At 33.3% G+C, this 116,871-nt stretch overlaps 3 protein-coding genes and 1 long non-coding RNA gene across 6 annotated transcripts; 3 read left to right on the top strand and 1 right to left on the bottom strand.

The window, feature by feature from the left end:
• Window positions 1-11,792: 11,792 nt before the first annotated feature.
• LOC143247569 (steroid 17-alpha-hydroxylase/17,20 lyase-like) lies at window positions 11,793-30,528 on the top strand. 2 transcript variants are annotated; one of them, XM_076495850.1, is made up of 10 exons: window positions 11,793-11,930; window positions 14,531-14,736; window positions 15,092-15,268; window positions 19,828-19,921; window positions 21,562-21,717; window positions 23,410-23,618; window positions 23,945-24,070; window positions 24,207-24,311; window positions 25,965-26,096; window positions 29,837-30,528. In XM_076495850.1, exons 2-10 carry the CDS (start codon window positions 14,580-14,582, stop codon window positions 30,187-30,189), a joined length of 1,509 nt encoding a protein of 502 aa, XP_076351965.1. In that variant the 5' UTR covers window positions 11,793-11,930; window positions 14,531-14,579; the 3' UTR covers window positions 30,190-30,528. The 2 variants fall into 2 exon arrangements, with proteins under 2 accessions (XP_076351965.1, XP_076351966.1); XM_076495851.1 differs by lacking the exon at window positions 21,562-21,717.
• A 5,980-nt stretch (window positions 30,529-36,508) lies between these two features.
• LOC143247568 (uncharacterized) lies at window positions 36,509-85,034 on the bottom strand. 2 transcript variants are annotated; one of them, XM_076495849.1, is made up of 13 exons: window positions 84,691-85,034; window positions 80,272-80,454; window positions 79,092-79,289; window positions 71,827-74,898; window positions 66,558-66,647; window positions 64,679-64,856; window positions 55,214-55,405; window positions 54,758-54,940; window positions 53,495-53,650; window positions 50,926-51,055; window positions 49,915-49,982; window positions 42,011-42,475; window positions 36,509-41,648 (listed from the first exon to the last, which is right to left on the bottom strand). In XM_076495849.1, the coding sequence occupies exons 2-12, from the start codon at window positions 80,397-80,399 to the stop codon at window positions 42,440-42,442; spliced, it is 4,431 nt and encodes a 1,476-aa protein (XP_076351964.1). In that variant the 5' UTR covers window positions 80,400-80,454; window positions 84,691-85,034; the 3' UTR covers window positions 36,509-41,648; window positions 42,011-42,439. The 2 variants fall into 2 exon arrangements, with proteins under 2 accessions (XP_076351964.1, XP_076351963.1); XM_076495848.1 differs by having other exon boundaries at window positions 84,821-84,986.
• Window positions 85,035-89,141: 4,107 nt separating this feature from the next.
• On the top strand, window positions 89,142-106,562 carry LOC143247566 (centrosomal protein of 41 kDa-like). The gene is made up of 10 exons (XM_076495846.1): window positions 89,142-89,365; window positions 91,142-91,205; window positions 91,707-91,754; window positions 95,802-95,863; window positions 96,711-96,753; window positions 99,431-99,563; window positions 100,892-101,043; window positions 102,305-102,372; window positions 104,033-104,147; window positions 106,312-106,562. Exons 1-10 carry the CDS (start codon window positions 89,309-89,311, stop codon window positions 106,545-106,547), a joined length of 978 nt encoding a protein of 325 aa, XP_076351961.1. The 5' UTR covers window positions 89,142-89,308; the 3' UTR covers window positions 106,548-106,562.
• A 1,919-nt stretch (window positions 106,563-108,481) lies between these two features.
• Window positions 108,482-115,711, top strand: LOC143247567 (uncharacterized). Its single transcript, XR_013026612.1, has 2 exons — window positions 108,482-108,618; window positions 111,890-115,711. It is a non-coding gene; the product is annotated as an uncharacterized LOC143247567 (long non-coding RNA).
• Window positions 115,712-116,871: the final 1,160 nt, after the last annotated feature.

Genomic DNA, 116,871 nt, shown 5'->3' with positions numbered 1-116,871 from the left:
ATATTGGACAGTACCATGTATTTGAGTAACTTTATGGTGACTTTATAATATGACTTAGTTCAAATCGTTCACAAGGTATTTTATAGTGTGTGTGTTTTTTTCTTTTGACATTAAGAATTCAAACAGACTTTACTACAAACACAGACCTCACGTGTTTTCTTATCATCGTTAATGTACTTTATTAAATAGCCTCAGGTAACTAAATCAAATGTTCACAAACTGAATGACTTCACAGCTGTTTTGATGTTATAATAAAAGATAAAATAGGAAGAAGGGTTAACCGAGTAACGTAAACTGACAGATAGAAACATAATTAGTGAAATATTCAATCAAGTCAAGTTGTGTAAAAAAAAAAAACTGTAAAATTGAAAACACGAACAATGTTTTAATAGTTTATGAACGGCTAATACTAAGTGACGACTTGTTTGTTAGGTTGCCAACAACAGAAATAAAACGTATATAATAAGCGGTAAATATACTCTTCCAAAAAAGAAACGCAAAAGGCAAAATTTGAAACACATTGTTAACAAGTTTATTCCGGGTAGCTCTGTATGACATATGTGAAACTTTGCACATTCACTACTGAACATCCAAAGTCTGCAAAGGCGAAGTCCACGCTTACTAGTTGAAGTTTAACGTCACTCAACGTCAATAACGGTTATGCCCCCCGTGTGCATCAATAACTGCTTGGCATCTCCTGCCCATGGAAGCGATGAGATGACAAATCACATCCTGTGGAATGGCTGTCCACTCAGCCTGCAAAGCTGCTGAAAACTGAGGTAGAGTCTGCGGTTGAGGTTGTCGCCGTCGCAGACGTCGGTCCAACTCGTCCCAAAGATGTTCGATGGGGTTTAAATCTGGTGATCTGGAGGGCTAGGGAAGAACGTTGATGTTGTGGTGTCTCAAGAAGACAGTGGTGAGTCGGGCTGTGTGATGACGGGCGTTGTCATGTTGAAAAACGTCGTTGACGTTCACCATGATGGGTTTCACATGGGGCCTAAGAATCTCGTGGACGGTTGCGTACGGTCTGATCGGAAATCCTACGCAGCCCTGGTATGGTTGAGGCAGTAGACGTCGCAGTGGTGGTCCTATCCCGAAGGTGACGTAACCAGATGTAGTGATCTTGTGCGGGCGTGGTCACACGAGGTCTGCCAGATCGTGGACGGTCACGAGTTGATCCATGTTGTTGGTGACGATTCCATAGCCTTGTGATGGTGCTTGGGTGGACATTCACAGCTCTGGCAACATCTGATCGAGATTCGCCTGCTTCCAAGAGACCAATGGCGTTGTTGCTTTGTGCTTCTGTCAGTCTTGGCGTAACTGTATTGCATGTCGGTGGCTTAACACTGAGCTATGGAAACCGAGAACCCGTCACTTTTATAGGGATTTTGCACATGTTGCAGATCTCTCAAACAAATTTATTGGACACGAATGCGTTTTGGCGAAAAATCCGATGTTTTCCTCCGTTTTCAAAGTGCACAACTTTTATTGTCATTTTGGTCTGACAATCAGTGCCTTAACACGTGTAACATCACATACTCTGAGCTTGTAACGTTATTATATATATTTCTCTTTAAAATAAAAAAATATCCCTTTTGCGTTTCTTTTTTTGAAGAGTATATATATTGAAAAAAAAACGTAACTCATTACACATTTTACGGGCAGTGTTAATATTATTCACAACAATTTCATATTTCTATCCTAAACTGTGACTTAGTACTAACTAACTCTTCATCTGTATTTAACAAATAATAATTTATTTCACAAATTGTTGTGGGCACTGTAATATTAAGTTATCTTTCAGTAATAGACTCGTATATCATTATTTTGTCTGTCTCTGTATCTAATGACCTTTCAGTAATGTGTTCGGTAAGTAGAGAATTTAACGTTTTGTTTCCATTATGTGCAAGACCCGGCGTGGCCGAGCGTGTTAAGGCGTGCGACTCGTATTCTGAAGGTCGTGGGTTCGTATCCCCTTCGCGCCACACATGCCCGCCCTTTCAGCCGTGGGGACGTTATAATGTAACGGTCAATCCCACTATTCGTTGGTAAAAGAGTTGGCGGTGGGTGGTGATGACTAGCTGCCTTCCCTCTAGTCTTACACTGCTAAAGTAAGGACGGCTAGCACAGATAGCCCTCGAGTAGCTTTGTGCGAAATTCAAAAAACAAACAAACCATCATGCGCGTAACTCATTTGTACATAAACCCATTGTTTTATGTTACATCAAATTGTACGAATACATTTCTGTTAAATTCACATCTAAGTTCAATAATATATATATTGTTTTTAATACAAGGAAGTATTTCTTGGTTTTGTTCATTGTTTTTAAAATAGGAATAAATAATATTTCCCGAACGCATTAATGGTGTAACTGGTTATACATTACTGTACTATTAGTAATGGTTAACTTGAAAACCAGCACACCGAGGAACGGCAGAATGTTATGGACTTCAAGTTGTTCAGAAAATTGTGTTGTCAAACTGACTGTCCAGATGAGACTGAAAAGTTTCGAGAACTTGAAGTCGATAATTCCAGTTATCGGAAGAAGACTCAAACAAATAAATATCTAAATTTTCTTTCATTATCATTCTGTAATTGTTTGTTTGTTTTTAAATTTCGCGCAAAGCTACATGCGTGCTATCTGCGTTGGTTGTCTCTGATTTAGCAGTGTGAGACTAGATGGAAGGCAGCTAGTCATCACAACCCACAGCCTACTCTTTTACCAACGAATAGTGGGATTGACTGCACATTATAACGCTCCCCACGGCTGAAAGGGCGAGCATGTCTGGTGCGACCGGGATTCCAACCCTCGGAATATGAGTCGAACGCCTTAACACACTTGGCCATGCCGGGCCTAACCTAATACTGCTGGTTTTATCTAGATAAAGAACTTAAACATCTTGAGAAGTTTTCCAGCAATAATGGTTATCCAAATCACGTGATTATATTGTAACCCGATGAAGGTTCCGGTAAGAAGAGGGTCGAAAGCTCATAAGTAAAAGTACTTCAATGTAGAAAAAAAATTATATATATTAATTTACTTACGCCGGAAATTATTTGGAGCTGATAAATCAAATTATTTTGCTTACGGTCTTTCTAATGATTGGCAGGATAAAGAACAGACGTTGTTTATGTATGAAAACAGTGAAAATCATCAAACTGTAATGATTTTATTGATAATGTAGACCCAAAGAAACAGCAAGGTTGACACTGAACTGGTCAATCAGCATGCCGTATACCAGAAAAGTATTCTACAACAAAAACTAGTTATTATTATTTATTCTAACCGGGTGTGAATTGTCACTTCAAGTAAGATTATCGAATCGTCTGACATTAGTAATCACTTGGTTGTACTAAAATTATTAACTCACTACGATACATTGTTTTCACAACACAGCTATCGTATTTGTCATCAACTATTTAAAAAGAATACATTTCTCTATTTGGACAATATTTGTTAAAAAATACATTGAATGAATTAAAAAGAATCAAAATTCTTCCCGCTCTCTGTTAATTTTACTCTCGAACCAGATCAGTTTACTGTCGTTACCAGATATGTTCTACCCAGTGGGCCTGTTTAACCCTTCGAAAAATGTCTAAATTATAGTTCTAATGCTGAAAGCAATAACTAGAGATGTAATCTAAAAACGATTTTTATATTGAAGAACTATACCGTTTTTGCATTTTTTTTTTATAAACTAATATAGTATTGAAGGATCCAAGTACAACTGTACAAGGATTCGAAATATTTATGTACAGCCTTTTTAATTACACGATTTGAGAGACACATTTCTCAAACCTGACGTTGTTTTACGTTTGTTTCATAGTGTGAAACAGCTCACGAGAACGTTCATTTTCTAAAACTAATAATGTATTAAAACTATCTTAATATGCACTCACTTCTGTTGTCTTTCAAACTATAGTGTTTAATGACATTATTTCTGACTTTGCTAAAAGGAAAGTTAGAAAAACGTTTTCGTTTGGTTTTAGTTAATTAGTGAGTTTCTTTGTTTTTGTTTAGTTTAGTTGAAACACTAGTTACCATTAAATTAATTTACAGTATTTTCACATTCTAATTTTTGTGCAACTTAATAAATCACAAAGTCACATTTGGATGTGAATGTACTTGTATTTATTGGGAGGAGTTCACATGCCATTCTATCGACCCATGTCCCATCTTACCTAAATCCGGTCCTTGTTTCTTTAGCCTTCTTCTGTTTAGTTTTCAGTGATGTTTTCTATGTTTCTATAAACATCACCTATCTGTTGCAGAAAGTTTCGTCCTCTCACTTTCTGCAGACTTTCTCAGTCTAGAGTTTTCGCTGGAAGAAGTTTCGTTCTCTGCATTTCTTTTAACTTCATATGTTTTCGCATTTCATGTTTTGTAGACTTCGTCCGTCTGCAGCTTTCACTGAAACATGTTTGCCAGGGTTTTAAGTGCATGTGTATAGAGAAATAGAGGGGAAGATGGATTATTCTACAGTAGTATCTCCAAGGTTTTGGCGATAGATGTCGTCGTACCCTTTTCATATTTGAGTATAAACCATATTATCGTCGAAAAGTTATGATTTCGCTGAAATGGGATATTCAAATAAAACTATTTGAAGAGAACGTTCAAACATAACTCTCACAAGTGACGTGTTCTAGGGTCAGGCCTAATAAATGTTAAAAAGTTTTTGCCAGTGTTATATTCAAAATTATAGTTTTGTGAAAAGCAAACAAACGAACATTTAATAATCGCTCAATAGGTTAACGATGAATTTATGGCCTTACAATGTTAAAAATCCGAGATTTGGTTCCCCTGGTGGATAGAGTGCAGATAGCCAAAAGACTTCATCAAAATAACAGTATATATTCTCTTTTTTCTGTTGTTGTTATTTGAATGTATGATAGTAGTCAATGCAAATCATTAGGTTACCAGTTAATAACTCTTTTTAAGCCATACACCCTGAGCCCTCGTGGTTTACATTAATAAAAGAAAATTAAATTATTAAAGTGCAAGTTAACATACGTTACGTTTAGTGCCATCTAGTGGGATATATTGGTAACTTACCAAAGCTTCCATTCCGTTCAGGAGCTTTTTAATTTTAAATGCGCATTGAAAGTATTTTTGTTTTCAAGATATTGAAGTTAAGTTTACTTAGGCAAGAAATATGAGACTTACAGATTTTAGTATTTTAAGTTCATAAACTTACCGCTGTCCCGCTAAGATACACGATATCTTTAAATAGTTTTTAACAACTAGTTCCATTATTGGTCAACAGATGGCAACCGTATATAACATGCTGTACAGAATTACAACTTAGGAAATGTAATGTTTTCGAATTTAGTAATTTTGCAAAGTCGTTTCCAGCATTACTCATTCACACTTTCATATCCAGTTCAAGCCAGACATGACCAGGTGGGTTAAGGCGTTTCGACTCGTAATCTGAGGGTCGCGGGTTCGAATCCCTGTAGTACCAAACATACTAGCCCTTTCAGCCGTGGGGGCATAATATGTGATGGTCAATCCAACTATTCGTTGGTAAAAGAGTAACCCAAGAGTTGGCGGTGGGTAATGATGACTAGCTGCCTTCCCTCTAGTCTTACACTGCTAAATTAGAGACAGCTAGTGCAGATAGTCCTCGCGTAGCTTTGCACGATATTCAAAAACAAACAAACAATTTCCGGTTCTGTTGGCTGTCCTCTTCCTTTCAATGAATCGTGTAGTCTTTTAACACTTCTGTTGTTTTTTCCAGGATATTTTGTCACTCCCAATCTCTCCAGCAAATGTCCTGATACTTTTCCTCATTTCAGACAGTTTCATAGCGGATGTACCTTTGGCCAGTGTCAGAGGGGCTACGAACAGACTCGTCAATTATAGTGGTGATTATATGTAGTCCAATTAATCATTGAAGTTAGCATGCTTTTTACAGTTAGGCACGAAGCTACACGCAGGACTAACTGTGCTGTACCCACCACGGGTGTCAAAGCTCGAGTGTTATAAGTCCACATACCTGCTGCTGTATCACTGCTTTGAGGATGGGGCTCTCTTACTGTTACTGTACTCCTAAATTTATGTCCATATTTTAGGGTTGTGGAGGCGGTAAAATCAAACTATTTGAACAGGACATTCGAAGAGATGACAGAAGGCATTAACGGATAGACGCCTTTCGTCTAGTTTATCGTTTCAAAGCTAGGAACGAGCTGGCCAAATTGATAAACAGAATATGTGTTAGTGGTCACTCTGTAAAGGGTGACTGACATTACAAAACGATCCGTAATTAAGACAGATAGGTGGTCACTGTATAAAGATGACCGCTAATGCACATTTTACTGCGATGGATTTATACTACAGTTTCACTAGCGTTTCGGTTATCTCATAGTTTCTTCAGTGTTGCAGTTATATTACAGTGTCAGCCGTATCACAGCGAGATACTGTAACTGCATAATACAGAATACATATCTTTATTTATCAATATTCTAGCACATGTTGTGTGTGATAATTCCTTCGTATTAATAGTGTTGCAGTACTATGAACGGTATTATATTCACCTGAACTTTCAAAACCCACAAGTTATTATAATTACTGCATATACTCCGCGTACAAAAGGAGTAACTGGTTCGACTGAATAATAAATAAAATTAAATCAAATATTGAAGTAGATTTAAGTAAATTGCTTCAATAATAAACAATAAAAAAATTTGGGTTTTTGAATAACAATGAACCTAATTTTCATACACTGCTGGCCAAACTTTTAAGGCCAATGAACATAAAGAAAAAATATGCATTTTGCGTTGTTAGATTCAACCACTTATTTGAGTAGAGCTTCGAAAGATGAAAATAAGAAAGGGGAAAATTAAAATAAAAAACTTTTTTAGCATTAAATAAGAAAAATGTGAACACGATGAAATTAGCCTAAATACTAGCTGGCAAAAGTTTAAAACCATACTGAAACAAAGCGTTAATCGGTAAACACGTAACGAAATTTAGTCATTTGTGTTCAAGCATTAGCGTTGTCAACATCTCCCACTGACATTTCCTGTGTTACATTGGGTAAAAACATGGCAAAGTCTAAAAAGTTGACAGAGTTTGAACATGGCAGAATTGTCGAGCTGCAAAAGCAAGATCTCTCTCAACGTGCCATCGCTCATGAGATTGGGCGTAGTAAAACTGTTGTTGCAAAATTCTTAAAAGACCTTGAGGGATATAAAACGAGAATTTTAAGTGGTCGGCCCAAGAAAATTTCAACGGCGTTGAACAGGAGAATTCGACGGGTTGTCCGGCAAGACACCAGCCGATCGTTGAACCAGATTAAAGCCTTTACGGACGCAGAATGCTGCTCAAGAACAATAAGGCGGCATCTACGAGAGAAAGGCTTTAAAAACCGTAAATGTCATCAAAAGCCACGCCTCCTTCCACACCACGAAACAGCTCGGCTAAACTTTGCTGAGAAGCACCAAACATGGGACGTAGAAAAGTGGACGAAGAAATAATTTAGCCTGGATGGTCAAGATGGCTTCCAACGTTACTGGCACGATAAGGATATCCCACCGGAGACATTTTCTACACGACACAGTGGAGGAGGCTCCACCATGATCTGGGGTTCTTTCTCCTTCCATGGAGCAATGGAGCTTCAGGTTATACAGGGGCGTCAAACAGCAGCTGGTTACATTGACATGTTGAAGAGAGCATCCTTATTGACTGAAGGCCCTCGCTTGTGTGAAAATGATTGGATCTTTCAGCAGGACAACGCTGTAATTCACAATTCACGCAGGATAAAGGATTTTTTATGGTAAATAACGTGATTCTTTTGGACCATCCAGCGTGTTCGCCCGAACTAAAACTCATTCAAGTTTGTTTGGGGGTGGATGGCAAGGGAAGTCTATAAAAATGGACGTCAATTCCAAACAGTGCATGACCTTCGTGAAGCCATCTTTACCACTTGGAATAACATTTCAGCCAGCCTTCTGCAAATGCTTATATCGACCATGCCAAGCGAATATTTGCAGTTATTCGCAATGACAGCCGTGCAACTCACTACTGAGACCTCTTGTTGGGTATTTTCTACCCTGTTTAGGACTTCTTTTTGGTATGATCTTAAACTTTTGACCAGCTGGTATTTAGGTTAATTTCATAGTGTTCTCATTTTCCCTATGAAATGCGAAAAAAAGTTTTTTATTTCTATTTTCCCTTTTCTTATTTTCATCTTTTGAAGCTCTGCTCAAAGAAGTCGTTGAGTCTAATAACGCAAAATACATATTTGTTTTTTATGTTTATTGGCCTTACGATTTTGGCCAGCAGTGTATATGATGACTTATATGAAAAACAAAATTCAATCATTTTAATAGTTAACCAAAACAATTGTTATTCACCTAATTAGTTTGATTTGTTTTGAAAGGTGATTAAGGCGTTCGACTCGTAATCTGAGGGACGCAGGTTTGTATCCCCGTCACACCAAACATGCTTGCCCTTTCAGCCTTGGGGGCGTTATAATGTGATGTTCAACCCCACTAATCGTTGGTAAAACAGTAGCCCAAGAGTTGGTGGTGGGTAATGATGACTAGCTGCCTTCCCTCTGGTCTTTTTGTTATTTTTCATGACTGATTCTTTATAAAAAAAATTAAATCTTTCCATAAATTATGTTCACATCCATGTTAGTAGTCCCTTCTTATGGGTCAGATATAAGCTAACATCCATCCATACTATTAGTCCCTTCTGGTGGGTCAGATATAAGCTAACATACATTCATACTAGTAGTCCCTTCTAGTGGGTCAGATATAAGCTAACATACATTCATACTAGTAGTCCCTTCTGATGGGTCAGATATAAGCTAACATACATCCATGCTAGTAGTCCCTTGGTGGGTCAGATGCTAACATACATCCATACTAGTAGTCCCTTCTGATGGGTCAGATATAAGCTAACATACATCCATGCTAGTAGTCCCTTCTGGTGGGTCAGATATAAGCTAACATACATCCATACTAGTAGTCCCTTCTGATGGGTCAGATATAAACTAACATACATCCATACTAGCAGTCCCTTCTGGTGGGTCAGATATAAGCTAACATACATCCATACTAGTAGTCCCTTCTGATGGGTCAGATATAAGCTAACATACATCCATACTAGTAGTCCCTTCTGATGGGTCAGATATAAGCTAACATACATCCATACTAGTAGTCCCTTCTGATGGGTCAGATATAAGCTAACATACATCCATACTAGTAGTCCCTTCTGATGGGTCAGATATAAGCTAACATACATCCATACTAGTAGTCCCTTCTGGTGGATCAGATATAAGCTAACATACATCCATACTAGTAGTCCCTTCTGGTGGGTCAGATATAAGCTAACATACATCCATACTAGTAGTCCCTTCTGATGGGTCAGATATAAGCTAACATACATCCATACTAGTAGTCCCTTCTGGTGGATCAGATATAAGCTAACATACATCCATACTAGTAGTCCCTTCTGGTGGGTCAGATATAAGCCAACATACATCCATACTAGTAGTCCCTTCTGATGAATCAGATATAAGCTAACATACATCCATACTAGTAGTCCCTTCTGATGGGTCAGATATAAGCTAACATACATCCATACTAGTAGTCCCTTCTGGTGGGTCAGATATAAGCTAACATACATCCATACTAGTAGTCCCTTCTGATGGGTCAGATATAAGCTAACATACATCCATACTAGTAGTCCCTTCTGGTGGGTCAGATATAAGCTAACATACATCCATACTAGTAGTCCCTTCTGGTGGGTCAGATATAAGCTAACATACATCCATACTAGTAGTCCCTTCTGGTGGGTCAGATATAAGCCAACATACATCTATACTAGTAGTCCCTTCTGATGAATCAGATATAAGCTAACATACATCCATGCTAGTAGTCCCTTCTGATGGGTCAGATATAAGCTAACATACATCCATGCTAGTAGTCCTTTCTGGTGGGTCAGATATAAGCTAACATACCTCCATACTAGTAGTCCCTTCTGATGGGTCAGATATAAGCTAACATACATCCATACTAGTAGTCCCTTCTGATGGGTCAGATATAAGCTAACATACATCCATACTAGTAGTCCCTTCTGGTGGGTCAGATATAAGCTAACATACATCCATACTAGTAGTTCCTTCTGATGGGTCAGATATAAGCTAACATACATCCATACTAGTAGTCCCTTCTGGTGGGTCAGATATAAGCTAACATACATCCATACTAGTAGTCCCTTCTGATGAATCAGATATAAGCTAACATACATCCATACTAGTAGTCCCTTCTGATGGGTAAGATATAAGCTAACATACATCCATACTAGTAGCCCTTCTGGTGGGTCAGATATAAGCTAACATACATCCATACTAGTAGTCCCTTCTGGTGGGTCAGATATAAGTTAATATACATCCGTGTTACTAATTCTTTCTGATGGGTCAAATATAAATTGAAATACCGTTAACGCTAAATTTCGAGATTCGATTCCTGCACTTGACAGATCGTCGTGTATCTTCAGAATAAAAGAAAATAAGCAAGAAGTGCATTATTATCAAGGTTTACTCAGGGTATGAAGTATAATACTCAGAGTCGTGGGTTAGAAAGGTATGTTAACTCAGTGGATGAAGTGTAACCCTCAGAGTCGTAGGTTAGCAAGGTATATTAACTCAGGGGATGAAGTATAACACTCAGAGTCGTGGGTTAGAAAGGTATGTTAACTCAGGGTGTGAAGTATAACACTCAGAGTCGTGGGTTCGAGCCCCACGTTGGATTAGAAAAACCTTTCGCTCCCCCCTAGTAACTCAATGTAAAGTCTGAAGGTTTATACCGCTAAAAACCAGGTTTCAATACCCGTGAAGAAACAGCACAAATAAACCATTCTGTGGCTTTCGTTTTTAATAACAAACAAACCGTTCTAGTGACTAAAATCTATCAGGGATATCAGATTTCTAGAGACCCCACAACGTGTACTAAGATGTTTATGTGGTCACGTAGCTTTGCCATCAATGATTTCAAATCTATTCGTAACGTCATTATTGTATGTTACACGTTGTGTTTATCTATTCGTAACGTCATTATGTATTCCGATACACATTATGTTTATCTATTCGTAACGTCATTATTGTATACCGATACACGTTGTGTTTATCTATTCGTAACGTCATTATTGTATACCGATACACGTTGTGTTTATCTATTCGTAACGTCATTATTGTATACCGATACACGTTGTGTTTATCTATTCGTAACGTCATTATTGTATACCGATACACATTATGTTTATCTATTCGTAACGTCATTATCTACTAATTACTTCTTCCATTCACGAGACTTGATAAATTAATGTTCATTTTAATTAATTGCGACCTTCGTGTAATACCTTCAGTATAATATTTTATTTTTTAATTGCAAGAGCTAGAAATGTCTCTAATATAAAACAGAGAGAAAAGTGCTTCCGTATCGCGGAAGTTAAAAAAAATAAACCGGAAGGAAATAGAGGTAGTGATATCCATAACATGAAGGAGAGGTAAAAAAAAAGGAATAAAAACAAATATTCTCACTAAATACACCAAATAGTTTATTTTAAGAACACAAGGCTTCTCATGTTTCGAACTGTACCACAGTAGAATTTTCACAGATTTAAGAATAAGCGTGGAATATTTTTATCACCCAGAAAGAAAAACGCTGATGTTTCCTTATACTGGCATGGATCACGTGAAAAGAGCGTAAACTCGGCTCTTAGACTAGGGAAAGATTACACAATCGAACAAGGTCATATAACTGTAATATATTTACACATCATATCTAATATCACCTCAAACGATTTGAACGTGACTATACTTTGATTTTTACGTTCGCCTGTTTCAAATGTTCACTGCAGTCGCATTTTGTATTTGGAATTCACTCTGAAGTGAAGAGTCAGCGTCTTTCTGTTGTTGTTGTAAGTACTTAGATCTACAATTAGCGTTTATTTACAGAGCTAATTACTGAATTATTACTAGCTGTTAAAAAATTGTATAACAGTAATTTATTTTCTGTAGCGTATTCCTCCTCACGGTTAGTGCACAAACTTAACTTGCTTAAATCCGGAGTTTGATTCCTAATTGAGGAGAGAGTGCAGACTGCCTATTTTAAAGGTTTCCGTTCAAAAATTTATAATATATAAAAACGGAGTTAAAAGTAGCGCTTATTTATGGAGCTAATTAAGTAATTACTCGCTACTAACAATGAAATAATATGTAGTTTCGTTTCTGTAGTGTAGGGTCCCCCTACCCTAAGTTTCCGTAAACTTATATATAGCTAAAATCAGGGGTTCGATTCCCACGATGGCTAGGACACACACTATTTATTGTGTAGTTTTGCGCTAAAAAAACAAACAACAAAACGAACTGTAGTTTGTGTAAACTTTCGAATATTTTAGTTATGATTGTTTGTTTGATTTCGTGCCAACCGTTCCTGTGTTTAAGCTGGTAGACTAAAGGGAAGGCACTTATTCAACACCACTCGCCAACACGTCGTGGAACCGAATCGTTAAATTCTGCCATCAACCTTGTAACAAAAAAAACCACAGGTTGGAGTGCGATTTTTTTTTCGGTAAGACTTGGTTTGTTCTGAATTTCGCGCAAAGCTACACGAAGGCTATCTGCGCTAGCCGTATCTAATTTATCAGTGTAAGACTAGAGGGAAGGCAGCTAGTCATCACCACCCACCGCCAACTCGTGGGCTACTCTTTTACCAACTAATAGTGGGATTGACCGTTACATTGTAACTCTCTCACGGCTGAAAGGGCGAGCATGTTTGGTGCGACGGGGATTCGAACCCGCGACCCTCGGATTACGCGTCATGTGCCCTATCCACCTGGCCATGCCGGGCCTTTTCAGTAAGAGGACGTGGTCCACAGAACTTAAGTTCTATATTCTGTCACACTGACTTTTAATCAGTCCTCGATCTTTCAGTAAAGATCCACAAGAAGATTTGATAAAACCGACTAACAAAACAAATATCCTGACATGGGAAAAAAACTTCGTTCTTCTAGAAACAAATAAATCGTAGTATATTCAACTTCCGCAAGACATTTTGTTTTACACACCAGCTAAATTGAACAAGAAAAGTATGGCCTAGTTAACTAATGATTGAATATTTTCTTTAAAATTCGTATTAATGTTGTACGTGTAGCTACCAGTTTGACCGCCAATTTTGATTTCATTCCTTTATGCCCCGCGCTTCCAGATACAAATATTCGTTTCAGGCTAAAAAACAAGAGGGAATCCTCAATAGCCGCGGAACATGAATTTTTTTTAAGCTTGTTTCATTTTGAATTTCACGTAAAGCTATACGAGAACTATCTGCGCTTTCTTTTTAGGTAGGATACTAGAGAGTACTATGGGATACTCTGGCCCAAAATCTACAACAACAACAAATTCCTATCAGTAGCCGACATAAAAGCTTGGGATGGAGGAAGAGGTCTTGTGCCACTGACCCTACTGGGTATTCAAAAATTAAACATATCCAAATACCCACAAAGAAGACGCTCCGTCCTGTTTTGGCCGCACCTTTTCCTTTTCACACCTAAGGTGTTTATGATTAAATTAATTTATTTTAATCTTACCTAAAAAGAATTAAAATAAATTAATCTAATAAAAATAAACACCTTTTAATCCTACCTAAAAAGAATGCGCAGAGAGCGCTCGCATAGCTTTGCGTGAAATTCAAAAACAAACAAACCTGAAAAGAAATTCATGTTCCGCAGCTATTGAGGATTCCCTCTTGTTTTCAGCCCAAAACGAATATTTGTATCTTGAATCTTATTGACAAGGGAACCGGCATGGCCAGGTGGTTAATGCACTCGTCTCGTAATCTGAGGGTCGCGTGTTCGAATCCCCTTCACACCAAACATGCTCGACCTTTCAGCCGTGGAGGCGCTATAATGTGACCGTCAATCCCTCTATTCGTTGGTAAAAAAAGTAGCCAAAGAGTTGGCGGCGGGTGATGATGACTGGCTGCCTTCCTTCTAGTGTTACACTACTAAATTAGGGATGGCTATCGCAGAGAGCCCCCTTTGCGCGAAATTTAAAAAAACAACAACAACAACCCAAACAAATCTTATTTACAAGACGACACACGTTGTCTGAGGACATTCAACAATAAGACGTGTGGAAACTGTTTAGAATATTCTGTTCAGACTGGGTTCATGCAAAGTTCGAAACATAAAATTTTAAATGAAGTCAACATGAACACAGTCTGTGAATCTATCGATGAACTCGTGTTTAAATATATATATACATGAGTCTGAAAGTCATGTAGTGTATTATGTATTTACTTGAGTGTATCATATGCTAATTGCTTGGAATCTATAGTTATAATAGATGCTGACATAAATAAACACCTTTTAAATCTTTAAATGACGAATCTTGATTCGAAACAAAATATTTAATACTATGATTCATGTTTTAATATATCAAAAATAACATTTGAGAAATGTTACCATTTATTCTCTACATTGGGTTATTAATAAAACAAAAACGTACTGTTTGGTTTTAGGGTTGGTGGCCACTTGGTGATCTTGTGTTCAAAGTAAAGAGAAGAAAATATGATAACCCAGGCATTGACCAAGATGCTGACAGACCTTGGTTGGATAACCACTATCTTTGTTGGTTTTCTGACCTTTTTATTGATTAGACACTTCTTAAAAATTCGAAAATATCCTCCTGGACCATTTCCACTTCCTTTTCTGGGTAATCTTCTTGGTAAGTTGCAACGAGAAATAATTATGTTGTGAGGAAACGTTAAACACAAACGCAACATGTGTGTGCATATAAAACTATTTCAAATTTATACCACTTACTCGTATGGAATCAGATTGTTTGTCGTATAGATAACAAATATCTTGATAATTAAAAAAGTGGTATTTTTCCCACATTAGTATCGTCCACAACTTCCTACAAAATCTTAAATTCACATAATTTAAGCTCCAGAACTCTGAAGCTACCGAATGTTCATAAGTTACGTTTAATGTTTGTTTGTTATTGCCACCAGTACACCAATTTCCAGAAATGGCACCAAGCTGTGACGTATGACCCACGTGTTTATTTTGCTTTACAGAATTCAATGGCAAAAAACCTCCGTTTATAAAAATGACAAACTGGCAAAAGAAGTATGGTCCAGTGTTCACCTTGTGGGTCGGTCGTCCAGCCATAATCGTCAACAACTGGGAAGTCACGCGGGACGCTCTCATAGTTAAAAGGAATGAGGTGATAGGGAGAAATAAAACTTTGCTTGGTAGGTGAAAAAAAATTATATTCGTATCTTAAAGTTTAAAACTTTGTATGTTTTTACGATGTGAGTTTTATGTTGTTTTACCTAGCTTTACATTATCGAAAGTTTTAGTCAGTTGTAAAAGTATTATTTACGAAGATCGTGTTAAGTATTTTTTTTGCCGACCTCTTTATTTTTTCTGTGTTATTCCTTTATTATATTTAGATACATGACATTCTAAAAATGAAATCTCTAGGTTCGTACAACATTTTTTCATGAAGAATTGTGCTATATGAAAAGTGAGGGACACCTTAAAAAACATGTATTATATACATATGTCAGGTTTTGTTTATGGGTTGGATTATTTACAGTTAGACCTGATGATTTGCTGGCAATAAATTTCAACAATAAACAAACGGCACAAAGTCCACTTGTTTTAAAATAATATATTAAAACAAGTTAAATGTATATACCATAGCTTTATCCAGAGATTTAAATAATTGTCTCTTATTTTGTCAAATTCTAAAAATGTTAGTTAATTTACTTTAGGACACAATTTGACAAGACAATTTATTCTTCTCTACTCTGTAGTTGCAATACAGTCTATGATAATTTCACTTTAAACTCTTCAGTGTAACTGTTTCTTACCACAGTTGTATCCAGAGATTTAAATAATCGCTTCATTTTCGTTAAAGTGTACACAAGCTGCTTTAATTATTTTAGAACACAATTCTAAAGGCAGATTATTTTTCTATACTCTGTTATTACAATACAATCTGTGATAATTTCACATTACTATTCGCCACAAATCACGCAGTCTAGATCTATGTTTCGAACTAAATCTTCAAAGCGTATTTATACCTCGAAAGAAGTATCGACCATTCCACATAGTACTAGCTATTAAGATGCAATAATAGTCAATTTAAACAATGAGGAAGACCCAGAAGATTTTAATAACAAGACGCAGCAATGTAACAATCACCAATTCATAACTACTGGCCCCTCCAAAATGGTAAGTTTTCGGATTTACAACTCTGCAAACCAGGTTTCGATACCCGAAGTGGTCAGAGCACAAATGGTCAATTGTGTAGCTTTGTGCTTAATTCCAAACAAATAAACAAACAGTCATAACTATTGAACTACATAACGTATGATTCGTAAACAGTTAGGTTAACAACCTTGCGATAAACCATCGCTTCTAAAAAATAACTAAAGTGAACACTAGCGCTGTATAAACTATATAAATCGTAACTCACTCATTAAACTTAAAGTGAAATAGTCATGTATATCTGTCCAGATATGTATGTGTATATGAACCATTTCAACATCACATGTACCATGTGCAAGATATAAATAGCAGTGCACTCACTAAAATCACAGAGTTCATAAACAAAGTTAAAGAAGGTGCTTGTGTGGGGTGGAGGATGAAAAAGCCTGTGATTAGAAAAGTCATAGAATAAATGCACGTGTTTGTAATTAATATAGTATTACCAGTATATACCGTTAAATCACTTAGATTGGTTTGGTTTTTGAATTTCGCGCAAAGCTATTCGAAGGCTATCTGCACTAGCTGTCCATAATTTAGCAGTATAAGACTAGAGGGAAGACAGCTAGTCATTACCACCCACCGCCAACTCTTGGGCTACTATTTTACCAACGAATAAGTGGGATTTACCGTAACTTTATAACGCCCCCACGGCTGAAAGGGCAAGCATGTGTGGTGTGAGAGGGATTCGAATCCGTGACCCTCAGATTACGTATCTAGTGCCTTAACCACCTGGCCATACCGGACAAAATCATTTAAATGTATTAAGAATTGAAAAATATTACACACATTTAGTTTTACACCAATAAAATGCCATCAATCGTATCCAACCCTTCAGAGATCATTGACATTTTATCAGAAAGTGTATACCTAGCACTTTCCAACCTGATACCTTGACATTTTTTTCTTCAGTATAGCTGTTTTGGTATAGCTGTTACTAATTTTTCGGCACCAATATTTCGATTTTTTACACATGTGTGAAAGAGAAAGATATATATTATAAGTTTTTAACTTTCCAACTGCGAAGAAAACAGGATATGAAACATCGTTTCTACCAAATATATTATTTATTTCTAGCTTTAACAGCGTGTTAACAGTGGATTTTGGAAGCTAGTTATGTCAAAAATCTATAAAATTTAAGCAACTACATTTTAAATTTCCAAGTTTCGAAAACCATGAAAGTAATAAAAATGTCTGAAAGCTAGAACTATTTTCTTTTTCGCAATCCATTTTGTTTTTGAGCTTTCTTTATTTATATGAATTGAGTTGCTTATTGTCAAAGATCGAACTCTTATGGATCAATATATTGCATGATACGTAAAGAAAATAGATCAAATAAGTTGTTTTCATATTCCAATTTTCGCCCACTTGTAATTTGAATTAATTGAGTCTTATCAAATGGTAAGAGATTAGTAGGTAGAGATGAGTGGGTGGGTGTTTGTTTGTTTTGTAAGAAAACTCTGTTGAGCACAGTTTCTAAAAGGAGTCAAGATGGTAGTTTAAAAAATGAGTAATAAAACACGAATGCTGTCTAGTTGCGTTAAATTTGTCTACATACAGGGTATCTTTGCTAAACTTTCTTTCGACATAGTGAGCCAGTGAATGAGATCTATAGGTCTGTAAATGCATTGTTGCTATTCAAAAACGGAAATTAATTAGAAATAATTAAATAAAATAATGTGTTTTTTCCTTCAAGCAAAGCCACATCGGGCTATCTGCTGAGTCCACCGAGGGCAATCGAATAACTGATTTTAGCGTTATAAATCTGCAGACTTACCTATGTACCAGCGGTAGAGCAGATACAATAAAACCATGTGACATTGTTGCGCAAACAAATAAAATAAATGGCCTAAACGTTGAATACACACTTTATCACTGTTAAAAGAAGAATGGTTTATTTTGCGGAAACAATAATACTGATAGGGCTCGCGCCCACACCACGTGTGTTATCTATAGTATTCTATTTCCTATTAAACAAGAATCTACATAGTGGGCTCTATGTACTTTTTCCTAACGCGGGTATTAAACCCCAATTTTTAACGTTCTAAGCCTTCAAACTTACTGCTGAACCATCTAATCTGTATCCAAACATACTTACAACCTCGTTGTCGTAATACACAGCTATGTTTCATAGTGGCTTATACTTCATTATAAACCATAAATATCAAATTCGGTTTGAAAAGTTTTCATTATTTATCTCGTTGTACGGCAGAAGCATCTCGGCCCAGCATGGACAGGTGTGTTAAGGCGTTCAAACTCGTAATCCGAGGGTCGAGGGTTCGAATCCCCGTCGCACCAAACACGCTCACCCTTTCAGCCATGAGGGCGTTATAATATGACGATAAATCCCACTATTCGTTGCTAAAAGAGTAGCCCAAGAATTGGCGGTGGGTGGTGATGACTAGCTGCCTTCCCTCTAGTCTTACACTGCTAAATTAACGACAGCTATCGCACATAGTCCTCGTGCAGCTTTGCGCAAAATTCAAAACAAACCAAATCAGAAGCATCAGAGTTTAAGATTACGAGATATTCGTTTTCTTTTCTTTATTTTTTATTTCGTAGATACAGAAATGACAGCACGCTCTAAAAAAAGCTGGAGCACTCGAATTTTACGTGTATTTTTTTTATTCAAAAGTAACACAACTGATCAGTGTGATTTAGTTTAATACGAAGTGCTTGAGTTGTTCAAGTTTAAAGTAAGTTCCAGTAGAATCAGATAACCTGTTTAATAATACCTCGGAGGACGCCCATCTTCACCACAATGATTGTTTCGGGTCAATAAGTTCTCCTTCGTAACCATAGTTTTTCACGTTGCAGATAGGGGGTTTAGTTTGAATTTCACGAAAGGCTACACAAGGGATATCTACTCTAGCCGGCAGTAATTCAAAGTAAAAGATTAGATGTAAAACAGCTAGTCATTGCCAACATTTAGGCTACTCATTTACCAAAGAATAGTGCGACTAAACGTCACATTATAATACTCCAACGGCTGAGGCCCGGCATGGCCAAGTGTGTTAAGGCGTTCAACTCGTAATCTGAGGGTCGTGGGTTCACATCCCGGTCGCACCAAACATGCTCGCCCTTTCAGCCGTGGGGGCGTTATAATGTGACGGTCAATTCCACTATTCGTTGGTAAAAAGAGTAGTCCAAAAGTTGGCGGTGGGTGGTGATGACTAGCTGCCTTCCCTCTGGTCTTACCTTACACTGCTAAATTAGGGACGACTAGCACAGATAGCCCTCGAGTAGCTTTGTGCGAAATTCATAAAGCAAAACAAACAAACAATCCAACGGCTGAAAAGTGTGAACATATTTAGTGGAACGAGGATTTGAAATTGCGACTCAATTGTTGCGAATTGAGCGCCCTCTAACTACCTGACCAACAAAAAAAAAGGAGATTTGTATTTAGTTGTTGGTTTTTCAATGTGAATAATTATGAAGAGTGAAAGTGTATACAAAAATTCATAGGGTGAAAGGTGATTTTTTTACTGTCATAGTAAAACTTGTATTCTTAATTATTTGATATTAAATTTTACTGCAGCCGAAATAATTAAACAAGGGTATGAAGACATCGTTTTTGCAGACTATTCTCAAGAATGGGAGGTTTTGCGAAAGATGGCGCACTCAGCCGTTAGGTGAGCATAATAAGCATTTTATAGCGTTACACCGTGAGGTATCTAATGTACATGTAATGTAAAAAGGAACAACAATTATGTATAGAAGGTTAATTAATTTATACTGAAATGTTTTAGTGTCTCACCACGTCTTTACAACCTCTGTCGTCACGTCCGTTCACGTTCTACCTCATGACTACGCATCCTGACAACTACAAAAAGCTCCGTCGTAACGCTGTCACGCCCGATGCACATCATTCCTTGCAGCTATTTTTCCATAATCCGCCTGACGTACAAAGATGATGGTTCCCCGTACCCATTTCAACAGTTTGATTGTAAAAGAAAATTTATAAGCACTGCATTTCACGACTTGCTCATTACGTATTCTTATAAAATAGTACGAATATCCATTGTATTCTCCACTTCCATCCGATATGCAGTAGTCGAACGGAAGTGTCATTTTCTTCACTTGTAGAATTACCAAAAGAGGTTTAGAGGTACAACATTCATCCACTAGGAGTGTTATGTGTTCGTGTCATTCTCAGAACACTGATTTCCTATGGTTAAAATATTAATGACTCTGTAAATGTGTTTGGCAGTAAATATATCGTGTTAAAATTAATTATGACCTAACTGAACAGAGGTAAGAGACTGAACAGAAGTTTTATACTGCAGTAAAATATTTTATTTGTAAATGGCAAACACATATTTCTCAGTGGGTCATCTTTACATCTTACAATTCGGGATTCAATATCTATAGTAGACTCAGCAAAAATAGCCCTCTGTGCAGTTTTGTACTAAAATAAACAATAAATTGGAAGATACAAAAGATAAAAAAATATAACTTAGTCAGTAAACGAGTTTGCAAGATATCAGACGTTTTAGTATACGTTCGGATTTCATGCTTATCTTGTATGAATTTCTTTCCTCTAGAATTGTGCCTGAACAGTTATACTCTCATAGATTAGATAAGATAGGACATAATAATACTTTTGATTGAGAAATACAGGTTAATACGTGTATTCTCTAGGCTGTGTCAGATATAACTGGTATAATATGTATCTTATGATAGATAGACCAACACGATTACAGTTTTTCACGATTCGTCCACACTTGAACTCTTTAGAATTAAAACTTTAATTCATCTTTTTAATATTAAGCTTCAGAATGTACTTTAAAAAATGTTATAGCGATGTATTCACAAACATGATATACTATTGAGATGAAAGACCATAAATTTTGTTTTCTCCTAACGTTGTATCCGGACATTTCAGACCTTTCAGAGATGTCAAATATGGGGTGTTTTGTAAATTCGTACTTTCAACAGTAGACAGATGGTGTTCGGAAAAAGGAAAGTGCCCAGGAAATATAGTATACGTGATGTTACTCCATTGTCTGCACATAATATATTTTGAATTGACAGAGAATTCAAAATTATGTTACAGTTATAAGGCAACGACTAATGTATTTAAAATAAAAATAAAATACGACGTAAACACAAGAATCATAGTCTAAAATCGAATGTTTCTAAACTCAAATTTTTCTTCTGTAAAAGACATTATGAATTTGTTTTGGTTTTTTTACATAAAGTAAAAATATCAATTCAACTCTTTATTTGCTAATCACCAATTTTCTCAAATTCTTTTCGATCACTCGAACAGGAAGTACGCTGTGAGCGATAAGTTAGCAGAGCTCGTGACTGATGTTGTGAATAACACTGCTCAGAACATGCTTCAGGAAAAACAGCCTTTTGATCCAGTCAGTCATCTTTACGTAATTATTTACAATATTATTGCTTCCTCAGCGTTCGGGAAAAGGTAAGGTTGGAAAAAGACAAATAACATGTTTGACGTCATTTCATAAAATGTTGACGTTGTAGCACAAATCTGCCTGGATATCTAAGACGTTAAGGCCGGCATGGTCAGGTGGGTTGTGGCGTTCGACTAGTAATCCGAGGGTCGCGGGTTCGAATCCCCGTTACACCAAACATACTCGCCCTCTCAGCCGTGGAGGCGTTATGTGACGGTCAATCCCACTATTCGTTGGTAAAAGAGTAGCCCAATAATTGGCGGTGGGTGGTGATGACTAGCTGCCTTCCCCCTAGTCTTACGCTGCTAAAGTAGGGACGGCTAGTGCAGATAGCCCTCGAGTAGCTTTGCGCGAAATTCAAAAACAAACAAAATCTAAGACGTTCAAATACGTTTAATTGCTTTATAATTTAATTATACAGTTGCTCCAAAAACACTGAAAGCTGATAGATTTGATTGGTTGATGGTCTTATATTTCATGGAACAGGACTTTTTCTCAATCCTTAGTTAAATAACATTCCAAAAATCGTAAACAAGTAGCAACCTTAGAAGTAATAGCTTGACGCAAATAGTGTTGGCTAGGAAACATTCACTTCGAAGAACTATTTGGTTAATTATTGTTGTCGTTTTTGAATTACGCACAAAGCTACATAACGGACTATTTGTGCTCTACCCATCGCGGGTATCGAAACCTGGTCTTTGGCGTTATAAATCCGCAGACAAGTTAATTATTGACGATAGTTAGAACCCCAATTTTCATGTATTTAAATTTGTCTTCGAGAATTTGGATTAAAAAAAATGTATTTTAAAAACCGATCAGAAAAACGTTTCACAAATTTATTTCTGGATCGATGAAAATGAATTATATATAAAAGAAAAACGTTTTTATTCAAATCCATCTTAACTATATATCATTGCGTTTTCTCACATAAGAATTAAGATTTAAAATAACGTAGCTTCCCTACATTTGTTTAAATAGGCTTGGCGTGGCCTGCGGTTAGTGTGCCTGGACTGTGAATCCAAGGATTCGCGCCTCGCATCTTTTCGCCGCAAAAATACCCTCTGCACATTGGTGCCATTGACCAGTTATAAAGGTGAAGGTCAAGTTTAATTCTTTGTTCAGAGTATTCCAAAAATTGACAGCAAGAGTTATTAACTAGCTGCCTTCCCTCTGCCTGTCAGTTACAAGTTAGGAACGTTATACGCAGATAGTCTTTTGGTTTGGTTTGTTTTTTTGACTTTCGCGCAAAGCTACACGAGGGCTGTCTGCGCTAGCCGTCACTAATTTAGCAGTGTAAGACTAGGGGGAAGGCAGATAGTCATCACCACCCACCACCAACTCTTTACCAACGAATAGTAGGATTGACCACCACATTATAATGCCTCCACGGCTGAAAGGGAGAGCATGTTTGGTGTGACCGGGATTCGAACCCGCAACTCTCAGATTACGAATCAAGTGCCTTAACCACCTGACTATGTCGGGCCAATAGCCTTTTGTGTGGCTCTGTGCGAAAATTTTTAAAAACGATGGAAATAAAAAATAAAAAAGTTTAACTAGACTGCCGCTAGAGGTACCTTCCTTTAATATATTGATGGTTTACATTGTATTTTGATGGATTGTTTGTGCCTTCTATTGTTCCCAGGTGAAAGATTTCTTGGTAGTATGTATCTCATAGGAATAACCGATATTAATTACTATAGGTATAAAGAAACCGACCAGGAATACCAGGATTTGAAAGAACAGAGCGAACTGTTTTTGAACGAGTTCGGCAATGGTCTACCAAGCGATTACATTCCGCTCCTAAAAATCTTCTATATTAATCGAGAACAAAAACTGGTAAAGTCTGTGAAGAAGTTCCTGGCAATTTTGACAAACAAGATCGACGAACATAAGAAAACTTATAAACCAGGTAGCTTTAGTCGCGTCTAATTCTCTTCCATTCGCTGCTATACAAATATGAGCCTACTGTATAAACTTTTTGCTTGACCTAATTATTCTATCACTATATTTTTAATTTAAATTGCTAATAACTTTACACAGTAAAGAACCTCAGTAATGAATAAATTATTTTACTCTGGAAATGTTCTCTTTATTGTTTACAAATTCCCATACGTGATTCACGTTTTATTTATTTACCACACTAAACTGTGAAATATATATATCGGTAAAAATGTATATTATGCAGCAACTCAAAAAAGAAACTATTTTCGTATTCCAATTCCTTCTCTTTTTCAGATGTCATTCGAGATTTTACTGACGCCCTCCTGTCGGCAAAGCTGGAAGCAAAAGAAGAAGGCAAAAATTCCCTCCAGTATCTCAGCGATGGAAACTTGGCCCAAGTAATATCTGACCTTTTTGCAGGTTGGTGAAGTCATATTTTTTACTAATTAGGTTTTCTGTGGTTAAGACGAACAAGTCATATTTTTTACTAATTAGGTTTTCTGTGGTTAAGACGAACGTATTAATGTTATAAGCAAATTTTCTTTTTCTTCCGCAGCTGGCACTGATACAACACAGATGACTCTGCGATGGATGGTTCTTTTGATAGCCAACTCTCCTGATGTCCAACAGAAAATGTTTGAAGAAATAGAGAGCGTAATAGGTGAGGTAAAACTTTCATACTAATAAGTTTTAAACGGAAATTGAGCTTAATGATGAGGTAAATGTGTATTTCAGTTGTTAAACTAACTAAGGAAAGAAATGTATCATGCTTCTCATGACAATAGTATTATGACTTTTTATATTTTAACATTGCATTCAACTTAGCCTCTCGAGTATTTACAAAAATTAGGAAAGCATTCACCATACCTGATGTCAAGAGCGTATTTCTTCTCCTCGCTGGTACAGTGGTAAGTCTACGGATTTACAACGCTAAACTCAGGGGTTCGATTCCCCTCGGTGGACTCAAAAACAATCTATTTAAATGTTGTGCGTCGCATATTATATATTAAGTCATTTCATCCTCGTATAGTTTGCTTTAAAGCATTAATGAAATTTAAATAAGTAAATAAATTTGTATTTTACTTTTGAAGATAATTATAAATTTTACCTTCAAGTTTTCTTTGCTGAAAGCGGATTGATATCCACAAACTGTAACCGGTAAAATATTCTTCACCTGTAATACCACGTGTGTACATAACGTATATTGTTACGTACTATAACAATCATAAAAATACATGTGACTGTAAATTTTCTTTTACCTGTAATATTATGGCAAGCTTTTGCTTGTTTACTATTACAAATACGTAAACACTTGTAAGTTTATTCGGGTTTTGTGTACTAGTAAGCTCTTTCACTTACTGAGCACGGTTCCTTTTATATGTTTACTTTTGGTTAATTTTAATTTCACTGCAATTATTAGCAATAACTTTTACGATAATTTTTAATGTTTTTGTCATTATTAATCTTTGGCCTTTATGATGAATACTGTTAGTCTAGTGTATGAGTTTTAGGGCTAGTTTCAATCTCCGAAGTATCCGATCCTCGAGAAGTGTTATTGGGATTATGGCCGACAGCATTACAGGCGATGGTTCTCAAATCATTTAAATGATGTATTACAGTTTTTATACAGTTGGTTACTTTACCTCAAAGATGCATTGAGCTATCTGTCGCGTTCACTGCAGAGAATCGACCCACAGATTTTAGCTGTGCAAGTCTGTAATCTTATCGCTATTCCACCGGATAACTTCTTATACAGATGTGGATTCATTAATTTATATTTGAAAATTCTGTTTTTCTTGTTCATTAAAAGAAATCAATATTTATTTTTAGCTTTTAATAAGGTAGTGGCTAAACTAACATATCGTATATTATCTACACCCTAATATCCCTTATGGGAATTTTAACGCGTACATAGCATAGTTCCGTTTATGTTAAAACTTTCAAAGAGCAGATACTATTCTGTATGAAATTATAGAAATAAACCAATCAGTATTGATAGGTGTTCATATTTCTTTAGAGTATTATTTCAAATCTATGTAGTCACAAAAAACAGAGTTTGTATGTCCAGTAAATGGAATAACTGTTTCTGGTGATTATAGAAAACACACTGATTTCTTTCTCAGTTTTTAGAGTGGGTGTTTATCGATTAAAAATAATAATAAGAAATCATATTTTCATAAGAACAATATAGTGGTGTTGTATACAACCAACTTAAGTATATAACATACAAAGTAACAGCGTTTAGGGCCTTATACACTTGTATAAATTATAGTAAGAAATGTGTTATGATTACTTAACCAGTTTTGTTTTGTAGGAAACCGACCTCCAGTTCAAGATGACAAACCCCAGTGTCACTACGTAAGTGCCGTAATCATGGAAACGTTACGTTTCGGAACGATTGCGCCACTGGGTATTGACCACAAAACTACGTGTGACACAGAAATAGGTATGGTATACTACAATAAACATAAAACTATGTATGGCACAAAAATAGGTATGGTATACTACATCAAACACAAAAATAAGTAAGGCACAGAAATAGGCGTGGTGTACTATATCAAACATAAAACTATGCAAAACGCAGAAATAGTTATGGTATACTACATCAAATATAAAACTATGTAAGGCACAGAAATAGGTACGGTATACTATAGCACCCAAAAAATTACGTATGACACAGAAATAGGTATAGCATACTATCCCAATCACACGACTACGTGTGACACAGAAATAGGTGTTGTGTGCTACATCAACCATTCGACTACATGTCACGCAGAGATAGGTATAGCATACTACCTCAACCACACGACTACGTGTGACACAGAAATAGGTATAGCATACTACCTCAACCACACGACTACATGTGACACAGAAATAGGTACAGCATACTACCTCAACCACACGACTACATGTGACACAGAAATAGGTGTTGTGTGCTACATCAACAATGGCCTGCCTTTTATTACATTTTTTTTCGTGTACTGCAGGATATGAATCAAGTAAAACTTCCAAATCATAAAGAATTATGTTTAGGTTCGAGGTAATATCACATCTCACTTTGTATTAACAATATATATATATACAGAGTGGCCTGTAAGTCCCTACCCAACCATATATTTTATGTATCCAGTGTATCTGTATGCTGTCCCTCATTCTCGCTGCATAATATTATGCGATGCCATGTTCTGTGACACATTTTCAAGTGCAATTGGGCTTAAATCGGCCATATTTCTCTGAGAAAAATAATAATAATACATGCGTAATTGAATATAACATGATAACATGTAGATGGGTAGATAAAAGATACAAAAATGAAAATGTTATTTCATAATTTCTAGCAAACCAATACAAGTTATCTTCACAAAGCGGTCCTTAACTTTGAACTGATAGACTGAAGGTGAAGCAAGTGGACAATGGCACCTACCGTCACTCTTGTTTCCTCCAAAGATGGGATTTAACTTTCATTTTTACAACGCAATCACGGCCACAGTGTAAGGAGCGCATTTTACCTTTAAAAAGTAGCATGCCTTGAAACTTGGGATTCAAAGCGCAAGTACTTCTGACCTTATGAAAAATACAATTCAAACCCAATTAACACAGTTTAATAAATAAACCCTTATTTAATATATGAGTATATTAAAAAATAAACAAGTTCGCAGATAAATATTATTTAAAGTGAAAATGAAACTTGTTGTTGAAATAAAACGTATAAACTTTTGTAATCTGGTTGTCCTCATGAACTTTCCAAATTGGTTGTAAACGGAGTTATATTACTCAGTGTTCGAGACCGATGCGCCCTCTAATATTTTCAATCCATCCGCAGAATGAGTTTGTTTTCGAGTGCACAAGCATCAAGGCAATGAGCGGATGTGTGGTATAAGTTTTTGTTGTTGTTTTTTCTGGGAGGGGGTTAATGGGGGGTATTTTTAGACCATCGACCCTATTGGATCAATCCTTTCGGTTTTTTTTCACATCTTGGTTTCAGGTTTTCATTCCTTTATAATCTAAATTTAACACACAATTTAATTATCAAATTACATTTGAGCTAAACGTGAGACTCACTTATTCTGCTCACGTGAATTTTCTTTCATTTCTATTGGATCATTACGCCGCTTTGCAAGTGCTATCAGTAGGTTATTTGGGCTTTAGGCCTGTCGATTCTTCGCCATCCTCGGCCTACCAAACACACTCGCCCTTTCAGCCGTGGGGGCATTATGGCGTGACGATCAACTCCACTATTCACTGGTAAGAGTATAGCTCAAGAGTTTACAGTGGGTGGTCTTTCCCTCTTAAATTAGGGCTAGTATGATTTGAATTTCGCGCAAAGCTACACGAGGGCTATCTGCGCTAGCCGTCCCTAATTTAGCAGTATAAGACTAGAGGGAATGCAGCTAGTTACCACCACCCACCGCTAACTTCTGGGCTACCCTTTTACCAACTAATAGTGTGACTGACCGTAACTTATAACGCCCTCACAGCTGAAAGGGCGAGCTTGTTGATATGACGGGTTAAATTAGGGACGGATAGTCTTCCTGTAGCTTTTCGCGAAATTTTAAACAAACTCATTACCATTAGTGAGATGTGCGCGACTGGAACAATGAAGTGCGCAGCACTTGACTAGTTATTGTGAAGCCGCGCAGCTTAGAGGGATCATTGCCAAAGACGAAGACATAATACATTCTATGCAAAATTAAGTAACAAACATTGTAAAGTAGTTCTATTTAGTTCACAATAATGAGTTTTCAAAATATTTCAAACGCTGCTATAGGTGTTTGTTCTCTGATTTATACTAAAAGCATGACTGTGATTGCATGTTTACTGATAAGCAATTACACAGAAAAGGAAATACATACAAGCATATCGTAAAGAATGAAACGTGCCTAAACGCTATAACTTTACACTTTAAAACTTTCTATAAGTTGTATTAACGTTTACGAAGTATATAAAACAATATTCTAACAAACAAACAAAACTTGTAGATGTTATTCAATGCCGTTGACGTTTTAATAATAATAATAATGGTTGATCATAATAACTAACCCCTACCCAACTTTTATATTAGGCTAAAGTTATTCTTGGTACGAGCCTTTGGTAAACAAAAAAGAAATGAACGTCACTTCTATTGAAATTCAATTAATAGATATCCTATGATCGCCATGATGCCTATATAGTACTATGCTATATTAATAACAAGTCTGATTTCAGCAGGAATGGATACAGATGGGGGATGCACCCCCCCCCACTGGCCATACCAAAATTGTGTAGGTTAATGGGAAATCAGAAATATAAAGTACTGATCATCTCAATTAGAATGAGAGTACATGGTCATATGTACTATAGTGTTAAAGAGTTTATGTTAACATGTTGTGTACGTGATTCGACATACTGCTGTAGGCCTAAGTGCTGTATGTTTATTTGTAACATGTTATTCAGGAATATATGAAAGTTCATTGTCACATGCACTATGTTGTGTGATTTAGTTTCGTGCTGTACGATTAGTTGTAACTTTATTTTATAATAAAATCAACAAATAAAGAGTTCATAATCATGTTTATTTTCTTTGTTTCTAAATTAATTCCATGAAATTTATGTTGCAGTAACAAGGAAAAGTTTACTTGTGGTCGGGTTTAAGTCACTGTTACTTAGTCGATCATACCCCCACCACCAAAAAATCCTGTATCTACTCCTGGATTTTAGGTTTAAGTTTCAGTTGCGAAGCTACCTTATTCCCACTACAACAAAAATCTGTTCGGATATGATAAATCAAGACATTAAAAAAACCTACAAGATTACTAGTTGATTCTAGTAGCTACAGCAGTTTTCATAACTCCAGCTTTGCTGATGGCAAGACTTCTGGCCAAACTAATCTTCGCTGGACTTTAGTGGATAAATTACTCCACTTCTGTTATTACCCGAAATCTACAGAAGTGCCAAATGTGTTTTGAATTATTTGATATTTGTGTGTTAATAGTAAATCTTATGAATCAGACCCTTTAATATTTTGTTAACAGTCAATCTTATGAAAGGCATGCTTTAATTTATGTTAACAGTCAATCTTATGAAAGGCATGCTTTAATTTATGTTAACAGTCAATCTTATGAAAGGCATGCTTTAATTTATGTTAACAGTCAATTTTATGAATCAAACGCTTTGACCATAAACGATGTTTGTACCCTTCGTTTCCAGGTGGACATAAGATTCCTAAAGACACAATGGTCCTATTCAACCTTTGGGCTCACCATCGAGACCAGACCTATTGGAAAGACCCGCATGTTTTTAAACCTGATCGTTTCCTAACAGAAAACAGAACAGTGACCAATGAACGTGCCAGTAGCTACGTTCCATTTGGACAAGGGCGTAGAATGTGCTTGGGAGAAAAACTGGCGTTGGCTGATACTTTCCTTATTATTGTTCGACTTTTGCAGCATTGTAAGTTTTCGTTACCAGGGGGCGCTGGATCTGCATGTTTAGATCCACAACCTCTCGCGCTTTTCAGCATTCCCGTTCCTTATAAAATAGAGGTAACACCTAGGAAATAGTAGCTCTAAATCAGTGGAATTATGAATAATTCTTCTTCATTGAATTCAAATGATTTATAAATAAGTTCGTGATAAACGAACGGTTTTAGAACAGATATATGTTCTAAATAAACCCACATAAAATATTAAATGTGAAATATAAAAGGCCATAAAATGTAATTCTTGTTCAAAGTGGTATCAAGACCTTATACTATCTTGTGTACTTTTTTTGTTTTGTTTTGTTTTTCGATGAGAAATAATTACGTGAACATGATTTTTTTCCACCTTTAAACATTTTTTGAGTGAGTTAAGTTTGTCTTTTGTTGAATGTGCAAAAATAGATAAATAAATTGAAACAAGTGATATGTGGCGTTATCTGTCCTACAGACCGGGAACTTTAAGGAAAATATATATATTTGTTAAATTCATATAAATATTTTGCAGCCGAAAGTCAAAAAGTTATATTACCTCATGAAATGTTATTTATTGCCGTAACTATTATTTATATGTATATTTCCTATCCTCAAGTGTGTTTTTCATGTGATTAATAACCTGATTTCTGTTATTTCGAACTTGCTGTGAGTAAGACTTATCTCGGATATTTACATTTATTGCACAGGTATTCGAACAAATATTAAATATGTTCCAAATTTATATTAAAAAGCATCAAAATTATGCAAATTCTCCTTAAAAACTGGTATATCCAAATGCCTCTGGCATGGCCAGGTGGTTAAGACGCGCGACTCGCAATCTGAGGGTTGCGTGTTCGAATCCCCTTCACACCAAACATGCTAGACCTTTCAGCCGTTATAATGCTACATTGGATCCCACTATTCGTCTTCCCTCTAGTCTTACACTGCTAAATTAGTGACGGTTAGCACAGATAGCCCTCGTGTAGCTTTGCGCGAAATTTAAAACAGACAAACAAACGCTTCTAAGTGCAACAACTATATCACAAATTACTTCCACTTCTGAGACAAAATCACTGATGCAACATACCTTCTCGAACTTTGATTCATACACAAAGAAAATGTTTAGGTGTCTGGATTTATCAACATCGAACTGAGTGGTTATCCATATATTTTAGGATCCTGTCGAACGTTTGTAGTTCAGATACAAGTCTGGGATAGATAGAAACTTGTATACTTCGAAACAGTCTATGTTTTCATATTCTTATTTTTAATACGAACATCGAATCAAGAACAGCTTCTTCCATCTTTCAGACACATTGGTTAGTATTGTGAATATGGCTAAATTAGCCAACAAAAGTAAGGATTAAAAATTGTTTTCAAATCTTTCCACCTAGTGTCGCTTTATTTGTTTTGTGTATTTTTTATTGCAACATTTATTTTGTTTTGAATATTTCTTGCAGCAAATATATGAAAAACCAACGATTCCGGGAACCTAAATTCAAATTTCATTTTCCCCCCTATTTATAACACTCGTGTCCTCTGAGAGTTCCTCTATGAATGAATTTTGAATGGTCTACAAGCGCTCTGGAGAAAAGTGCATACTAGGTATTAAAATGATCAACTCAGTTGTGCTTGTATTTATTATTGTAGTGGATTCTTTAGTAATTTCTATATTAAAACTAAGTTGTTGGGATTGACCGTACCATTATAACGCCCCCACAGCTGAAAGGGAATTTGAACCGTAACCTCCTCAGATTACGAGTCGACCGTTTTAATTTTCAGATCACTCTGAAGCTTGCCACTGAGCCATTAAGACCATTTCTTAAAATACTATGATTAGTAAATTCCCGTCTCCTTATTTAGATAAATCCAAATTTCGAAATAAATTACCATTAGAAACACGAGTTTTACTTCCAGAAACTCTCGACGCCAGTATACCAATTCCTGATGACGAGAAACCGACTTGAAATAAAAATGTATCTCAGAACGGCTGATATGGGTATTAACACTTTTATTAATAAGCAGAGAACAACGTTTCAACCTTACTATGTCATCTTCAGGTTAACAAATCCAACTGCAACGCCTCCTACAATCCCGTACCTGTTTATACTATCGTTCCTCAGACATGTTTCCGGCAACGGTCACTTGCAAACTCTCTCTTTGATAAATTGAAGATGAGCTAGAAAGGTCGAAACGTTGTTCTCTACTTATCAATAAAAATGTTAATACCCAAACCAGCCGTTCTGAGATATGGAATATTGCGTACTTTATTTGTAAAACACTCTATCTACATTCACGGACAAATTAAAGAGAGATCACATTCATTTTATCTAAACGACCAGATCAGAGACAACCTGATCTTCCAGGAAAATTGTCCCCTAATTTCAAGCTAGAAGAAAGACAACCAGTAAATGGCACACGCCGCCATGTGGACACTTACTCCGATAGTAAGATTAATTACCACGGATATAATGCTTCCATTGCTGTTTAGCGACATATCACAGTTCGAACCTTGGGTTTGTTTGTTTTGAAACTTAGCGTAAAGCTATACGAGGACTATTTAACAGTCTCTAATTTAACAGTAAGACTAAAGGGAAGGCAGCTAATCATCAATACCCACCGCCAACTCTTTTACCAACAAATAGCGGGATTGACCGATACATTACAACACCCCCATGGGTGAGCGACGATGATTCGAACCTGCTACCCTCAGATTACGAGTCCAGTGCCCTAACCACCTGGCCTCGAACTTTAGGGATTCTAGACGTAATCCAGCAAGCTAACAACTCGTACATAAACAATAAAACTTTAAAAAAGCGAAAACAAACACCCAGGATTTTATTAATGGTAACATTAAATTTATTGAGATTCATAATAATACGCAGCAAATTGAAATTACATTATTAAAAAAAAAATGGTTTGGCTAGTTTCAGCTAGGCGGCGAATGCTGTCTTCGTGTTACAAACCAGCTTAATACACTGACAAACTGCACATTACCGATAAATAAATACTAAACCGTACGATTTACACAAACACAGATAAGTCTGGTTCAAAACAGTTAATACATTACTGTGAACAAAATAAAAACAATCGTATTTTGGCAACAAAATCAGAACATATGGTTATAACCTAAAACCATTATGGTGTTAAAGTCATGTTAAAATATTCAGACTAGTTTAAAAGATACCTTCTTTCAGGGTTGTAGCTAGAATGATTTGAGCGGTAAAAACCAGTACAGAACATAGATACACGTGACGCCATCGTACCTCTCTCCAACGGCCAGGCAATAAAAAGAAAAAAATATTATTATTTTCATGTTTGTAATTCTAATGATTTTGAAAAGAAATGGTAAATTTCTTCAGAAGGTCAGATAAAATACTTAACACGAGCAATCACAAAGAAGACACGTTTTACAAGGTAAACAACGAGTCTAAACAAATAAAGCGAAGACGAGTTTTACTTCAGTTTAATTTTTGTGGTTGGCCTATCTCTAACAGTGCGTAATTAATATAAAAAAAAAGTCACCCTGAAATTTAAATAAGTTTTATGCAAAAATAACACTGATATACTTTTATATCTTAAATATCCATAAATGTTTGAAAACATTTTTTACACACCCTACACACTTGCATCGGATACAAAATAGGCCTTGTGAGGTATCCACTTATGGATGATATTATCCAATGTGACACGCTAAGTATAGGTGGCGTTGGCATTTTGATCTGTTTCACGAGCAGTATGTTACTGTGGAATTATTCAAAAGTACTTTAGCACGAGAGGTTATTTGTTTCATGACTTTTCAGGAAAAGTGTTTGTAACAAGCTAACTGCCGAGTTAACTGTACATATAAAGTTTGGAGGGCCCGTCATCTCAGCTACAACCCTGCTTTTTTTTTCGAAATGTGAATTACATAATTTCTAATACAAAAAAAAACAAAACAAATAAATGACCCGAAATTTATTTTAAATTTCTCTCTTAAATATGTATATTGTGTATAAACTCTGAATATCAAGGAGAACGGCCTTAAATATGTTTAACAAAATCAACATAAGTAAATAATGCACATGTGAAGGAAAAATTAAATTTCTTTTAAACTTTGACTTCATTTTCAAAACATGACTTCGAACCAATTTATAATCACTTGTAAAACAGATACCAAAAACTCAATTACAAATAATTGAAAACATATCTGAATTCTCCAGTTATTGTAAACTTTCATCCTATGATGCACTCTGGATAATTATATAGCTTTTCTAACAAAGCAAATATCCTTCGTATAATTGAAAATGGTACAGTTTTATCTAATCATATAATAATAAACAAATTGGCTTTAGTACTTACAAAAGAAGAACCGATTATTTTATGTTTGTCTTAATCGAATTTTATAGTGAGCCTGAACAAACACACGGGAATTTCATCAGTGATATAAACATATCAAGTAACTGAAAATATGCAACACAAAATACAAAAGAAATAAGAGAGCCATGATATAAGGTATAGTATAGAAACCAGTTTTTTTGTGCTAAATAAAACGAATTAGTAAATGTCAAAATTCATACTAGAAACAAGTTACCTTATAACACCAAATTGTAAGTAAGTAGACCAACTGTACTGTCACTTTCAGTTTGTGTTGTAGTGAACGCTCTTGAGGATGTAAAGCGAAACGTCAAGTGTCTGATTTACTAAATTCAATATTTTGGTGTTACGAGATCGTTGATTTCTAGCATTAATGTCTTCTATACAACAACATGTATAACAAAAGATAAAATCTCATTACTATCCTAAAAAAACTACTTACAAATAAATAATAAATTCTAAATAATAAACGTATTAAAAACAATCGTGTCTGTGTAAGGAACTCTCAATATCTGAATGTTTAAACAAAATAATTTCATTTAATATATTAGCAAAGACAAGCAAGTACAACTTTTCATTTTTGTGCTGATATTGATTTAATAGAAAAACATCCCACCATTAATATGTTACTTTCTGTTCATTAGAACTGGAAACTGACCAAAGAATGACATGCAGTTGACTATCAAAACATTTCAATATACAATAAGAGCATTTCATTGTAGAATAATTTACTTTTTGTTCACAGTTGCATAACCATTTACTTATGAATTAGACAACAAATTTCATACTGGATGCATAATGCATAATTCATGTACGAAACCAGTACTTGTACTGACCAATACAAACGCCACAAGTGCATAACGCAAGCTTTGTGTGTATATATATATATATATATATATACACACATGTAACTTCTTTGTAGGATTACACAATTCTTGAATGAGTTACAAATTAAAAATTTCACGAGATCATTGAACTCTCAAGATAATACACACAAACTAATTAAATATAGGTTGATACCGAGTCACCATGCCTATAAACGTTATTCCCTTTATTGTGTGTATATAGCATCATATCTAATAGCAAGTTACTTTTAAATAAAGTACTATGGATTATGTTTTGACAAGTTTATTATACATGAAAAGAAGAATAACAGTGGATTTAGAAGCAAATATTCCTCATCAGAGAAGCAGTACTTATTCAGATACAACAAAAGCCTTGAAACATTGTTAGGGTTACCATCTATTGTTAAAGTTAACATGAAACATTTGTTGTACTTGTAGCGAGAACGCTAACTACAGAAGTTATCACTACAAAGTGTACGTAACGTTTCGTTAGACATTAAAGAGTAGACACGAGATCTTTAGTATCCTCTTCAACCATCAGACATTGAATCAAGTTTGCAAACTTGTTATATTAATGCAACTACAACCATCCTTCAAAAAGTCTAATCCTAAACAAAAATGGAAAGTCACAATCTATTACATGTTTAACTTTAGCTCACAGAACGTAAACTTACTAATTTTGAAAAAGATAAAATCGTTAACTGGGAAAACGAAACCTTTCCAGATCTTCTTACCATGGAACTATCTGCACAAATTCACAGGTAGACAACATACCTCCTGTTTCCTAACGAATTGAATAGTAGGAAGTGTAAATATTACATATCTATAAATTTTTTTATTCACATTCTAAATGTTCTATCCTTTCTCATGAAACTTGTCATAAGAAAGTTTATTATATTCATTCATCTAAAAAATATTTTTTTCATAAAAATCTTTCTTGGTATAACTGGAGTATTTTTCTACAAGCACTAAAATATCTTTCATCAACAATTTTAGTTTGTATATTAACATTACATCACCAGCAAACCACATTAGTTACAAATCTACCTAACAATAAATATATGCCATAAACTGTTATATTTTAGAACATAAATGTTAACAGTAGTAATTTCAAAAGTTTCTCTAGTTACACAGTATTGTGCATTAAGTTTTATAATGGTGTCAGGAACAAGAAATTACCCAATCACTGTAATTATGACAAGAAAGTAGAGTTTACACATATTTCAAATGTTCAACAAGTATTACATATTTATTTCATTATTTCACAAGTTATATGATTTATTGTATACAACTTTATCACATCTATTGATGGGAACAGTCTTTTAGGCTCACAAACATTGCAAGATTGTCATTTTATATTTTATGCCATTCATATCTCTCCCTCAGTAATAAATTACACATATGTTGTATTTGACTATTAGACAAGTAATTCCAAATGTCATCCTTGAAATATGGAAAAAACAAAACAATTGTAAGACTACAGGGTTTTGCGTCCATTTCACTTCACCATATAGTAACCTAAATTAATTTAGGCATATGACTAATATTATGACATTTAACCAAATTCATTATTCACTGTTATATAGCAGAACAACATGTTTATGATTTCTTTTTCACCAATTACCAAAAATATTTAACACATATGTACAATAATAAGACTGACAGTTCAGTGTGTTTTACTATTAAGCATTTTCAATTTAAATAAGTTTATAAAGTTTTTCACTTGTTGCAGTTTTTGATATTATACAAATGAATTCAGTAATTAATCACAAAATCAAACACTTTGTAATTTCAGGTCACTTAAATCATTGGTGATTCAAACATTTAAAACTTACATGCAGAGGGCTTACAATAAAATCATTTTGAATGTGGATTTCACTAAAGTATTACCTTCTTAAACATCTGAAATGTATATATATATATATATATATATATACTCTTCCTAAGTATTACTATGAGTGACATATAGTACTAGTTGTGAGAATTAGTTTGGATATATATATATACATACACACACACACATCTCTACACTGGGGTAATTTTCAGATATATACATGTACAAGTCATTACAATTTTTTTGTCCACATCACAAAAATATAAAGAAAACCTCAGTGGTCAACTTAGCAGGAAAGTTGAATAGCCTTAAGGTTTTATTGTTTTTCAAATTGAGAGATTATAAGTGCTACACCAACATATTTTTCCATTAATAAAACCACCTAAAGTCTCATTAGCTGACAATCTATATCACCAACATAACTGGGATGAACCCAGCTGAACAAATGAGAGCTGTTATTACTCAAAACTTCAATTTTTAGTTGATCAATGTAAGAGCTACACTGAATGTGAGATTATGTTTTCATTTTGATAAGTAACTTTATTTTAAATGTTGAAAAAAGGAGAACAAAACCAAGTTATCTAATCTCAGGATTTACTATAATTTAAACAGTGTCCTAAATATGCAGGGACTTTTCCTTAAAAAGTTTTTAAATTGTTTGTATCATTTTTCTAGTGTTAAGCCTTTTGGGATTTTTTCTGCTCTAGGTCATGCGTATAACTGTGAAAATAAGGCAAAAATGAGAGCACCTATCTTCAGAAAGCTGCATATCGGCTACTCAAATAAAAAACAAACAAATACAAAATGTAATTCCTTAAATACACTTAATCAAGAAAACAGCTGGAATGAATGACACATATAACAGTTGTCAGTTTCAGTTACAATTTCTTTTGAGGAATACTTGCAGCAATGGAGGGATCACAACAAAACTCACTGTAACTTGTGTGTGAAGATCGTTAGGTTGAAATATCGATTGTATTTTCTCTAATAAAGCCAAGTTAAGTTTGTTTACACATACATCAATGCTGATAATGCATATTTTGCTATTTTTTGTGGCAGTATAAAATGTATTATTACTGCTTTAGTTTTAAAAATTATCATTTGGGTAATTTTTCCCATAAATAGCTTTGTGTATACAATCCATCTATATGAAATGACTAAGCTAACAAATCTAAGTAATTCAACATTGCCATCTGAAATATATCATCAGCATTCTCGCCTCATTTTCTATCCCTTTTAGCAATATCTATCATCTTGATGGGTTAATCTTCCTATCTGTGGCAGGTATTATAACATTAAGGAAATGGCATTCTGTTAAACGAAGTGAATTTGGTGTTGTCCTGTCTCCTTTGAAGAAAATTGGGGAGAACAGTACTTTTCTATCATCTTCACAATCAGCACCATCTCGTACTCGGAATGGTCCCTCTAACCTCCTGTTTTGGAATACAAAACATATTAATTCTAAAATGGCTGTTCTAAGAGATGGAAGATTTTTTTTGTGATGCTTCTTTTTTGTAATGGATTGGTGTAATAAATGTTGGTCAACTTTCTCAGTGCCATCCAGGGTGCCTTTAAAATCAATGACTACTTTTAGTGTTTTTCTTCTTTACCTCACTTCTTTTCTCAACATTCATTCCAGCATTATGAACAGCTGAGAGTACAGGACAATGACCTTTCCATGCTTGAGGTTACGACTTCCCCTTTCTTCAAGTTTTTTTTTTTTCTTACATAATTTTGCTACCCCCATATGTGTCAGTGATGTGGAAAATAGGCATGTCTGCTAGTTATGGACAAGTGTAAAAATTGTCTGTTGTTAGGCTGTAACCCTTGTGGAGTAAAGATTTCAATAATCACTTCATCATCAATTGTCCCTTTTCCTGTGTGTGTTTAGATTTGAACAGATATACCCTAACTTTGTTTCACGAGTGAGGACATCTCGATGTTAAATCAAGCCCTTTTTTAGAGGAATGTACTGCGTTGCATTCAACTACATCGTCCTCTGAGCAGCAAAAGTTTTTGTTGACGGCAATCTTCCTGTTAACATAGATACTTAAAAGCAACTTTGGATTTAGATGAATTTCTGAATTACAAGTGTCATTATCAGAGAAACGAACGTATTGTTTCAACATTATAAACCTTCAGTAAGACATAATTTAAAGTAGAGGGAACTGTGGTAATGAAAAGATTCTTGGTTCAAAACAGTTGCTGTTCAGGTTTACACACAATACTCTGTAAAATTATGATGCCAAAAACATGTGTGGATATCGTCATTTGTTCTGGAATGCCACTGACTGCAGCAAGGTTACGAAGACTTCCTTTCTCATGATTACAGACATTGAGCTGCATGACGGTTTACTTCTGTTGTCATGTCCATTAATACAACATTAACAGAAAAAATTAGCAATGCATCCATTACGGTCATTATCGATATTCCATGAAGAAGCATCATGAAGTTTGATTCTCGGTGGAGAAGGGAGGATTTACTTGATAATATCTACTTTGCACCTTACCCAAGGTTGTAATAAGACAATGCCATCATTGTCCCTGTCCAAAATACTCTGTTCTGAGTCAGTAGTTTCACTTCTGGAAAAACTGTTTTTAATTCCACCCCAATCAATATTACTTTCAATATTCATTTCACAAACTAAAAATGGAACACCAATAAGCAAAACCAATTTACAGGTTACAAATAGAAAACGTACTCTCCTACGTAGAAAACAGTGTATTCTACTGACTAGATTACTGGATACAGAACTCAGAATAAATCCAGTACAGATTAGCTAAATAGCATTCCAATGCCATTTAGCAAGCACTGTTCTAATACACAGTAAAACACAAATAAATACGGGCAAATAATTGAAAATATGGCAGCAACAAATAGTTTGTCCAAATTAATTTCATCAAATTAATTGGAAAGGGCTAACCTAGACAAGCTCAATAAATAAGATGAGTTTTGTTACTAATACTGTTTTTTTTAGTCCACACTATGACATGTTTAATCAGCAAATGGGCATCATAATGTTGCCTTAAATATCATAATTTGTTTTTCTTTCCACAACAAATGAAATATATTCAGAAACCTAGCAACTGAGCAAGTAGTTAGTAGGATCTAAAAGAAACTCAAATTTTATAATGAACTTTGTCATTTACTTCTGGTGCATGAATTGTTTTGTTTTCAATAGTACAGAAGATAAACTAACCCATATTGTTTTTGACATCTTATATATTGGATATATGCTCATATAAATACTACATTATTTGCAAACGTGGTTGCAAGCATTCTAGTAATTCTATTTACTGGCAATTAATCAATGAGTGAAAGGCTTTAATTCATCAAATAATATTTGTTAGTGATCTCTAGCTATTTGTTTGAACTTAAAATAGTTTTTAATACTAAAACAAATTCATCTTTTTACTGATAAGTGACAAGGAAATATCTGTATGTATTATTTTTTGTTACTGATTATAGCTAGCTGTAAAAGAGGACTTAATGAAAATTCTTTCTTAGTGATATCCTCATCACAAGTTGCTTCCTTATTACCAAAGGTGAAGAAGTTAGACTCACCTGAAATATGTAAAAAGAAATCTAATTGGACATTAAATGTTACAAATATCAAAGCCACAGCATAAAAGTTTATTTGGATCCTGGTGTGCCACGTTTTATTTTTTCTCTGCTTGCTGCTCTGATACGCAGTGCTACACGAGAAGCAGTGGTAATGCGAGATGAGAATGGTAAGTGGTCAACTGAACTGCTCAATCTTGCATTTTCAGAAGACTGAGCATTAATTCGATCTGAAGAACGTGATACCCTTGGGGAGGGTGGTTTCTTTCTCTGGACCCCAGCTCGTGATGAGGGAGTAGCTACAGATACACTACGAATCACTGCCCCTGATGCAGAGGAGGCAGAGCTCCTACGAGCTGATAGCTCGCGAGAAACCCTAGCTGGAGCTCTTCTTGAAAATTTGCTAGGGTACTTATGAGGAGATGCAGCTTCAGCACTGGCAGAGACACCCACACTCATGACAGGCCTCTCTTCACCCTCCTTTGCCTTATCGCGACTGACAGAACGATGCTGGTTTTGAAGCTTTCTCTGCAGTTCCTGCTCTAACAACTCTGCCTCTTGAAGACAATGATTAACCAAGGTTGACTCCACATCAATTTCTGTCACTAAGTCCTTTCCTAACTCTCCAAGTTCACTTCCTCCAGAGGAGACTGGAGAAAAACTACTAGCTGGTGACACAACAGATCTCGTTTCTGAAAGCAAAAATTGGCCGGAACCATCTGAGCTGTAAAGTCTGGTATCCTGCTTTACTGTGAAAGGAGAAACCTTTGCAACCTGACTATTCTTACCAGCGGGTGAAGAAAGGGCACCACTTGTTTTCTTAGGAAGGCGAGATGGAGAAGCACTTCCGAGTTTGATTCGACGATATTTTGAAGTATTAGTTTCTTCAGTTAGATTAGCTCTACAAGTAGAAGAATCTTTCGTAGGTGATGTAGCATTAAGTTTAGACTTCAATCTAGCTCCAGATGTCACTGGTATGGGGAGAAACAAGAATTATCTAGAAGGAATACTTAAGTCACCAACTATTAAACTGATAAAATATTATATCCAAAGGCATACTTTCACACATTAGTTGTTGGAGATTTGAAAGTTAAAAACAAAAATAGTATTTCTTTTCAATATTGTCTTTATATTAAATAATTTAAATAGCTTTAAGCCAAAACTTTAGTTTTCAAAGCAATGTTTTAAATATATCTATGTTTTCTATTACACAGTAGAAATGCCCAACACCATAAAATAAAATTGAACATACACACACACATACACCGTGCTTGTCTCATTTACTCTATAAGCCTTGTACAGATCAATGAAATTCAAAAATCAGATTTCATACCTTCCAGTATTTCATCCGTTTCACTTGTAAAAGTCTGTTGTCTAGACTTTTCTGACAGTGTTGGATCCGAGCATCTTTCAGCACTGACAGATGTACTAAAGCTAAAATCTTCAACAGATGTTGCAGAAGTTGTCATAGAAATATCTGGAGAAGGTGCACTGTTTTCATTTTCTTTTTTATTCCTCAAGTTTTTAGCTACCTCTTGTTCATGACAGGATTCAGTCATCGACCATTCCATCTCAGAACTTGCAGGGACTGTGGATGTCACAACATCACTTATGTTTTGTGACTCCTCATCAGGAAACGTATTATTTTCCAAAGCAACTGATGTTGTGTCTTGCTTAGGCAACAGTTCATTTCCCTGTTTTGGACCATTTTTCAACTTATTTTTTGATTTAACGGGATATGTAGCATATTTATCACTGGAATCTAAGACATCTCCTCCCCTCGAGTCTTCTTGGATTTCTGTGCAATAAAAGTATACATTATTCAAGACCTTTATTTGCTGGCAACTACATCTGCCATTTCGTAGTTTTATGGAGGCTTACTCTACCAACATATGCCATAATAGATTCAATATAATTAAAAAAAAATGCTTCACCAACTCAGGCTTAATGTTCAGTTAGTAGCACACCTTCTAAACCATGTGATATTCACTTATACAAATAACTTCTACACAGTTAAAAGACATTTTTTTTTACTCAATTCTACTGTTTCTGTAAACATGCACATTTATTAAGTATATAATGCCCATTAATACATTTTTAACTTATTTAGCAAAGCAGTACAAAACTATTAAAACTTTAATATATATCTCTATGGATCAACAAAGACTACAATTAAAACACCAGTGGATATAAGAGGACAACTTGTTCATGTCTTCAAGTGTTTAGGGCACATATCCAAATGTAGAAATATATTTAAACAATGCTATAATTATAACTTGAGTTAAAAGTATCATAATGGAAATGAACAAGGTACTCTTACATTCTAGATTTTGTCACTTATTAAAATAATTTGTGTGTGAACCAGTAGTAAGTTTGCCCTTCATATATTACTTGTGCATGCTGCAAGCTTGTGCTCTCCTCATCAACCAATAATATACTCATATGATGCATATGACTCCTTCTGCATTCCTTTACTTCACTTCAAAGTCTGGCAGAAGATGTGAGCACCAAAGAAGGTACAGTACTTATCAGTAGGTACTTAGCATATGAAAATTATAACTTCCGATACAGTACTTACCTTTTCTCACAAGGTTATTTAGAATCCCACAATGAAAAGGAGGAGGGTTGATGCAAGGGAATAATAACAGAAGCACTACTGATAATGTATGAAGGATACCCCTGACCATGAGAGAAAGAGATCTGGATATTAGGGAAAAGAAACAGCACTACTTCAAAACCAGGTGTACTCTTCACCAAGGTGTAGAATTACTAAGGCAAGTTGGGCCATACTTGGCAAATTAACAACATTCAAAACACTCTCTACAGATTACCAATGTCCACACAAGAGTAGGATGAGGATCATACCATCTTTACCTCCAACCCATTAACTGGGAATTAAGACCCTCCCCAATTACTGGGTACTACAGAAGCATCAACAACCTACAGCAATTTGTGATTGGCCACCCAGCATCATGAGGATGGATTCAACTTGTGTGAGGACTCATGTTGATTGGTTCACTCAAATACAATGCTCCAGTGTTGGGAACCAATGTCCATACAAAGCTAAACCAAGGGCTCCCAATCAAAGGAGGTGAACTCGATATGCAAAGGATCAACTACAGTTGATATGGAACGTGCAACAGGAAGCCACATCATCTAGCAAGGTAATGGATAACTCAATTTTATATGTAAATTAATGGTAGGAGGCCACATTCACTAGTTTGATAATGGATCAGTTCCTATGATTTTTTAAACAGTTTCAGGAGACCACATCCACCAGCGAGGGGATGGATCAACTTCTGTGAAAATCATGTTGCACATACACCAGCAAAACACCACTGCCCAACTCTGAACTGAATGGTTATAGCCTACTTTTCTGAGGAACCTATTCAGGAGGGTTCCTCCATAATCCACCACCAAAGCAGCTTGGAAATGGAAAGTGACAAGAATGAAGGTGAGAATTCTTTGGAGAGTCCATAGGAACATCATTACCAGAGATAATACAATGGGTGACTATGAAACCCTATTTTGACAAGAAGACCATAGTGAGTTATTCACTCCAGGCATGTCAAGAACAGGCAAATATCTGCTTCTGCTTTACCTAGCATGGGTAGTATGGTCTGGAATGAACATGTTCATGAAGCAATATCATGAAGTAGATAACCTCCCATCAATCTTGTGGAACACCCAATCTCGAAGATGAACATGCAGAGCCATGAATTATAGATCACAAATCTACATGATTTACAGTATAAATTTTAAATTAAAAAATACCTGTTAAGGCACCACTGGCCACAAGGTGGGATCCATGTGATAAAAGGAAAGAAAGAGGAAAATGAACAAAACACCAACACCAGTCAAGGTCATATCGAAGACTGGAGCACAACCCCAGGTGGAAGACAAAACCCCAATGTCAACAAAAGCACAATTTGATGAGGAAAGTGGGAGATGAAAATACTAAGCATGATTCATGCACCAAAGTGGGTAATCTCTTGCAAGAGACTACTAAGATGAGAAGCGTGAGAAAATGTGAGAAGCCGGATTGGATGGGAAGACACATGGAATTAAGTAGGGTATGAAGATGAATGTGACATGCATTGGCCCAGTATAGAAGATCCAAAGTTTGAAAACAGAGATCTCTGGAACAGATGCCCACTTCATAGTTGATAAGAGTGACTATCATAGAACTGTCTGAAAGAACTACTATCAGATGATGAAAGGTAAGAGAAAGGAAGCAACTTAATGCCTAACAAACTGTGAGAAAGCTGAAAAAATCAATAAGAAAAACCGGCTCATCTGCAGATTGATGGCCAAAAGTTTCGTAGTGACTGCTTTAAGTCCTCCAACCCTGAAGAAAAGTGTTTATGAGATGTGTAACCAGATGTGGAGAAGACAGTGGCACACTAACTGTCTTATGGGCTTAGTTCAGTAATCACTGCACGTTGTTTCTGAAGGAAGAAGAAAGGTAAATGGTAGCAAAAGAGGATCTTGTGCAAGATTCCATCACAAGCAGTAAGTGACCAAGCCAAGAGGAGATGATTAAAAAAAATTGAATGGAATGGAGATGTAAAAAAGAAGGTAGAGTGGGATTGATGTTGGTGTCAAAGAAAATTATCAAATGCAAGGGATTAGGCAAGTCGAAGTAAGAACCTTTCTAATGTAAACAAAAAACCCACAAAGATGCTACAGAAAGTAAGTGATAAGTGCAAGTGGTCATCTCCTGCTTGGAGTGAGCTTAAAGAAACCATACATCTGTGTAATAAAGAAATCAAAACCCCAAAGCCTAAAAATAATGAGCAAAAGCTTTTATGAAGGGAACCACCTAAGGAGCTGAGGCAAATCTAAAGAAAGTGTTCAAACTGGGCAAGCCACCCTGAGTTGAGCAAACGAAAGTGAAAGTCGAAACTGAAGAGATAATGGGATGTGGAGGTAGGCAATAGAGATAGCCATTAATAGCATCTATCACCAGGTGAAAACACTTATCTCAGGGTGGAAAAAAAACTCCATAATGAGTCTCAGGAGTGCAATGAAGCAGTCGAGGCAAAAAATGGGTAATCAGCTGTCAATCCCCAATAAAACAACAAAGAAGGAAAAATCTCAAGAGGGATAGTGAACTGGTTCAATTGCTTGATGCAAAGTAAGCCCTGATCTGCTTCTGACAGACATAAGCATGTCACAGAATCTCAAGGAGAAAGAAAGGAAATGGGTAATGAGAAACAGAAAGTGGAAAGAATCTGGATAATGAAACCTTCCAAAAGAACTCTTTGCATTTATTGGTCACTTAGCACTTAAAGGAAGTCAGCGAGGTAGAAATACCAACAGTCGAGCTCCTATAGCACCAGAATCCTCAAGGTAGTCACTGGTACTGGTGGCAACAAAAGTTACTTCATTAAGGAAATCAATGAAAAGAAGTACCAGAACTGAGAGAACAGGGATGGGTTGGGGAAAATGGGTAGAACATGAGGTTCTAACAGAGACAAATGGGCTGTAAAAGTGATAAGGGTAGACTGCCATCAGGCTAACATCATTCATGGCTTGAGAAAATCTTGGAATGGAAAAAATACATAAAGCCATAGAAAAGAAGAAAGATGTAAGACCCTAAGATACATGGAGGGTAAAATGACTTGAGTCAAAACCAAATCCCTACCAAGAAGGTTCCAACAACAAGAAACAACATACAAAGTCAGAGCTGAGGACAAAGTACAAGTTAAACTGAAGGATCTCAAGTGAAGGGTGTTGGCAAAAATTCTTCAGGATATCTATGGAGATCCTCTGAGAGCTTTAGAATAAAAAAAGATAACTGAGAAGGGTATGTGTAAGGCTAACAGCAGATTCAGGATCTGTCCCCAAAATAGGTTTTAAAAAAATCAAATAGATGACCAACAAAACATATAGTCCACCCAATGGTAAGAAAGGATAAACTGATCCAAAGTCCTCAGAGGCTCGACAAACTAATCTCCTAACAGAAATGCAAGGTTAAAAGAATGATAATAACCAGATAATCAAAGGATGGAAGAAAAACTAGATGAGGGAACTGTAAAATAGAGAATAGGGTGAAAAAAGATAGGTAACAAGAGTAAAACAACTCAAACCTGAGACTGAAATTCCAAGAAGATAAAATTAGGCCTAGGAGAATTCTCAAGTTGGGAATGGAAATGATCAGTAAACTCTAGAGGTATAAAAACACCAACAAAGTCCTCATCAGCTAACAAAACCTTAGTAGTTTCATTAGGAGCCATGACAAAGTCCTGAGAGAAAGGTTGGATCCTGTAGCACTCAACCTTCCAACACATGAGAGCAGATAAATCCATCATTGGATTGCCCACACCTGAGACCTACAAAAATCACTAGTCACTATTGTAACCCTCAAAGTGAGAAGGTGAATTTCAGAATGCATTGCACAAAAATGTCTCACAATACTCAAGAGCAGAAATAAAAAGACATGAATTAATCAATAAATACGAAAAAATTATCTGGTTGTACAAATCAATTCAAGTTTAAAATGAACGAGTTCATGAGGAAAATTCAGCAATCGATAAATAAATGCATGTCCAGACTCAAATGATAAGTGGAAGTTCAGTGAGGTCTGTAGAGGGAGTTGTATGTATCACATGAGCATGCTATGTTAATATTGATTGATGGATAATACATGATGCTTTGCATGAGAGACATGTTGGAATATACTAATTTCGACAAGTGGGGAGAGCAAGGCTTGTGGCATGAGTAAAGCAAAAGTTCGCATGTAGAGGGCAGCACTGAATGAGAATAGCTAATCCTGAGATTAAAGGTGAGTTTTCTATCAGAATAATGGACTTAAATAGCGCTCTAACTTGGCCAAATCAGCCTAGTTTGAGACCCCAAATTTACCTTTATAATTTTTGTACTATAGTTTCTAATATGTTTTGTGTATTTCAAGAAAACTTTGCAAGATTTCAGTAATCAATAAAAGTAATTTGTCAACAAAATATTAGAATTCTAAGGAAGTATTTCCACTTAAAACCTTCTCCATAAATATGTAGTTACGTTGTTGAATGTTTCAATAGCAAAGTGATTTTCAGGTTAAGATTAAAAATACCATTCTTCACCTAGAAAAGTTCAAATTCCATTTGTGTAGACTCAGCATAGCCAGATGGTTAAGGTGATTGACTCGTAACCTGAGGATTGTGGGTTTGATTCCCCATTGCACCAAACATGCCTGTCCTCTCAGCCATGGGGGCAATATAATGTGAAGGTCAATCCCACTATTTGTTGGCAAAATAGTAGCCCAAGAGTTGGCAGTAGGTGATGATGACAAGCTGCCTTCCCTCTAGTCTTATATTGCTAAATTAGGGATGGCTAATGCAAATAGCCCTTGTGTAGCTTTGCGCAAAATTAAAAAAAACAAACAAAACAAACCATTTGTGTAATCTCTGAAACTTCCTAGGTAAATTTTAAATTTTTTTTCAAGTAAAGCTTTATACTTCATGTGTTATTTTCTCGACCCTTGCTCTATACAAAGTTAACCAAATTGACCAACCTCGTAACCACAAAAACAAAAAGTGAGATAAATCTAAAATACCCTTTCTTTCTCTGTAGATTGACTTCATATTGTAACATGCAACAACATTTATTTACCTTGAATAGCTTTAAACACATGATAGTATACATTTGTTTGTACTTAAATTATGATTTATTTCACTTTGAATTGTGTCTAGCTAATATTCCCACCACATAATTAATGTGCTTTGTGTGTGATTTTTTTTATAGCAAAGCCACATCAGGCTATCTGCTGAGCCCACCGAGGGGAACCAAACCCCTGATTTTAGCATCGTAACTTCTTAGACTTACCGCTGCACTAGCAGGGAGCCCACATAAGTAAATTACCAGGTGAACATGCAGCTCATGCTACCATATGAAATTACCTAATGAACAGACTACTCACAAGTTGCTTGCAAGCATCTCTCATGAAACTTTATTATTATTTAACTATTCTTACCTAAAAAGTTTCTCATTTTTATGTTTTAGTTACTTTTATAACAAAAGATACACATGCAAAACAAGAAATAGATTTATTCCCCAAATCTTTTTTTTTTCTTCTTTTGTTTACTGTCAATAAAATCAATCTTACTTTTATATTAATGGTACCACTGCAAAAAAATACTTTTTTCATTTAATCAAATAATGTCCAAGAAAAACACAGAATAAAAATAAGCAAAAGCAGATAATGTCCTATCACTATCACAAGAGCCATTAAAAATTCAACTAAGCTTGTAGATGTGTTTCATTTGGGAATAAAGTTTGAACTGAAAGTGAAATTTCTCTGTCCAAAAAGCAACATAATATAACGTATTATTTGAAAGATAAACACCTTATCTTTCTATTAGTTATAAATAATATATTATTAACTGCCAGAAAGAACTGTTGGCACTTTGTGAAAGAGGTGTCTGGTTGTTGTTATTTTACATTTCACACAAAGCTACATGAGGGTTATTTGTGCTAACCCAGCCTACTCTTAGGCCACTCTTTTATCAATGAATAGTGGGACTCACCAGCACAATATAATGCCCCACAGCTGAAAAGGCAAACATATTTGGTGGAATGTGGATTTAAATCCTTTATCCTCAGGTTGAACCACTTGGCAATGCTGGGCCCAAGAGGAGTCAAATTTTCTAGTTTATAGCTCTGTACCCAATAAGATTGAAGGCTATAAAAATATGCTTTGTCTGAGCAATGACACATTATATTGAGTAAATTACATTAAATTTCGTACTCCTTGAATGGGTGGTAAATAAATTAGAGAACAGGGGATACTTAGAGATCAAATGTCACAATTCTCACACCAGGGGAAATTGAGAATTTTTTAATATTGCCTTATAAAATTAAAAATGTAAAATGTATACAACATTAAAACTTCGATTATTAGCTGTATATTAATGCCAAGTGCTATACAATAATAATAAAGTACATTAATTGAATATTAAACTCACAAAACAACCTGCAACTTTTTACAAACCTGAAGCAAAAGTGTTGATAAATAAAATACAATGTCTAGGTTCTTCCTCAACACCTAACACACAGAAGTAACATCAACCATGAAATTTATTCTATTAATACATGCATTCACATGTGATAATAATCCATGCAGATAGAAAATTACAATTAAATAAGAACTTGTTTTGTGTCAAATATCCACAGCTGGCAGTAATGGTTCTTTATCATTCAGAAGAAATGGCATTTCACCCTGAATCAAAACCTCACCTGCAGTAAGCTTGATAGCTGTGGTGGTGGTGCTGTTGGCTTTTCAAATTCAATCACAATAACTGCAGCTGAAACGTGAAAATACTGCATAAAGTTTCGATTTAAAAAAATTATACCAGTAGATAATTTGATGGGTGTGATTCTCACATTTTTGTTTACCTTACATTGTTTCAATGAATTCAGTCAAATATCACCAGTTTTCAACTTAAGTAGCAGTTGTAATTAAAATTGCATGGCTTTATTATTTAAGAATATACATGTTGTGATTATTGTCAGAGAGGAAAACATTGTCATGCTTTGGTTGTTTCTGCAAATGTAACAAAACAGACAAATTAATTTTGGGATATTATTTTCAGAGATTAAAATGATAAGAACCCAGTAATACAAAAGTTTATTTTTGCAGAACAAATACACTATTGGAAATGCAAATTGGAATTCAAGTTTAGTAAATTACTACAATATTGTTTTTATCTATTATTTAAAGAAAATCTTATTTACTTTTTTCAGGGTGCTAAATGGAAAATGTGTGTAAATACTATTTTAGTCATAAACCTAACTTTGAGCTTCCTGAGAACATATAAAGTAGTAAATACAAAAAGCAGTAAATGCAGCATTTTAACACTTTCCATTTTTAAAATGGAAGACGTACTCACAGATTACTGGGGACTCGAAATACATTTCAAACTTGTTTCACACTATTTAATGCTCATAAAAAATAATAAAAAAACAACTAAGAACCATACTGCTATTTAAATTTCACAAATTTGAATAAGAGGTTTTATTTCTTCTGGTTTTAAAACAAAAAATTTTCACACAGACAATTTTCTTACATGAAAATGTTTTCAAAGTTTAGTGTTGTAAAATATTTTTAAAGCTCAATATATGAAGTAAAACTGATGAAGTAGGATATTTAACATCAACATGACATCTCATAAAAAGTATAAAAACTTCAAATACAAAAAAGCTTTATAAGCTCCACTAAGATTTAAATATATATAAAACAAATCCTACAATCTTTGATTTTCTTCTGAGATTCTGGAGGCAGAAGATTCCAGTTTGAACAATGGACCACAAGGTTTGCATGTTGGATCAGAAACCGTTCACACAGTCTTTGAAGATGATGGAGATGTTTGATAAAATTCTGTAAACATTTCACATATGTTTAATTCTTTATCAACAACATTTATTACATACTACACTCAGACAAAAACAGAAAAATACAACTCAAGTTGATGAAACTTCTCTTATAATTCTGTGAAGTACATACCTACTTTTTAACCCAACTTGAGCTCAATAATTCAAACCGTAACATGTTATTTACAAGTTTTATCATTTCATTATTCATAACATACAATGTAATAAATCAATACTACAGTTGTAACCTCATCATAACATACAATGTAATAAATCAATACTACAGTTGTAACCTCTTCATAACATACAGTGTGCTATGTCAATACTACAGTTGTAACCTCTTCATAACATACAGTGTGCTATGTCAATACTACAGTTGTAACCTCTTCATAACACACAATGTAATATGTCAATACTACAGTTGTAACCTCTTCATAACACACAATGTAATATGTCAATACTACAGTTGTAACCTCATCATAACACACAATGTAATAGGTCAATACTACAGTTGTAACCTCTTCATAACATACAGTGTAATATGTCAATACTACAGTTGTAACCTCATCATAACACACAATGTAATAGGTCAATACTACAGTTGTAACCTCTTCATAACATACAGTGTAATATGTCAATACTACAGTTGTAACCTCATCATAACACACAATGTAACAGGTTAATACTACAGTTGTAACCTCATCATAACACACAATGTAATAGGTTAATACTACATATTTTTATTAAAGATTTGTTTGTGAAAATACTATTTGTTTCATTACTAGCCTGAGGCCAAAGTGATTTTCTGTTATGATTAAAAACTATTCTTCACCTTAAAAATCTCAGAATTATCTGAATAATCTTTAAAATCTCCTAAATACATTTCAAATGTTTGTTTTCAGTAAGATTTTATATTTTATGTTATTTTTTATACTCTAACTATATGGGATCTGTCATTTGACCAACCTTGTAACCATCATAAAAAATTAGGAAAGAAGAATAAATTATGCATTTTTCATGCTAGAATGACTACATATTATAACACAAAAATACAAATGTTTAGTCTAAGTAGCTTAAGTCTCATAATGCTATATATTTCTTATATTGACCTTACAGTCACATCTAGCTAACATTACACAACTTCACTGATGCAGTGCACATGCACTAAGGTCACATATCCAGTAATATAAAACTGACCTTTAGACTTCTCTGTGTTTTAGTGGACTACTATTTTGTAATACAGTCACTTTTCAATTATTATACACCATATGTTTACAGATTATTACTGTAGAAATAAATTATTAAATTTATTTTTCTTAAAATATAGAACAATAAGTCAAGAAATGAAGCAAACAATTATCTCTTCTTGCTACAACCTTTGCACTCAGTCGCTACTGAACACAGTGCCTTTAAAATTTTGCACATGGAGGATATCAAACAAAAATCTGTTTGCAGGTTTTACACATACAGTTGAATAGCCAAAAAATTATATATAACTACACTGATACCATAAAATTCCAATATAATTTATTAAGCTTGGTAACTAAAGCTTATGTAGATTTTTAAAAAATATCAGGCTTTGAGCAGACTAAAAACAACACTTACCTCATTGAAAACTTGTATTTAAAACCTTCTTAGCCTTTTCACAGATTAAAATGGCTGAGAAAACCCCTTAGAGGACATTCTAAGCTACTGATTGTTTATTCACATGCAATATACTGTGGTAAGAGTATACAAGACACTGTTTCAAAAAACAGAAAGAATTGAACAGGGTCACTGTGTGATTCAGTACATGAACCAAATCTCAGTAACATAAAAAGATACGAGGTTCTAATTTTTTATTCTAGCTTGATAATATTAGTAACTTAAGTTTTTAATTTGTATGAAAGTATAGACTTAGTATTTTGACATCACAAATATTTAATTTTAAACAGTGCTGCATTTAACATACCATGTGACTCACTAAAATCTATATTTAGATATGTTATTTTAATATTTACTTTTAAACTAAGAAGTTAACTCATATATAATATTAAAGTTTGAATTATAATCTACAATTTCATTCCAAACTTATTGATATAAATTCATAAATAGTCATCCAATAAAAGTTTGAATGCAAGTCAACAAATGCGATGACATAGCCTTCGAACCCTAAATGATCGTGAAAGGGTTAACTAATGGGCATCAGAGAACCTGATAACAACAGCTGTTTAACAAAAATTGACACATTATCAAGTAACTATTCTAAGTATACAACAAGAATGATCTAACCTATGTTCAGTCCCTAATTCCTGGGACTTGTGTGATTTTGTCAAGAGGAGGAGATGAATCAATTGTACACCTACCTGATGGCCATCAGTGGACCTGAATACTACAGCAGTTCAACTGCACTACGATAACACATTATCAAGTAGCTATTCTATGTACACAGCACGAATGATCTAACCTGCGTCCAATCTCCTAATCCCTGGGAGTTCTGTGACTCTGCCACGAGGAGCAAATGACCTAACTGTACATAGGTACTGCAAGCAACATTTGGAGATAACTTTCCTACTGCTGCAGAGATATTGTCCTCTACAGCTGTCACATTCCAACTCCGACCCTTAAACCAAAAACATCTATAAAACACTTGATGCTTTCAGTGTAAGTTTTACTGTGCAATATTAGTAACATTCCTTTTTGTAATTTAAATAAATACATTTTCTTCTAAGGTCATTCTTAGAAGAATTCATAAAAACTTAAGAGAATAGTTAAAATACGCTTTGCAACACTTTAAAAGTGGATTAAAATAGATCAAATACGAATTCACAAGTTCAAAAAAAATATACAATTTATTTCCATAAAATAAAATTTTACAAAATTATTTGTAAAAACTGATTCTGACAATAAAAATATGATGTAAGTTGGTTTACTGATTAATACAAATTTCATATTCTGTTATTTTGTCACCTACTAGTAGTTATAACTAAGTTATTTTATTTTTCACTGTATGAATATAAACAAAAATTAAATGAACTGCCTGATCTAACAGACTCTGAAACCTTCTAAACTGTTTCAAATAAGAATACATTTACTTTTAAGAAATCAAGAATTTCAAAATAAGCCAAGCACTAACCTTCATGGACAACTTTTATTTCATACAAAAAATGAAAACACACATTCCTGTTTAATTTTTAAGAGGTAACCACTAAACTTATGAACAATACGCAGTTTTGAAATAGTTATTTGTGGGATAATAGATTGATTTCTGTACAATGTTTCATTTCAAACAGTAAGAGATGACCAGGTACACATCACTATTATTTTATCTATGATAATAATTCCAAACTATACAATAAGAAGTACATTTTGTGTCCAACAAGTCAATTAGATGCAATAACAGTTATAAAACTTAATGCAGAATTGGCACAGGAAAGGCCAAAGTGTATTTCAGAATTCATCCACCATGTTAAAAACAGGTAACATCAAGAGGGTGATTCACATCACGTAATGAGTTGGTTTGTTGCAGTATACAAACTGTGAACCACAAATATTGAGGAAAATGAACTGTTGGAGACTGGAGTGTTTTTCAATAAATTAAAGAGTTCCTTGAACAAATTGTGAAGCACAAACAGTGAGAAAAGTGAAGTATTGAAGAGTGGAACATTTGTCAGCAGTTTAAAGTTAACTTTCTAAAAATTAATGAAAAGAGAAACATAAAATATCTTACCTTTCCTAAAGCTAAAAATCCATCACTAGTCAACACTTTATCAAAATTGAGAGCTGTGAATCTTATAGAATCTTCAATAAGACGTGTCACTAAGCCAAAAACTGGTTCAGTCCACTTAAAGGGAGGAAGTGAAGTCATCAGACGATCACAACTAAGTAGCATCTCTACTGTCGTTTCAACCGACTGGGGGAAAAAAAAGCAGTCCTCTAATAAGGCATAGTTTCTTCAAGTTCAGGTTACATTTAAAACAGCAACATTTAAATTCTACAATATTATACACCACACTGCCACTGTCTTTCCCTACTAATAGAAAACGAAAAGAGAAACTACAAAACATCTACTAATCATCATTTTTATACTCTTCACATAAATATTATCAAAATAGTACAAACAAAATAATTTTATTTGTAAGCAAAATACATAAATTTCTAATCTAAAAAGTAATGAAATACTCACTAAATTCTGAAGAGCACTTTTGTAACATTTCTCGAGGAATTCATTCGGAAGAGAAGCAAATGCTTTTTGTGTCCATATCCTGACAAAATACTTCCCGATCCAATGAATGGCCTTGTTCTGTAGCTCCTGTAACCCACACGTGGCTGTGAGGGGCAAACATTCTGCTACTCCAACAATACAATGATTACAAGGCTAATTGGAAAACAAAAGTAAAAAATGATCCACAAAATATCCTAAAAGGCCTAAAATATCTCAACAACAAAAGAGTACATGTTTTTGTGTAATTAGGCAATAAAATACAAAACCATTCTGTTACTGCTGATCAAAGAAATACAGAACCTTCTTTGTCTTGAAAACCTTTACAGTTAATTGAATGAAGAACACTTCAAAAACAATTTGTCTTTTACAGTTTCCACCAAAGAATGTGAAAATTAAAACCTAACCTGGTGACATAAATATCACAATATTGGGAAAGTCAAAGTTATTTACAGATTCTTAAAATTTATAAAGTGCAGTATCATAAAAATACAGTTTTATTATTTCTAATGAATTCTTTTCTGCATATGACAGTTTTTTTTACTCTTTCTCAAAAGCTGTTCTGCTGTTCCATGATTTCCATGTTACATGTAGCAGCTGTTCTACTGTTCCATGATCTTCATGTTACATGTAGCAGCTGTTCTACTGTTCCATGAATTCCATGTTACATGTAGCAGCTGTTCTACTGTTCCATTATTTCCATGTTACATGTAGCAGCTGTTCTACTGTTCCATGATTTCTATGTTACATGTAGCAGCTGTTCTACTGTTCCATGATTTCCATGTTACATGTAGCAGCTGTTTTACTGTTCCATGATTTCCATGTTACATGTAGCAGCTGTTCTACTGTTCCATGATTTCCATGTTACATGTAGCAGCTGTTCTACTGTTCCATGATTTCCATGTTACATGTAGCAGCTGTTCTACTGTTCCATGATTTCCATGTTACACGTAGCAGCTGTTCTACTGTTCCATGATTTCCATGTTACATGTAGCACTTTTGCTATTAACCATCTTGATTTAAATTTGTGTATCAGTTAGTCATTCAGTTTTACTGCTCATAAAGTTTTTTCCAAAAAAATTCTATCCAAAGTTCATTATTTAAGTAGAAATACCTGTGGCAAATTTATAAATATAATATTTCCAATTTACTTCCAAGTTCTTGGATGTTTGTTTCTCATACTTGTATATCATTTTATTTCTTGAGTTTTAGTATACTTTTAGTTTAAATTTAAATTTTTTTGAATTCATACTGCTACTTGAATCATGAAAAGTCTTTCTTTGTCGAGTAACTTTCAGCCTATCAACAAACACATCTGTCAAAAATCTATTTTGAGTTACAATTCTTCTTCTGCCTTCTATCATATTATGAAAAAATTTCTTCACTTGACAAACTAGCCTTTATAACCCTCAGTTCGAACTAAACATTTAGCATGCACAGCTTGTGTGACAAATCTCTACCGACAGGAGCATGACACACACTACCAGAGCAGCTGGGTCCCTTTGTATTACATTTTGAGTACCTCACTTTTGGTGTGTTTTGATACACTCAAAGTGAACAGGTGGAGGTAGTGGTGTTACAGAGAAAGCAAGAGACTCACCAAAGAAAGCAACCATGGAATGTTCAATAAGTGTGCACATGAAATGAAAGAAATCCCACATGAGAGGGACCCCGTCAATACCAATTCAGGAAAAGGTATGCCCTTTGCCCCTAATGAAATGAAGTATCATGAAATAGGCAGCACAAAGGACCAAATCATTGATGAAAAAAGGTCTTGGGAAACATTAGAATGATTTTCTTCCCAACTCAGCCCAAAACGACTAGAGGAGGTTCCACATCCCATCCATGACTAAAAATGACCAAATGACTAAAAAGAATATATACAATAGAGCACAGCCAGACACACAGACTGAGAACAGCATATACATGAATCCAAATCACATGTAAACACAGTACTATATATACTTTTTTTTTTTACTTGTAGTGGTAAGTAAATTAAAACAAAATCAAAATGAAGGACTGCATTAAAAACATCAAATCCAAACCTCTGAATAATTATATTAGTTGATTACAACTAAAAACAAACTGAAACAAAATTAAAAAAGACTGCATTCATTGAAAGGATTGCAGGTTACAAGTGATAATGTGGGATATAAAATTCAACCTTAGTTTCAGAGGTGACTGTGGAAGTAGCACCCGCATTGTGGTGGGGATACATTGTCTATCAGTCTTAAACTCAGTTTGCTATGCTCACATAAAAAAAATAAAATAAAGGAATAGCAATAGAATTTAAAATCAAAATAATACGTATAGAAATAGAAATTAGGAAAGCAAGATGTGGTTGCTCAAGCCCACATCATCCCACATCTATATAACCCTTCACTACCTGCAAACAGTTGTAGGAAGGTGACTGCTCTCCAAAACACATTAGGAGCCAAAGCAAACCTGAATGGAAAATCCCAGAACTAGAACACACTCCTCATAAAGTGATGCAGTGAAAAAGGCTGGGTCTGACTGAGATGGGAATTAAAGAAAATCCTCAAACAAACCAGATATTACAAAGAGGACTTCACCACCTTGAACAGACAATCTATCCAAGCCATCTCTTCAAGGAAGAAATTAGTGTGGAGGAAACATTTCAAATGGGAAGTAGTAAGAAAAAGTTAGTCATCAATGTAATGATGAATCCAGAGTTCCAACAAATAATGATGTCAAGTGAAGGCCCTGACTACTTGACAAAACACGTAAGGAGCTGAAGCAAGTTTCAAATGGAAAAGCCCATAACTGGAACATACCCCTCATTAATAAACCCAGAAAACAAAGTTATGAAAGATATGAAGGTACAGGAAGATATGCATCTACCACATCAAACTTGTTCATCCACAGAACTGGAGTGAAACCCCAACAAAAAGACAGAAAAGATTCCACAGAGAAATGACAGAAATCAAAAAATGATTGAAATAGAAAAGTTCAATAACAGGTCTCCAAACCCTTATTTTCTTAAGGACTACAAAAAGTAAAAAATAAAAACCTGGTCAAACTGGAATTATGGGCTCTATAGCATCCTTGAGAAGAAGCTCTCTTGCATCCTCAGACAGAAGAAGACAAAAAAAAACATATCTAATGGTGAAGAGAAAAGAATGGGAGATAAAAAAAGGGAAAGGAGACCAAAAGTGAAGATAGAGATCCCCATTAAATCCTGGAGAACCCATTAATTTATAGGGAAGGTCTCCCAAATGTACACAAAAGAGTGAATACTGGTCCATGGAGGACCTGCCCCACTGGTCAGTCACTGATAACATTCATGACAGGTACAGGAAAGAGGAGGATGAGACATGGGTAAAGGATCAGGTGTGGATCAAGGAGGATAGAAGACAACAATAAAATCAGGAGAAGTGGAAGGTTGGACCAGGGATCACAGGTAATTATGCAACTTGGTAATATTCACTGAGGACTAAAAAAAATTGGATGCAGATTTCAAATACAGTGTCATGTAATCATGCTGCAACCCATAATTCTCTGAGGGAAGATGAGCAAACAAATCCCAAGCCAGAAAATCATCCCTTCCCAAGGAGTCCCAACAACACATAAGCCAGTTAAGCAGACAAGAGAGCCTCACTAAAGTTCTCACCAGTTGGGTGATCAAATGCATGTGTGTGTGTGTACAAAAATAAGTAGAAGAAATATTCAGAATAAGGCAATCATCATATAATAGTCAATGCCAAGGTAATGAAAAAGACCTGTAAATAGTTTAACAACTTAATAAAAACACATGGAGCAAAGGACAGGTCAAAGAATATGGCAGTGAAACAATAAGCCCCTAAACCACTTTTTGACAGCAAAAGAAAAAAAAAAAGATGACCTTTGTCATTCAATGGCCTTGATCAAAGAAGCTTCCATAACACTCTCTCTTTTTTTCTTGGTTTCAGGAACCACAGGCAGTTAAATCTCACCGCTACAGAATTCAGGATCAGGGTGAATATCCCGTTGGCGGCAAAAGTGCATGCAAACGGTTTTAGAGAGAGAGAAATTAAACCCATTTGCCATGGTCCACTTCAGTACACGATCGAGAGGAGATTGTAGTTGCCGCTCAATATATCTCACGTTCGAGAAATGACATAAGATGTGAAAGTTGTCGACATAGAACCCGTTTGCAACAGTGAGAGGAAATTGTTCAGTTATGGTATTAATCTTTATACTGAAAAGTGTAACACTCAAAACACAGCCCTGAGTGACTCCAGGTTCCTGTAGAAAAGTATGGGAAAGTGTCAAGAACTTAGAATGTCATGTCCATTAAAAATTTTTAATAAAAATGGGTAAATGGCCACGTAACCCATATATATGGTCTCACAAAATGCCATACCTCCATATTGTGTCATAAGTCTTAATGTCAAAGAATATTGATACAAGATGTTGTCATTTGAGAAATGCTTCTCTGATTGACATTTCAAGTCGTATCATGTAGTCCGTGGTGCTGTCGTTGAAATCCACATTGGGTGGGCAAGAGGAGGTTGTTTGATTCAAGAAACCAAACAAGACAAGCATAACCATCCTCTCTAAGGTTTTACAGAGACAGCTCATCAAAGCAATTAGATGGTAGTTTGAAGGAATCTTTGGATATTTCCCAGGCTTAGAGAAAGGTAAGATAATAGCCTGGTGCCAGGCATTAGGAAAAACATTCTCCTGCCAGATCCTGTTAAAAACAATTAGAAGAATATCAAAAGAAGCAGGAGATAGATGGTGCAGTATGTCACAGTGTACATCATCTGATCCAACAGATGTACTGCCAGACTGATGAAGGGCCAGTTTCAGTTCCACCAGTGTAAAGGGACGATTATTGTCATAGAGACAGTCAGTTCGAAAGGAAAGAGGTGAATGCTCTGCCTGAATCTTGATGGCTAAAAGGTGGAGGATGAAGCAGAAGTGCTATATACCCGGAAAAAGCTCTCACCTAGAGTATCGGCAATGCTACGGACATCAGCTACTTCTTGGCCATCAGAGAGTAAGATCGAGAGGGGACAAAATTGTAGTGCCTACTGACCTTTCAAACCCTGTCCCATATGACTTTGGAACTGATGGTAGAAGATATGCCAGTTGTGAACTTAATCCAAAATTCCTTCTGGCTTTGAAATTTTACCCACCTAGCATGTGCACTGGCCCAGTGGAAAGCGATGCGGTTTGAAAGTGTGGAATATCTACGGAAAGTATCTCAGGCCCGTTTTAGAGTCTTCCGTGCCATGTGGCAGGCAGGATTCCACCACGGATTAGGATATAGTGGAAAACGTGTCAAGGTTTAAGAAATCATTTAGCAGCTGCTTGTATAATACAATCAGTTACTGCTGCCACATAGTCGTCTATTGATGGCTGAGAGATGATGGAAGGATCAAGTTCTGCGAGAGCAGTGAAAGTGGACCAGTCTGCCTGATCCAGCTTCAACTGGGGCATGCGGGTTGGGTGGCATCAACCACGACCAGTCTCTCTCAAAATTATAGGAAAATGTTCACTGCCTCGTGGATTATTGTCAACCCTCCATGAAAAATGTGAGAATAATGAAGTGGAGCAAACTGAGAGATCAATAGCAGTAAAGGACTGACTAGGTGTATGGAAATAAGTAGAATCAGTACTGAAGAGAGAAAGGTTGTTATCAGAGAGCATATGCTCTACAGAGTGACCTCTTCCATCAATATCAGCACTTCCCAGAGGGGATGATGTACATTAAAGTCCCCAAGGATTAGAAAGGGAGATGGCAACTGTTCAATGAGAGCATCAAGATCTGATTGATCATATGTCTCTCCAGGTGACAGGTAGAGAGAACAAACAATGATGGTATGACCCAAGGAAACACGGATGGCTACGGCCTCCAAGGGTGTGTTGTGTGACAAAGACAGGGTGGGCACATGCTGATCACCCATCAGTGCCACCCCTCCATGTACTCATCCATCACACAGCCTGTTATTTCTGTACAAAGAAAACTGCCGAAAGGTGACTGTATCGGAAGGTTTCAGAAATGTTTCCTGTGAGGAAAGACATACAGGATGGCAGGAAGCAATCAGCGTTTGGTGTCATCTAGATTAGAATGTAAATCTCAACAGTTCCATTGTATCAAGGTGGTCATTTTTAATGATGTGTAGGTGAATTGGCTGGAGAACCCTTCTGTTCATGACCACGTCTTTTTTCCTTACTGTCCTTATTCAGAGGAGGTCTATTAACCTCCATGGATCCTGCCCTGGGTTGATTGGACAGGTCTTTGTTGTTGGAAGGGGATTCCAGTGACTAAGAATGCAAATGAATGATTGTTTTGCATCTTGGGGTGGGAGAAAAAGCTGTATCCGAAGAAATGTCTGGACCTGGAACCAAAGGATGTGGATCTTGGGGTTTGTTGGAATGTATGCAATGAACAGAGATGGGTGTAGAAGTTGATTCATCAACTTTTTTAACCATGGAGGTCAAAAGGCTTTTCATTTGTTTTGAGAACGATTCTCTTGGAGACACAGAGAGATCTGTCTGCACTCTCGCTGTAGTTGTGGAATGAAGGGCAGCAGCATATGTCTGAGATGAAGTGGTAGACAGCAATTTCCGAGCCTCAGGATAACTAATGCTACGAGTCATTTTCAAATGCTGCACCTCTTTTTCCTCCAACCATTGTGGGTCTGTTTCACACTCATAGGCATCGAGATCCTTGCCACCACAACAAACACGTGTCAGGGAACCACGACATGACATCTTTGAGTGACCGAACCTCTGACACTGGAAACATCAGAGAGGGTTCGGAATGTACGGCCGTACCCTGCAATTTAGATAACATTCCTTGATGGTCGCAAGTGCACGTGGTGATTTAAATATCAAAACGAGGATATCTGTCAGCAATGTAACTCCATCTTTGCGATTGGAGATGCACCTCACTGCAGAAACTCCTTGAGTAAAAAAACCAGTGATAATCTCTGACTCAGGGACGTTCTTCAAATCCCTCTCAACAATAATTCCTCCTGATGAATTCAAAGTAGCATGAGGTATAACCTCAATAGGTATATCCCAATTGCCTTTGAATTCAAGAGGAGTTCATTGTGTTGGGATGTGGATGCTTCAACCAATGTTTCCAGATCAAAGCTTCTTTACTGACTTTGGAGAGCCAGCAAATCCCTCCAGACCCTTCTGAATAAAAAAGGGGGACATTTGACCTAAAGGTTTCTCTGAAAGAGAATGTAGGATGAGAAAATGAGGTACAACTGGTTGTACAGATGTTGAAGATTGCTTATTAGAGTCTTCAAGACATGGTCGTTTACTTATTGACTGTTTTTTCACTATTGTATTTAAGTTTTTATTTGGATGATCCAGAGGAAAAAAGAAAATTTTGGTGCCCACTGACCCCACCCACCATGGAGACCTACGAGGGGATGCACTACAATGTCAAGCAAAGACACTGCAGCAACTCCAGGGTTTTGTGAGCACTATACCCAAACACCAGCAACAGACACAATGTCCACAACACCTGTTGAGAACTTCCAACACTGGTACTTGGTTGACCCTAGCCCAAGTGGACCAGCCACCCAAAAACTGCCTGTCTACAGGAATTCAAGGCCAAAGTGGTGTGTTAGGGTTGGACCCCTCAACCACCAGGATCCTCTCCTCCCCTTCACGGGTTGCCACACATGGCAAACACATGAGTGGATGTTTAGATCCCAGAGGAGGTAACCTGAAAGAACAGAACCTTCCCTGGGAGGTCCCTTCACCATGTACAGGAATCCACACCAAGGGGGGACCTGTTGAAACCAAGGTTCCATAGAAGAACAAGTAATCAGTGGTGAACCACAAGAAAGTTCAGAGAGAGGATTCATCCAGAATAAAAAAAAAATCAAGGAGCAGATCAAAGAGACTTACCCTGCTTACTTTAATGTTAGATCACTGAAAGTAAATAGTAAGAAAGTATTATTGGTCTATGTTATGGATATCAAGTAAAATGCAAACAATGAAGGCAATGCAGGAGAATGAACATTTCTCACTAAAAGAAGTACAGCTACCAAAAGAAAAAACTGGATGCCAAAACCATAATAAAACTCTCACTGTATGGAACACAAAGTAGGTACATGATCCTGATTAAAGGAATCAGAAGAATGACAACACCTAATAACTGTGCAGAAAAAGAGAGTATCAAAAGAAGGCAAATGATACCTTGCAAGACAGAAAACTAATAAGTGGTACAAAATAAAAGACCATATGGAATACTCACACAGACACACACAAAATAACTATTCTAAGGTTTATGAACTTAGAAATATGAGTTATATAATATTTTTAAAAGCATCAACGAAATCCTGAATATCATAATAAGGGTTCAGGTACTGAATTTTCTAGCAAGATACAAGCACCCTTGAGCATAACAGAAACTGGTTCATGGTTTGAGATAGAACATACCCAAGGGAAAAGAGAAATTAGGCCAGTGAAAGCTTTTACAAGCAAAAAAAGGCCTGAGGAAAAAATTGATAGTCTAAAATCATTAATTTTGTAAACTGAGTATTCATCACATGATCATGTAACCCACCATGGACAACAACAGACAAATTAGTGTTATTGGTGTAAGTATGTTGATCAATACGGTCACGGGTTTATCCTGCATGCTGGAAGCAAGTTCTGTGAGTAAAACCTTTAAAACAAGTTGTAGAAGTTTTGATACTGATGAAAATATTTACATCAGAATTAATGATGAATTTCAAATTTATTAGGGAAAAGTAAGCAATATGACTATTAACAAAAACATCTGGATTATGAATAGACAGCATAGTTTAATACATATTCTCCTGAAACAGGCACAGTACATCATATGGAAGGTAGGACAGAAAAGAGCAACTATGGATAAGTTGACACATGTGCTACTTTGTGTATGTTTGTTTGTTTTTAAATTTTATGCAAAGCTACACAAGGGCTATCTATACTAATCAATCCTAATTTAGCAGTTTAAGACTAGAAGGAAGGCAGCTAGTCATCACCACCCACTACCAACTCTTGGGATGCTAATGAATTTTACTAATGAATAGTTGGATTGACTGTCACATTACAACACCCCCACAGCTGAAAGTGAGAGCATGTTTGGTGTGATGGGGATTCAAACCCGCAACCCTCAGATCACAAGTCAAGTGCCTAGTCACCTGGTCATGCCAGGCCACTATGTTTTGTCATGGGCATTCAAAACTTTAGACACATCTGTCGACAACTTGAAAACAACTCGGCAAGGAGATTCTCTTCACACTTCAAAGATAAGTTTGGTTTTTCTAAAACTCATTTTACTTTAAGAGAGTTTCAGTCCTGATCGTATTTACTGAAAAGTATTTATTGTCTGTAACTAACTCACTTGTCAAATGGCTTAGCCGTACAAAAATGAGCAGTGCCAAAGAGAAAGGTAAAAAAATAGCCTGAAAAGATAAGTATACACACCTTGTGAAAAAAGTGACAATAGTTCATTTTCAGGTTAAAAACTACCACTTCCTTCAAGCTATCCAGGGCTAACATATCTGAAAGTTGTGCTAATTCAACAATGTTGACATTCTTTGGGAAATTGATAGCTCCACTGTATATGTGACACAGAACAAAATGAACTGCTGAATAGCTATACCTAAACAAAACAATAAATATAGAAATATTATATTCTCACAGCATACTGATAAATATTTCCAGCATATTTAAGATGTTTTACTATCATGTATATGTAAAAAAAAACAACTTTATTTTAGTGTCCTGATTTTCCATTCCTTTCTTGTTTACTTTCAAAATGGTGGAAGTTATAATATCAATGTTTTCTTGAATCTTGCTACTAAAAACTTCCTCTAGAAACCTACCTGAAAGAGATTTGTTATTTCAAACTACACATATACCAATAGAAGACGTTAGGGGTATGTGAGTGTTTACGTATAACAGAGCCACACTGAGCTGACTGCTGTGTATACTGAGTGGAATCAAACCCCTTTAGCATTGTAAATAGGAAGATTTACAAGTGTCCTACTGGAGAACCATTACAGGTGTGTTCATTCTCCCAGTAACATCTGTGCACTATACAGAATTCAGGCTCTAGTTTTAGAAGTCACAAATTAGAAATTTCATTTAAAATGAAAACTATAATGTTTTAATTCAAAGTTCCTAACTCTAAAACATATAATATTACATGAATTAAACCACCTTTATATAAGTAATGAATACAAAACTTTTATCTTCAGGTACAGAATTGGTTACATTTGTTGTACATTAGTTAACACTTATTTTGTTTTCAACATGTCTAAGCTAGATAAACAAACAAATGATTACAAACTTTATAACAATATACTTAACTTCTACTATGAAGAATATGAAACATTTCACTAAAAATATTAGCAGCTATGAGTGCAAATTGAAACATATAAAGCAGTTCTGGAAGTTGTGTTCCCATAACCAAAAGTATCATAATATTAAAAATATATTTTAAATCATAATATGATAATGACCTCAAAAATGGATTTTTAATTGTTTGTAATGAAGAAAGATAATTTTGAAAATTTGGTTAAAAGTTTATTTATATACTATAAATATGTTCTACAGTGTAGAATAGTATTATTTCCCTATTGTCATAAACTTTAGACTTTAGTATCTTCGTTTAAACCAAAAACATTTCAAATGAAGTGTGAGATGATAACAAAAAATGTTTTTTGGAGTTACAAGGTCAGTTAATTTTTAAAATCATCAAATAATAAGACATGTTAAATGCTGATCCTGTAAATAAAGAAAAACCTAACAGAAAATTGAAGTTATAACAATCTTATTTATTCTAAAATGAATCTGTAACAGATAATATTTTACTATCTTTTTAAGATATTAAAAAGTAACTAGCCGGAAAAAATATATATTACATTATACATTAACGTCAGTGAAAGTAGTAGCAGATATAAGTTTCGATGATAAATATTAAAAGATACAACACTGATACTCTTCTGTACCATCGTTAATAAATGAACAGTACATAATGAATATAATTATCTCAGCTACTTGACAAGCATGGTATGAATCTTACAATCAAAACAAAGTGGACAGATTTAGTTCCACGTGGTTTTTCGTTTATTATGCATGAAATGGTAAAATAAACACTGGATTTACTGAATGTAAGAAGTAAAATTATCTTTACACACAATACGTTTATGCATCAAACTTCACTATGGTTACAGTTGTGGTAGTTGTTTACATGTTCAAGACATTTTTGAAGCTAACAACAGTAATAGGTATACATTAACCCAAAGGCAACTAAAGCCTGGATGGCAGTGTTCTTAATCAGTCACAAAAACAGTCTTACCCTTTCAAAGTGATGACATCATCTGCACTTTCCCTCCTGTCTCCTTTCAGTATGGCCTCAAAGTATTTACTCCGAGTCACCAAGATGCATCTATGACAATTAACATATATAAAGTAATTTAGTGATAATAAACTTTAGTTGTTACAGTAACAACTGCATGACTTTCCTTTCCATATAATGTACTATGTTTTAACTTGAGAAGATGAACAAATTTTCAAACCAAAGTTGATTAACTGTTTGCTTGAGAAGGTATAGAATTTTCTTATTTGATCTTTTTTGGTTAACTTTGCTAAAGTTGAGAAGAAAGTAAAACAGGTTAAAGAAGAAGATTACGAAAATCTAAGAGAAGTAAAGGTAAGAGACTCACAGAAAATCTAGGGCTCAGGAAGTAATGATACACAGTTTTATTTATAAAATCTAATGCTCTTAGAAGCCACTTGTCACCATTAACAAAAGCCTGTAGTAATATTTTCTAATTCTAGATATGTTCTTTTAGATTGTTTGGTAAAATTCTATGAAGTCCAGTTCACTTAACAAAGAGGAAAAAATTTTTTAACCAAAATTTGTACACTATAGTGAGAGATAGGCCTAAGTCACAAGTAATACTAAATAGTGAGTTGCTATATTTCCTTTCAAATCTATAGCACAAAGTCAAACAAATGTACAGAACTGAACTGATGACTGACCAACTGATTAACCAGTCAATAAAACACAGAAAAACGTTTGAGACATTATATCAAAGCTAGAAAATCTAGAAATTTCTAAACATCACACATCATCACTAAATAATGCCAAAATTCCTTTAAACAAACAATATAAAGTTTCTAAAAATGTTGAAAGACAGTTCGAAACAATATGAACGTCCAATAAAACAACAATAGTCACCTGAAATATAAAATATTATAATTAAAGATTTGCCAATATTTGTTTAGTTCCTGTATTTTTAGAAAATCTGTGAACTTTTAAAAGTTCATTTAAAGCTTTTATCTGTGAAAAGACAAAGAAAATAAATGCAAGTCCAATTACATGTAGGATGCTGAGCTCAGAAAGTTGTCAAAAGAATAATTTCACAGCAGTAATTGAAGGGCAAAGTATGATTTCTTTACAGTTTATGTTACTGCTAAATGTGAGCCAATGGGTATATTTATTCAGTTCAGCTCCTACAAAACACAATAATATTGTTACATGAGACTTTAAATTTGAGAAGCACAGTATTGTAAAAAATTCTTTGTGATAGAGAAGTTCCTGAGAAAAGGGAGAATTGTTCAATATATATTTTATTATTAACGTGTTAAAGAAACTACTCAGAAAACTGAGTTTTAAATGTTGTTTTCATTAATGAGAATGGTTAAGATGAGAATAATATTTAACAAATGATTTTATACAACATGACTTTATAATTTCTTTTTGTAACATCATAAAGAGTATACTAAAATCTATCCATCATACTACAGAAAATCTTCTAACTTTTAACAGTCTGTAAAAAACATATTTCAGTACACCCTCTCTGTTGTGGATATAAAATGAAAATAACATACAGATTTTAAGTGAAATGAAACTTGATGAAACCAATGAATGGTATTGGAGTCCATGAAGTACAGGGAATGTTAAAGTATTAAGTGTTAGACATAAAAAATAATTCAAAAATTAGAGTAACTCATCACATATAAGAAACAATAACATTGATGAAAAATACTGAGATTATAAACAATGTAATTGAGAATACCATTAAGAATTATGACAATAATGAGTTTCTGTATAATGCTATTGTAAATGTCAGTATAAATTATGACAAAATAAAGCCTTTGAAAAATGCTACTGTAAAAATCGTTAAGAATTATGAAAAACATGAGTCTGTGACATTGTAATATAATTAAGAATTATGACAAAAGTCTGTGACTTGATGTTTTTCATGTTTTAGAGTCTGTAGGTGGAGATGAAATTTTGAACCTATTGAATTTGCTTAACAGTAAAGAGATATAAATCTTCAATTTTATTAACCACTTTGCAGTCAGGCATTTTGAATTATTAACACTCAGGAAGATATGGCAAAGTGTTAAAAAACATTATGGTTGAATGATTTATTGTACATTTTACTGAAGAAAGATCATTAGTTTACAAGTAGAAATAGGTTCCACAGTCATCAGAGGCATAATTACTGTTGCATCTCATGATGACTGCAGTTTTACAATTTATTTACAATTGATGCACTAGTGAATCAAAACTCAAGAAAGTTTGAGACTTTATGTCAGAGCTGACAATCTAGAAATTTCTGGATATCACACAAGTGATATATATTCCTGTATATCCATATACAATCTCCAAGAACAGAAATACTATGCATATCAATAAGTACAATGTCACATACCTTGTAACTTGAGAACACTCGTGTGTTACTAGCCAAAATAGTGTCTGTTTCACTACACATCATGACAACTAAAGCTGAGGACTACAGATGGATCTGGATATATATTATCTCCAAAAATCGAAATATTGTACACATCAAATATGCCCATATACAATGTCTAAGAATAGTAATATTTTACATATCAAGTACATCCAAATATGATTTCCAGTAACAGACATATTGTAAGTACCAAGTACATCCATATTGAAGATAGATTTCTACAAGTAGAAATAGGTTCTACAGCCATCACATGCATAATTGTTGTTATATCTCATGATAATTACAGTTTTCGTTTTATATTTCTGACTTCGGATTTCTTCAAAGTTATCTTCCAAGAGCATTCACTGGATTGATCTGAGTTTTTGTTTCCTATATCAAATATCATCATCACAAATAGTGGTAAGGATGATAATTCCAGTGCTTGTTCTGATGTGCATCAACATACACTCATTTATCAAATTTATTCTTTTGCAAACAAGTCTGTTTCATGTCACATAGAGAAAGAAGACAAATCATCACCTCATCAGAATGGCACAACCACAATGATCACAGAAATACAATACACCCCAGCTTATGCTGCCTCTTGTTGCATGAAAAGGTAACTATATAAGTGGCATATGTCACAGGACTAAGACTAATAAAACTCTCAAAAACCACGTACCTCCTACTTGTACACCTTCTAGAAACACATTAAATAAGTCCATATGCTCCATGAGAATAAAATACAGCAGTTATACTATATACACCCATATATGATCCATGGAAATAGAAATATTGTACACAGCAAATATGCTCATATATGATTCCTGGGAATATAAACATACGGACTTATACGGACATATAGGACTTATACGTACAAATAATTCATTAAATTTGGAAGCTAACTATTTTGAACTTCAAATTTCTTAGACTAGCATATCACTTACAAGTTAAAACTGGTTGTCACACACAAACACACTTATAGGAGCGCAAGGCAGGCATTCTGTATCTTCAAATAAGTTACTACAAATGTTTAAAGTTTCTAATGTACAATTATCATTTGTAGTAATGTATATAATAACACGATCTACTAATGTCATTTATAAATTTTTGTGTTTACTAATTAGTAGTAATAAAAACATTTATAATGGCACAACATAAAATTAAAGTGGCAAACGAAAAGAAGAAGTGAGTTTGTTTGGTCTGCATTTTGTGCAAATCTACAAGGGCTATCTGTGCTAGCCATCCCTAATTTAGCAATGAAAGACTAGAGAGAAGGTAGCTAGTCATCACTGTCCACTGCCAACTCTTGGGGTACTCTTTTACCAATGAATAGCGAGATTGACTGTCACATTATAATGCCCCCATGACTGAATGGGCAAGCATGTTTGGTGGGACAGAGATTCAAACCCATGACTCTCAGATTGCTAGTCAAGTATCCTAACCACCTGGCCATGCCAGGTCATTAAGAAGCAAGTTAATGCAGGGTGTGAATAGAATGTTGAATACATGCTTAGTTTAACTTCATTATTAAAATACTCACTAAACAATATATGGACTCTTCAGTAGCCAATCAAAATATATACATATAAAACACTGTTTGTGTTATCCTCTTGGATACAGGTCTTGGCTTACTTGCACATGGATACAATATCAATGTATCTGCTCTTAATGCTAGGCTTCCTAACAATGTCTACTGCTTCCAACCTTTAAAATAAGGGCTACATTTGCCAAATTATAGGCCAAAATTAGCTAAATATAGGCCATTTTTAGCATAGTTTTTCTAGCTAATCTGTTGTATTCTAATGAGCTAAGTTCTATAGAACCAAATGCAAGTGTATTTTTTTCAAGCACAGTTTTCCACCTTCTTCCTAAAAAATAAGGATAACCTTTTAAACCTTGTAACTTAGGAAAATTCATGTCATTAGCCACAATCACTGTATGCTTCAATGCACATTATGACAACTAAGGTTTAGGACCAAGTTTTACATTTTTAATGAAGAGCAACAAATTATTTTCCTGTAAACAATCTTTTTTACAGGATGAAGTATTAAAAACAGGTTGCTAAGAACAATTGTAGGTTCTTCAGGCAATTATACAGGTTTAAAAGGTTAAGCTTCTAAGAAATAGGTTTTACAGGACAATAGAAGTCCTGTAAGTCAGTCAAGAAAATTTTTCTATAACATTTTGCTCCAAATGATCAACATTGTCTTCACTCCTTTAACTTTGTGTTTATAGTATTAAAATTACTCGAAACTTTTCAAAAACCTCTAAACAGAAGAGGGCCATATTGAGACCTTCATAGGTCTTAAGCACTGAAATGATTATGGTGCCCCATATGTACGTAATTTGAAATAAAACTAATACTAAACTGTAAAACGAATTTTTATCTTTCCAAATGAAACGAAACTCGGATGTATGCTGAAATTAAAATAGTCTGCCTATTGGACAATCCAGGACTGACACAGAGGGATGATAGCCCGTTTCACTGATTTTGGGCTCAACTGTTTGGAACTCAAATTCCCATTACAGAATATAAACAAAAATTTTTATTACCTACTCTAAATTTTGGCTCAATAAAAAATGTGCCTTCTCAATATTAACAAATTCCTGCAAAATTCTTAATTTTGTAGGGAAACTCTCAAGTCTATCACTGTCTATTACAAATTTTCAATTTCAAATTTGTTTGAGTGTAAACTACCTGCACAAATCAAATTACTTTAGCCAGGTACAATTCAAAATTCAAAAGAATTATAGTTAACTCACACATCTTATTAAACTATTTTTAAACATTTCCATTGTAGTATTATGTACACTACTGAGAAAACTTATACTTTAAGTACATTGTTTATATACATATTTAATACAGGCACAGTTACTTACTTGTGGGCCCTAATATCTTTATCTCCTACTCTGATAACAACATCAGAGTTTATTTCTTCCAAGAACATTCGGAGTAAGTCTTCACCCAGCTTAGAACAAACATCATAACCTTTATAGCTAGTTATTCCTTCTGTTTCTAAGCTGTGTCTGTCTTGTGAATAATCTTTGTCTAAAGTTTGGAAACTGATGGGTCCTAAAATAGATGAACTTACATCAGAGACTTCTGAGTAAATAGTCTCAGAATCATCTTCAACATCACAGACTGATGTCCAAGGAAGAGGAGGAGAACAGAGGAGACTTTTTTCCAAACTGTCAGCAGTGGTTTGTATAGATTCCCTTTGGTGATCAAAAGTCTGGTTTACCAAATGCAACTTCTCAACAGAACCCAACTGTTTCTCAACATTAACAAGTTCCTGTGAAGTTCTCAATTCTGATGATATTTTAGGCCAACTTTCCTGTTTATCAGAAATTTGAGAACCTAGATATTTTGCAGATATGTCTGCAGATTCATTTGAAGACTTGGATGTTAACAATTTTGTGGATGCATCTACAGCATCATCTGAAAACTTTGAAGTTATTGAATCTTTTAAAATTTTATCTGACACTTGTTCAATACGTGAAGTGAGATCTATCGTAGCTTCAGATGATCTTTTAGAGTTATCTTCAGTTTTTAAATCACTAGCACTTCTCATCTCTTCAACAGAAGGTAACTGCAAACCTGGTACCATATGTGACTTCTCATCTGTAGGTACAAGTTTTACTACTTCTTGCTCAAAAATACCTGTATTATCAAGCTTTGTACCAGAAATGACTAGCTCTTTAGCAGGGCTTCTCAATAACACCTCATTTGTGCAAATTAAGTTTTTTTGGCTCTGAGGTAAGGCTCGTTCAACACTTGTAAGTTGTTGTTGCTCTGAATTACCGTCATCTGCAAACTGGCTTGTTGCTTTAGTTAAATTTTTCAAGCTTGAATATTTTGTCTCAGAAGAAATTTCACTATTTATGCAGGAACTTTCTTTGAATGATTTCTTTTTTTCACATTTATTCTCAGTTTTTTCTTGGATTTTCTTAGTTTCAGCAATTTTCCATTGATTCTTGTCACCTTCATAACTACATTCTTTTGTGTCTCTCTGTTCAATTTTTTTTCCATTGGCTTCTTCTAAAGAATCCCTGCTGGGAGATCTCGAAGCCAGTACAGAACCACTTACAGGAAACTCTAAAGCAGCAACATCCTCTGGTTTTATCGAAGTTTTGACAACTACATGATCAGATGATAAACTCATTGGCTCTTGTTTTACTTGCTTACGTTTTGTTATTGGGCTCATTGGTAGCAAGTATGTCTGACATGTATTTCCAATCTTAACAGAAGCATCAGGTTCATTGTGTTGAGTCTCAGATTTACTTGTAATTTCTTCTTTCTTTTCTGACTGTAAATATGTTGACAGTGCAAGTTCCTGGTGCTTTACTGGACTTAAACATACTTGTTTTTCTTGTTGGTGAACCTTTTCACACAGTGATTCTTGAGACACTGTGGTAGCTTCACTGATAAGACTACCTTCTTCTACCCTTTCAATGTTTTGGTCAATAAGACTACTATACATTTCCTGTGCAGCTCTCACACTATCATTCATTTCTCCATCGATCTCAACAAACATGGATACAGACATCCGATTCTTCCTTTCTTTGTTCTTTTGTTGGGTTTCTTGTAATTTCTCAGCATCTTCTGAAGTAACAGAATCAAGATCTACATACATGTAACAAGAGTTAACCTTTTCAGACCGTGAACTCTTTTCGACAGTTTTTTCTTGAGGTATTACACTTTGTCTTTTAGTTTCAGCTACATATGAAGTATTCTGTAATTCTTGGGAGGAATCGTTTTGTGTATCACCACCACCACTAGGAGTAGCATCTATGTACATGTAAACACCTTGCTGTTTCTGATGTTTCTGTGTTTTACTTGTAACATTTTCCTGTGGAACAACACTTTTCATGTCAATATACATTGGAAACAGTGACCCTGAACATACTGAAGATGACATTGGTTTGTTTTCAGATATATCATCAATTACTTTTTCATTATGGGAAGATTTCATGCATGTACACGTCATGACTGATGACATTAGGGAAGAATGAATGTCTGTATCAGACATCAAAGACTGGGTTTGGGACATAAAACCAGAGTCAGTCATGCCTCCATCAACATGATGACCTGAAAAAGATCGTGCATGTGTAGTTATTGCACTAGGTTCATTAATTTCAACTCTATCTGTCAAAATATTTGTCTGCTCATGAAGGAAAAAGGACTCCTTTTTCTGCTCTGGTTTTAGTCTTGTGTCTAAACTGTCAGACATAGGAGCTTCCTCAGAAGTCAAGGTGTCATCTTCTTTTTCCTTCATAGATTCAGTTGATTTTTGGTGTTGAGAAGAATTCTTGAGTTCAAAAGTGTCACTTCTGGGTATATTGTAATTTCTAATCTGAGGAACATACAGTTTATCTTGTAAATTATCTACAGAAGATTCAATGTGGCTAGAGGACAGTATGGAGCTTTCAATGCTTTCCTTTAAATGTACCTCAGAAGACTTCTCCCTTGAAGTATACAATTCTTGAGAAGGTGCTTCAGCCAGATTCAACTCTTTACTACTTTCTCGCTCAGGTACACCGATTCTCCAAGCAGTGCAACTGTCATTGTTTAAAATATTACATTCTTTGACTAGCTTCTCACTGTCTTTGGTTTCCATGACTAGCTTTAAATCATGAAGTGAAGTCACATGGTGTATGTCTCTCTTTGATTCCTGTTCAGTGGCTGTTATTTTGAAAACTTCTTCAGGCAGACTAATGGCTTTTTTATCTGGAGACAGTGGACTACATGTAGGTGTTACATAAATATCACCATTTGATGATAAGCAGCCACTAGAAGCTACAACATTGTCTTGCTCATCAACTTTAAATGTGGAACTATCTTGTTGAATTGGAGAAACAGCACTACTCAACTTCTGAGCTTCTGAAGATTTCTTGCTCAACCAAACAGCCTCACATTCATATCTTCTGATGTCATCTTCTGAGTAAACCTTCCTTCATACATAAATTCACAAAATAAATTAGAGGTTCTGTAAAGTATTTATAATAATTAGTGTACTACACTACTTTAGAACAGAAGTCTCAAATTTATCCCAACTTTTCAATACACTTTCTTTAAAAGATGACTATAAAGACAAGGTTACGTAATAAAATGGCATCATAAAACATGCAACTTGTTACCTCAAAATCCATCACAGATACAATATAAATTTCTCATTGTATTTACAGAAATACTGAATACAAGGTCTAAAGAGGTCACCATTTCGTGATGATGAGAAACCCACATGAAGTAAAAATGTGTCTTAAGACAGCTAACCTTTTTGTTAATCTGAAGATGACTTAAGAAGGTTGAAATGTTGTTCTCTGCTTTATTTTGGTAAAAGTGTTAATATCAATACTAGCCATCTTGAGATACAGGTAATCATTTCATTGTAAAAGGCCATTGGTTAGGCCTCATTTAAAGAAGTTTGTTCAGTCTTTGGCTCCTTACATTAAAATTAACACTAAAGTGTCACAAAAAGTTAAAAGAATGATTACTTATATTATAAGCATAGGCTAAGATCTTTCAAATTATCTTATCTTGTACAAATTAAAAAGTTAGGATCTGATTAGTGAGTCCAAGATTATTAATAAAATTGATAATATTTATTCACTTATCATGTTTTTTTTCACATTTAATGGTAAGAATGGCAGGACAAGAAGAAATATAAATTTTGGCATAACACTAGTCATCTTCAGTTTGGACAATTTTACTGTTCTAACATGATGGTTACTCTCTGGAATAGATTGTCTTTAGATGTGGTTGATACAAATAACTCAACAAATGTTTAAATTATCAAAGCTGGATTTGAGTTTTTTATATAAATTGGATGGGACAAACTTGTTAAGTCAGCAGGACCCTTGTTGTCCTTTAAATGTTATGTTCAAATACAGATATAATTGTGACTGGTGCCCTTAAAGTTCTACTGGAAGTTAGTTCTATTGAATAATGACAACAGCAAATAATAGAAAACATGACAATGAAAACAGAACTGAATACAGTATCCAATATTTTGAAGTTTTGTTTTAAATAAGATATTACAAATTACATAAACTTCCATATTAATAGTTCAAAACAGATCTATGTTGTGGTACATTTGTTTTTTTAAAGCACAATATCAAATTAGTTTTGTTTCAAAGTTTATTCATAGTTCAAATTAGTATTACTTTACACAAATATCGATGAAAGATACATCAATTGCCTCAACCTACAAAATAAGCAGCAATTACATGTGTGTTTGAACATGAATTTTTTTTTAACTTATAAAACCGAACGCTTATCTCACAAATTAAACAGTAACTTACATATTAAAAAAATTATACTTGGTTAATCTAAGGCCTCAACTTATATACGAACAAGCTTTGTCCTACAAAAACTCTTTTCATCACCATCTCAATTACCTACTCTTAGTTTATAAAAACATGACTTTCTTTAAGAACAAAACTAAAAAAGCTTTATGAATAAAATATAAAATTATGATAATATGACACTAATTGAGAGGCAACGTCTTAAAAAAACATTAAAAAATTTCTGTAATCAAAATTGGTATAGAGAAACAAATTAGAAAAAATTACTTCTTGTCATCAGATCAACTCCACAGAAAATGTAATTCTGTAATGTGAATACGCATAAGATAAAGGAATGGAAAGAATAATAACTGTAAATTAAAGTCTCATGAATAGACTATTTAATAATATGTAATTAAACATTGTCAGAAAAACAGTAACAGAAAAGAAATTTGCATGCTCTAAACTGTTTAACATAACAACTTTTTGATCTGTTGTGATTACTGCTAGCCTGAAATTCTTTCGTTTTGAACTCTACAATTTTATCTTGAGAAATAATTAAATGACCAAAAAAGATCTTGTTTGTTTATCTTAGCACTATATTACTCATTGAGCTATATGCAATCTATCCACCACATGGAATCAAGCCATGGATTTTAGTGTTAGAAGTCATATATAAAGTTATTACTGATCCCAACAGAAGATATCAAGAAAAGTATAATAAATGTGAAAATGAAGATTTAGAATATCATAGAAAAATATGGGCATCTGAGGTTGATGTAAAAAGGGACCTGAAAGATGAAAAAAAAAACAGTCTCTACGACAGAAAATAGGTGAAAGAGAAGAAACAAGTGACCTGGCCAAAGAGGGACAACAAAAAACCACTGAAAGTAAAAGTACTAAAATCAAGTGTCATTTAGTTGAAACATTTCATGAGCATAATAATCACCCCTTACGCCAAAATGAAGAAAATTCTACAAAACGTTCACCACTCTATCAGAGACTTTTTCCAATATCTGAAAAAAATTTCATTGTTGTTTTTAAAATTAAACAAACAAGAAGTTAATATGAAATGTACATGTCAAATAAATGTGAAATTTTTGTATTCACTGACATACTTAGGTAAAAATTTATTTTGGATTACTTTCAAGTATGTTTGCTTTTGAATATTTTTTGTGCTCTATTAACAAAGTATCTTCAGGTATTAAAATCAGAATAATATTTGCTACCCTATTTTTCATTTTATGTACATTCAATAAAGTGAAACCTTATCTCTAGTTTTTGGGTTTTTACTTGTCAGTAACTATAAAAGATGGTCTGGCCTATAATGGTAAAATTGCTTTACAGGGTGATTTAACAGTTAGTTATATCTTAAGATGGATAATTAGTGAAACTTGCTAATTGATTATTCTCATATAAGACTTGTATAGTTGGAAAAGTAACCATAAACATTAATTTTGATTATTTGACTTCTTTCATGAGTCATAACACACACTGATTAAACTGAACAACCTTCAATTAATGAAAAATAATAATAATGATAAATCATAATGGTAATATTTCAATCACTCGGTTGGAACAATAATAGGAAAAAGTAACAATGGGAAAAACCAATTCTGATCAGTTGATTATTTTTGTGACATTAATAGATGTAATGAAAATTTCAATTAATCAATTATTTTACAATAAATTTATGTTACACAAACTAACATAATCAATATTCAAACATAACCAATTATGCCGATTAAGTTATTCATCCACTTCTAGATACATCACACTTAAATCTCATGTTAATAATATCCAGTCCATAGTACTAAGAGTTAATGGTTGTTTATAAATTTATACACAATAATTGTTATACACCAATATACTTATATTTATTCAATATAGATTAAATCTAACTAGAATTACTATATTGTTCCAAGACAAGTAACTGTTGAATTATTCTCTATCAATCAGAATAGAGACGGAAAACCTCAACGTGAATTGTTTATTTTGGATTTCATACAAACCTATATAAAGTTTATCTGTCCAGATTCGTTCTCTAATGTTAAACTAAAAACTATAGAGAAGGAACCTGCAATCAACTATCGGACTATTACTATCTGACCGAGAAACAGAATTTGACTATCACTCAAATAATCTCCCTTACAGCCTTAAAGTGTGGAAAGAAATTTTAAAGAAGCAGTCTGAAAATGCTAGACACTAAGTCATGGTCACCCCACAAAAGGACTTACTTCATAGCTGTTGAAGAAATACAATATAAATAAATTTGTTGGCAATTGTTTAATTAAAAATAAACTTATATGTGCATAAAGAATGACTTCTTGTTATTAATATCTATCTGTTTATGACTAAAACATTAATAAACTTATATGTGCATAGAGAATGACTTCTTGTTATTTATATCTATCTGTTTATGACTAAAACATTAATAAACTTATATGTGCATAGAGAATGACTTCTTGTTATTAATATCTATCTGTTTATGACTAAAACATTAATAAACTTGTATGTGCATAGAGAATGACTTCTTGTTATTTATATCTATCTGTTTATGACTAAAACATTAATAAACTTATATGTGCATAGAGAATGACTTCTTGTTATTAATATCTATCTGTTTATGACTAAAACATTAATAAACTTATTTGTGCATAGAGAATGACTTCTTGTTATTAATATCTATCTGTTTATGACTAAAACATTAATAAACTTATATGTGCATAGAGAATGACTTCTTGTTATTAATATCTATCTGTTTATGACTAAAACATTTCACAAACAATTTAAATACACAACAATATGGAATAAAAGGCTTTGAATACATTAGCTCTAAGAAAAATAAAATGGATAATCACCTTAAAAAACACAATAATTCCACATTATCCAGGTCAGAATTATATATATCATTTCTATTCTCATGATTCTGGCAAAGTTCAGTGTAAAATGTTGGCACTCGAACTTTTAGTATGCCCACATGTGCTTTAACAGATAAAGGTGTCTGTGAACTTGAAGACTTGATAACGACGTCAGAGAATAATCCTTCATTTAACAATCTGTAAAACAATAAATGTGTTATTAATATAACATACAAACAAAACAGGACCATCTAGTCATTTTAAACTGTCGTTACACATCCACCTTTGGGAAAAAGATAATTTAAAACTCTCCCATAGTTTTAAGAAAATCAACTTAGCATCAACAAAAATGTTGTCCTCCACTAATGTTGAGGACAACTCCTTCCACAAGTCAAAATTAAGCTGTCGTAACTGAAGTCTAGTCTGCCTTTTCCAAATCTTAACCTGTCTTCTCATCCTATTTTGTTCAGAATATAGTGCAAAGAAATCAGAAGCCTTCATCCTATTTATCTCCTTGCTAATCTTAAAAAAATTAAATAAGATCCCCTTACTGTTGAAAAAAAAATTGAAATAAAAACTTTATAGTTACAATTATAATAGCTGTTGCTAATAAATTTTTCCATATTGTTTATAGTGTGAAATTTGTCAATACTTCATCAAAAAAGTTACAACTGAGTGGGATATATCAATATAGAAGATGCTTATGGAAAAAACATGCTCTACATAAGGGTGAAGAAAATCTTGAATATCATTAGATACTGAGGTTGATAAATCACTTTCTAATTATAAATACTAATTATCTTTCAAAAGTTGTATGTTGATAACATTTAATGTGATAGTGCAAAAGATGTCTATAATATGATACATAGTACATTAAACCTATTTGTATATACAAAGATTATTCACCCTTAACATATTACAAAATGACTGATTAAGATTTTTGTTGTTTATTATAAATCTACATTTCCTGCTTGGTAACTTCTCCCAGCTACACACATGCTGAGCATCAGCATCTTGCAAAAAAAATAAAGATTTTTTACTAATTTTAAAGTTATACAAAATTCTGTTGCTTTATCACACTTAATCAAACCTCTCTATAATTCAATATACTGTACATGTATTCTTTGTTCTTTAGTTATATATATATACACAACTAATCCCTAAAACAAACACTACTTACTGAAGCAGATCGTTCTGCAACTTCCTCTGAAGTTTGGTACGCAACTTTTCTTGTTCTTTTGCACATTTTCGCAAGAAGCCTGTACTGGGTTGTGGAGGGATTCCAACACTCCCCACCAGGCTGGCCATTGGAGCATCGTTAGTTCAACATCTAATCTGCGTTTCCTCTTGCTCCATGTCAAATCTTTCAGCAAAACCAAAATAGCAATGGAGTCACCATAAAAATACACCCACTCACTCAGCAAGCCCACAAATGGTCAACACATGGCTACATACTACCCATATACTAATTAGGGAAAGATCTGTGTACGTTACATATATAAAGCCAAGATAACATTAACCAAATGGACAAAAATATTACAAATAACAAAGGCCAAAAATAACTGAAGATCACACAACACAGAATTTAAATTAAAAAACTTCATGAATTATTTATCTAGATAATTAAAAAATATATACCTTCAGTTCCTTATTAATAAAAAAAACATTAAAGATAACACATGCAAGTCAAAAACAGTCAACAAAAGTTAGAAAAAAGAATGAACTAAACAGTTGACACATTCTAAAATTAATATTCAAGACTATGATAAATTAATACATATCCAATAAAGTACAAGTACCACTTGTTTATTCTGTTCCAACCTACTGCTTAAATGGTTAGTTACTTGACACTAATTACTGCACATGTAGTGTATCAATCCAAATGTTGTGCGCATAAAAACTCTTCTGTCAGAGACAGACGTACATGTACATTTGCATGTGTTCTACTCTTCATATCACCTTACATCATTGAAAGGATGCAATTTCCCAAGTTTTAATTAAGCAATTAAAATTTATCTCACTGCTATTAGATCTATGAACAATATGTTGCATAGTTTTTAAGACCAAAAACAGAATAACCAGCTTTTTAAATTTTCTTTATTATCAACCAAGTTTGTATATTAGAACTCAAGGAATAGCATACATGTATTAATAGTTTATTTAGTCCTCTTGGTATTGCATCAGTTTTCCAACTTATTTCACTACAACATATATATTTATATATTAATGTGACTGATCTTTAAGTGAAAGTGCTACACTTGTCAAACTCCAGTAGTTTAATACTTGTACCAGGTTCAAGGAAATCTTGTGCTTCAATTTCCAAATTTTATGAAATTAATTAACAGCTTTTAAATTTCTTATTGAATTCAATACAATATTCATACAAAAAAAAAGACATAAGTTGTATAAACAAATACCCAAAATAATATTTAAAACAAATCCCATTTTATTATTTCAAGAAACAGGAATTTTCTTAATTTGTAAAACGTCTTAACTTTAGAAGTTTAAATAACAAAGGGCAATCATCAGGTTACCAACATGTAAACTCTGAAAATGAAAATTAATTTCCAAAATTTATGTTTTTGATTTACAAATTTTTATTCAAACATTCTCTGAGATCATGGTTTGGGTTGTTTTGAATTGTGCAAAGCTACTCAAGGACTCTCTGTGCTAGCCATCCCTAATTTAGCAGGAGGGAAGGCAGCTAGTCATCACCACCCATTGCCAACTTTTGGGTTACTCTTTTGCCAATGAATAGTGGGATTGACCGTCACATTATAATGCCCCCATAGCTGAAAAGGGCAAGCATGTTTGGTGTGATGGAGATTCGAACTCTTGACCTTTGGATTACGAATCGAGTGCCTTAACCACCTGGCCATGCCGGGCCACTCTAAGATCATGCTAAATCCATTATATGTAACTTAATAATATGACTGAATACTTCTAGTACACTGTGTCAGAATATAAGCAGCTTAAAATGACAAAATCAATACACAAGGTCTCATAACTCATGGTGATACTGTGCAAGAGATGAAAGTTACCACTTCTTGAATTAATAAATTACACACTAAACTGAGCAATGAAAGTAAATGTGTATAACGAAAGAATAAATTATGGAATACACAAAATAATTTACAAATAGAACTGTCATAATAGCCTAAATCATACACTATAAAGTCAACAGTTTTAAACCTATTTTTTAATTAAATAGTTTGTATAAAATCAAATAAACAACACTCTAAACTTTTATTTTCTGTTCTTTAATGATTGCATACCTAGGACCTTTTACATTCAAGGATAATTGTGATAAAGAAATTTCACAAAAACATACACACAGACACACATACACATTTCCTGTCAGAATAACATAGGAATCAGAAAGTACCTTTTGGTCCCTCCAGCCTGTCACCCAATGCTTAAATTATACTTTAATTTTCAAAGAGTCACTGATCCCCCCTTTTACATACTTGTAACATACTAGCCTCTACTATTGCCATCAGCAAGTCAATCCATAATCCAATTGCCCAGTTAGAAAAATAAAGGTATGTTAATTAGATCCTATTTTTTCCATAGTGGAAACTGTGTCCTCTTGTCTTCAGAACACAACACAATGAAATCAGAGGCCTTTATCATATCAACCAAGCTACTAAGTTTCATAGTACAGTTACAATGAAATTCTCTTATCCATGCATATATTCAAGTATGATACTGACCAGATGACAAAAGGTCTTTGACACTGCCTAAATAATTTTAGCCCATCAAGTCTGTCCTGATTCCCAACTTTCCCCCATTCAACAAGCAGAAAATTAACCATTAAACACAGCCATGATCCTTCAAATGTTCATCAAAACTTTCACAATGGTACTTTGTTTCACCATATTTACTGTCCTACTAATAAAATAAGAATGAATTTGCCATAAGTTAATTATATTACCTTTTGCTCTACTTCCCTTAAAATTAAACACACAAAAATCTGATACCTCAGTCTTATCAAGTAACTTATAAATTATGAATGCTTCAAAAGGTCACTTTAGACTATTTTCTCTTTAAGAAAGATTAAGTTAAGAAATCTCAACCCATCCTTATATGAAAATACACCATCCTCTTGACCCTCTTGAACAACTTAATGTTCCTCCTATAAGGGACCAAAGCTGCACACAATATTCCAAATGAACCTCAACTATTATAGGTATCATAAATCATAAAATTATGTACTAATTACTTTTGATTTTTCCTATCAAGCAAATAATTCCAGAGTTCCAAACACTGCACATGAGTATACCTTATCATTATACACAGTTGGAAACATACTGAAGCATCACTTTACCTTCTCTGTAAATTTTACAAACAATATTTTATTTTATGGCTTGTATTCATCTAATGACCCTTTCCTTCACTCTTTTTAATCATTATTATCCCCAATCTAAAGAGAAACTTAAGTTGTGTTTTATTGTTTTATAGAGAAAAAAAGTTTTTATGAAACAATATATAACTATCTTACACTTTAATGAGTTTGTTAAATAAAGAGCACAGAAAAAGCACTTATTGTGAATTATATTAAAGGAATTTATTTTGTTGAAAATTAAATAACTGTTGTTCATAAATGTGGGTAAAATTAAAGTTATGGCAAACTTTACAAAATAAGGTCTATTATTATATATATATATATATATGCATAGAGAGAGAGGCTAAGTATGGGTAATGGTTTATATAATATCTTCAATTGAAGCTGTTCAAAGAGGCATTTAATCAGTGATTCTATTAACCATTAACTGCAGGAATGTGTATGGTGCTTATGTCTTACTGGACATTCACTGTACTAAGTATATTTATTGGTGTTAATGTACCGAATACACAATGAACATTCATCACTGCCCTTCTCTAAAGAATTGCTAATTCTCTCTTTTAATTTAAGTAACTCCCATTACACTGTTTTTGGCACTAATAATAGCCTATACAAAACTTGATTCTTGTAAATATCATAAGTTTTACACTCTAGAAGATTATTTTACATTGTTATATTGATATATTGAAGGAGTATGTTGTGTTTTATAACACAAAATGTATATCATGTCAACCAAAACATCTTTAAAAAAAGTCCCAAGGGCTATGAAACATTGGTTAAGCAAGACCATGAAACTTAACATTCACCAACACAAAATTTAATTTTTAGTACTATTTTAATTGGTTTTGGTAACAAGCCATGACATATACATATGTGTAATATATTAATAAAGCTACTAGTAACGGATACATGGAATTTGCACGAATATTACTATTTTATGAGCAAATTTCAATTAAATAGCCTGACAATGCTTTTAACCCTCATACAAGACACAAGCAGAAAGCAATACGCCCTTTAACTTTTAAGTTTAAATTGTTGTTTAATAATCATAATTTATAGGCCTCATATAGTTCAATAATAATGATATTAATATCGAAATTTTACTTGTTTTAATTTTTTTATTACTGTACTACTATCACTAGTATTAGAATTATAACCTCAAAAGTGGTATATAACACTGGGCTGTGTTAAATTACATAACAATTACATACTGTCTTAACTAAAGAACACGAATTAAGTTGCATATTTACGTACATCTGCAGTGTTGTACTGCACTAACCCAAACGAAATCAAAAATAATTTACATCGGATGATCCAAAATCAACCGTCAGTGTCACTTCGGGATAACTTTTATTTTTAATAAAAGATTCACAAGTAAACCTACTTTTTAGTTCTACACTTGGTCTTTTCGTTTCTTTAATGCCATTTGATACCGACGAAAAATTGATAATTTACTTTAATCATAATGCTGTTTCACACATTTGTAAAATAAATTTTTGCCCAGTTTACTCAGCGTATTTCTTACTAAGTTGTCAGTCTAATATCACCTCAGCTACGTATAAACAAACCGCATAACCCACAAAAAAAAAACAAACAAATCATAGGGCACGCACAACCATTGTTAAAGCGCCACTCAATAAGATTCTTTTACTTTTTTTCATATAAAGTAATTTTAAAAGCCAAAATAAAATATAATCACACCTTTTAAGTAATTGCTATACATTTTATCCAACCTTTGAACCTGGCTACTGGATATTAGCATGTAATGCTTGACAATTAAAGCAAACCTAAAATTGCTTTTCGTAATCGAAATCTCTTGTGTAAATTTCGTGTTCTGCTATTTCCCTTTCTGAGGTACGTATAGCTGCTAACCAACTGATAAACCAACCGTTCTGTGATACGTTGATATGCTTGCACTGAAGTCGCTGCAATTTAAGAAATGCCTAATCTCTGTCGATGGTATATTGATGCTTGGTTGCACATTTAATTCTACTTGAGACTTAGCATGGATTTTCAACAGATAACAAATACTTGAAAGTGAGACTAGAGAAGTGTTAATATATGCATACACAGGTGAAAGTTCTCAATCATTTTTGTGGAAAGGTACAATGCATCTAACAACTATGTGAAACTGCAGTGGATCAAGACTAATTGCAAACCATGACAAAAGAGAGAGATCTAAAGTTTCATAGAATTTTCTCCATAATACTGAAAATTTGTATCTACAAACATCTTGATTATATCTGAAAAAGACAGAACAATGCTCTGTCTAAATATGTAGTATGTTCCGCCATAAATAAATCACTTCATTGCTCTTATAAATCATTGTTTGTCTACTTATTATTAAAAATACCGTGATTATACTACAACACTAGCAATGATAATAATTGGCAAATGAAACTTTTTTGATGACGAGAACAGTTTATTCATGCAACAGTGATAATTTTTAGTAAAGATACGATACGTAAAGAGTTATTCATGAGCATAATAACATTCATTTTTCCATACAAAAATCACTTGGTAAATGAAACGATAAAGGTTAGGTTATCAATGAAAAGGGTAACGTCATGTAATAACATTTTAAAACTGAAACACTCTTGAATAGCTGAACATCTGTTGACTGTTGAGTAGAAGTAGACCTTTTTATAATAATATGATTACAATATGAAAAAAAGAAAGAATTACCACTCACACTCATTTTAACTCCAACAGTGAATTGTTTTGAGCCACAACAGATCTCTTGTTGGAGGTGGTTGTTTTTGAAAGATATTCTCCCTCGCATGGGTCAAGGATTTCTAGATCTAACCTATTTCATTTGGAGCTAGAAGATCTGATCTGTTCTGGAGGTGTTCATTTTTTTATGGTTGTTTTTCCGCACTTGTAGCTGCTGGACGTTACCGTGACATTTGAGTATTGTCGTCTGCTAAATGGCAAACTTCTCTAGAATTTCTCTTCGAGCTGTAGCTTATGGTTCTATGGTGGTAGGTGGTGGTGACTGTAATTGCTTTCTTTTCTGGTGTACATTGTGTGCATTTCCTCTTCATAAGATGCTAAACGTCTTGGAGTAATTAATTATTGTATGTCTACAATTGTAGCTTTCCTTGGCATGGTATAATAATATTTATAATTGAGTTAAAGTAAACCTCAAAGAGGCTTATTCCTAAGAGTTTTATTTGTTGTTGTGAACGGTTTTCCGATTGTTTGCATATACGCAGTTGATGTTTGATAGATTAAACAACTAAAATATAAGGTATTAGTGAAGATTGATACTTGGAACATCATACTGTCAATAAGTTAAACAAATTTATTGACGAAAATCATTAAAAGAAAATCGAAAATACTGTTCTTAACTCTACTGTGATATATGAAATATTCTATGACAGCCCGGCATGGCCAAGCGTGTTAAGGCGTGCGACTCGTAATCTGAGGGTCGCGGGTTCGCATCCCCATCGCGACGAACATGCTCGCCCTTTCAGCCGTGGGGGCGTTATAAAGTGACGGTCAATTGTTGGTAAAAGAGTAGCCCAAGAGTTGGCGGTGAGTGGTGATGACTAGCTGCCTTTCCTCTAGTCTTACACTGCTAAATTAGGGACAGCTGGCACAGATAGCCCTCAAGTAGCTTTGTGCGAAATTCAAAAAACAAACAAACATTCCATGACATTTTCAGAATTTTTCACATTTGTATGCCTTGGAGTAGTGTAAAGATAATTAATTGGATTTGGCTTTATTTTTGACTCAGTCATGCGCTTTTATAAATGATTCCCTTTCTAATTACATATTTCAACATTGCGTTATTTCTGGAAAATTTCTTTAGATATGCGCTAATGGGTTTTCTGACCACATCATTCATGTAAAGGTGTGGAAAAATCAAGTAGTCTTTCTCTTTAGTGGTTTTTAATGAGAATTGTCAACTTTTGTAGGAGGCAAATGCGTTATAAAAGAGTTAACCATATTTTGGATAAGCATTTAATGATAAATTCTCCCAATTTGCCAAAATCATCACCTCTAAGATATCAGTCTAGTCATATAACAGAGATTAATCAACCTTTATTTATGTGCACTTTCTTTCAACCAGTCAAGTCAAAGTTTAGATGCATTCTGTAACATATTTTCTACACAATATTTTATTAGTGATGGTTATTACAGTCACCTCAAGAAATCAGTGTACCCGAAAATATCACAAAAATTGTATTTATTTTATGTTAACACATCAATAGTCAATTATTAAGAAGAATCACCGTTAACATTTTCTTCGAAAGGTCAAAGAGTAAAAGAAACCAGATCTGTGTAGAACCTTTGGTAATACTTCTAAGTTGTCTATAAACATTGTGATATTACGTAACAAAGTCTTTTTTATTGTTTTTTAGTATGAGCCAGGCATTGCATGATGGTTTGTGTGTTAGGTTGCAGATCAAAAGGTTGAAAGTTTGGGCTACAATATGCCACACAACACGTCCTGCAGTTCAGCTATGATAGTGTTATGTTTCATAGTTAATAATACTGTTAATTCAAAACCAAATGTTAGCTGATTGTTCTCCCTAGACTTGAATCTTTGAGTGTCTAACCTTGTTAAGTAACTCATGTATCGTAAAATGTTGTCCAGGTTAAAAATACCAAATTGATTAGTTTTTTTTATTTTCTAATCTAATGGTTTAATTGTTTATTGAAAAATTGTTTTGTTCTTAAAGTATGTGGTAATGTATTTAAATTGTATGACATATTTAATTATTTTAAATATAAGTACTGGTATATGGCTTCATCATTCGTGTAATGTTCAAAATAAGGAGTTGTTTGCTTGGAACTTGAGTCCAGGTAGTTCAGTTAGTAAAAACATCAGTCGTAGAATATTCTGGTATTCCAGTGATGTATCTTCGTATAAATGTGTGTGTTTTTCTTCTAGCGAAGCCACAGTGGACTATCTGTTGAATCCACCGAGGGGAATCGAGCCCCTGACTTTAGCCTTATAAATCCGTAGACTTACCGCTGTACCAGCAGGAAACTTTTTGTAGTAGTGAGCCGGGATTGATTTTGTACGATACCGTAAAATATGCCCGTATTTCAAGTTGTAGGTGCACTTAGAAAAGGGATATTCAATCCCGTAGCAAGGATGGTGAATGGTAGGGTTCTATTGACTTGCTGATTTTCTACTGGATAGGATTTTAAAATTAAGGAAGGTGACAAATACCTTTAGCAGTTCTGTCATAAATGCATAAACAAACATTCGTAGAATACTGGTGAGAACTGAAAGTCTTGAGTTTACTTTCAAGTCTGAAATATTTCTAAACATATCAGGAAAAGCTTCAATATCAACTATAACAGGTTACAAAGAAATATTTTTTACAGTAATTAAACAGTTGGCAGTGACAGTATTAGACATATCTTTGTACATTTTTTTGGGGTTAATAAAATGTGTGCACATTAAGCTGAGCTCAAACTTATGGTCTTATACCTGGGTAATAACGAAAAACTTCTTAACATCCTCAAGTGACACACTTTGCAGAAATCTAAAAAAGCGATCGGGGGTCGCTGGAATGTTGAGAATAAGTTGCAATTTTTAACTGACAAAATATAGTGATCGATTACTGAATATCATAATTCTTACATTTCCTTGAAAAAATGGCTCGTGTTATAAAAAAGAAAATAATCTGCCTTTCTCTTTCTCTCTCTTTAATGCTTATGAAGTGAAATATGTTTATGACAAAAGAGGGCGCATGACGTTATGGAGATTTTAAGATGTGTTTCTAAGGCGTTAGGTATATGTTTTCGACGTGTTAAAATAAGTCAGATTTTATTATTTAACTGTTCCTGTGATATTTAGTTTTGATTTTGTAATACAGATATTTGTTAATAATCATATTAGAAACAAAGAAAAATGTCTTCGATGGCTAGATTAGCATATGGTTACAAGAAGAAACTAGATAAAGATGCTGTAAGTTCACTAAGTAGCTTTCATAAACTCGAGAATTACTTATACGAAAAAGGGATTTGGCTCTGCTCCTATTGTAATGTAATATATTTGTTCTTTTGTTATTTATGACCTTCAGCATAAGTATTATTTTGTTGGTCTACATCCTTTGTCTTTAAATATTAAGTTTTTCTTTTAATAATTTATTTTTAATAATAACGAATTTCGGTCTTGTAAATGTATAAATTATCCCTAAAATGCTGTATTTTGCAGTTTATAGTACTAATTACTATTAATAATAATGCTATTTATTACTGGTACTATATATGCTTGCTGTTTAGTCTTAAGTCAATGGACTAAAACGTAATAAAATTAAAAAATACAGCAATTCTGAAATTTCACTAGTTGCTGTTACCTGCTTTAAATTAGTAAAACAATTAAGAGACACTACATATTAATACTAACAATGATGCAGTGGTAGAGGCTAAACTGCACACCTTAAGTTTTATTAGGTTTTTTTGTTGCCTTAGAATTGTTCTGTGCTGAATTTTTCGTGTTTAAAAAAAGAAATAATAGAGGCAAAAAATAATTGTGAATGCGAAATAATAATTTTTTGTAGCTTTTGCAATTACCACTTCTGATAATGTTCTGGTTAACTTGAGTGGAAAACAATTCTAAACTTTAAGGGTAAGTCTCCCGAGTGCTGGGGCAGCACTGTCAGCCATGCATTGCATACTTTTACGCTTTCCAGTTATAGAACTCAAATGACAGTGAACTGTAGAATTAAGATTTTCCAAATGTATTTCTGTTATTTGTAGTATTAACTGTGTTGTGTATTTCTTTGTTAAAAGTGATATTTAGCTTCTATATCATCTATAAGAGATGAGAAAGAAATATGTTTACAGTAGTTAAACAGTTGACAGTGACAGTATTAGACATATCTGTGTACATGTTTTGGGCTAATCTGTGGTTCTTTTCTGCTTCAGAAAAAAAAAAAAAAGCCCATTTCTCTTAGGCTTGTCTTCATGGTTGGAATATGGTAAACTCAGTATTATCAGGATAATATTCTGTTTTTGCATCATTTTCAGCAAGTCAATTTCCTTCTTGTAATAAGGAAACTAAAAATAAATATTTGATCAAGTATTACTTCTTTTTTAACTTTAAAATTTAAATTCAAAATTTGTATAAATAGATCCTATAATTCAGACAGCTCATTTTACTATAGCTAAACACTCAACTGTAGGTTTGTCTTTTATCAAATGTTGTTTGTTTCCCTCTATAATACTTATATTGATATTTATCTCACTCAAATGTTCACATTCTATTTCTTCAATTTGCATTTCTGAATATTGAAAACAATTTAGAGAAAATTAGCAAACCTGACTTTTTATACTATTACTGTTTTGTTTTAAAACTCAAGAATATGAGAAAAATCAAATTGTAATAATGAATGTTAGAAATGTGCATTGTAAAGCCTAACATTTTGGAAGTTTGGTGAATTTGCTACATTTTTTCTATTATTGTGGCAAAAGTTGGATGATTTTTATATATCTATATATTTGTTTGAATGTAAATCACTTTATATTTTGTTTATTACTGAATCATTTCCATTATATTCTAAAATAAGAATGTAAACATTTTTTTTCATGCTTTAATGTTTTATTAACAAATTATTATTTTTTTGCATTTTTCATCCACTGAATAATATTAGGAATAAAATAATATTTTCAGGCTAAGTTTGGAAGATTTTATGGTTTTGATACACAATTAATCTAGAAATATAAATTATTCTTTATTCAGGTTTTAAATAAAAAGGTTCCAGAAAACCCAAGGTACAGATGTGTTAGACCTGTTGTTGACAGTGGTAAGTATGTTTTCCAAAGTATTAGTGTACATGTATTTAACCTGATTTTAATTTTTAATAATCAACATTTCAATGAAACAAGTGGTGCTTCTAACTCTAAAAAAAAATTATAAATATCCTTTGAAAAGTTACGCACATCACACACTGAGCCAGTCTTCCAGGCTGCAACTTTAAAATTTAAGAAAGGGTTAATAAATATTTGGAGCATCGGAACTGGACTCAGTGATTAGTTTTCTGTTTTTGGAGTGAAGGTAGGAGGTGAGAATTTACTAAAAAAAAATTCCACATGTGTATGTAGAAAAGGATCTTGCAATACAAATATGTTGTACACGTATACAACTTCTACTACAGATCTCCTTATATATGTTTGTTAACATTTGATAAATTAATAATAGTAGTTACCTAGAATATTATGTAAAAGTAAACAGTATTTGTTGATAAAGATGATAGCAAAGTTGTATATGTTGTGATATGAACATACTAATAAGTCCATTTTGTTAGGTTCTAGTGTGAGAAGATATGTGGGAAGGATGCAAGAAATTTATAAAAGTAAGTTATGTTATCCCAACAACTCATCTTCTTATTTATAGGATCAATTTAAAACTGACAATATTAGATACCTTATAACATAAGATATGGGTAACAAGGGACCATTTGGTCCTTTAAGATTTCTTTCACACCCACCAATTGGAAAAGTAAAAAATTTAAATCAACTTTTATTTTCCAAAAAATTAAAATCATTAATTCCCTATTAAATTCACATAGGATGCTGGCACTGCCATTGGCAATTCATTCCATAAGTTAATTACCATGTTGGAAATATGAAACTGTCTTAACCTTTGCCTAGTGTATGTTTTTATCACATTTATAACTTTTGTCCTCTCATCCTGATATCTTCAAATTATTGCACAAAGAAATCAGGGGCCTTTAACTTATGAATTTCCCCTGATAATATCAGGATAAGATCATGTTTTACCCTTCATTTTTTTTCAGAGAAAAAGATATTAAGTGGTCTTAACATATCCCTACAAGATTATCCTTCTAACTCCATAATCATCCTAGTAGTCCTTTTCCAATAAATCAATACCCTATCCTAAATAAGAAACCAAAACTGTTATCAGTATTTCAAGTGATTCTTAGCCCATTATTTTTTACTTGGAGATAATTACCTTTTTGACTTGTAATCAATATGTATATAAATATCAGCAACAGTACATTGTTTCACAGGTTCCAGTAATATATTCATCATAGCAAGAAGTAGTTCCCACCCATCTGGAATAGACTGATTCCAATGAATCTCACATGCAACAACCCTCAACCAATAAGTGTGAAATGTACTCTCTTGATGCATGTGACTCCCTCTAATTCCACAGAACCATCACTTCTTGTCTGACAGTACTTGTCAAGACTTTTTTTTTTGGTAGTCTTCGTATTTTTCAAATTTGTGAACTTAAATCATTTCTGAAATACAATTTCCTCATTATTTTTCAGTTAACTGAATTTCTTAGTCTTTTTTTTTCCCTCTTAATCGTAAATATTTTTCGTACTGAGCCTTTCACTGGCTATGAATCAATTTGCATTAGTTTACCATCAGGGTGACTACCAATTTCTTGAGTCTCGGTGATTGTGGTCAGTTTTACCCATGGGATGGGCATTCCTTGATTTTCTGGTGTATTTATCCCATGCCCAGTTTTCTTGCTTTTGTCATACCATTAAAAATTAAAAATCATTGCAGGTATTCCAATTTAATACTTTGCATCTCAGAAAGAAACTCAAAGCAATTGAGGGCGCTCAGAAGAGTCTTTCTCTTTGTCCTACTCGTGAAGTTAAATTTCGTGCTGAACTTGTAATTAAAAGCTAACCCAAAAGAATTTTAAGTATACCAGATTATGCTGAAGGCTGGTGACAAAGGTCCAGTAGTGGTCTGTGAGAGGTTAAATATTGACCCCCCCCCACCCAAAACAACACAAGAGAATAGAGATCTGTAAATCCAAAAGCCTCAGAATTTACTATGGGGAGGAAATGGGAGTACCCCAAGAAAAGACACTTTCACGATCAGGGATCCGAATAATTTACCCTGATGGTGCCCGGAAGTAGCTGAAAAGGAAATCATGGTTAGTAAAGCTTTCAGGGAAAAAAACAACAAATAAACTAACACAACAACAAAAGCACCAGGAGGATATAGATAGGCCATTCGTGGATGTAAAACTGAGTGGTCAATTCTATCCGTATTGATGAGTCATTCTGTTTCTGTTTGGGACGAATTATGTCTTCTTACTGAATGTGACATTGACGTCTGTTGTGATTGATGCGTCTGTGGTCTTAACTTGTGTGCGTTGAGTCTGGCGTGTGGCTGTATTCTTCAGATTAGGTGGCTGTTGAAGATTAATGTCAACATCTGAATACCATTACTTCCCTGCTACAATATTTATATACAATCCATCTCCTTTCTGAAGTGATCCACAGTAACATTGAGAGGTTTTCATGGGACACCCTCTTCATAATTACCTCTGTGTTTGCTGTCTTTGACTTTTGCTTTATACAAGTGGTTTCTCTAATGTTGGGATATCTTATCTGCAGTATGTTTTGGTGATGTGCCTGAGACTTTGGAATCACACATGAATTCAGTGCATCAACACTCTATCATTTTCTCTTTGATTACATGTGTTTCAGTTTCTAGCTCTTCTTAGCTTTTACTTGTTCCTTTCTCTAGGAGTTCCTCATCTTATTGGTTTACTCAACATAGGTGGTAATGTCACCTTGGATACTAGCAACTACCCAGTTGGTTCCAGTCCAGTGGGAGCTTGCTTGTCCAAATTTGTTCCCTTTGGCAATCTTTGCCACACTTCCATGGGTTATTCAATCCAAAAATTCTTTTTCTCCTTCCGTTATCTTTAATACCCATTTCCTTCCCATTGCCTCCAGATCCTACACCTAGTCAATGTTTGTCTGAGGCAGTACAAACCATTTAACCTATTCATCATCTTTTTTTTAAGCTTTTATTCCAGGCTATTTGTCATTCCCAAGAAAACCAAATACTAGTAGCCTGTGGTAGATTTGTCTTTATTTGTGGAGAACAACTTATCATTCCTTATGCTATGTTTCATTTATTTTTTATTGTGAAGTGGTTTATTAATTTTGCACACTGCCCTTTGGCTTGCTTTAGCCCTGTACATTTTGTGGCAAGTGGTCAAAGCATTCAGCCATCACTTGCAGGCTGAAGGGTTGCTCTTACCTCAGTACACGAACAACTGACTACTGTTTGCTAGTTCCAAACAAAAGTCTGCATAGTACACTTATCAGCTGCTTCTGGAGGTTGCACATGTGGACTGCTTAATCAAATTGAAGAAGTCCTTTCTTATGACTACACAATATCTTGTGTCCATTTGGATATGTTTGTTAACATCCATCTCATTTGAGCCCAACCTTCTCCTCTTCAATTTCATTCTATGAAGCTTTCAGTTCTCCATACTTTTATTGATCCTTTTATTTCAACTTGCAAGGTTCTGTCGTTTTTGGGGATGTGATCATCCATGGCAGCTCTTATCCCCTCAGGTCATACACATATGCATTTCTTCAATGGGCTCTACATGACCAGTGGAATATTGTGCAAGATACTTTGAAGGTTCATTTTCTCTTCCTTATTTGTTTGTTGATTATTTGCACTGGTGGTTGGACATGGCTCAAATGTCAATGGGTGTTCAGCTTCTTCCTCATAATCCAGATTTATACATTTTCATGGACATGTCCTTTCAGTGCTAGGGGACACAATAAACAGGAAGCTTTAAGACCTTGGCTTACAACTGAGAGGACTTATCATATAAATATTCTGAAGCTTGTGGCTATATGTCATACTTTAGTTCATTTTATTCATCTGGCATAGATAAGTTAAACTGCACATCACAGTTATTTAGAGTTGCATCTGAAATTTAATTACTTTATCACCAGTGTATATGAACAAATTGGACATTAAAACATAGTTAATGAATAATTAAATATTAATATTATATAAGGTGTGTTTTCTAAATTTTAAAAAGATATATTTACATCAATTCTCAGTTTCTCCACATCCTATAGAAAGAAAAAGGTAAATAACATAATTTAAATTTGAAGTCTTCTCACTTACTGCTCCAATCAATAATTTCATTTATTAAAAACAGACATTGTAAATTGTGGAGAAATATTTGCAAACACTTTACCACACTTTTATTAATCCCAAATAAACAATGTACAATATAATTATGTTGATTCAGAGTTTCTTGTATATATATATATATATTATGCCACATTAAAAAAGGGATGAATAACATATTTTTAAGATTTAATTAACATGAAATTATAAGCTCATTATGAGGAATTTTGAAGTATCATGACCTTAAAGTGAGCTGTAATTTTGTGAAAGTTTTAAACTTACTTTAATTTGCATTGAATATTATACAGGTGAAGAAGGAATTTGATTGAACTTGAAAAATGTCAATATTTCTTTACTTCAAATGCATTTTTTGTGCATTTCTGCTGAAAAGCACTATTTAGCTGTTTACTGCTCTGTAAGATACTGATTTACAGTATACGTTTATTACTTTATTTCATTTGCAGACGTGAAGTACAAAAGAGGAGAAATATTTAAACGAATTAAGCTTTCAACATTTGTAACTTTGGTGAGTTTTTTGGGCTTTTTTTTTCCATGGTTGTTCAAGCAGTCAGCATGTTTATGTAAAATTTATATTAGCTAACATTTGCATTGTGATAAGAGTTTAATATAACAGATCTGAATCAGTTCATATTTGCATTCTATTCAGAGATTAACACTCCTACGAAAAGACGTTTCTAGTTCTGATTTCTCCAAGCCCGTTCCCCTGGCTGTGGTTTCGCTAGATAGTAGATAGGGACAGTGGGAATCTTGTTAATCCATTCATTAAAGGATTTAAATGGCAATTTCATTTAAATACAAAATTATTAGCCTAATATTAATAACCTTTCAAGTTGCTCTGGGGCCTATTAGGCCCCACTTTTTGTAGGAGTGTTAATAATATTGAAACAGTTTGCATTTGCATTCTAATAACAATAGTACCAAGTAGTTATTGTGAAACATGAAAATAGTTTAAGATAAACTTAGAATGTTTCAAGATACACTAAAACTTATATAATTAATTGAAGAATAACTTTACTATTTATTATGTATTTTATTAGAAAGTATTTTTATCCATCTCAAAATATTGAAGATTAGCAGGGATACTAATATGTTAATAAAACATTATGTTTTGGTGGTGCACTATTTGAAACTAAGATTAGCAAAAGTATGTCGATGGAATTTTTACTCAAACAAGGTTCAGTAAATTTATAAATGTAATTTCTGTTTGTATTCTAACAACAAATATGCATGTATTTATATTTTGGACAATATATCTTGGTTTAGATAAATTAGTGTAATACATTTAAACTTTTTGTACTAACTTGCTTTAAGTTATTATATATTAAGAGTTATTGAGAAAATTTCACTCACAGGTTATAGAAGTGGCCAAAGAATTACAGCAACAAACAAGAGAAGGTAAGGGAGAGATCCCAAATTTTGATATATATATATTTTTAAATTGTTTCTCTATGGGGTTTTTCTCACTATAACCTTCTTTCCTCAAATATCCTTTACTATGCATGACACAAAATTTTAGTGTCTTACATTCATAATTTAATTAAACTATTTTTTGTTTATATAATACCAATTAGCACAGCATAAAATCTTAGCTAATAACCCATACATTAATAGTATATAAATTTTAAGTTTTTAAATTTCTAAGAAATACTGAACTTCTAATTTGACTCACATGATGCATTTTGTCTGGATATTTTCTCATCTCTGTTTTATTAACCACCCCCTAGGAAACTACTATAAAATTAAACATAAAGTACTCACAATAAAATTGTCATAATTTTTATAGCATTCAAGTTTGTTTTGTTACAGAGCTATCAAGTAAAAATCAGACCTCTTCTGTCACATTGTCTCTTTCAAGAAATGTTAATAGTTCTCCCTTATATTTAATTATACAGTATCTATTACCAATAGAAAGTCAAGGCTTTCGAATGATGTATTGTATAATGTTGTGTTCTGAACACAAAATAGTCAGTTTCACTTCTAATTCAACTTCAGTTCCCCAAAGAATTGCAGCAGCTATGTTAGAGACATTTGTAACTGTTCTGTTACATAGTTAAAAAGCCAGAAAAACTGTGATTGTTAGAAGAAGTTGCATATTTCTTGTATGTTTTATGGTTTTAATCTATGTTATTTGGTACATTATTTAATTAAATAAAAATTATCTAATACACTACTGTCATTAGTTTTAAAATGTAGGGTTAAAGAATACTTGGGTAAGTACTTTATTTCTTATATTCATTATTTATTTATGATTATAAAAGTAACTAAAATGTAAAAATAAATATCTCTTTGAGTTAGTTAAGGTTAGATTAGATAAAGTAAACAATATTGATATAATAAAAATGTTTCACAAGGCACTCATGAGAGTAATACGGAGTAGCTCAACGGGTAATGTAATTTGATAATGTAACATGAGTGTCTCATCTTCCTAATGGTTTGCAACTTGTATTGGTGTGAACAGCAGGTAAACACAGTTCAAAGATCAATAAAATGTAAGTACAAATATATGTTACAAATTTAAAGTTAACTTGATAAATGTATATAGTTTCATCTTACATTTGAAGTCATTCTAGATAAAAAAAAAAAAGAAAGTGAATGAGATTTGTTTCCAATAAAATAGAGTTTTACTGAGAAAAACATTTAAAATGTATTTATGAGATTTCAGAGATTATGCAGATAAAATTTGGGATGTTTGAGACGAAGAAAAGTATTTTTGATCTCAACATGAACATCCATACACGTGGGTTATTCAAAACAAATATTCAGTATGTTCATGAATGAATCTTTATTTTGGTTTATTAAAAATACTTCCCTGAAAAAAATGATTTTTTTATGTGTGAAAGACTGCCTAATATTGTAAAGATGTGCACACTATATTGAAAGTTAGAAGTATTAAATCTATAAAGACTTGCAAGTACAGGGAGGTCAGGTGGTCGGTCAATTTGACCGACCCTGTGTGTAGAGAGTAAATGTTGTAAAGTCTTATTGATTGATGAAAGATTCAAAGGTTTATCCATAAAGGTTAGAGAAACTTGAGCAAAACTAGTCTTGTACAGGGCAGTAGCTTTATTTAACTTACTACTAGAACATTTAAAGCATATTTATGATAAATTTAATTGTAAACTTGATATAAAATTTACATGGAGAATTCACATGTATCATTCTATTTGCATTATGCAAACACATCCACACAGACACACTACTGTATATTATAGTTGTAAACACATTCACTAGACTATTGAAAAGTTTTCAAAGTAAGAATATCAATTTTCTTAAAGTTAAAAGAATTCAATATATAAAAATATGGTTAATGTTTCTAGACTTAGATTTTAATATATTTAATTTATATCACATACATCCAGCATTTATAATATATCAATAAGAGTACAGGAGTATATTTTGGATGTTTCAAATACTTTTCATTGTACCAGACAAGTTTAATGTTTTGTTTTTTTTAAGAAAAATGTTTATTTTGTTCTAAAACATTATGTATAGCCCTGTACATGTCTGTTAATGGCAGTCTAAGCCTCCTCAGCTGGATCCACATGTTTTTCCTCATCTTGAATACATCTGTATTCGTGGATAAAACAGTTAGCTGGCACACACACATGTATAAAATGGCAAACAATTTCCTCATTGTTACACTCTATCAAGCATCTAACTAAAAAATATTTAACAGTGCACATGCTCATCACATGATTTCATGCCAGCCACACTCATTTTAAAAAATCAGTTTCATCAACCTCTTGTTATTGTACTTTCAAAAGAAACAACTATATGAATTAGTCATAAGTTAACAGGTAGAAAGCATTGCTAGAAGTTAAACGTTTTATTATGAATAATTTTAAGTTTGTTCACACCAGTATCATAATATTTGTGGTGAAAACTCCTTCACTCATACTATAGTTTTGTTGTTCCATCCTATAGGGTCATTACTGTTAAATGTTTAAAGGTTCTAGTTTGAAAGAGTTTTCAAACACTAGTTGATCATATATATATGCTTTCCAGATTAATTTTATGATAGTGGACAAATGTTGCAGCTGGTTAGTTTTATCTTTTTGAATATTCATTATAGATAACGGAGAGTATAGTGACGTAACATTGGCCAGAGGTGAGACTAATTATAGAAACTCACCTGGAGTACAACAGTATTCTAGTGCACAGAGTGAAGTTTCTGATCTGGATACTACAAGATCAACATTTCAAAGGTACGACAGTCACATTTTGCTTTTACATACTTTCAGTGAGAAGTGTTTCAAGTGAAATCAGCATAAAGATTATTTACTTTTCTAAGACGTCTTAAACAAGGTATGAATGCTTTGAATTTAAGCATTGTTAGATTATTTGATTTAGTTATCCTTCAGAGATGTGTAAAACATTTAAAAACAAATCATTACGAGAGTTTTACTAGTATAAGTTATAAGGTTGAAAAAAGAAATGTCATGAATTTTATCACTTCAACAGTATCTTATCAATATCAAGGATATCACTTTTCATTTACTTAAAACTATGATGTGTCAAATTTTCCAGTTTCTCACAGCTAAGTAATGCTGAATATACAAAAAGACAGCAGTAAACAAGTTAATTGCCACATATTTCCCTATTTTAGTCTTACAAAGTCTAGTTTGGTAACTGAATTATTTTTATTGTCTATTAAAAGTGTAAAGTTTATAGTTTTATAATATTCCACATACAAAAACTTATTCAGCTGTTTTACTATCTATGGAAAGATCTTTAAGAAATTATACTTTAACTGTTGACTTTAACTTGTTTAGTGCCGTAGATGAGATAACTTGTCCAAGCCGATTGGTAACACAGTGCCACGGACGAGTTAATTTGTTCTCAATAATACCTAACTTTAACACTAGATGTTAGCACCATATATACATTTGACCTACTTACAAATTGTTTCACTTTCGATCCATAATGGCATCACGAAAAAAGTTACAAAATGAAGAAGCTTTAGAGTTGTATTGTAGCAGCTGAAATACTTGGCAGTCAATAAGTTAAGAAACCAGACAAAGTAAGTCTAACTGTCCATCTGCAAAGATACTAGATTCAATTTGCTGTGTTGGTTTATTTGATAATGCTACAATAAGTTCTAGAATCCCTATTTGTAATTTTAAGTCAATTTGATCCTGGAATTGTTGATTTTTGTGTAATTCTTAAAAAAATTTTAAAAACTAAACTTCTAATGAAACTCACTTTACATTATTGATGTTATTCATGCTGTAATATTTTTATATCAGTATTTCCTATACGTTACATCACGTTATCATTTTTTATATTTCCCACTACCCTTTGCTGTTATTTTATTTCTAGTTTTATCTTTATAAAGATGAATTAACATATCTTATAACTGTTATAACTGTTATCAGACAAGTCTTTCGTGTACTGTACAGGTAAATAAGACAATACACTAATCACAGAATGCAGTGATAAGACAACTTATCCAACTTTAAATAACCTAAAGTTATTATGTCCAGTTTGCATCTTGTTTAATGATGCTAATAAATTTTTGTTTCTTTTATCTTAGTGTCATCAGTGGAGTTGGAGAATTAGACTTAAGAAAGGGTGTTAAAAATTCTCCAGAATACAATCCAGTTTCGCTGGATGAAGCAAGTTTACCGTATGTGCTGTTAGATGTTCGAGACAGAGATGCATATAAAGAATGCCACATTATTATAGGTTAGTTTTTGTCATTTTTCTAGTTCAACAAATGTTTTGGTTTAAACTATAGAACACTTTGTTTGACATGATAAAACTTGCTCTACAAAAAACAAATTAATTTGAAGATATTTATAACTTGCAAGATATTTATCAATATATGGGTTTATACCAAGTATATCTATTATTTACTTGATACTAAATCTCCTAAAAGTTTATTATCTTGGAGACATATACCTTGGGTGTTGAACAGATTGCAGCCTCAAAAACCAGTCTTTGCAGAATATTAAAAGTTGTAAGATTTAACAATAAAGTTTGTATTTAGAATACATAATGAGTATACATCAGGCAGTATATATGTTAGAATTAATTTTAAATATGATCCATTTTCATTGAATTTATATAAATAGTATTGAAATTCATACGAAACTGTAATTAAAGTTCATTTTTAACTGAACCTGGTGGTTAATGCATTCATCTCATTACCTCAGTGTCGTGGGTTCAAGTTCCTAATTACCGAACATACCTGCATTTTCAGCCATGGGGTATTGTAATGTTATGGTGAATCCCACTATTCATTAATGAAACAGTAGCACAAGAGTTGGCGATGGTTGGGTGGTGTAGCTGCCTTCACCCTGTTGCACCAAACATGCTTGTCCTTTCAGCCATGGGAGCATTATAATGTTACGATCAATCCCACTATTTGTTGGTAAAAGAGTAGCCCAAGAGTTAGTGGTGATGACTAGCTGTCTTCCCTCTAGGCTTACACTGCTAAATTAGGGACGGCTAATGCAGATAGCCCTCACGTAGCTTTGCGCGAAATTCAAAAACAAACAAACAAAATCTAGCTACCTTCCCTCTAGTCTTACACTGCTAAATTAGGAACAGCTAACCCAGATACCCTTTATGTGGCTTTGTGTGAAATTTAAAACAAAATAAATCATTTGTATGTAGATAAATACATGATAAACATTTATTAGATAATATGCATGCAAGGTTGAAATTGTAAACTAGAAATTAATGCTAAGGATTGTTGATGTAAGTAATACTTTTATTTTTTAACATATTGTGAAAATCTTTTACAATTTGTAACAATAATATCCATACCAGTTTACCATGACTTACCAAAGCATAATAAGATTGTTTTATGTTACCACTCCTTGGAGTCCAGAAGGAACAAATCTGTTAGTAAATCTGGGATTTTAACAAAACTCGACTAAGAACAGTTGTTTTGTAAAACATCTGAATGTGCTTAATATATTATTCTTATGTTTTCAATCAGCCAAGAATTATCCATACACGATGTTGTCCAGGTCATGCAACTATGAAACCAAAGAACTGTTGGATTTTGTATCCTTTTGGAAATTTAATAAATACAAAATTAGTTTTTAATTATTAAAGGTGTTTGTTAAAAATAATTTTCTGATAAAACATTTTCCAGACAGACTGAATTCCCATTGGTTTTATATGATTTGTTGTTTCATTGAAAATCACAGGACAAAAACTGGGATACATCTGTTGAAAGACTCTCTATTTTTAACATGTTATTTACTTGGAAAGTGAAACAATTTCCACCAAGGCTGTTATTTCTCATTTTTCAATTTTTATGAGGATGTTAAAATTTATGATTATTTTATCAGGGAAAGGAGATTTGTGGTTTCAAATTTTCTAAAATGAATTATTATTTAAAAAAATAATTAGGGTTTTCTGATATAATATTAAATTTTACATGATTTTTTTAAAGATAATGGCATAATTAAAAGTTTTACAACTTGCTAGATTATGAACAATTGTACTCTGCATAATGAAGCTGATACAAAACTTTATGATTGTACAGGGTAATATAAAAAAAATCCTGAATTCCCCTGGTATGAGAATTGTGATATTTGCTGTTTAGGCATCTCCTCATCTATAATTTATTTACTACCTCTCCAAAAAGTATGAAATTCAACATAAATTACTTTTTCTGATGTAGTCTTGTTCACACAAAGCATAAAAAACAGCCTTCAGTCTTATTTGAGTACAGAGCTTGCTGCCTTCCCTCTAGTCTTACACTACAAAATTAGGGATGGCTAGTGGATATAGCCCTTGTGTAGGTTTGTGCAAAGTTCAAAAACAAACAAACATGTAAGAATTAGAAATGTTTTAGGTCATATTAGGTAAAATAAATAAAAATAATAAACTTTTTACAAGGTGCTCTCAAAAGCGACTCGCAAATACCTTGTGTGTTATGTAATTTGATTGGGAAACATATACCTCACATTTGCCAAGTAATTTACAATTTGTTTTGGGGGAATATTAGTTAAACACAGGTCATAGAGCAATAAAACAATACATTTAAGTAGATGTAGATTTATACTGTTACAGGTTTAAATATAAATATAGTTTAATGTTACAATTTGAAGTCCTTATATAAAGAAGAAAGGTAAATTTTTGTGGTGGTTACAAGTTCGACCAAACTGACCAAATTCACATAGAGTTAAAGTAAAGAAACTAACAGATAAAATATAAGATTTTACTGGACAAAAATGTTTTAAATTTATTGAGGATTTATAAATTATGCAAACAAAAAGGTGAAAAGTAACATGAAAATTTTCATGTTAACATGAAAATTGCTTTACACCCTTAGCATTTAACACTTTAACTACATGTATTCAGAAATTTAGTGAAAATACTTTGTTAGAAATTTTGATTTTTTGTCAACAAGTGACTCAATGTTTACTGAAAGCTTGCAAAATTTCAAAATATATAAGACTTGTTAAAAGTTATTGTATGAAAACTTTTAAGTTGAATTTGGTGTAAATTTTTAGGTTCAATCGATTGAACTTACAGTGAGAGAGTTAAAATTTTAATTCAGATAAACACAAGTGACACCTTAGTTACATTAAAAGTCAATTATATATTAAAATAATATTTTAATGTGTAACAATTAATTTACAGTTATCCTTACTCTGTAGACATTAGTTGTATTTTCACTTGTGTTTAGTTACTTTCATAACCAAAATCCCAGAAAAACAGACCATGTAAAATCATTGTAATATATGATGAAGATGAAACAATTGCCCCCAATGTGGCATCTACTTTAGTTCAACGAGGATATGACAATGTATTTTTACTTTCAGGAGGTAAATTTATCTTGTTTCTAAACCATGCTATTAGCTGAATTCTGAGTGATTTTTAAGTATTTGCTGCTAGTGTTGCCTGGTTAAGAATTTGCTTTATGTAAAAGAATTATAGTATGCTTCATAAAGTTTAACACCTTCTCTACTGAAGTAGCAAGACACACTTTTTGTTGCTTTTTAATTTACTGTCTTCAAAATTTTGGAAAATGTTAGCTTCACCCCCCAAATTAGTATTTTTTTTACTTTTGAAACTGTATGCAACTTGCATCCGTAAAATGTGATTTTGGGTTAAAAGTAAAAAAAACAACAACAACAAATTCCAGATATAACTAACAAAAGACAGTTAATGTCATAGCCAAATGATCCCATCTTATGTTGATTTCCAGGTTTTATCCATTTTGAGTTTTAAGTAATAGGTGTTTATTTTTGTCGCTCAAAACTTCTCAGTTTTTAAGCAAGTTATGTGCCAAAGTTATACTGATATCCTACTTTAAACTCTATAAGCTCACTTTTGTAGTAAGAATAATTTCTGTAGTTCTGTATGATATATCCTATTCACTCAAAACAATCCATGTGCAAATAATGCAGTAGTCATATCACAAAGATGGAAACATAAAATGTGCTACATTTGGAGAATAATTTTTTTGGAATAATTTCTTAAAGTAATGTTTGTTCTATTTTTTTAAATTATTCCTCTGTTTCCTATATTTCACAAATTATCCTGTTTGATTTATCACTACATCAGAACACAGTTGTTTTAATATTACACATGATCACATTCCACTGATGTTTCTTGTTAGATACATTTAATGCATGAGTGTATCTGGATTGTATTTGTCAGTTTCAGTAGGTGGCATAATTGTATTCACTTATTGTTTCTCATCACTTACAAATATTCCACGGTCAGTGTTTAAATTACTCTGCGTCACTTCCAATAGTGACATCAGCACATGTCATAAGAGTGTGTTTTTTTCTTATATTTATATATAATCATGTTTGAATTGCCTCACACGATGTCCAGCAGTGGCTCCAGTTTGCAACATAATTATAATTATTATTTCTTTCCTGTTCCTTGTTAATGACCATAACGTCATACCTCTGATATTTATTATTGTGTACATTTAATCCAGTTATTAATACAGTGTATTAATTCCAGTCATAATCTTAATGTAAGGACTAACCATATGTGCAGAATTTAATCATTTATATATGACTATTATTACAGTTAGTGACGTGAACATTTGCGTTTTGAATATAGGATGATAAATTTATTATTTCAGTTTACCCGAGGGTGTGTGTTAAATATATCCTTCTATTTTACTAAACCTCCACTAGTCTTAATGAGACTGATTTAATTATCTTTTATTTTATTTTTCATTTCTTACATCTGATCACTATCAAAGTCAACTGTTCTCAATACAGCAGGAGATTTTGCCATGTGTTTAAATTACCTGATTAAATTCTAAGTTGAAAGTGATCTAGATCTGTGAAGTGGTTAGATTTAACACAAGTTAAAAATTTTCAAAACATTTTTGGAAATTCTTTATTATTACGATACAAAATATTATTTAAACGGAATACTTTTGGATCTAGCATGAATATATTGAAACATGTAATATTGCAATATTACATTGAAATATGTAATGTTTTAATATGAAAGAAGTAAAGAAAAAGTGATTATTATAATAGTAATTTGTTTGAATTTCTCAAGGACAAAAAATGTTTTGATTTAGATCATTCTGTGTTGTGGAATAGTTTCTTATTTTATTTATAAGAATATCTAAAGGATAGAAATAATTATACAATCATAAATTAAACAAGTTATAAATCCTAAAGTTTCAAATTTTATTTTAACTCAGATGTGTTACTTACAAATAAAATTGATATATCTTGGTGGTCTTGACTATGTATGTTATGCTAGAGAAACTTAGATTAAAAAGAGAAAGACAAGAATTGTATTTGTTGTATATCTCAGCAAATTTCTGTGAATACTGCACAAGTGTCTTACAAGTTACAATTTTTTTAATTGCCTACTTAATTTTATAGTTGGCTGGAACTTTTAACGACTTGAAGTACTGTATTCTAATTTTCATTTCAATGTTTCATACAGATATATCTTTTAGCAGTTTAGTCACTTTTGTAAACCATTTGTCATTTTTTGTTTAAGGGTTAAAGTTGGCAGCTTTGAAATTTCCTCAAGGACTAATCACTGGCACATTACCAAAGTCGTGTATTTCTCAGAAAAGCTCACCAGTTAAGAAAAGGGTGACTCTTAGTGCCCGATCTTCTGTAAGCAACAGTGAACCGTCTACTCTCAAGCTCAATTCTCTACATCAGTTAGGACACAGTACGAAAAACCATCTTACCTCAGCAGATATCCTTTTGTTTAGCTTCATTTGGTGATTGTCTTTTGTTTGATCAAGTTATAAAGAAAGAAGGTTCCAACAGCTTTGTAATATAAGCCATGAAAAGAAGCTGTTTTTTCTTACTGTCACACTTTTTCATCTTTACAATAATTTTCATTGTAATGGCATCACAATAGCATTGTGAAACAATTGGCTGGCAGTTCCCATCACTAATAGTTTTATTCTTTTGTTGTTGTTTTTTAGCTGTGGTATGGCGACTCATAAAACATCTGTTTTTTTTTTTTTTCAAGTACAAACTTTTAGTTGATTGTTTTGTCATCTCTTGAACAATTCAAATATAATTACAATTTTCAATCAGGAGGGTAATTCACGAAACTTCTGTTTCCTCTTTATTAGCTATATTTCTATGTGCCAGCAAAACAAAGCATCGGGTGTGCATATACCCAGTTTGATTTTATTATTCATCAGAATCTCTACCAGCCTACCCCAAACTGAAATTCTTTGAAGTAGGATTAAATTAATCTGCGAGACCTTGGACATGGTAAAATACATCAATTGAATGAGTTTGACCTCCTGAGTCAAAAACTGTAATTAGTTCTTAAATCATTTAAGAGATGATGAACCACGAGTTAGAACTTTGTACTTCAAAAAGTAAATAAACTAAGAACTGTTCTATGGTCCAATTTGCCATGGCTAAAAATTGGTAAATTACATTTACTTTGTATTTTTTTTTATAACATTTACGAGGTCTGTCAAACTGACTAAACTCGTATAGAGTTACTATTAGAAAAAATAACAAAATATTAAGGTTTACTGAAAAGGTTTTATGGATTATGCAGATAAAAAATGAAGATAAAACATGTTAGAAGTTACAGTATGGAAACTATAAAGTTTAATTAGGTTACAAACTTTGTTGATTTTGCTAAGCCTATTGCAAGGGAGGGTTAACATGGCTCGTGAATCTTCACAAAATATGATAAACATTGAATAAATGTAAAATCAGATTTTTTAAAATTAGGGCTCTTTGTTAAACATTTGTCCATAAATATTCAAAGCTACAGTGTAGACTGCTCAGAGTGCAAAGTAATAATAATTCATGTCAAGATTAAAAATAGTTTCTTCGTCTAAAAATTTCAAATTTCGTTTGTGCAATGCCTAAAACCTCTTAACAAATACGTCATCAGTAAATCTTTATATTTTATGTGTTATATTTCCTACTGCTAACTCTATATGGACTGAGCAGATTTGATTAACTTGGGTAACCACATTAAAAAATTAAACAAACCTAAACAACAATTGTTTATCCTAAGTAGCTTAAGACTAATGACAATGTATTTAAATTACTTAATGATATTATTTTATTGCCTTTTGAAGCATGTTTAATTATTACCATACGAATTGCAAGATACTTACCAAACAATTAGCAAGCATTAATTAATGTATTGAATGTAATATATGAGCTGTTTGTGAACACACTTAATGTAGAATTTTTAGGTTAATTTTTTTCCCATTATTTTGCCTAATCTAATCTAATACATTTCTGTTTTGTTTACATTTTGCTTACTTTTATAGTAATAAATAAATAATGCACATGAAAAACAAGAAATATAGTACTCAGCTTAAACATCTCACAAATCATCCTGCTTTTTGGTTTCCTCCCACTTCAAGTGCTGCATTATATTTTTATGAAACTAAAACATGGAAAACTCCAATGATTTCAAAGTAAAGCCATTTTCTGGCATGTTTTTAGTGTGAAGATAAAACAGTAATTATGTGTCCAAGTACATTGGATTATTAAAAAAAAAATACATTTTGAGACTAATACGGTTTGGAAATAGCTTGAATGAGTATCAAAGAAAATTTTATTACAAGTTTAAAGCAGTGAAAAATGTACAACGTTTCAACAAGTTTTTGTCGTCATGGCTATATGTCCAAGTATGTGTTTTTTTACGTGTTAAAATCAGATTATTTTTTATTTATCATATGGTCAGTGTCAATATTCTGTTTTGTATCAAGGAATTGCAAAATATTTTCTTTAACAATATTACATATTGATCTTCTTCAGGTATATTTAGACAGATTCCTAATCAGTGCAACACCAAGTACATGTATGTATATCATGTTTTTATTTCCTTCACTGACTTTGCCAAAATACTGTAGAACTCCAATTTTTTTCCCCAACTTTTAAAAACAATTGCCTTTTTAAAACATTTCAATGGTTAATTTAGATGTTTATTTTAGAATTAAAAAATTTCCCTCAATCCAGTGTGTGTGTTTTCGTAATGTAATTTACAGACCATGGAATATTATAGAATTAGCAGAAACTTTTAAAGAACAGATTGATTAATTATCACTTGCATTTGATTATTTATCTTTAATAGTTTTATACTGAAAGTAATTTCATTTCAACCTAATTTCCCTGCAAGGGAGGTCAAAGGCTACCTGGACAGGTAACCTCTTTTAATCACTCGCACCACTATACAGTTATGTGTTGTCAGTTAGTAAAATGTGTGCTTGTCATGAATCATGAGAAAGATTATGCAGTCTCTTGGCTACAACACAGCATAACACATTAACTTGAAAAGCAAGAAATAAAAATTTGTGACTTTAATTATGGTTTTATTTTATCGTAAAACAGAACACTCGGAAACCCTGTGGAAATACATGTAGTTTGTATACTTTGTTTCTTTACAATTGTATATACTAATGTTTAAGACAAAATGTCATAACAGTAAATATAGTATTATTTGGGTTTACTGTTGTAACATTTGCTACAGTACTTCTCAAGGTGGCCTGGCAGGGTCAAGTGGTTAGGGCACTCATCTTGCAGTCTGAGGGTTGCAGGTTCAAATCCTCATCACACCAAACATGCTCAATGTTCTGGCCGTGGGAGCATTATAATGTTACGGTCAGTCTTACTATTCATCGGTAAAAGAGTAGCCCAAGAGTTGGTGGTGGGTGGTGATGACTAGCTGCCTTCCCTCTAGTCTTACACTACTAAATTGATCACAGTTAGAGCAGATAGCCCTCACACAGTTTTCCGCAAGTTTCAAAAACAAACAAATACACTTCTTAAGGTTGTCATATTTACCAGAACATTCTACATAACTTTCTAATGAAACCATGTTTGTGATCACATTATCTGAATAAAACTAAATAATGTCTTAGGCCCAGAAGTTAACACCTGAAGACAATAATTAGTCTGTATTAATTTGTTAATTTTGGTTATGTAAAATGATAGGAAAAAATATTAAATTGGTAATATCTTCTTTGTGTTTAAAAACTTATTAACTTAATGCCTTCCTCATGTTTAAAAACTTATTAACTTAATATCTTCCTTATGTTTAAAAACTTATTAACTTCAGTCTGTGTTTGGAAACTGTTTTGTTAACTCTTTTTTTTTTTTGTAACAACAGTTATTATTTATTTAGAATTGTTTTTATAGCTCATAATTTCTTTTTGTTAACCACAGTTTTCATTTATTTGGAATTTAGTTTTATATCACATAATTTTTTTGGTAACTACAGTTTTTGTTTATTTGGAATTTAGTTTTAGAGCTCATAATTTTTTTGAAACCACAATTTTAATTTATTTAGAAATGTTTTTATAGATCATAATTTTTTTTGGTAACCACAGTTTTCATTCATTTAGAATTTAGTTTTACAGTTCATAATTTATTTTGTAACCACAGTTTTCATTTATTTAGAATTGTTTTTATAGCTCATAATTTCTTTTTTGTTAACCACAGTTTTCATTTATTTGGAATTTAGTTTTATAGCTCATAATTTTTTTGTAACCACAATTTTAATTTATTTAGAATTGTTTTTATAGATCATAATTTTTTTTGGTAACCACAGTTTTCATTCATTTAGAATTTAGTTTTACAGTTCATAATTTTTATTGTAATCACAATTTTAATTTATTTAGAGATTAGCAGAAGGATTTGTTTGAAGTGTGCAGTTAGGTAACATTTCTTGGTAGCTTGCTTCAATAATAGTGTGTGAAAATGTTCTTGATGTGCATGTGTACAAGATACATAAATACAAAAAAAACTCACGATGAGCTTATAGAATTCTGGAAAATGAATATTATAAGGTTAGCACAAATAAATCAATTTGAATTTGTAAGTAGAAACTTGAAGAATTGTGTGTAAAAGATTATTCATCGTTCTATCTCAGCATGATTACTGGATTGTGTATTTCTTTGTTTGTTTTTCTAAATTCAATTTTTGTTGTTGTTCTGTTGCATGCTAAAAATCTTTTCATTGTGTAACTTGTGAACACCAGTTTAAAAATTAACTAAACTAATGTGGCTAAAAATTGCATAAAAAATATTTATCACACTTTTTTCTCCAAGGCCACAGTGAAACACCAAATAAATAAAATAAATTCACCATGTAGAAAATTAATTTGGTTTGTCTGTGTGTCTATAATAAATTTATTTTGTTGCAAAGTTAACAGTAATGCCTTCAGAAATTACGTTTTAGACTTGATGAGAAATAATTATAGGAACTAATGATAGATTACCTTGTCTAGATGGTTTAAAGAAATACAATATTTTGGAGGGACCTTCAATATATTTGGTTTTAGAACTTTTATTGTTGTGGTGATAAAAGTTTGTGCAAAATAACTATAAATGCATAAATACCTATTTGTTAATGGGTTGTTTGTTTTTACTTAGTGTTTTATTTGCAAGGACTACTTCATGATAGTTTGTTTTACTTAGTGTTTTATTTGCAAGGACTACTTCATGATAGTTTTGATTGTTTGTTTTTACTTAGTGTTTTATTTGCAAGGACTACTTCATGATAGTTTGGATTGTTTGTTTTTACTTAGTGTTTCATTTGCAAGGACTACTTCATGATAGTTTGGATTGTTTGTTTTTATTTAATGTTTTATTTGCAAGGACTACTTCATGATAGTTTTGATTGTTTGTTTTTACTTAGTGTTTTATTTGCAAGGACTACTTCATGATAGTTTAGATTGTTTGTTTTTACTTAGTGCTTTATTTGCAAGGACCACTTCATGATAGTTTTGATTGTTTGTTTTTACTTAGTGTTTTATTTGCAAGGACTACTTCATGATAGTTTGGATTGTTTGTTTTTACTTAGTGTTTCATTTGCAAGGACTACTTCATGATAGTTTGTTTTTACTTAGTGTTTTATTTGCAAGGACTACTTCATGATAGTTTGTTTTTACTTAGTGTTTTATTTGCAAGGACTACTTCATGATAGTTTTGATTGTTTGTTTTTACTTAGTGTTTCATTTGCAAGGACTACTTCATGATAGTTTGGATTGTTTGTTTTTACTTAGTGTTTTATTTGCAAGGACTACTTCATGATAGTTTTGTTGAAAGTTTCCTCTGATTTCACTGTTTCAGGTCCTTCAGTGTATTCTCAGTCTCGAACCATTACACCCTCTACAGTGATGAATGTTGACAAACAATCAGGTGTTGTAAATGCTCATAGAGTTCCTGGAAGACCTAAACCATGGAAATAATATACTTGTGTAATTAGAATCATGTAAACTAAATCAGAGCAAGAACAGAAGTATTCAACTGAAAAAGATAGTCCTTTGAACATTAAAAAAAATATACTAAAAATGAATAATTTTAGTAACCAAAAAGAAATTCACGTATTTGTAAACCAGGGTTTTATATTCCTCATTATTTAGAATGAACTATTGATTTAAATATTCAGATATACTGCTTGTTTAACAAACAAATATTTGAAAAATACAAATGTAAAAGAGTATCTGAAGTGTCTGGGCGTTTAAACAGACATATATAGAAATTCTGTGATATCTATGAATCCTGAATGAATAAGTTTTTATTTCCTTTTCACCAAAGCAAGGATATGCCATTCATAGGTCAAATTGTATGTTTTATTACTGTCACACACTGTATCATTTAAAGTTTGAAATTGTAAGTGAGATATGTTTTTTTTTCTACAAATTTGTTAAGACAATAAGATGCTTTAGTTCAGTAATCAGATGATTTTCATTTTATTTTTTTGGTAACTTTGTAACTAAAATGAGTATTTAATAATACTTAAAACACAAGCAATTTAGGTATTAGCATCAATTTCTAAAATAATAAAAATGTGCTACTTGTTTCGAGAAAATTGACGTAATTCAGATAACTTAAACAACAAATGAAATAAATGCCAACTCACAAACAGTATTAAATAAACTAATGAAAGTTTGATGTAGACACCAAGTATGTAAACTTTGTGAATATCATGTACTACATTTTTAGGTCCATTCTCTGTATGAATATTGGTTTTACTTTATTTCATTTCACATACACGAACAATTAAACAATAATGCAAGTTTCCATAATTTATCTATTTCTTTTTTCAATCCATCTTTTACTTCTTTCTGTGTTTCATGTCATATGCCATCTTTGTGTTTCAGAACAACTTCTTCCTTCATATTCACCCATTACTTTATTTGGTTACAAATCTTGCCCTCTCATGCTCTTTCTAAAATTGTAAGAATCCACTTTTTTTTACATGATTGGTAGGTTCACAAAGTATTTGTTGCTGTATGTATATATATAAAGTGGCTAGAAATTTTTTTACCATTTATAACTCAGTCATCAAAGGTGAAAGAATCTCTCCAACCATCAGACCTTATGAGTTTATCCATGGACATTTAATAGAAGTACATATCATTTTACTTTGAATTTCTGGTAGATGTTAAGTTCATGCAGTTACATAATTTGTTAATTATGACACAAATGTTTGTAGTATTTGTCTTTGTTTTTCATGGGACATTGCTGCTTTATACTCAAAATGATTTCATGATGTTAAACGTTAATAATAGAATGATACTGCCATCTGAATTGTGGTAACTCATTTTCGTGTTCTGACTTCATTGCGGTGGTGCAAAGTTTTTGTTGATTTAAGTGGTATAAATTGTTATTTCTGGACACAATTCGAGCAGGATAAATGTTGTTTTTTTTTTACAAAGTATGTGAGTACATGAGAGGGGCAATTCGAGCAGGATAAATGTTTTTTTTTTCACAAAGTATGTGAGTACATGAAAGGGGCATCCTGGAACCATAAAACACACAAGCCACTTTGAATTTTTGTTAAAGGTCTTTGAAGTACCTAGAAAAGAAGTCAGTTTTCAGAGTTCAGAAGTGTTGAACATAAGGAAAAGAAAATATACTGTGGTTGGAAAATGAAAGTGCATTATGAGATCGTATACAATTTATTGGGTATTTTATTTCCAATAAACTACAACTATTTAATTGTCAGCCTTAAATACAGTAGAGCGCCATTAAGCCGCGGATTAGTAAACCGCGAAATCGCTTAAGCCGCTGTAGCAAGTCTTGTCCCCAAATGTTTGATGTATTAAATCTACTACCTGGCTTTTTAAAGTTTCTCACACTCTCCTTGTCTTTATAACTTCAAGGGGATATTTAAAAAGGATTTGCTTTAATTTGGGAAATAAATAAAATATATTCTAATAGAAATCGACCGTTAATCTACCTTATCCGCTCTCTATGTCAGCTTTATGGAGGCTACCATTGTTACCGAATCACACCTCTCCATACATTAAAGTTAATCCGCGGTAAATCCGTGAAAAAAGTGATCAATAATTAAAGTATTTTTAATTCGATAATCCGATATTTTTGTGGAATTGTATAAATATTGGTCACAAACCCAATAGAAATCACTCCATTGATGATGATGTACCAGTAGCTTCCTCAATTTTACACAAAGGTTTAAGCCGCGGTTAAGCAGATTAACCCCCAAATACCGCGGCTTAACGGCGCTCCACTGTAAAAAGGCAATTTTATGGTCAGTATGACAGGTTGTAAACATTACGGGATTGTAATGTGTCTATTGCAATGATGTATTTGTTACTGCTTATTATACAGCGTGTCTTTTGTTGTTTTATTTAAAGTTATAAACTGTGTAAAATGTATGGAATTTTGGTGAAAGGCATTTTTATGTTTTAATGTCATGACATTTTTAACTGAACAAAATTGCTTTAAAAGCAAATTATTTATTTAAAATATTATTGTATAACGAGCTTTTCAAAGAAAGAGAGAGTACATGGTATTCATTGTATAGTTGGAATCACAACCTAACTAAACTTCTGAGTTCTGTATCCTCTTAATGTAATTCAAGATAGCTCATATTATTGTATCTAAAATCCAAAACTATATGTTTATGTTGCAGGTTGTTATTTTTATAATCAAATATCATAACATATTATGCTTCTAAGGCCTATTATCAAATATTGATATCACTGTTTGTTTGTAATCGCATTTGCTCACTATGAAACCTCATGAAACTTACTAGGTTATTTTAATAGATAAAACATATTGAATAGATAGACAAATTAGTTTTGCAGTTTCATAAAGCATCTTTGTGTGTGTGTGTGTGTGTGTGTGTGTTTGAGAGACTTAAGTTCAGTTATTAGAAAAATAATTGTACTAGGGTTAGTGCCTAATGTGGTTTGTTATTTGTATGATTTAACCTAAACTCATAACATTTTTAAACATCTAATACGAATTTTTAAGGTTTAGTGTTTTTATATTTTGATTGCTTTATAAATTTTAGCGTTAACAAAACAGTTTTTAGGATGTAAATAATTTTATGACTTACTAATAATTTTGTCTTTTAAAAAGTGGCTTTAAAGCTATATTATTATAGTTTTCACATTTGATGGTAAGATAAGAACATAAATTACCATTTCTTTAAAACTAATATTAAAATGAAATTGTGATTTTACAAATTGGTCATAATTCAAGTAGTATGCTGTATTCTTAAAACCTTTTATTTATTATTAATTTAAGTTATTTACTGTGTCTGAGGAATAATAGTTGCTAAAACTTTTCAAACTTGGTGGTAAATGAGAAACCATAAACAAATTTGAAAACAAAACTAACAAATTATCGAACTATAATATTTTAAAAAATTTAAAATGTATTCAGTGTTATTTTACTTCATATTCACCATAGACGTTAAAATATTGGGTGGACGATCGCTGTTATTCAATCTGTTTATTATTATCAGTGTAAAATAGTTTTATTATGTTAATATATTGTTTTACAGTCAGTGTGTCTGTTTTTCTCATAGCAGCTATGTCCAAACACCTCTTAACTATTGAAATTCCCCATGCTTTATTGATTTCTAACACAAGATGTTATCACTGTATGATAAAGTTATTAAATGTAATATGTAAGTGGATTTGTACATTTTATTTATTTATTCATATTGATTGGTTATTATCAAAGGATTATTTCTGTGGTGTTTATATTGTACAGTTTTTGTCCAAAAGTATAATCAAAACATTGATTTTTCTAAGATTCTAAACATCGGTAATGAACAATCATTACAAAATTAACCTTCATAATAAGCACTGTGTAAATTTTAATAGTCGTATTTTCTCGTAAGTATACACCATTTGTTTTTTTACCCCAAAAAAGATGCATTTCAAACATTTACCTTTTGTTTCTCAAATGTTATCTGTTATCCTTTTGAAACCTTTAAGTAATTCCTTATTCGGGAAAGTGAGTTCAGTCAGTGTGCTTTAGTAGAATGGCCACCTGTGTAAATCAACAGTTACATCATGCTTCCATCTACAAGGAATTATGTATAACTGTTACTTATGCGGCACTGTTCATAAACGTGCTGCAAGAAGAACTGTGGTAAGCACTTTGTTTTGTCTCTTTACGTGGTTACAGTGTAAATACTTTATTGAATTCACACAATGAGGAATTATAGATAGATGAGTATGCTGTTAAAGGATATAGTTCAACTCTACTTATTTTTTACAGTGAGTGGCTTAGGATAAGAGCCTGTCTTATCCCATATTAGTACCCCATTCTTTTTTACAAGGCATAAGACTTTAGCAATACTTTTCAGCAACATATGTATTGATTCAGTTAATTTAAATGAAGTTTGCAAATGCTACGTTTACTATGAATTGTAGGTGTTATGGATTACATGGGGATAGTTTTACTCTTTCGAGGATCCATTTTTGTCCAACCTTACTGTCAAAGTGTCCCCCTCAAGAACAAGGATAGTATTTTTTTGTGTCTGAAAAAAAAAAAAAAAGGTTCAATCTTTGCCTTAACTAGAGGTGATAATTATAATAAAACAGGGTTCATTTAAAAACCTTTTGATTTTGTTATGACATGCATGTAAACTGTTGAAAATTGCGCTTAGAGCAAAGGTGGCCGTTATTACTGCATTTTATATTTGTAAAACAGCTGGTATGGATAGAGAAAGCTCTATGTAGAGGAGCGAACAACGTTTCGACCTTCTTTGGTCATTATTACCCCATTTTGTTATGGTGTTGAGAAACAGAGTCAAGAATAACTATTGATCTTATAGATAATTG

This window comes from Tachypleus tridentatus, chromosome 3 (genome assembly GCF_004210375.1).
Source record: "Tachypleus tridentatus isolate NWPU-2018 chromosome 3, ASM421037v1, whole genome shotgun sequence".
Classification (NCBI taxonomy): Eukaryota; Metazoa; Arthropoda; class Merostomata; order Xiphosura; family Limulidae; genus Tachypleus; species Tachypleus tridentatus.
The sequence above is the reverse complement of the archived record's forward strand: the minus strand, read 5'-3'. Positions and strand labels throughout refer to the sequence as shown.

Bases quoted from the DNA above. Each gene is read 5' to 3' on its own strand.
- LOC143247569 (XM_076495850.1), top strand. From the start codon at position 14,580: ATGATAACCCAGGCATTGACCAAGATGCTGACAGACCTTGGTTGGATA. The intron at 15,269-19,827 runs GTAGGTGAAAAA...ATTTTACTGCAG, and splicing joins GAGAAATAAAACTTTGCTTG to CCGAAATAATTAAACAAGGG. The intron at 24,312-25,964 runs GTGAGGTAAAAC...TTTGTTTTGTAG, and splicing joins AGAAATAGAGAGCGTAATAG to GAAACCGACCTCCAGTTCAA.
- LOC143247566 (XM_076495846.1), top strand. From the start codon at position 89,309: ATGTCTTCGATGGCTAGATTAGCATATGGTTACAAGAAGAAACTAGAT. The intron at 89,366-91,141 runs GTAAGTTCACTA...TTCTTTATTCAG, and splicing joins AGAAACTAGATAAAGATGCT to GTTTTAAATAAAAAGGTTCC. The intron at 104,148-106,311 runs GTAAATTTATCT...TTTTTGTTTAAG, and splicing joins TGTATTTTTACTTTCAGGAG to GGTTAAAGTTGGCAGCTTTG.
- LOC143247568 (XM_076495849.1), bottom strand. From the start codon at position 80,399: ATGGCCAGCCTGGTGGGGAGTGTTGGAATCCCTCCACAACCCAGTACA. The intron at 66,648-71,826 runs GTAAGTAACTGT...TAATTGTCATAG, and splicing joins AAAGATATTAGGGCCCACAA to ATGCATCTTGGTGACTCGGA. The intron at 53,651-54,757 runs GTAAGATATTTT...TTTTGGTTTAAG, and splicing joins GATTTTTAGCTTTAGGAAAG to GGTCGGAGTTGGAATGTGAC.